This window comes from Pseudorasbora parva, chromosome 23 (genome assembly GCF_024679245.1).
Source record: "Pseudorasbora parva isolate DD20220531a chromosome 23, ASM2467924v1, whole genome shotgun sequence".
NCBI classification, from domain to species: Eukaryota; Metazoa; Chordata; class Actinopteri; order Cypriniformes; family Gobionidae; genus Pseudorasbora; species Pseudorasbora parva.
This window is the reverse complement of record NC_090194.1, coordinates 11,744,359-11,874,253: the sequence shown is the minus strand read 5'-3', so window position 1 is coordinate 11,874,253 and position 129,895 is coordinate 11,744,359. Positions and strand designations below refer to the sequence as shown.

General features: G+C 38.2%; 1 protein-coding gene across 2 annotated transcripts; it reads right to left on the bottom strand.

Moving 5' to 3' along the window:
- Positions 1–9,541: 9,541 nt before the first annotated feature.
- Positions 9,542–76,649, bottom strand: gfra2b (GDNF family receptor alpha 2b). 2 transcript variants are annotated; one of them, XM_067433345.1, is made up of 9 exons: positions 75,665–76,646; positions 70,248–70,562; positions 52,222–52,299; positions 37,297–37,681; positions 23,953–24,062; positions 22,959–23,099; positions 22,544–22,731; positions 12,715–12,765; positions 9,542–10,932 (listed from the first exon to the last, which is right to left on the bottom strand). In XM_067433345.1, the coding sequence occupies exons 1-9, from the start codon at positions 75,714–75,716 to the stop codon at positions 10,780–10,782; spliced, it is 1,473 nt and encodes a 490-aa protein (XP_067289446.1). In that variant the 5' UTR covers positions 75,717–76,646; the 3' UTR covers positions 9,542–10,779. The 2 variants fall into 2 exon arrangements, with proteins under 2 accessions (XP_067289446.1, XP_067289447.1); XM_067433346.1 differs by lacking the exon at positions 12,715–12,765 and having other exon boundaries at positions 75,665–76,649.
- Between the last annotated feature and the right edge of the window lie 53,246 nt (positions 76,650–129,895).

Genomic DNA, 129,895 nt, shown 5'->3' with positions numbered 1-129,895 from the left:
TTTGCACACAATGACATGTATTAACACCAATGCGTTCATTCTCGTTTAAATTACCTTTCAAAGCTTGTGAAAGACGGTCAGACATGGCTTCACGAAAATGTATCATTTGCTCGTGTTTAAAGCCTTGCAAAAAGCAGCGTGCAATCATCTCAAACAGAGCACAAATAGGCCACTGAATTGAGTCTTCTTTTATTTATTTTTTGTGCATCAGTAGATAAAGGTCTATAGTTTTGCATTAAAGGAGAATATAGCGCTATGAATCGTTCTTCAATTCTGAAATTTAAAACTTAAAAGAAAATGCTCAATAAACTGCGTCTGCGAAGTGAGTCTTGTTTATTTGACGGTGATATCGCATTTCTTGTTTGTATAAAGGCTAAATGCAAATAAAAGGTGAACATTAATTTATTTGTACCGTTTTTATTTCTAAAATATTATATAGTTTTATAGGAGGAGGTTTCATAGACTTGGCAAATTAATTTTTCAGAAGTTTGTAGGTACAGAAATCCCTTGTGGCAGTTCTTGATAGTTTTTCTAAAGCTTTTATATAGTTCATATCGATATCGAAATTATATCGTATTGACCGAAATTAAGAAATATATCGTGATATAAATTTTGGCCATATCGTCCAGCCCTAGTATCTTTTGTATTTTTTGCAATTACCTTTTTTATTTTTCACTCTGTGGCGGAAACAAGCTTCCATAACTAAGCAAAAACTTTTTTCTTAAATGTTGTTTCCTGTTTTTTTCTTCTTCTGTTATTATTAATCTTTGTCTTCTTGTTCTGGTTTATTATTATTTGTAGACTTTTTTTACTTTCTTTTTTTTACTGTACAGCCCTTCTTTGGAATTTGTAAGTTTTTATGACTGAATCTGTTCATGAATAGTCTTAAAAATGTTATGTTTAAAAGTTGCTGCAGGCTTTCAGAAAACAAAGTTTTACAACTGAATGATTAAAAACAAAATTTAAAAAAAATTAAGCATTTGTCATTGCTTCTTTTTATTGTTATTTATGAGGACCTGTTGAAATATAGTAATTGGCAATTTGTACAGTTTTACAGTAAAGGAAAAGTGGGAAATGATTTACAGTAAATTAATAAAATTACTGTAAGTTTCACAGTAAAAATATATATTACTGTAAAACAAATTACAGTAAGAAAAACTGTACTGTAAATAGTAATACAGTATTTTTACTGTAAGTTAGTTTACAGTAAGTTACTGGCAACCAGCTGCCAGTAAGTTACTGTAATTTCTACAGGAAATTTTTTACAGTGTATTATACTACTAGTGCTTCACGTGGCTCTAGACACATATATCATATATAGTCAGTCTCAGTCATTGGGGATTCTGTTTTTTTATCCTCATGAATCTAAATCTCTCTCACCATCAAGTCAGTCCTTTTGTAGTCTTTCAGTCGATACTTCCTCTTGTGAAGATTGCTGTGAAGCTGCCATTTGCCGCTGCTCAAAGGTTGAGACCCTTTTTTTTCATATGGAGGTCTTTCTTGACATCCATCTCCGCCATGAAACGCCGTCGTACAATGACGATAATTACTGCCGTCATCCCCGAAGGCACCTTTGTGCACCCAGTGCACTACTAGAAACAAGCTTTAACTGACCTGTCAGAGCAATGTGCATATCTCTGTCATGCAGACAGCATATCTCTATCATGGACTATTTTAGTGTTTTCCCACCCACCTGCGCAGATAATGTTTGCTCTGGTGTTTGTGTATGTTGTCCTTCCCTGGGGACAGCAAACCTGTCAGCTGTTGATTTGATTTTCTACATGTGCTGCTCTTTTGCTGTAGTTTTGCCTATTCTAGTATTTCTAGGCTCAGTTTTTCTGTCAAAAGCCCATCTGCCCACTGAGCTGGGTAATTTCCAACCTATTGAGTTCTTCCTCAATGTCACCTTTTTGTATCAGCTTTATTAGCCACATGCATGTTTCACGTCTCCATAATAGATCACCTAATATAAAATTGAAGAATTCAGCACTCAGGGACTCCAATTTAAAAGTGACAGAAATGTTCACATAGTTTTTTTAATTTAAACAGGGTGCTTTGATTGAAATATGCAGCAGTTTTGACCGAAAGCCAAAGTACTGCTCTACCCAATATGTTCCAAGAATGTTTAGCTAATGTTCCTTTTAAAACTTTAAACTTTACTTTTGAATATTCTCTGTTTTATAAACATTATGCAAATGTTAAAGGAATGTTCCATTTTAGCAGTCTGATAACATCCAAGGTCAGTCTTAAATGAGTTAAATAAAGTTAATTAAATGAACTTAAAGTAGATGTGCGTGGCAGCAGCCTAATAAACCAGTTGCTGTATGTCTGTCATTAATGTAAATCAAAGAACTAAGGGAACAGTTATTGTAGCTTTAATAATGATTTATCTATTTCATTTTAAATGTATGCAGTTAAGAAATGTGTTTGATAACTTTATTCAATTTTTGTATATGTCTAACAAGTAGTAACATTTAAAAGACATTAGATGAGCTAAAGCATTTCAGAAAAAAAAAACTTTCCATGAATGATGTATAGATAATGTTTTTGTGCTAACATTTTAAGAACATTTTTAATGACCAGATAATTTTGAATAGATATGTTATATGTTACTGGAAGAATATTTGTTCATAATTGTTCATAACTAAGAGAATCTTGCCGGAACGCTCTTGCCAAAGTTTTGCCGGCTGGGTAGTGCGACGCCTCACTGACTCAAAAGTTTACAAGGCTGCAGTGTAATGGCCATGAAATCAGTGTGATTGCTCTATGATGGATCAACACGTAAAAACAGATTCCAAAAATGTAATCCAATCCAAATCCCAATTTTATTTTATTTATTTTTTTGAAAATGACAACTTAATTTTCCCCAGAGCTGCCTGTGTCAGTTGCCCCAAAATTTGGCAGTAGTTGACACCATATCTTTGCCTCAGTGTATATTCTCTAATCAGCCACTTTTGTCTGTCTGAACTCCCTCAGGTTTTCAAGATGGTGCTATACTGCATGGATTAGACAATTACTATAATCCCTGTTTTCTTGTTGCTTAGCAATATGAGGAAAACTTGAGTTTCCTCCGTAAGGAAATAGATTTTTAATGATAATCATTAAGTACAGGCCTACAAGGTTGCTAAGAAACATAATATGGATTTAAACTACTTAAATATTTGTATGTATGTGTACATAATATATATCTCTCTCACACACATGTAAGGGGTAATAAATCCAGCCAGATGCTCCTCAAACTTGGACCATTTTTGCTTTGTGGCAGTGCCCATTATCCTGCTGAAAGAGGCCACAGCCACCAGGGAATACTGTTTCCATGAAAGGGTGTACATGGTCTGCAATAATGCTTAGGTGGGTGGTACTTGTCAAAGTGGATGGCAGGACCCAAAGCTTCCCAGCAGAACATTGCCCAAAGCATCACACTGCCTACACTGCATGCTAGTGACATGTGTTGCCCAGGTAAGTAATGGACACGCACCCGGCCATCCACGTGATGTAAAATAAATTTAAATTCATCAGACCAGTCCACCCCATATGCAACAAACTGTGATGCACTGTGTATTCTGACAGAACCGACATTAACTTATTGAGCAATTTGAGCTAGAGTAGCTCGTCTGTTTGATCAGACAACACAGACCAGCCTTCGCTCCCCATGTGCATCAATGAGCCTTGGCCGCCTATGACCCTGTCGCCGGATCACCACTGTTCCTTCCTCAGACCACTTTTGATTGATACTGACAACATATGTTGTTTGCTTAATGGAATTTTAATTATTTAAAACAAAAAGAATCTTTAATGTTTCAGAAAACTGAAACATAGTTTTATGTATGGCCATTGCGCACTGTACCAAGTAACAGTGTTCTACTATTTTGACGACTGAACAGTATTCAAAAATGTTGAGAAATTATTATTGAACTTCATTACACGTGACCCAACATGAGTGATTATTGATAGACTGTCTGTCACCAAACCAAAACAATCACATTTTAGACTCAAAAAGTGTACCTCAGTCCAGTACTCAAGTAAATGTATTTTGTTACTGTCCAGTGAAGGGGGTCACACACCGGACGCGAAGCTCAGCGCCACGTCTCGGGTATCTCACACCGGAAACACACATTATATACACGCAAGCTCAGTTTTGAATCGACTTCTGACAGAAGAGCTGCGCAATGTGTGCATCTTGTAGCACAGGGTGAAGTCAGTATGCACACTGAAGATTTGAGGGAAATATAACATACATTTTTATATAAGACCTTGAAATGGAGCTCTGTGGCATGGCAGGATTTTGAACAAATTCCTGAGTGGCCGCGGACAGGCGCCGAATGCCTCCACCGGTGTGTGTACACTCACTTAAAAATAATTTGTTCAAATTTTAAAGACGTGGCATGGAAGTTGAGCTTTGCGTCCAGTGTGCGAACCCCCCCCCCCCCCCCCCCCCCTTTACTGTGAGTAGATTAAGACAAAGAATCAGGAAGAATCAGGCTTTGTGTCTCACAGACTAAAAGCCGGTCTGGAACAGCATTTGAAAATATGTTGAAGATTGTTGGTAACCCAGCAATCTTGGGGACCATTGGCTTGATGTATTAAATAAAATAAAAAAAATGAAAACAATTTACAGAAGAAAGTCACAATGGTTTTGAATGACATAAGGCTGAGTAGTGAACTTTAAGGAAGACGCAGCACTTAGAGTGAGCACATACAGTGAACTTCATGTTGAGTTGACTGTTCTCATGTTTTACTGTGAAATAGAGAAAAAAAAATTACATTTTAGCTAACAGTAGTATTTTAAACAGTTGAAGATATGCTACAGCATTGTTCAAGATTTGGGGAGTTGAATATACTGGCATTTTACTGGCTTAACTAACATTTTAATCATATATGTATTCTTAAAGAAGATTGTGATGGACTAGATTTTACTAGCTAGCTAAATGCCTTCTCCATATGTAACCCCTCTTGTTTTAACCGCCTGCTCCATGCAGGACTCGGACCTCAGTCTGCCGGCATGAGAGTCGGAGGCTCTAACAAGGAGGCTAAAGGCTACAACTTCTAGAGTCAGTTGCTAGAGCGTCTCTTGAGATAAGATGAGTGAGGTTTACTTGCACAGTGACTACTAGCTGACCTGTGTTACACATACATGTATATGTGTTATTCAAATTAGTAATTATGATTACATATTGATAAGATATTGCATTAATACCACAGCATTATTATTTGACATGTTTGGTTTTCTTTTACATAAGCTCTTCTTTATTGAGCACTTTATTATGCAGTGCAATGCAAATCTCAGCAGATGCTAACCAGCAGGTAGATGAACTCCCAGAAAGCTGCAGGCTGTCCTTGTGGCTGAAACTAAATGGACTCATGCACACATACCTGCTTATGAGTATTCTTATGTGATTACAACCAATGGAAGAAGAAACATCCAAGGAGAAACATTTATGGACTGTTAATTTTTTTTATTCAAGTCACAAGACAGTATGAATTGAGATGGAGTTTAATGATTAATCTTTAAACATTTATTCTGCCGATTACATACAGCGCGGTTACAAATTGTTGTGTTAAGGATATAATGAAAAGGGTCTTAAAAATATAAAAGATTGTATAATTTTGCTGGCATAAGGATCTAGTTATAAACTGCCCTTGTAGTTAAAGAGCAGCTGTGGACCTATAGATCCATATTAATTAGCTGTCATGTTTTGAGACAAATTAGTGAAGAGAGATAGACACATGATGGCTGGATGATGGGGAAGTAGAGCAGATGGAGACTCACTGATGAAGGACATCAAGATGGCAAACAGGAACAAGCTAAATATGAGCAGCATCTAGGTATACATTATATAAATGTAAATTCAGCTAAAAATGAGTATTTTTTTTCATTAATTACTCACCCACACATTGTTCCATACCCGTAAGACATCTTCGGAATCCATTCATCTTCGGAACACAAATGAAGATATTTTTGTTGAAATCCGATGGCTCAGAAAGGCCTCCATTGACACCAATGTCATTTCCTCTCTCAAGACCAATAAAAGAAGTTGTTACAAAATCCATCTCACAGTGATTCTACAATAATTTAATGAAGCTATGAGAATAGTTTTTGTGCGCAAAAAACTAAATAACGACTTATAAAAAGATGGCCAAATTTCAAAACACAGCATCCTGAAGCATCGGAACTTAATGAATCAGCGTATAGATTCATGATTCGGATCGCCAAAGTCACGTGACTTCAGCAGTTTGGCAGTTTGACACGCGATCCGAATCATGAATCGATACACTGATTCATTAAGCTCCGAGGCTTCAGGAAGAAGTGTTTTGAAATAACTACTTCTATAGGGATGGCCTATTTTGTTGTTGTTTTTTTGCACACAAAAACTATTCTCGTAGCTTCGAGTCACAAAATTATTGTAGAGCCACTGTAGTGAGATGGACTTCGTAACAACGTCTTTAGTGCCTTTTATGGGTCTTAAGAGAGGAAATGACATTGGTGTCAATGGAGGCCTTTCTGAGCCATCGGATTTCAACAAAAATATCTTCATTTGTGTTCCGAAAATGAATGAAGGTCTTACGGGTGTCAAACAACATGAGGCTATGTAATTAATGACTGAATTTTCATTTTTGGGTGAACTAACCTTTTAACACTTTTAAGGCCTAGAAAGGTAGCAAAGATATCGTTAAATCGTCCATGTGACTCCTATTAATTTTACGAAACGATGAGTATACTCTTTTGGTGCGCTAAAAACAAACAAAATGAACACCTTTAGTCAACCATTTTTTCTTGCCTGTCAGTCTCTTACGCCGTTGACGTAAACAGTAGTGTAAACAGTGCAGTGTTTTCTAGTTCTACGGAAGGTCGACTCATGTGTTGTTATGCTCACGTGAACAGTGTCGGCCAATGGTAAGCCGGCGTTCTGGAATACTGCACTGTTTTCGCTACGTCAACAGCGCAAGAGTTTAGAAATTCTTTTTCAATGAAGTTGTAATTTTTGTTTGTTTTTTTGCACACAAAAAGTATTCTCATCACTTTATAAAATTAAGCTTGAACCACTGGAGTCACATATACTATTTTAACAATGTTTTCACTACCTTTCTGGGCCTTGAAAGTGTTAATTAAATAGCTTTCTATTGAGGGGACAGAGAGCTAGCGGATTTCAACAAAAATATCTTCATTTGTGTTCCGAAGATGAACGAAGGTCTTACAGTTTTGGAACAACGATGAGTAATGACAAAAATTTTGGGCGAACTAATGGTTTAATTTGGTGGCTATGCAGTCTAGTGGTTAAAGTCTGCGCTGGTAACTTCAATAATAATTTAATATTGTATTTTCAGTGAACACGTTGTTCAAATGGACTTTGTGGCTGCAATGTGTTGGCATTTGCAAGTATTTTTCAGTCTATTTGGATAAAAGTGTAAACTAAATGACAAAATTAGTTTGTTAAAATGCATTAATGATCTTAGAGAGAGAAAAAACATACCCTATGAAACTCAAACGGAGATAAGCCAAAGCATCATGCAATAATAAAAGCAGCTGAATTGCTACAGCTGGCAGGCACTTTGGCAGCAAACATCTCGCAGTGACAACGCCCATGTGTTTGTGTGTTGATTCCATTCATAACTGCCAAGGATTATCATTAGACCTTGAGCTGATTTCTTGGGGGCAGTGGTGCTTTTTACAGCTGTTCACTATGTTTTTACAGAACGTCAGTCTTCTAGGGGAAAAAATGCAGTTGATCAGACTGTTTGCCACATTTAGCCCATGCAATTTGTTGTGCACACGTGACAAGGACTACATTTAAAGTCAATGTGAAATGCAACCCATTATTTCTCATTAATGTGATGTATTTTAAAGTAAAACAGGATGTTCAGAGAAAACGGCTGGCTGGGACATTTTTTTCCCATTGGGAATAGTTTGGATTGTGAAAAGAAGGCACAATTTATTTTCTCCATAAAGGAATTGATTTTAAACAATATATTTTAAAGACAGACCTGGTAAGCTACAAGACTGTTAATCAACGATATTTGCTTTTGCTGAAGCCATCAGCCTGCATTATTATAACTTTTTTTTTATTTTTTTTAATAATCACGATTGACAGTGAAATTCCTGGTGAAAATCTAGATTTTCTGCCTATGAATCTGCAGAAAAATCCCCTGATCATAATACCTCATGGGATTTTAGTTATTTCCCTTATTAAAGCAATCTTATACCATCATCTTTTTGGACAATTTTTCCAAAGTTTCCAAAGTTTGTTATAATTCTCATAGCTAGCTGGTTTGGTTCATGGCTTTTAAAGGAGCACGCCGATTTTTTGGGACTATAGCTTATTTGCCATATCCCCCAGAGTTAGATAAGTCCATACATATTCTCATCTCTGTGAAGGAATATTTTTTATTGTGCTGTGTTTTAAATATTTTTCATTGTGTCTCCTTCACCCATGGTATGGCAGCAAAGTTCCCTGATTATTACGCAGGAATGAGAGTGTAGTTCCTAGCCGTATTGGTCTAAAAAAATCACAACTTTTCATTTTCCGTCTGTCTTATTACACGATGTAACTATACACATCACAACATGTAAATAGGAAAATGTTGGCATTATTTTGTCACTTATTGAGCAGTAGACTAGATGGAGCCATTTATCTCCAGTCTTTGTGCTAAGCTAAATGGTAAATGGACTGCATTTATATAGCGCTTTCAACAGACCCTATGGCCATCCAAAGCGCTTTACATATTGCCTCACATTCACCCATTCATACACTCATTCATACACCAACGGCGGTGTCTGCCTTGCAAGGCACCATCCAGCTCATCGGGAGCAGCTGGGGTTAGGTGTCTTGCTCATGGACACCTCGACACTTGGTCAGGTGGAACCGGGGATCGAACCACCAACCTTCCAGTTTGTAGACAACCTACATGAACCACTGAGCCAGGTGGGTTTGTCAGACAGAGTTATGGCACACGGAGCTGAGAATGGTGGACTTATCTAACTCTGGGGGATACGGTGAATAAGCTCCCAAAGAGAAAAAGTCCCAAAAAGTTGTTGTGTTCCTTTAAAGTGCTGTGTATTTATTAGGATATATTAACAGAAATGCAGTATAATATACATAACTATGTTTCAGTGGTGTATAAAGACCTTACATAATGAACTATGTTTTTATTATCTTAGAATGAGCCATTTCTATCTTTATACACCGCAGGTCTCCTTATGTGGGGGATAGGGGATGAGGGCGAATGGTGACCAGTTGCAATTCACAACCTCTCCACTAGATGCTGTTAAAATGTACACAGTGGGCACCTTTAAAGGTATACTGTGTTATAGCAAGTGTGCCACACAAGTCCTGAAAAGTGAAGTCAAAACGTTTGAAAGTTAGTTCAATTTTGATAAAGATTCTGATTTTTTTTCTCTTTATTATAATGTTAAACAAGGTAAATTCTCATTTTATGTTAAATATATAATTTTAGGTAACACAAAGAGTTTCAAAACATATTCCAAGAAAATCACTCTGACCTAATTGAATTAATAGATGCCGTTAAAGTCATGACTCTTCAAGACATTACTAGGATGTTTTATTCAGATTTAAACAAATATTTCTGACACATTCTTGAGCCTCTGTCTTGCCTCATTTTAAAGCATCACAAATGAACCAAGATATTTTTGAGTCATAGGAGCTGCTATTTTTGAACGTCTGAAATCTCAGCCGGTCTTGGCGGCAAATCTGCAAGTGGTATGGTCTGAAACCATTACATAAGAGAGAGGAACAGAGCAAAGACAAAAAAGTAAGGCCACACGATAGATTGCACACTATAAAATACACCAACAATTGACCCTCTCCGCAAATGGATCTTTTGTTTCCGTTCTCCCCGGAGTACTTTTCTTTGAATATAATCCAAGTCTTTTGGCAAGAAAGAAATGATTACACATAATAACAGCCTAAGACAAACATCATTGGCACTGACGGCTCTCCATGGTTTCACATGGCTCTCCACTTTTGTTCTAGTTCCCCTCGTCTCTCTCGGCTTTCCAGCACATGCTAAAGGTTCTTTAAAGATAAAACAGGAAAAAAAGCTAGACGACATTTTCTCAAAGAATCTCATATACTTACAAACATCATTATACACATTGTACACAGGGCAGTATGGACCAAGTCTAGCCAAAATTGTACGTTCCAAACATGTCGCTGACGAATCCTTGCAGTTCGCTGGAAACAAATGTGAAAAATTAAAAAGGTTTTTTTTTTTTCTTTGAACAAAAGAAACATTTTACATGGAATTATTGGTAATAATCAAGGCAGTGAGCAATATTTTACTGATGTGCAAGGGGGATAGCGAAGAGTGTTTTTATAATGGATACTTTATATCTCTTGGTAAATATACATAGAGTGTTCATCGATGGGTCACATGATCGCCAGGCTGCATTTTACAGCATGTTTTAAATCATCTGCCCATTATAATATAAGAGAACGTGGGCTACTTTCCTCTTGGCAAGAGAAGACATTTATAGAAGTTCTCTGTGTTTTCTGTCAGCTCCTCAATGTCCAAGTTCGCTCCTCCCCTTCTCTTGGATGGGGCAGTGGTGTTTTGAGTCTCTCAGACGCTCCTTCTAAAGATTTGATGTTTTTTGTTGTTGCTGTTGTTGTTGTTTCGACTGGTTTTTAAAGATGGCGTGTGATACACACATACACACACACACTAAGAGAGAGAAAGATCAATGTCACTTTAGAGAAGTTCTTTGATTGAGGTCAGAAGAATCCATCAGATGCTTCCTGGTGTTGTAGAGTCAGGTTGTGTTTACAGAACCTGATTGACCAGTGCAAAGGCCAGTGTCAGTGTGGCGGCAGAAACACTGATTGAAGTCACAGATGAATGTCTGGCTCTGTTGTTGTCAGCCTGGTGAGAGCCCACCGAGTCAATGGATCCCTCCATATTGGGGTTTAACACATTCTGCAGAAACATTATAATATTTTTTAGTTGTATACATTGTACAAATTTTCTGATTACGAGTCATTCATGTCCCTTATTGTACACAGTAACATTTAAAAATGTGCTGGAATTTAAGAGGTATTTATATAAAAGCATATAGGAAACTTTCATAACTATGCCCTAAAGTGCTTAGGGCGTGTCCAAATACAATTTTGTTAGTTTAACGACAGGAAAAAGTGCACAGCGCAGGGTCTAAAAGGGTTGACCTTTGGGCATAATGTGCAATAAACCAATCAAAGTCTCATCTGCCATTCCATTTAAAAGCTAGTTGCGCTCGCACCATGGCGGATTCACTATTTACATGGCAGAATTTAAAAGCGGAAAAAACATAGACTGTAAAAAAGTATGAACGCAGTGTCCGTGATGTCACCCATTGGATTCCGATAAGCCAATCCGAAGCGTAAAGTAGGGGCGAGCTGGCCATTGTCATCTTGCTATCGTGTCATTGTGTGTCACTCCCAGATAACAGAAAATGGGCAAAGAGGCGGGATGTGGGTGGATTTTATGTGACACAATGACTATAGACGGCAGATAAATGGCTATCCACCTGTCACTCAACGTAACCACACCCTTAATTATACAGAACTTTAAGCCTTTATATAATGTAAACAAATAAGTTATAAAAAAATCACCCCCCTCAGAGTTGTCATGAAAGGCAAAATTAGCCGTATAGACCAAAACCACAATTTGTACCAGGCTGTGAACATGTTTTTTTTTTTTTTTTTTTTTTTTTTTTTTGCTGTAAAGTTGGGAATTGTAACATGGGGCTCAATGAGATTCTGCTCCCTTCTGGAGCCTGTCCCTAGTGGCCAGTTTAGGATTTGCAGTTTAAAATACTTCCGTATTAGCTTTAAGAGAGATCGCAGGATTTAAAAAAAATTTTTTTTTTTATGATGGTTGTAAGTATATTCACATCCTGATAGCAATCTCTTAGTTAAGTGGTCAAAATGTATTTATATTTATATATCATCTGTGGAAGGCATAGGACTATACAATTTTCGACCAATTATGCATTCAGTTCAGTTCAGTTCAAATCTAATCTGCCCGCGAGTGTTGTCTAGCAACTGTCAATACCCATCTGAGCTGTAAACGCCAAACTCTTGATGAGCCAATCGCATTGTGTATAGAGTCAGTCACATAATGATGCCTGCGTTGCGCTTGCATGCTTCTAGTCAACACAGAAGTTGGCGAATGGCGGTCATTCGAATCAGCTTTGACCGCGACTCTGGAAGACTTGAAATTAAGCTTTTCTCTGAGAAAAGAACAAAGAACGGCACTGAAGTCATTCTTAAGAAGGGAAGATGTGTTCGGAGTTTTGCCGACCGGATACGCCGAATGTTTAATCTGTCAACGAGCTCTGCTTCACCTTCGTTGCTCTGGTTGGTTGTAGCACTGGTAGCTCTATCCTATCGCGTGCCGAGGGAGTTTGAAAGACAACCGTTTATCCCGCCCCTCGGATTGAGCCCTGTCAATGGTGAGTTTCCAGACCAAACATCTTGATGTGGGTCTGGCTTGTCAGGCTAGCATTCAGTCTAAATAGATGGAAACCCGTGACTTTATACTCGGAGTAGTTTGTGACTCGAATGTATGCATTTCAGTGGCAGCAGTAAGATTGGGATAATGTAAGTACAGCTCTTTAAGTTTAAGTAGAGATGTTATTTGTTCAGGGAATAAGAAGGCACTTTAATTATAAAATAAAATAAAAAAACACAAAATAGAGGACAAGTTTGAAATGTTTCTTACCTCATCAGCACATTCAAAACTGTTAGAAGGAGAACATTTCTGCTCACTGTCCTGTGAAAATTGAAATAATTAGTATTCTTAGGATTGCATCCATAACCTCAATACCGCACTGGTCAATGTTGATTTTGTTTGGATGCCCAACATCCACCATTCCATTACATAATTACCCAAGACAGACACTAAACTGTAGTGGAACAGTATAATAGGGATGTTGAAGTGAATTGTGTAATTCTTTGGATGTTAAATACTTTTATTACACGGCTCTGTGAAATGCTTGATTCTGATTGGTCAATCGCGCATTCCAGCGGTACGTTATTTCCAGATAACACCCGCTCATACGGGTACTACGAGTTACTTGACCGGTACTACTTCTATGCTTAACGCTGGCGCCATCTTGTGGCTTAAACAGCCGTGGGTTACAATGGAAGACTTCAAGGCAGGTTTCCTTTATAATGTTTTAATATAGATATTTTTCTTACACAAACACATCGATTCGAATCAGAAGGCTCTATTAACCCATCGGAGCCGCGTGGAGCACGTTATTTGACGGACAGCTGCATTTTTATGGACTTCAAACACAACTACAACTAGGCTACTGCTTGGATTAACGTTAGCCTGGACTTTTTAAATATAACTCCGATTGTATTTGTCTGAAAGAAGAATGTCATATACAGCTATAACTTGAGGGTGAGTAAATCATTGGCTTGGCTTCATTTTTGGGTGAACTAACCCTTTCAGCATTAATTTTCAACATTTAGCAGCAATAGATAAAGGCTTAAAGCAGGTTGCTTTACTGTTTTTCTTCGCGGAAGCTTTGCGTAAGAACTAATAAAATATTTAATCTCAAGACAATATTTTGTGTCTAATAATTATTTATTTGAGAATAGTAGCCGTGTAATAAGCGGGATAATGTACACCCAGCCGGTTGTTATCGCAGAATAAACCCCGACAGAGTGATCAGGACCCCGACGCGAAGCGGAGTACATTATCCCTTACTTATCCTAGATTAATATGAAGAGACTGTAAGTAAGCCATTTATAGGTTTGATTCTCCTAAATAGTAAAGATGACATCGCTGTGAAATCATAATGTGTGTTTCTTTGAGCAGCTCAACAAGCCTGACATAACAACATTGGCCCCTTTCACACTTAGAGTCTTTACTGGTAAATTACTGATAAATTACTGGTAACAGATCATGTGTGAACAGGACCTTTTGCAAAATAATGGTAAATTGGTTCTGGCAATTTACCAGTAAGGACAGTTGTAACATTACCAGTAAATTACTGGTAATGTTCTCTGTGTGAATGCAGCATGAAGATGCCAGAAACCAGAACGTGCTGATATAAGAAGTCTGCTTGGGCCAATCATAAAGACTTATATATAGAAGATGATGTGATTACTCTGCGCTGTTTAAAGTAAGGTTTTTCATCATTTTTCTGTTTAAATATGCGCTAAATGATCATCTTTGACCGCTGCACCGTGTCTCTCAGCTTTTTTAACATCTCAAAAACTCGAGACTCAGCCTTCTTTTCCATTCATCAACGATGAGTAGCATGTTTTAAGAGCAAACACATTCTGTTTGATCATCCCTTATGCCTGTAACTCAGACGTCCAAAAGATGTAGTCAAGTTGAACAGATAGTGAAACTAAAGTGCTTCTCCTCGTGCGGGCAGATGAACACAACGGTGCAGTGTTTATAGATAATTTTCTGATGACTGTCATCACAGAATTTACTATTTTGCTGTTGCTGTGGGAAGGGTCTCCTAATGGTAAAAAGGGCCACTGCTTGTGTGAACAGCATATTTGTGTATTTACTGGTAAAGTAATTCTGGTAATTTTACAGTAATTTACCGGAATTGCTGAGTGAAAGGGGCTATTGTCTCAACCAATCACATTAGTTTTAGTTGGGACTATCCATTTGGCTGACCAATGACAGACATTAGAAACATACTCTTTATATATTCAGAAATCAGTTGACTGTGAAGATGGTAATGATGTGGCCAGTCATGTTAGATGGATTCACTTCTTAAGTGTTACTTCTCTGAATTGTCACTCATATCAAGGTGCTTTAGGCAGGTGAGTTCTTCACATGCCATGAAGCAGAATAAACGCAATGGATGCTCTTAATAATAGAAAGTTATTACACAATCGTGCACTCAACATATTTAATATGTTCTCAGCTAGTTATATTTTTTAAGCCATAATATAAAATTTTGCTGCCAGAGTTCGCTTATTTAAAACAAAGACATAGATTGATGACGACTTGATTTCGCAAAGCTTTTATTATGGCAGTCCTGTGGGCAAAAATGCCTTGTTGATGCTAGAGGTCAGAGGAGAATGGGCTGACGGATTCAAGCTGATAGAAGAGCAACCTTGACTGAAATAACCACTCGTTTTAACTGAGGTATGCAGCAAAGCATTTGTGAAGCCACAACACGCACAACCTTGAGGCGGATGGGCTACAACAGCAGAAGACTCCACCAGGTACCACTCATCTCCACTACAAATTGGAAAAAGAGGCTACAATTTGCACAAGCTCACCAAAATTGGAAAGTTGAAGATTGGAAAAATATTGCCTGGTCTGATGAGTCTCTATTTCTGTTGAGACATTCAGATGGTAGAGTCAGAATTTGGTGTAAACCAGTGGTTCTCAAACCTGTCCTGGAGGACCACCAGCCCTGCACATTTTGTATGTCTCACAATATCTAACACACTTGATTCAACTTATGAGCTCATTAGTAGAGACTGCAATATCTGAAATGTGTGTGTCAGATATTGGGAGACATACAAGATGTGCAGGGCTGGTGGTCCTCCAGGACAGGTTGGAGAACCACTGGCGTAAACAGAATGAGAACATGGATCCATCACGCCTTGTTACCACTGTGCAGGCTGCTGCTGGTGGTGGTGTAATGGTGTGCGGGATGTTTCTTGCCACACTTTAGGCCCCTTATTGCCAATTGAGCATCGTTTAAATGCCACGGCCTACCTGAGCATTTCTTCTGATCATGTCCATCCCTTTATGACCACCATGCACCCATCCTCTTATGGCTACTTCCAGCAGGATAATGCACCATGTCACAAAGCTTGAATCATTTCAAATTGGTTTCTTGAACATGACAATGAGTTCACTACTAAAATGGCCCTCAGAGTCACCAGCTCTCAACCCAATAGAGCATCTTTGGGATGTAGTGGACCAGGAGCTTCATGCCCTGGATGTGCATCCCACAAATCTCCATCAACTGCAAGATGCTATCCTATCAATATGGGCCAACATTTGCTTTCAGTGCTTTCAGTACCTTGTTGAATCAATGCCACGTTGAATTAAGGCTGTTCTGAAGGTGAACGGGGGTCAAACACAGTATTAGTACGGTGTTCCTAATAATCCTTTAGGTGAGTGTGTGTGTGTGTGTGTGTGTATATATATATATATATATATATATATATATATATATATATATATATATATATTAGGGCCGGGACTTTAACGCGTTAATTAAGATTAATTAATTACGTGACTTTAACGCGTTAATTAATTACGCAAAAACATTTTTTTTACCACACTTATTTTTGCACCGTGGAACGTTTTTCAATGAATGAGTTTCGACGGACCAATTATACTGGAACATCAACTAGCGCTCCGGAGTTATGACAACAACAAACCATGTGAACATGAACGAAGCTATGGAACGAAGAAGCTGATGAGACCGCTTTGCTCGGCCCCGTGGATGGGAAATTTTGTTTTAAAAAACGAAAGAATGGAAGCGTCGTCAAGAGCAGGGTTGTGAGCAAGCTATACAACAAGGAATTCGCGTATCACCGCAGCACATCGAGCCTCAAATATCACAAATACGCTTTTGCTACACTTAATGGCAAACATTGCGCTTGTCTGCTGGACGGAAATAAATAAACTATATTTTGTTGATTAAGCTTATGTATTCAGTCATTATTCAATGGTATACTAAAAATACATGTGAAAAATTACTTCTCATTGTTCTCAGGTCAAATATTTATATGCAATTAAAATGTGATTAATTAATTAAAAAGCCTCTAATTAATTAGATTAATTTTTTTAATCGAGTCCCGGCCCTAATATATATAATTGTTGTTGGTTTATTTGATAATCGTCGTTGGGTTAAACCTGCTGGGTCACAATGCTAGGTTGATTCTACCCAGCGCTTGGTTGTTTCACATGCTTCCCGCCTTTAATCGTTTAAATTCGCTCCCAAACTGTCATTTTGAAAGGGCAATGCAAAAGGCAAAGCCACTGGTTGCAGATGTTTTAAGATAAGTTCATATGTTTTCATTAATAATCATTTAATTTGCATAATTATAGTTTTGTTTTGTTTTTTCGCGGCAACAATTCTTAAGCTTACATAACGTTAAGACGACAAAAGTTTTACCTCAGAATCCGATGCAATGTACTTGTTAGTTTAGGTAGGCATGTGAGACGATAGATTAATACAGTTTGTGATTACACGGAACCATAATCCCCTTACGAAAATTAATCATGGTTTTATAGGGATGTCACAAGTACCAGTACGATCGGTGAAATTTTAAAAATGTGACGATAGCTGTATAGCATCGACTCACAAGTAGACTATATTTGGTCCCGCAGCTGCGTTCAGTCGCGTCACGCAGGGCTCCAGACTGTAGCCGAATATATACCAGTGTCTGTGTATATTAAATACTATTTAAATATTACTCTTCCATGTTTTGCATCTCTGTGTGAATGACGGGGGCACGTGCGCGTGCGTGTACACACACGAGCACCACACACGCTCGCTGTCTTTTTTGCATCTGCCGTGTCTTACCGTTTAATTTTAAGAGTGTGTATATATATATAATTTGTTCTAGTGTTTTGGGGATATTTTAATAAAAAAATGTAATCCACGCTTGTCCCGAACCATTTCCCAAAATCCTCCCGGTCTCACACCTGAACTCATGTTCTCATTATTTCTCCCGCTCTCCCCGGATTCTCTGCTCCTGGTCTTTGTCATTAGCACTCCTTTTATATTTTACTCTCTTCCAGCACTCCTGGTCAGGTCTAATGTTGATGTTACCCTAATGTTGCTTGGTTGTTTTTTTGTTTTGTTCCCGTTTGTTTCCTTCGACTATTAAAACCCATCCTTTGTTTGAATTCCAAGCCCACTGTCATCCCTGCTACACTAATAGCCATAACATATATGTGTGCCTTTAACTACAAAACAATCATAAACATAATAAACATCTGCAGCCACTTCAATGCAAACCCATAATTAAGAAGCTTTACGAAAAATTGCAAAATGGTTTACCTGATTGATTGTCAAAGGACCTGGTTTTCCCACAAGAAAAAAAATCAGTTTTTAGAGCTTTTTTTAAGGAAGGAAGGAAGGAAGGATGCAAGGAAGGATGCAAGGAAGGAAGGAAGGAAGGAAGGAAGGAAGGAAGAAAGAAAGAAAGAAAGAAAGAAAGAAAGAAAGAAAGAAAGAAAGAAAGAAAGAAAGAAAGAAAGAAAGAAAGAAAGAAAGAAAGAAAGAAAGAAAGAAAGAGAAAGAGATTTTTTAAGATAAAATACTGACTTCAGAGGACGCTGTTGAAACGAAAGCAAACCAACAGAAACCCAAGCAGAACTTCACAGGCATGGTGACATTAATAAGTAAGACTAATAACTGATAGTTTCAGTGCCCTATTTAACAGCACAGTCAAATCCCAAACTACATCAAGAAATGGATTCATCTCAGAAAACATGAATTTCCTTTTGTAGCCATCTGTAAACATCCCATGGCAAATTCACTAAACAGTTGCAACCATTTTGCGCCCACAATATTTCAACGCTAACCCTGCATCATATTCACCCACCACCTGTAATCCAGTTTAACCAGGCACTATCTGCTCTTGTGTGGCAACACAAGGATGAAAATGCCGTTAAACTCTGTAACGTCATATGCTTTTACTCTTGTGTATATCTTCCCAAATGAGGCTGGGTATTTTGCCATATTTAATAGAATCTCAAACAATTCCAGTAATCTGTAAACTAATTTATTTATCTGTTCGGATAGAAAGCAGCACTTTTGTTTTAGCTTATGCACAATTTAATGATTTCCTCATTGTAGATAATCATGTTTTCAAGTGCTTTTCTATATATGGGCAATTGATGCTGTTCATGAACCTCTAAAGACAAAAAACAGTGAAATTAATGGAAAACCTATATTTGTAAAGGCACGTATTGTCATATTCAGCACAAAAATGCATTCTTTCTATGCAGCTATACCAATTTTCTTTTTTCAAAATAAAATGTTGCCATGGATAGAATAGCATTGGAACAAAGGTTCAAACAGAGTAAGTATCAAGTGAAGCTATCTTGAAATAGTAAATCTTGTATCTGCACAAAGGTGTTATGTCTTACAATATCCACCCAAAAATATCCACAATTTTAGATTTTTTGTAACAAATATATATCATGCTATAAATTGAAATTCCAACCATTATAGAAATGGATGTGTTTTCTCCTTGTTTTTATGAAAAACTTTTTTTTTTTTTTCAATGAGACACAAGTAGCCACAGACCTGAAATTCTTGAGTACAGCTGCATATTCAATTAACACATTCCAAAATCTAATTGTTTTACCAAAAGCACAAGTTCAACACATTCAACTTGCAGCAAGCAATCAAACAGAGATAAGCAGCAACGTCAGATACCACTTTTCACAGATTGACTGTTGCCTCCTATGACAATTGCCAGAGACATAAATTAAAATAGTTATTTCCCGTGCGACTACATGATATTTCTGTCTGTGGAGTCTTCATAATTTGTTTCAGCATGGATGAGAGAGTACAGTCATTTTCTTCAGTACCCAGGGGCTTATAACAGAATCCTCAGGACTTAGGACGGAACTGTGAGGCACGATATGATGGAAGTAGCCACACAAAGCCATATCTCCATAATGCAGCCCCTTACAAAGTTGGATTAGCTAACAAATTAGTGTTTATGATGACATCACTCATTTACATAGGATTACATGGCTTCCTGTATGCAAGCGAAATCATACTAACCAAACCATCCTTTATATCAAATCGACAAGCAGTTTAACATCTAGACTTTTACTGAGGAGAGAGAAGGGTTAATACATAGGCCAGATTCAAACCTTAATCTTACATCTGAGCGCCAAGGCTCAGTATTTCATGAGCATGTGCATTAACCAGTGTGTCATGGCGGACAGCTTTCTCCAGGTATACAGAAGCTGGTGTGGACAGCCATGCTGCATGTCCGCTCTGAATGTACATTGCATGAGCTGACAACTGCTCTTATTTTATGAATTATTCATCTACATGTTGAATTATACAAAAGTGTTTTACCTTCCGCTAGACACTCTGCATATATTCAGGTAAAACATGATTCTATCCCCCGCAAAAGAGGAATTCTCCTTCCCACAGTTATTTAAATGATTGTAATAGCTGGTTTCCTCAAAGTTTGGCCTAGATTTAAGCAAGGTTTAATGGAATATTCGTGTTTTGCTTTTGAAACATGCACGAGTCAGTGATACAGGTTTCAGCATTTATCTTGACATTCAGATCAATTTTGATGTTAGTATAGGTCAGGACATGCACATGGCTTTCTAAATTAAATGGAGGATTATGGATTTCCAGGAGACTATTGGGTAATTTTTGACTTTTCAGTGTATTTTTTCAATTAAGCACTGAACGTCTATTTCATGCTATAAGAGCTGAGTGCTACAGTAGCTTTCCTTTTTTGGTCGCCAAAAGTTGAAAAATGTTCTTCAAAGTCACTTTTTCCCAGCCATCCAATCGCAGTGGAGGAGGGCTGGGACAAATACCACAACAACGGAACAAATTTACTTAAAACAATGGCCAGAGCAAGTACTTTTACATTCTTTCTAAATATAAAAATGTTGAAACAATCTACAAAAAAATTAAATAATTAAAAAATACTAGTAATACTTCAGCAGGTATTCTGTATCATGGCAACCAAAGCTCCACAACTGAAAAAAAAAAGAATAAAAAAAAAACCCTGCTGTGCCGCCAAAGAGCTGTCAAGCTACGTGTTTTCAGAAGTGCTGGCTAAAAATGGACACATGGCCTAAGGGTTGCCAGCAGCATAATAAAAACAACCCACTGTCCAACAAGCCCAATGACCAATTAAACTAGCCCAAATACCATAACTCAAAATATGCCACTGACATACCTAAAATATGAATTGAAATACATAAAACACTTCCCAACCACTGTCCTCTTCACAATATATATTATATATAATATAGCTGATGAACAAAATCTTTTGGTGTATGTAAATATCCTTTATTTTTTAACTATTTGAAAATGTAAAGTTGTAATTGCGAGTTATAAAGTTAGAATTGGAAAGTATAAACTTACATTCACATTTATCTTTTAAAATGTGTTATTCTGTGATAGAGAAACAAGCTTCCATTACCTACCAGTGGCCATCACAAAAATATCCTTAATCTGTCTCATAGCACAGTTTTATCATTGGTAGAATCTAAATTATTTCAAAAATTGAGCGTAAGCATCAGCTCTGGCAGGCTAGGTAGTCAAGACGCTGCTAACGCTATTTGGTCTCATCAGCTGGTTCTGCTCAGCTGAGATGCATCAGTGCATCAGCTGTTCACACTCCCCTTGCTGCTAATGGCTATGATATAACAGCGCACATCTTCAAACAGATTCAGTTCGCTTCTAAACTGCTGTTGCTAGCTCTTTGCTGCCTACCACCTCCCCAGCTCCTCCATGTCGTGTATAACGTGGCATTTTACTTTGTCATCGTTGCTGCTCTGTTCATAGGGGGAATAGTTCAGCTCTCACAGCCCTAAACTGTGCGAGCGTTCCCTAATGCTGCTGCTGTCCTCAGACTCTCTGCTATTTCATGGTACTCATGAAAGGTCTGAGGACTACCTGAAAAGAGCCATACTGCCAAAACATTCATTTAGAATTATAAACTTGAATTGCAATTTATTCAAAAATTCCTAAATCATTTGTATTTGTTCTTGATTTAATAGACCTGACAGAACAAGCATTTGAGTCAAATGTAATTTATGGAATGTGTCATGAAAATAAATTTAAAAAAAAATCAAACTGTGCCAACAGTCCCAATTCCATGGTAAAAACATAGCTCAAAACTCATTAATGAAACATGAGCAGAACGAATTTGTGCGTAAATCGATTGTAAAGCCGCTCTGGCGTAAATTTTCGGTTTCACAAAGATGTTCGTATTTTCAAAATGTTAGTTGGTACGAAAGAAATTTACACCTGCTCCCTACCACGAGTAAATGGTGCGTAAAACATTTGACCGTTCTGTTCTAATTTAGGCAAACTGATGACATTTCATTTTGATGCACTATTTAGGCCAGGCCTACCATAATAATATTATAAGAGTTGTAATAAGAGTTGATTTGCCCAGTCTTTTTTGTTTTGTTTTGTTTTTACTGTTTAACGTTGGATAATAGGCAGCGCTCATCACTGTCATTTTTAACCAGGCCGTCCAGTCGCAGTGGAGGAGGGGTGGGAAAAAAACTACACTGACCGCTTTTATTGTAAAGAGTTTTCGTAAAGGTCCATTTTACGCGCAAATTACTCTGAAATTGCTCATATAGTTACGAAAGTTTCATGAATGAGGCCCATAGACATGGCAACTTTATAAGCAAAATAGGTTTAAAAAAAATGTCCGTTTAATAAAGATTTCCTGAACACTCCTTTGTCTGTAATTGGCTAGACAATCAGATAGCCCACCCCCAAACTCACACCATTGGTTGAGTTGTTGCTGTTTTTAGCCATCACTGGGTAATAACATAATGTAATGGACACCAAAGTTTTCAGACCTACCTGAAGGTTAGCGCATGTGGAGAAAACACACGCAGTGTCTATTTGCTTGACATCATTTGAGTTGATGACATGTTTGTTGATGATAGCCGGTTGCAGATTGGTCCGTACTGATGGGACTGCCGAGTGAGACTCTGTGATGGGAACCAGACCAGCATCCGTGCCATAACCAAATGCCTGAATAGCGTTTCCTGCACACCCAAACAAACACACACACACATGCAAATAAAGACATTACAAAATCATGCATAAAAAAGCCATGGAACTTTCATGTGGGTAAAAACAGACCCACTGCAAAAGAGATCACATGCCCGTAAGACACAGCATTTCTCATTAATGTGCCATTTGGGTCAAGGCCATAAGGATGGCTGATAAGGGCATGAATCGTGAGGTTACTTGAGATTTCATCTCAACTCACTCAGGCAAGTGTTCTCTCTGAAGTCTCGGAGGAAGGCTTCACACTCAGCTTCGTGGTTTCCACTGCCTCTACAGCCACACCAAGGGGAAATGGTGATGTTGGTGTGACTCGCATCCACATAGTTTGGAGTCACATCTGATCCTGTAAGGCCAAAGGTAGAGATTCTCATAAATATGCATGCGATGGGAACATGCTGTTTATAGATCTCGCTATCTGGAGTATAATGTGCTGTTTGGCTCAGTATAATGGCCAGAGGTTGTTGTTTTGCTCTATTCTTGAGATATTTTGTACACAGTATGACCCTGGATTTTGAACTCGCCAGGATTCATTCCAGATAAAAGGTTAAAATTATGAAATTAAAAAAGGGGTTTCAGGCCTAATTTACACTCTAGAAGTACTAATTATTTTATATATATTTTTTAAAATACACACAAAAGTGCCTTAGGACAAATTATACATTTTTGCTTTCAAACAAACATTACTGCATTTTCGTGCAAATTCATGTTACTTGGCTAGTCCAATACAATATTTGGCTTACTGTTTGTTCCATGTGTTGGTCCTTTACACTCATGGAAATGGATAAATATCAATGTTTGATTTACATTTTTGATAAACAAATATGGTACTGCCAGCTCATAAATTGATGCCCAATAATATAATAAATTAAGTAAAACTGTTTAACGTAATGATTTTTTTCTATATTCACAAACAGCATATTTGATAATATAAGATTTGCATTGTTCCTTTTAAAAAATGGTCAGAAACAGAGAAAAATCTATTATATACGGTTATATACGGGGGTCATTATTGGCGTCAAAAGTTGCCTCTTCATCAGTTCTCCTGTTCTTTATAATCTTAAAAGTAAAATTCCTGCTAGATCACTAATTAAAACAAAAGGAAGGACGAAATACATTTTCCAAACACTTAGTCCATTAAAATGCAGTTTCAAATTCGTATTATTGCTGTGCAACAGATTTTTTCCATAATCACTCACCAATGAGTCCAACGTAGGACACCAGACAGCCGTGGTAGTTATCATTAGGACAGCTTGTTATTGAATGTGGTGTCGTCTGGCAATTCATGTGGAAATCTGCCAGTCTGGATCTAGTCCAAAAACAAAACAAATTATAGAATTTAAGAGGCCGGAAACATTTTTTAACACATTTGACTGAATAGGATTTAGATGCATGTTTCAATAACCCTACTAATATATCTATATTTATTTATAAAACACATTTACGGTACATGACGATGTAGAAGCTTGGATTATCATCCACTCAAATAACCACCGTCTGTACTTCCTCTTTATAAGGTGCTCCAAGAGTCAAATGGCTTTTGATCAAGCTATAAGGGAAGATTTATTCTCACAGCTATTTATTGCCACATTGCATCCGATATCATCGGTGCTCTAATATCCGAGACAGAAACAATACGCAGCAGTGAATGAGCAATGTGAGATGCATTCTGTCAGACCTAACTAGTGTCTAGTGGGGTTCCAATTCAAGGCCATTTTCTGTTCGACTCCATGTGGTATTTCTCCAACTGAAGCAATCTGCCTTAAACAGCCTCTTCCTAGGGGGTTATGTGCATTCAGAAACAGATTGCTCCAAGCACTAGACCTGAGGTTAGCAGGGGGTCACATTAGTACTTATTCTTGAGTATGAACTCTATCCCCTAGCACTTTGCACACACATAAACTCTGAATAAAAACACGACACAGCCTTCCTTCAAATAACACGAACGAGATGGAGATCTCAGACTCGGTGCCCTCCTCCGAGACCCTGATTAATAGTGAATCATCCTTCATGGCAGCATGGACCCCTGACTCACCAACTCAGCTATGGTGTGAATATTAACTGAACCGTTCTTACTGTGAGGTCCAGAGGTGTTGCCTGCTGGGTGTTTACCTCCCAGAACAAAGAATGGTATCTGCATCGTTCTCATGGGCACTGGCCAAAAAGGTCATCCTTTCTACTCGGCTTTATTGACATGGAAATGGATGTTCCTCTGATGCTTTTTCTGCTGTATTTTCACACTGAGTTTTATCTCTAGATAGCCACTGCTGTGACTCGCAGCGGAAAAAAAGAAAGAAAAAGCAAGGTGTGTAAAATCAGCAATCAAGGAGCGGTGCATGCTGATGAGACTGCAATCCAAAGTGGACAGCTCTGAAAGGGCAAACTGAAGTGTTCGTGAATTACGACAATAGCAGTTCAAAATATTATTCAATTATTTAAATTCCCAACTACGTCCTAGCTTTAATTTCCAGACCTTAAGAATAAGACCTTGTTTACATACAGCGGAGACTTCAGAAGGTTGTAATATGGGTTAGTTGTTACACTGTCAGTTCAACCCCCAGAAGTTGGCTGTCACAACAGACTCACTTTTTTTCTTATCAGTGCCAAAGAGACTCAAATAATGAAGTCGTTTTTTTTTTTGTTTTTTTTTTAAATCATTCTTAATCTTAAAAGTTTCTATTATTTTTTGGGTACAGTCAATCAAAATGGTGTTTCTTGCAAAAATAAAGAAAACAAACATGATGCACAATCTGCAGCCTTTCTGACAAAGACGTTCATTCAGAAGGTCTTCAGAAAAGGAACTCTAACTTATTAAATACTTGTCTCCCAAACATGAGAAAAAAAGGTGCTAGTCATATAATTAGAATATCATCAAAAAGTTTATTTATTTCACTAATTCCATTCAAAAAGTGAAACTTGTATATTATATTCATTCATTACACACAGACTGATATATTTCGAATGTTAATTTATTTTAATTTTGATGATTATAACTGACAACTATGGAAAATCCCAAATTCAGTATCTCAGAAAATTAGAATATTACTTAAGCCCAATACAAAGAAAGGATTTGTATAAATCTTGGCCAACTGAAAAGTATGAGCATGTACAGCACTCAATAGTTGGGGCTCCTTTTTCCTGAATTACTGCAGCAACTGCCACTGCTCATGTGTTATGAGAGCCCAAGTTGCTCTGATAGTGGCCTTCAGCTCTTCTGCATTTTGGAGTTTGGCATACCACATCTTTCTCTTCACAATACCCCATAGATTTTCTATGGGATTAAGGTCAGGCGAGTTTGCTGGCCAATTAAGAACAGGGATACCATGGTCCTTAAACCAGGTATCTATGTGCAGGTGTCAAGTCCTGTTGGAAAATGAAATCTGCATCTCTATAAAGTTGGTCAGCAGCAAGAAGCATGAAGTGCTCTAAAACTTCCTGGTATACGGCTGTGTTGACCTTGAACCTCAGAAAACATAGTCGACCAACACCAACAGATGACTTGGCTCCCCAAACTATCACTGACTGTGGAAACTTTACACTGGACCTAAAGCAACGTGAATTGCGTGGCTCTCCTCTCTTCCTCCAGACACAGGGATCCTGATTTCCAAAGGAAAGCTAAATTTACTTTCATCAGAGAACATAACTTTGGACCACTCAGCAGCAGCCCAGTCCTTAATGTCTTTAGCCCAGGCGAGACGCTTCTGACGCTGTCTGTTGTTCAAGAGTGGCTCGACGCAGGGAATGCGACACCTGAAACCCATGTCTTGCATAAGTCTGTGTGTAGTGATTCTTGAAGCACTGACTCCAGCTGCAGTCCAGTCTTGGTGAATCTCCCTCACAATTTCGAATGGGTTTTGTTTCACAATCCTCTTCAGGGTGAAGTTTTCCCTATTCCTTGTACACTTTTTTCTACCCCATCTTTTGCTTCCTTTCGCCTCACAATTAATGTGCTTGGACACAGAGCTTTGTGAACAGCCAGCCTCTTTTGCAATGACCTTTTGTGTCTTGCCTTCCTTTTACAAGGTGTCAATGGTCGTCTTTTGGACAACTGCCAAGTCAGCAGTGTTTCCCATGATTGTGTAGCCTACAAAACTAGACTAAGAGACAATTTAAAGACCTTTGCATGTGTTTTGAGTTAATTAGCTGATTAAAGTGTGGCAAAAGGTGTCTTCAATATTGAACCTTTTCACAATTTTCTTTTTTAAAATACTGAATTTGGGATTGTCCTTAGCTTCCAGTTATAATCATCAAAAGCAAAAGAAATTAACATTTGAAATATATCAATCATCTTTTTGATGATATTAAAATTATATGACCAGCACCTGTAAATCTAAAGAAACGTTGAAGTGAGATACACTGTTATATACACATAATGACACACAAAGACTGCACAAAGTGAGACACTGAATATAAGCTTAATTTAATTGCACAATATTTGACATTAATATAAAGTTCAGTCATGAAAATCTATTAATTGCTGGTTGGTTCTTTGAGTTCACAACACCAACCAATCTGAGGTACTTCCTCAATTATACCGTATCCTAGCTGCAACACAATATGAAAACTCTTATAATCCCATCTCCTCCCCAGCGCTACCTGTAGAGATCTGCTACTGGGAATATATCATTCTGCAGCAGCCTTTCCTTGTTGTTATCTTGACTAAGCTGAACATTATGTATTGACTCTATTCACTCGGAGAGTGGTCATGATTGAACTACTTATATCCACTCAAAGACATAGATATTTAAAATATTACAAACTATTTGTATTTCAAATAAATGCAGTTATTTTTAACTTCCTATTCATCAAAGAATAGGAATGTCACAATATCTCACAAAATATTAAGCATCTTTTTAAACGGTTTTCAACATTAATAATAATAATAAAAATCTTGAGTAGCAAATTTTACATAAACATTTTTTAATAATAAAATAGTTATTTGAATAATATTTCACTGTATTGCTGTTTTTATTCGATCAAATAAATATGCCTTCAAAAACAGTTTTCACTGACTATGGAAAATAAAGTTTGAAAGTTTGACAGAATTTTTTTTAACAAAATGTTACTTCCCTTTAGTTACCACTTTTTTCTTAGACTCTTGCCTCAATCTTGTTTTTTTTAACAGCAGGATTTTAAAACTAACATCTGTTTAAGTCATTTTAAGGCAGCTGATGGAAAAGTTTCATGTGAATTCAGCATGTTACCGCACTTACTTAAAGTTTTATGCAGAGATCATGAATATTCTATCAGTCTACCATCACGATTCCACCCCTTGAACTTAGACGGTCATGTCCTGAAGCAGATATGTGAAGCTTGTATACGTGGCAGAAAATACACTTGAAAAAAAGTGAATGTGCAGTTTTTACCTTAAGGATCTCTTTCTACTGCATCTGACCCTTAAATACTTTCAGTCCTGGATTCCAATGTATTTAGGGCTATATATTAACATTCATTTCTTTGATTTTAATTTGATTTTGAAACCAGTCAGCCACCAAACATGAAACAAGGATTGTTTTCAGATATGTTTCCAGAAAAACACTCCCCCATCTGCTATTAGTCAACCACACAGATAACCCCACCCCCCAAATTTACACTACTGGTTGAGCTGTTGCTGGGTCAAACTCAAAGAGAGCAATGTTAAAAGCATGTTTGTTTGTTTTTTGTGGGAATCTTTTTCTTCTACAATTTTTTTTTTCTACAAAACATCCAAAAAATACTACAAAAATCTCCTTTAATTTGGTTGACGCATGAAGTATATTTTTAGGTTAGATGACAAAACATTTTAAGTGTTTCACCGTTTTCAAATGATCCACTTGACATTGGGATGCCAGTTGAACTCACAACACTCTTGAAATATGTACCTACATTTTTAAGGACATGTGGGAGTGTTATCATATAAAATAATATATAAATAAATATGTCCTAAAATGACAAAGCTGTTTTGGGTCTGAGGAATATTCCTTCAGATTGAGATTCATAATGTGGTTGTATGATGAGGTGTGAGGTTTTTTTTAAATGGCAAAGCAAGAAAGATGAACACGGACTGCCTTGTTTTTCTATTAAACCAGGAACATAATAACAATGCTTGCCTAAATGAATGAATCCCTCAGTAGAGCTGATGATTTACATTGTTAATTACATTCTGGCTGGCTCAAGGAAGCAGAAGGGTGGGAGATGTGTAAATTAATGCCCCTGGTAACAGGTTTGCAGGGCTGGAGTGTTAAACCTTCATCATCAGCATTAACATTACCCACTCCCCCCAGGAGACATCATGAGTCCGCTATGTCATTCAGGGACATCTCTAAACGGATGTCACCCTCTCGTTGCCAAACATCCTGTGCTAAAATCATCCAATCATTCTGTGACTAGAGTTAGTGAGAGCAGTGGCGACTTGCAGTTGATGTTACAGAAAAATAATTACAGGGTTTGGCTTTTAAATTCTCTCTGAAACCAGTGTAGACAGCTTCTAGCTGTCGTAGAGCGATGTGTCAACGGTCGCATCTGATGTAGACAAGGTGCAAGTCAAACAACTGATTGTCAAAATAGTCTGCTGAATCTATAAAAGGAATGCTGGAGCTGCACAATTTACGATAAACTACAATGTGATGTTCTTTTTTGTTTTAAATAGAGATTGTGATTCTCACACGATTCTGAAGCAACAGAATAAAATAATGAAATCTAGCGGTTCTGACAAAATATTAATTACGATTTCTATTTGTATTTGTATGTATGGTCCATGAGCTGGGACTCGAACTCGGGTCTTCCAAGCACAATGACGCTATATGCTGGCACGAATAATATATAATAATAATATCTAAAAAATACAGTGTTTTTTTATCTTTCAAAAAAAGTTACTAAAGTAATTTAACTGCATTTTTGTCTTCGGTACCTACCTAGTGGCCTTGATGATGATGTCTAAAGCTGTTCGTTTTTTAAAATTAATTTTGTCTCATCTGTCTGTAGGACTGCATATATGGTGATCCAAGCCATCACTCTGGACAACATTATGTTGCATGATCTAAAGTAGTTGGTGTATATTGTTTGGATTTTTTGCTTTGTTTATTCTTAGTAGACAATTTACTCACTGTAAAGAGCACTAGTTAAAAAAGTACAGTATACAAAGCTAAATATTTTTATTTTTATTGTTATTATTATTAGTAGTAATAGTAACTTAGTCCATTGCGAGGGTGGTCATATTACGTGAACATGGCAGAGCCAATAGGTAGATGACCTGCTCTATGCAGAATAACATTTCTATGGAAGATGAATATGGCTGCAGAATTTATATTCTTTCATTGGTATTTATCTTTAATGTTAACTTTTTAAAGTGAAAAACTTTTTTTTTTTTACTTTCACAAAATTACTGAGTATACCTTTAAGATGAAAAAAAAAATGTAATTCCTCAGCATCACTGCAGCCCAGTCATTTCTTAATTGGAGTGTTTATCACTGATGGTTTAGGAGCAGATGGTTTGGATGCCAGTCCTCTTCATACTCTGGCCTCAGTCCATCATGAATATCCACAAACAATAAACAGCACGAGCAAATTATCAAGGCCAAATATTTCAGTAATAGAATTTTAAGGCTTGTCTCTATCTTTTTACACTTCATTTAGACACGGTTCTTCAGCTGTTAGTAGAGATCCTGTCAGTGCACTTCAACTTTAGCATGTCCTTTTTGACATTTTTTTTTTTAGATCCATTAAGAGTGTTTTCACACTTGTGGTTCTCTTGGTTGTTTTGGTCCGGAACAAAAAATAAGTCCTGGTTTACTTAAGTGTTCACAGTGTCATCAAAAAACACCTTTTATGACATATATTGTGTGACAGATCTTGTTAAACATCCAAAACAATGCTGTGTGCTGGGCTAAATACACTTGGTACTGCATATGATGGAGCTGAAAACTCGCGAAGAGCTTATAGAATTTGTAAAAGAGTCAAAACAGCAACTAGAAAAAATGAAGATCTGCTGCAAGGAGAGCAGTTCTGATGCCTGTACCGAACTGTGATGGGCAACATTGCTAGCATAATCTAGACACACCCTAGCGGCAGCAAATCAAATATGCCACGAGTGTCGTCTAGCAACTCTCCATAGACTTCTGAGCTGTAAAAACCAAACTGGTCAGGCCAATCACATCATGTATAGAGTCAGTGGGCGGGGCTTAACATAATGACGGCAGAATTGTTTGCTACTTGTAAACAAAGAAACTGGCGAACGGCCGTCTTTCGATACGGCTTTGGCCACGACTCTGGAAGACTTGGAGTTAAGCTTTTCTTTGAGAAAAGAACAGAACAGCACTGAAATCATTCTTAAGAAGGGAAGATGTGTTCAGAGTTTTGCCGACCGGATACGGCGAAAGGTTAATCTATCAACTAGCTCCGCTTCATGTTGTTCTGATTGGTTGTAGCGCTATCCAATTGCATGGCATCATGTCATGCCTTTGTCTCGTGTTTGCATTTATATTTCAGTTGAAACTGAAATTTTCACAACAGAATTCTTTTAAAAAGCAGACCAAGTCCCATCTTTCCAGGGGTCTTGGTTTCAGATGGCAGCGCTCAAACTTATTCAAATGAACCACACTAACAGAACAATCACACCAGTTTGTTTTAAAGGGGTCATGAACTGAATTGTTTTAGTATTGTAGGGCACTTATAATGCTAGTATGAATTTTACATTATAATTTAGAAATAAAAGGCATTTTCCTACCCTGATTTTTAGCCTTCTGATTTATGAAAGGTTCATAAAGCCTGATTTTAGCCCTCTGATTTGAGCGCTCTGTTTTAAGGGTTGTGTCTGCTGTGAGACTTCAGTGCAAACGCCCACTGCTCACAATCGTTCTTTGATCGATTTCTATAATCACAGTTTAAATAACAGATTATTTTCATTCTACTAAGAATGTAAAGCTGACCGTTTAGTCACTGATTTGAGTCCACGTTGTAAAAGTCAGTTTGTAAAACCTGCAGCAAAATTGAGACTGAAGAATCCACAGTGAAATGTACCAAATAGAAATAAATAATGCTCAACTGAGACATTCGCATTGTTAAAATGTTTAACCATGTTCCTAGCATTAGGGTCCTTTGGAAGTTAATTGTAGTCCATTGTGTGTTGCTCTTCTCTCCTCGTCATCTCACTAACACACCAGTGGGCGTGGCCAAAGTTTAAATGGTTTCTTAAGTGAGTTCAAATCTGGGCTTGGGTAAAATAAAATATGTTTTTGTACTAAAAAGGAAGTTTTCAGTTGTAAAACGTATAGTATTTTTATAGTATGATGATACCTTATCAAAAGCTCAAGGAAAAGCTGATTTCTCAGTGAGTGAGAACCTTTAAAGGTCCACTGAAATCAAAATGTGCGTTTTTTAGCTTTTAGTATGACTGTGTTAGCCTTAAAGTTATGAATAAGCTGGTATGTTACAAAACTATGACAAAATTTCATTTAGGAGATATAAACATTCAAATCTTCTGTCCAATCAAAATGCTCTATTGAACTTGAGCTCTTAAATGCTCCGCCCCCTACACTGCTGAAGCTGCGGCTGAAATCGGTCAGTTGTTAACACACATTTACTAATTTCTACATGGTGAAAAGCACATAGCACACTATATATGTGATAGGAAACCATTCAGTGTAAATATGCTTTAATTTGAGGCAAATTAAGTCTGTTTTCACGTTAGTTTCACGCACCGCAGCAGCGCACACACCCCAACGGCTCTGGTCTAAATTTAGACTACAGACACGAGAGCGCAGCGCGGATCATATGTGTGAGTCCACGCAGACAACAAACATATCGACCCATTTGAATTCTGCACAGAATGCTGCATTTCAAAGCGATATGGAGAAGATTATGATGGTAAACAGTGTTATAGGAAACTGGCTTTACCAAACAGAGAAAGGTCCGCTCTTGCGCTCTAGTCAAACTGTATATTAAAGAAACGCTTTTGGCTGTTTCAAAAAAGGGGAGGAGCTGCTAACAGCTGAAGCCGTTTCAGGGGAAATTACGTCAACACATTGAATAATGCAGCGCGTTTCAAAGCACTTCAGTGGGCCTTTAAACATTACCCCTTTAATCAAACCAAACCTGCCAAGTCTGAACAAACGCTTTAACACTAGAAATTAAGCCATTTGTGTGTGTTCTCACTCACTTTCCTAACACATGCACTTCCAGCAGAGAATGTCCAATTACTGCTAGTCTTCAGCCGAAATGGACTTCTGCATTCTTTAGACATTTGCAGTACATTTGCAGCAAATAGACGCGGATGCTTTGGAAAAAAAAACATGCATTCATAAACTAAAATATATTAGTGAGGTAAGCAACTCTATGCATTTTGCCGCCTTCTCCTGTGTCGTTGTTTCCAAGCAACGGGGGTAAACAGCTGCAGCTTTGATGACGCAAATGCACCGCGGTTCAGACCCAAATAATATAATGTGAACACAGTCCAGCGGAGGCAGGGAAAGGAGGGAGAAATCAAACCTGGGTTCAGAGCAGGCAATCAAACCAAGCATTAAAGCACCCTCAGTTTCTGAACATCCCCTTGTGATAACCCAGACTGCACTCTAATATAATCCAGTGGTACTGTACATATTGTGCAGAGGTTTTAGATATTTTAACTCAAAAATGTCCTCAAAAATCTATTAATCACTGGTTTCTTTTGTTGTTGTTTTTTCACAAAAAGTGTGACTTCATTTATTCCATGACACTGATCAATGATACGCCTTCTTGTTGGGCTTATTTGGAAATGAGTTTTTCATTATAATGTTTCAGACTTCAACTGCTAAATAAAAGAGAAGCATCATGACTGATATTTAAACTCTAAACGTTGTACCTACTTTTAATGTGATTTATTTCCTCTGAGTTTATGTGTGTGCATATTTTTACGCTTGTGTGGTTAAATTAACATCTTCTGAGAAGTCCGGAGGTCCAGGGGGATTCAGGACCATGACCATAATGTCTAAGCAACAAGACCATGAATCATTTACAGAACTCCTGCAGGCACACTGAATCTAATATCCATGTCACCTGACTCAAATATGAGTCCATGAAAGGCTTTTTCAACATTTAAACTGAAGCCAAAGCTTCATCTGTATGGTAGTTTATTAAAAATGTTTTTGGACACTTTCAGAAGCTCAAATTAATCTTATTTGTGTTCAGGTATGAGATAGAAATGCATCAAAAAATGTTTTAAATGTATCATAAATGCACCATAAAACATTCTAGCAAATCTAGCTAAATCAAATTATTTTTCTTCTTCGTTTACTTGAACATAAGAACATTTTATCCTTCTGAGACCCAGCTAAAATTATATATATATATAATGTATATAAAGAGAACATCAACCAATGTCTTTCTTGTAAAATCATATGATTTTAAAACTATATATTGTAAGCTGGATAGATTAGATTTAATTAGGACATTATGATAACAGCAACATTTGGTATCTCCGAAAAACCCAGGATGTCCCCTTTAAGATGATGTAATACAAACCAAATGCCCTTTACAAAGGACAAAATGAATGGCAGGGTCTCGGGAAGTTATTCAAGTCAGGCATAACAATACATATGAGTGTGTCTGTTTACTGCATCTCTCAGCCTGGCCAATTCACTGAATCAGTTGTGTTGTTGGATGTCCTCCAGTCTCCTGCTACGTAAAAGGCAAGGTGATTTCTGGAGGCTATGACAGATAGAAAGGGCAGCCAAAGTCCTCAGGTTTGCCTGGCGGGGGACCTCACTTTTCTCTCAGTTCACACATCATACAGTGTTTGAGGACAAAGGGTCTGGAGCCCAGTGGCCATTCGTGTAATAGAAGTTAAGGATGCACCAAGATTGTTCAATTATGGATGGATAACATATCAAGTATGAACACTCAGAGAATGAATTTTCCTCAGAGGAAATGTATATATATATTTACTCTCCCAAATTGTCTGGGTGAGTCATGGATCCATCTCGGTTTTGTTTATTTAATTTTTTTTTTTTTTAAAGTATGTGTTTGACTGTGCTAATGATTGACTGGAATCCTTTGGAATGCTTTTAATGTTTCAAATTGAGAATTTTGACTTGAATATTCTCATGGCATAAGGAAATTTGATCAATTAATTTGATAATGTTTTGTAGCACTATAGTTATATATTTAGTGTGTCACTCTTAAACATTCCATCATGTTTGATAAATTATAGAAATCTATATGAAGATCAAAATTACCACATCCTCATGTAAGTTATAACTAAAGCAATGGCTAGCTTGATTAAGTTTGTGCGCTTGTGCAATGACATTGAAATGGTGTAATGACGAATGACACACAGACAGTAGAGCTTATGTTGTTGAATAAAATAATTGTCTGTAGTGTCAATCTAAAATTCTCTTTCTTCTCGTCTGTGAAGTGGTGCAGGACAGGGCTGTCCTGCTTGCAATTCAGTTAAATAATGTTTTGTGACTTCTTTTAAAGCATGAGCAAGAAGCTTTTATAGTTGCTTTTTCTTTCAGTGCCTTTCAAAGAAAGGTTTATGGTCAGGCAATCTCTTGTAGTCCCAGATGAGCATTGATGAATGACACATGAACTGGGGAGTGGTGAGCGCAGGCTCAAAAGAAAGGTTCATTTGAAACACAGCCAATCGATTTTCTCGTAGTTCACTATACTAGGTTAATTAACACTCCCCACTCAATAAAACATCTATTCTAAATGTTGCTAATAGACCACAAGTGTTCACTGGTTGTGTGATCGATCAATGATTTTTGTTCTTCTGACGTTAAGACATTAAGTGATAAGACAGGGTCAAGACATTGCATGCTTGGATACACTGTATACTGATCAAACCCTATAGTCAATGCAGTTCTGTTACTGGCTGTCCGTCAGCACGAGTGCATGGGTCAATAATGTGCTTCTAATAGGTTGTGTGTCCTTGGCCGTATAGATTACATATAAGTTACATCTGTAGTGAATTGCTTTTTGACCACCTACTGATTCAATTTCTACAATGTTTTTGAGCATATGGAACTCCTGCTGATCCAATGTTTGTATTTGTGTTGAGTGTATGGATCACCTTCTGATCTAACCTTTTCTACCGTCCATCCAACAACTACTCAATAATAGTCAATACAGTAATAAAACTACATAGGAGGATATATCGAGCAGCTCCTCCCCTTTTTTAACTGTTTCCCTGCCAGTGTTAAAAAACATATATTTTTTAAGTTGCCAGCCACTGCCAGCTTTTTTGATCATTTCCACAAAATGTTCGTGGCCCCTAGAATATTTTGTTGTATGAATATCTAAACACGCAAACATCCAAACTAAGAAAAGAGCGTCGGCTTTTATATAAAAAATGATTCATGTTTTATTCTAGTTTCATGCTTCTTTTTTTTAATCAATGCTTGAATGTGGGTAAATTTCATTAAAAAAGAAAATTGTGTTTTTGTTGGTCAATGGCGCAGTCATTTTCAGTTTCCTCAAAATAGCAATGCACCAACAATGCACTTTAACACACCTTATTTTTAGATGTAAACGATTAATCACGATTAAACGCATCCAAAATAAAAGTTTGTGTTTACATAAGATATGTGTGTGCTGTGTATTATTATTATGCAATTATAAATACACACACATGCGTGAATATATTTCAAAAACAATTAGTTATATTTCCATATAAAAAAAATATATATATATATATATAATACTGTATATACATCCATACACAGTATTTTGATGCATATATTGTTCTCACAAATCAATCATTTGGCCTCGGAACACTTGGGATATTTGTACTTTCTGAATAAATGATGCATGCAGTTGTATCTGCCTGTTATATCCTGTTTTTTATAATACACAAATGGGTAGGTTTAGGGAAGGGATTGAGTTGCATGTTCAAAATGTGTCTGAATATGTGTGTGTGTCCACAAGGTAAATGGATTTATAAACATACTTAATAGTTTTTTTGAAAATGTAAAAATGCAGAATGTTTCTTGTTATGGGTAGGTTTAGGGGCTGTGTGTGTGTGTGTGTGTGTGTGTGTGTGTGTGTGTGTGTGCGTGTGTGTGTGATGGGTAGGTTTAGGGGTAGGGGCAGTGTAGGGGGATAGAATGAAACGGCGTTGATAAACACGCTAAAAAGCGATTATGCGTCTTGATAGCACGCCAAAATGGCATACGAATTGACGTGTCATAAATACGCCATTTCATGAGATCAGTCTGGGAATGGAGATAAAATATTACCACTTAGTGCCTCCGGTGGACGTTTCAACCAAAAAGTGCTGGTAAACGTACCTGGAGGTACATATTTGGGGTGTTGCAAATATGTAGGCAGAGTCACGTTTTTCCAATGAGCCTGGGTTGAATGCATTTGCTATTTAAACAATGTGGAGCAGGATGTGAAAATTATAATGGCATCGGGCCAAAACTAGCAAAAAACAATTGCGTCACACCTGACGCTTTACTGCGGCGTTTGTATGATAGGGACCGTAGAGTTTATGGAGCATGCGCACGTTAATTTGATTATCAAAATAGTTATGTTAAAGACCAATTTGTTGTGTTTCTGGTGCCGTGACCCAGACGGGATAACCTTACCTGCAGAGTGGATCTGAACGGCAGGTCCTCCTTAGCTCGAGGCAGTTGGGTTTTGTCTTCTCTTCATATGAGCACGTAGGCATGATAGTCTGCCGGCGACGTTCAGCACACGCTTTATCCCGACAAGAGCAGAAGAGTAACGGGTAGCTGAATTCCGTTTGTACACGGTCGAAGAACTGCCGCAGGCCTCGGTGGCAGCGTTTTCGGTTGCAGGGTTCGTGAGCTTGCTGAATGGGAGTCGCAGGGATGCAGGTGGCCATGAGTGCAGTGCGCTGTTTCTTGCAGGTGTCATTGAGGTTGCAGGCCTTCGTGGCATCCAGGCATGGGTTACAGGGCTTGCCCGTGTCAGAACACAGATTCCCTTTTGCTGAAGCGGAGTCCATGGCTGTCGGCACAGATAGATGGGAACAGTGAGGGTCAGCACGCTTGGTTAAACAGAGACAAACCAGATTAAAGTGAAAATACATATTTAGATGTGTCTACTAAGGTAGCACACTGTCAGGTTGCTTCTGCTCTTGGACCTTAAAATGTCAGTGCACATGTTTTCTTCTAATAAAGGTATTTTGCAAGACACATATGAAAATAATCAAGACAAGCACATTTATCAAATATGATCCTGGCTGTGCATGTGTCCTCCAAATTAGCCTCTTTTCACATCTCTGCTTGAAAACCATGACATATTATGACCTTTTCTGACTTTCTGATAAGAGCTAACATGTGCTCTAATAGCGTTTTTCATTTCAAAGTGCACTGGCAGCTTCATGGTAGTCAGGCTTTTGTCCTTTGAAGCATGTTTAATTAGATTTTACCCAATGAGAACTGCTGGATAAGCCATTGTTAGAAGTCTTGGGTGGTTCAGAGTAAAATAGCTCTTGCTTGTCATTTAGAAGATTGTCTTTTCTAGAATTTAAAATCTTTTTGAGATGGCTTTGTCATTGTCATGCTACATGCGGAGACTGGTCACACTGGCATGATTTTGTGAACCATATTTAATTATCTACATTTTAAGGAAATTGTATATTGGATTATTTAACTTTTATGTCTGTGCTTTTATCTCAGGTTCAGATGTTTTAAAGCTGATGTGAATGATCTTTTACATTCAAGTTTGAATTCAGAACGGGTTGCATCTTTAAAAAATACCATAAAACTCCATTGTTCTGTTTATGTAATGTACAGCACTAAACAGTGTACCCCAATTCCTGAATAAATAATTTTTTTAACAGATTGATTTTTAATGGTCCCATTCTTCGCGATTCCATCTTTCAAACTTTAGTGTGTAATGTTGCTGTTAGAGCATAAATAATACCTGTACCATTATAAAGCTCAAAGTTCAATGCCAAGCGAGATATTTTATTTAACAGAAGTTCCCTTCCAAAGCCTACAGCGAACGGCCAGTTTGGACTACACCGCTGCACTTCCTTCAGGAATGACGTCACTAGAACCGTTTGTTGACTAACCCTCCGCCCACAAGAACAGGGTTGTGGTCTTGTTGCTCTCCCACGTGGAGAAGAGCGCACATTCAGAGCTTGCATCTCCCCATAATGGTAAGAGGCGGGACCTTTCCGGGCAACGTGCCCTAAGCTGCTGTCCAATCAGAACTCGTTACGCATTTCTGAAGGAGGGACTTCATAGAACAAGGAAATCATCAGGCCATTATTAGGACAGAGGAAACAGCGCTGTACAGATAAGTAAATTGTGTGAAAAATACTTTTTTTTTTACACGCAAAACATGAACTCATGTTATATTGCACACTGTAAACACAATCAAGGCTTCAAAAACACGTGAAAAACGGGACCTTTAATCCGTAACATAAAGCATGACCAGTGTAGTCTGATTTCCAAACAAATGACTCTTATGAACTGATTTATTTTAGTGAATTAATGAATAAATAAATAACGCACAGTGTGACCAGTGAAGTCTGATTCCCAAACCTGTTACTTTTGGCAATTAAAAAAGCATGCGCATAACTAGCATAATATAATGACAAATATAAGCTGATTCATTTTACTGAATAAGTAATATACCACATGACAGTGTATTCCAATTTCCAAACAAATCTTATCAGCAGATTCTTTTTGGTTAATCAATAATGTACACTATGACTATTCTTTTTCGTGAAACATGCTGCACAACCAGTATAGTCTGTTTCCCAAACAAATGACCCTATATGAGCTCATTCTTTTTAGTGAATTAATTTTTTTTTCTTCAGTGTAGGCTGTTCTCTCATGAATGACTCCTAAGCCCCAATTATCTTTGGTAAATAAAATAAAAAAAAACATAAATTACATGCAGTGTGACCAGTGTAGTCGGATTGCTGAAAGCATGAATCTTTTGAACCTGTTCTACTGGGTGATTCTGAAACATACAGCACAACCAGCACAGTGGGGAAAAGATCCCTGAACAAATGACACTTAAAATCAGTTATAATAATAATATAACAATTATAATTTAATACAATAATTGTAAATCAATCACATAGAGCATGACAACGTAGTGTTGTCAGTGGTACTAAATTCTGGACCAAGTTGGTACTGAAATTTTAAAGTGCCCATATTATGCTATTTTAAAGGCATTTTAGTCTCTCACAACAGGTTTGCATCAAAGGGTTAATTTTCTCATAATATACATTGCGAATCACCAAATGTTTAAATGATTTTCAAATGACTCAACAGATGAATCACTCTCTAAATCCCTTCTTTCTGAGAGCCTGCTCTGTTCTAATTGGCCAGATGGCCCAGTCTATTGTGATTGGTCTACTGCTTACAGTGTGTGTGTCGGAAGTTAAACGGCAAACTTCAGCTCCAGAGACTTCCTAAAGCTCAGAGATTGACAGTAACGATGATGTAGATTTTACCATATCAATCTGAGCATGAGTCCAATTATGAAACATTGAAATGTCTTTGACGCTCTTTGCCGCATGCTCACACAGATGGAAACGAGCAGGCGTCTATTAGCGGATTCCTAATATAGCCACTGATAGACAGATGCCTGCTTTCAAACGCACTTGTGTGCATATGTGTAAGTGCTCGGTAAAGAGTATCAAAGACGTCTATTTGCAACATGTTTTTGAAGCGTTGATCATTGAAGTCAATCAGAGACATATATGTTGAGCTCGTGAACACAATTGCCAATCAGAGACATATGCTGAACTCATGAACACAATGGCTAATCAGAGACATATATGTTGAGCTCATGAACACAATGGCCAATCAGAGACATATATGCTGAACTCATGAACACAATGGCCAATCAAAGACATACATGTTGAGCTCATGAACACAATGGCCAATCACAGACATATATGTTGAGCTTGTGAACACATGGCCTATCACAGACATATATGTTGAGCTTGTGAACACATGGCCTATCACAGACATATATGTTGAGCTTGTGAACACATGGCCTATCACAGACATATATGTTGAGCTTGTGAACACATGGCCTATCACAGACATATATGTTGAGCTTGTGAACACATGGCCTATCACAGACATATATGTTGAGCTTGTGAACACATGGCCAATCAGAGATGTTTAAATGGATAGTTCACTTTAAAATATTTTGAAGAATGTCAGAAACCAAACAGTTAACTGGAGCCATAGAATTCCATAGTAGGAAAAAAAATACTATGGAAGTCAATGGCTCCAGTTAACTGTTTGGTTTCTGACATTCTTCAAAATATCTTCCCTTGTGTTCAGCTGAAGAAATTCATACAGGTTTGAAACAACTTGAGGGTGAGTAAAGGATGACAGAATTTTCATTTTAAAGTGAACTATCCCTTTAAGAATTCGTTCAACAGCGTTTAAAATGCTAGATGAAATGCTGGTATCGTCACATTTTTTAAATTTTAGTCCCGACTTCACTGTAAAAAAACATTTTTTAAAGTTACCTGGTTGCCTTAAAATTTTGAGTTCATTGAAATTAAAAATTTGAGTTAATACAATGAATATTTTTGAGAATCGACAACCTTTATTCAAATATTGTTAAAGGATTTTGTAAGCATATTGGGGGATTGTGTTTTTTATTTGTGTTGATGCAGTGAAACATGCCAAATTGTGCTATTTTCTTGATTTATCAAATTTTTTATGTGGTTCAGATACAATAATAATTTAAATTTCTATTTATTAAACCAATTTCCTTCATTGCATCAACTCACATTTTTTATTACAATAAACAAAAAAATGTAAGGCAACTAGGTTACTTACTTTTTTAAGTTAAACCAACAAAATGTTTTACAGTGTTGGGATCAAAGTCGGTACTTTTGACAGCACTATGACAATGTATTCAAATTTCCAAACATGAAATTTAAAAAATGTGTTAACTCGAGCTGATCCTTTTTTGTGAATTAATAACATATAGTGCAACCAGTGTGTTAGCCGCTTTTTTTTGTTTTGTTGTTGTTGTATTTTTTTTTGTTAATGGGCAAGCAACTGATCCTATTCATATAATGCCAAATAATAGGCTCCAAAATGAAAGGGATGAAGAGATAAATACTATGTATGCTGTAACAAAATCGCATTTTGTTGCTGCTGAACAGAGTAAAGCACATGGGAAATATTTTATAGCTTGGTCAAATAAAACATTTTGGCTGAGGGTGGTCTGGCAGCAGAGACACAATCCTTTTATCTGTGTGTGTGTGTGTGTGTGTGTGTGTGTGTGTGTGTGTGTGTGTGTGTGTGTGTGTGTGTGTGTGTGTGTGTGTGTGTGTGTGTGTGTGTGTGTGTGTGTGTGTGTGTGTGTGTGTGTGTGCGTGTGTGTCAAGGTTCTGATTTAGTCTAACCAGTGTGTGTATGTTAAGCGGTTTTAACACCCTACTCCAAAGGAACACCCGCCAACATTTCTTTAGGTTTCCAAAACTCATTATCTCATTGTGCATCTTCAAACACACTGATAAAACTCACAGTTTGCAAAGGGCAAAACTGTTCAAGTGGAAAAAAAAGAAAAATGCTCTCGAGCTCTGTCAGAAGTGATAAATATTCTTTGCATACAGGAATGCAATGGCCAATTAGCACTACGCCAGAGCTGCCCTGTTATCTCTCTGACAGACAAGGTTTTTACAGTATCCACGACTCAAAGAGCTTCCTTGTGGTGCGCTCGCATATGTTTTATTAAAGCTGAGGGAATCAGGCAGGGGCTTCAAAACAGATCTCACTGAAGCCTCGCTTCTCACAAGGTCATGTAAGTGGAAAGTTTACCTGTCCGCTGATTGCCTCGCTGGCAAAAACATCCTTGCTCTAGCCAGACAACTGCTTCCCACCCAGTTTTGCAATGACTGAGGATGAAAACCACAAACTACAGGTTCTGAGACGATGACTGTGTTCATTAAAAAGCCTGCTATTACAAACATTACTAAAAATTATCAGGTATTTCTAATTAAACTTGAAAATATAATGGTTTTTTTTTTTGGTTTTTTTGATAACGGACTACTTGCACAGCAACTGCTTCAGCTTTCTACTAATTCCAGCTCAGGTGTTCCCAGTGTACCTATACACATAGAGATTCACTCATGAGGATGCAGATTCATACTACATTTTGAGGCCGTGAGAGTATTAAAACAGCTAATTGTGTTATCTGTGTTAACATTATTTATATTGAACCTGCTAAAATTATATATATATTCTCCAAGAATAATATATGTTCCTATCCTGCAGCAGCCTAGCGCTCATTTTCTCATTTTTGTTTTCCTGTTTGCTCTAATAGTAAAAGAAAATTCCAAAAGAGAGAAAAAATATAGAGCTTGATTACAGTAGTCAAAATTATGTTTGCCATCAGCCTTCGCATTAGAAACACTCACGCAGGAGTGTTAATAATTTTTTATTATAAAACAAATTATAGCTAGTTATTATAGGCTAAATACACCAACCAGGGATACAATTATGACAACCTTCCTAATATTGTGTTGGTCCCCCTTCTTCTGCCAAAACAGCCCTGACCCGTCGAGTACTTCACTAGACCACTAAATGTGTGCTGTTATATCTGGCATCAAGATATTAGCAGCAGATCTTTTTTGTCCTGTAAGTTGCGAGGTGGGGCCTTCATGACTCGGACATTTTTTGTTCCGCAAATCCCACAGATGCTCGATTGGACTGAGATCTGGGGAATTTGGAGGCCAAGTCAACACATCAAACTCGTTGTTGTGCTCCTCAAACTATTTCTGAACCATTTTTTTCTTTGTAGTAGGGCACATTATCCTGCTGAAAAAGGAATACTGTTTCCATGAAAGGAAGTACATGGTCTGCAACAATGCGTAGCTGGTATGTGTCAAAGTAACATCCACATGGATGGCAGGAGTTAGGGTTTCCAAGCACATCATTGCCAAAAGCATGACACTGCCTCCACCAGCTTGCCTTCTTCTCATCGTGCATCCTGGTGCCATGTTTTCCCCAGTTAAGCAATGCATGCTTACCCAGCTATACATGTGGTGTAAAAGAAAATGTGATTCATCATACCAGGCCACCTTCTTCAATTGCTCCGTGGTCCAGTTCTGATGCTCAAATGCCCACTGTTGTTGCTTTTTCTGGTGGACAGGGGTCAGCATGGCCAGTAGCTTGTCTGTTTGATCGGACCACACGGGCCAGCCTTTGCTCCCTAAGTGCATTAATGAGCCTTGGCCGCCCATGACCCTGTCATCGGGTTCACAACTTTTCTTTCCTTGGACCAATTTTGAAAGATACTGACAACTGCAGACTGGGAACACCCCACAAGAGCTGCAGTTTTGGAGATGACCCAGTGTCTAGCCATCACATTTTGGCCCTTGTCAAACTCTCTTAACTAACAGGTGATCTGTGTTATTTACCTTACAAATTCACTTCAGTAGTCAGTTTGTAGTCATAATGTTATACCTGAATAGAGTGTGTATGTATGTATGTATGACTATATGTATGTATGTGGATTCCAATTAAATTATTTTCAATGGGGAAAAACAGTGTTTAAAACATTTAATATCAATAAATAAAGATTCATTCTGATATTATTTATCAGAATATAAATAATATCAGTATTTTAATAATATCATATTTTCCCTGTGCCTGAAAAAGTATGGATTTTAAAAACTTCTTGTAAACACTCATTTTACATAGGGTTTAGTGAACTAGGTGGCTACAGCTATTTGAAAACCTAAGTGCACCATGAAGCAAGAAGTCTGATAATATTTTTACTTAAATCGATCAATTATTTATCTGTGCACAACATTATATATATATATATATATATATATATATATATATATATATATATATATATATATATATATATATATATATATATATATATATTTATACCCTTGTAAATTTTAAGTAAAATATCTTCCCCTGCCTCTTGCAGTGATTTCTCTTCTCTTTTCTGATGATGTGTTTAGCATGAGAGCAGGACAACCTGTCAATCACATGACATCACAGCAGTAGCAAACCACTACCATCCAATCGATTCCAAATCGACAATATCATGCCTTGCCCTACATCTTTTCTTTTTCGAGAAGCGATTTCACTCGGATATACATCACAATAAGGAAGAAAGTTTATTGAAACTTCCATTTTATGCTGATTTTAGTTTACGGCTGGGTTAATATCCATAAGCCCTTGTTCTTTATTAACTTAATTATGTATGTATGTATGTATGTATGTATGTATGTATGTATGTATGTATGTATGTATGTATGTATGTATGTATGTATGTATGTATGTATGTATGTATGTATGTATGTATGTATGTATGTATGTATGTATGTATGTAGTAAAATGTTTGTATGATCTCTTTTGATTAATTAAATGCATTCTTATTGAGTCAAAGTAAAATAAAATAAAAAATGCAATTCTTGCATTGACGTAATTCAAAAATATCTGTGCATTCTAACAAAATACTTCCCACTCAACATAACCAAGCAACTGGCGTTAGGATAAACGGGAACGCTAACAGATGGCTTCCTCCAGCTAATATAGACTTCAATAGATCTTGTAATCATGTTGGACTAAATATCATGAGTTATATACTCTAGATATATACTAGATATATACATATATGAGATTCTTACATAGACTTTCTCTTTCTTTTTACATCTATATCCTTACTATTATACACCTGAAACTATCTTTTCTATTATTCATCATCCTCACCAAAAAGCAGTTCAGTAAAATCTGATTATCATGGGTCCGGCACCTGGCTAAAATAAAAATGAATCCATGCTCCTCAGAATCTTTTCTTGCTTTCAAATCCACTGGCAATTGCAGAGCATAAACACTCTTTCAACATCACTCCCATCTTAGCTGGCTGTTCCACAGTAATCAATTGGAAACACTCATCGAAAACATCCTTTAATGTTGCACTGCTCTCTCTAGTGTGGCTTTTTTTTTTTTTTTCCAAAAAAAGTCCCTTTCTATTATCCTCTTATCTCCCCTTCCTGTCTTGAGAATCTATCAAACCCGGGTCAATGGCAATTCTTCAGTTTAAAGAACCAAGGAGATGTGAGCGGTCATCTGTTCACAGACAAATGAACAGGAGAGCCATGTAACAAGATGTCTGATTATTTTTATGTTATGAGCTTTTTCCAGTCCTGCTTTTGAAGCAAAACATGTTCCCAGAGGTGTGTTGTTTTGGTCCTGATATTCATCTTATCTCGGAGGGAAAGGGGTCTCTAACAAATCCTCAAGGAGAGCCAGCTTACGGGGGCTTCGTCAGAGAGGGAAGGGAATTATGGAAGAAAATATTTGATTTTGTTCTGGCTTCAGCTCTGAGTGAAGAAAATCTGCTGATTTTAGACTGCATCATGCAAATCTGCATTTGACTCACCTTTTAAACTGTAGATAGTCATATTTAGGGGAGTGTCAAATTAAACATTTTGTTTATAAAGTTGATTTTGGGATCATAAATCTATTATTGTCTGAATCAGCAGATTTTCTTGTGTGTTTGTGTATCATGTCAGCACAAATATTGCTTTCCAAAGAGTTATTTGCAATATGATGTTGTTGGTGATACTTTCTTAAAGGGAACCTATTATGTCCCTTTTTACAAGATGTAATACACTCACCTAAAGGATTAGGAACACCTGTTCAATTTCTCATTAATGCAATAATCTAATGAACTAATCACATGGCAGTTGCTTCAATGCATTTAGGGGTGTGGTCCTGGTCAAGACAATCTCCTGAAATCCAAACTGAATGTCAGAATTGGAAAGAAAGGTGATTTAAGCAAGTTTGAGCATGGCATGGTTGTTGGTGCCAGACGGGCCGTTCTGAGTATTTCACATTCTGCTCAGTCACTTGGATTTTCACGCACAACCATTTCTAGGGTTTACAAAGAATGGTGTGAACAGTGAAAAACATCCAGTATGCCGCAGTCCTGTGTGTGAAAATGCCTTGTTGATGCTAGAGGTCAGAGGAGAATGGGCCGACTGATTCAAGCTGATAGAAGAGCAACTTTGACTGAAATAACCACTTGTTACAACCAAGGTATGCAGCATAGCATTTGTGAAGCCACAAAACGCAGAACCTTGAGGCGGATGGACTACAACAGCCGAAGACCCCACCGGGTATCACTAATCTCCACTACAAATTGGAAAAAGAGGCTACAATTTGCACAAGCTCACCAAAATTGGTTGAAGTTAAAGACTGGAAAAATGTTGCCTGGTCTGATGAGTCTCAATTTCTGTTGAGACATTCAGATGGTAGAGTCAGAATTTGGCGTAAACAGAATGAGAACATGGATCCATCATGCCTTGTTACCACTGTGCAGGCTGCTGGTGGTGGTGTAATGGTGTGGGGGGTGTTTTCTTGGCACACTTTAGGCCCCTTAGTGCCAATTGGGCATTGTTTAAATGCCACGGCCTGCATGAACATGTTTCTGACCATGTCCATCCCTTTATGACCAGCAGGATAATTCACAGTGCCACAAAGCTCAAATCATTTCAAATTGTTTTCTTGAACATGACAATGAGTTCACTGTACTAAAATGGCCCCCACAGTCTTTAGATCTCAACCCAACAGAGCATCTTTGGGATGTGGTGGAATGGGAGCTTCGTGCCCTGGATGTGCATCCCACAAATCTCCATCAACTGCAAGATGCTATCCTATCAATATAGGCCAACATTTGCTTTCAGTGCTTTCAGTACCTTGTTGATTCAATGCCACGTAGAATTAAGGCTGTTCTGAAGGTGAACGGGGGTCAAACACAGTATTAGTATGGTGTTCCTAATAATCCTTTAGGTGAGTGTAAGTCTCAGATGTCCTCAGGTGAATGTATCTGTGAAGTTCCAGCTAAAAGTACTCCACAGATCATATATTATAGCATTTTTGGGTGAAAGCAACTACTCCCTGCCCCGTTTCAGTTGCTCAAATGCCGGGAGTTTATGGAAACTCTTGCCATCAACAGAATGATTATAATCAGGGCTTGACATTAACTTTTTTTTCTAACCAGCCACTGTGGCTAGTGGTTTTTCCAAAGATACTAGCCACTCAGCATTTTCACTAGCCAAAATGTTGTAGTTGGCTATATGTAAATGACCACTGTACACATCCAAATCATGTCTACATGAAATGTATAACAAATAGTCCAATTTACCTCTGATAAGTTTGTGTGTAAAGCTTCTTAATAAGTAAAATACATGCGATTTGACAGTTAATTTTTTTAAATATCAAAAATCAGTGTGCATCATACCTGACACCTAGATAAACACTTTAGTTGTTTTTTATGATTATTTCATTCTCTTCAAATTCTATTGAAACATTTAAACCATTGTCATATGTAAATTTAGGGACGTCCCCAAAATTTGCGAATATCAAACATCCAGTGTCAAGCCAACTATGGCAGTCACATCAGATGTGCTCTGGTTTTGCTGTGATCTTTGTTTGAAATTATTTTCGCTGCTGAACAAAACAGCCAATCACTGTATGAAGAATCAATCTCATCATCTACGTTCATCGCACATAGGTTACATCTCTGCATTGTTGTTTATGATGAGAGTGCAGATTTCAGTGAGTGAGAGTGTGCTCTGAACAAAACTCTGGCATTTCAGCGATGACTAGTCTGAAAGCCTCTGATTATTAGACATTGCATTGCATTATAATGCCCACCGCGGTTATAACAGATCCCTTTTAAGAAGACTAAGTTAAAATGTAACCTGCAAAAAAAAAAAAGGCTAGTGGGAGTGACTGTTACACACCACAGCTGACATCCATCCCTAATAGCAATTTGGCGGGTGTTAATGTCAAGCCCGGGTTATAATGCTTAGCTGAGACATTTTATCACTAGCTGCTATAGCCAGAATATAAACACGGTGGACTGTGTGGGGCTGATCTATGCTAATAGGGGAGAGATTGTCACCAGTTGTGGGTAGGGCTTGCCCTAATGTGATGACATAGTTACAGCTCTTTTTAAGACACTGTTTCTGATTTAAGGGGATTATAAAAAAAAAAAAGTAATGGGTGGATTTTTGCTGTTATAAGGAGGTTGTTTAGACACTGCGGACACACTTATGCTCAAACACCAAAAGTGAATTTTGCATAATAGGTCCCCTTTAATGTCAAATTGCTCAAATAGTATAACGGTGTGTATTTACTCTTGAAGATGAGAAGTACACACACAAATCAATGCAGTAAATATGATAATTTGTTCAAATGCGCCTAACAGTTCTGTATAGTCTTGCCTTAAGGCAGTTGTTGAAGTGTATAGTAGTCATTTGAGCACTTATTCATGTGGTACATGCGCTTTGTATCGCAGCATTCAGGCACTTAAGAAGTAAAGCACAATCTATGTGAATTATGCAAATATCCGAGGATCAGTGCTGCCCTGTGTATTAAGGTCACTTAGGAGATTATTAATACATACACCATCTTGACTTGTTGGTCTATGTATTTAGTCTTTTTTTTATTCTTGCAGAAAAGCTGTTTAGAGGGTTCAGATTCGATTTCACAAATCTGTAAATGAGCGTTTCTTCAATAACAAGCACATTTATCTCCCAGGGGTTGACTTTTATTCAAACAAAGGTTTTTTTAATTTTTTCATTTAAAAACTTTTTATATGAAAGTCCATTAAAATGATCTTAGAAACATTTCACAATGATTTCCTTTGTATGTTTTCTACTTCTAAATGCTTTCTATGCATAGACACAGACTTTCAATCTTAAAATATGAAAATACATCACAACATTTTAATTAGTAAAAATATTTAAAGTTAAAATAATCTAAACAAAGGTAAATAAGCCAATTAAACAAGCTTTTAAACATCTAAAAGTATTTTTATTTGTACGTTTTTTATAGGAGTACCTTTCTTTTGCCATGAAAAATGGACAATATACATTGCACATCACCTACTCTGCTCTGATTGGTCAGATGGCTCAGTCTGTTGTGATGTATCTACTCTGCTCTGCTCTAATTGGTCAGACGACCCAGTCTCTTGTCATAGATCTACTCAGCTCTGATTGGTCAGACGACCCATTCTGTTGTGATTGGTCTACACTGCTCTGATTGATCAGATGACCCAGTCTGTTGTGATTGGTCTACACTGCTCTGATTGATCAGATGACCCAGTATGTTGTGATTGGACTACACTGTTCTGAATTGATCAGATGACCCAGTCTGCTATGATTGGTCTACACTGTTCTGAATTGTGAGGCAGCCCATTCTATTGTGATTGGTCTACCGCTTACAATGTGTGTCAGAGACGAAATGCTCTGGAGACTCAGTGTTTGATACACAGTGACACGAAGAGAAACAATGGTGTCAACAATGGTACCACAATGGCACAATGGTGGTATAATAATAATAATAATAATAATATATATATATATATATATATATATATATATATATATATATATATATATATATATATATATATATATATATATATATATATATATATATATATATATATATACATAATAGGGCAACTTTAAAATGTCATTTCCATCACAGAATTTTTATCAAACAAATGTTAACTGTTGAAGAAGCACCCAAAGCAGTATAGGTATTCAAAGAATTGAAACTTTTAAACATTTTAAGCTTTTAAAGTTTTAGATTTACATTTTATTTTATTTTTCAAGGTTAACACGTGATCATATGCAGTTATTATGTGGGAATATAAAATGTCAGCACAGCAAAACAGGTGTAAGAGAAATACTGAGGAAATAATTGAAACTGCCACACTTCTCACAGAATATGTCCTTATAACATATGAAATATAATTTCCTCCTAGTGCATTTACTACCTTAAATGTCCCTATCATGCCAAATAATTCTCGATATGATTGCATATGTTGTCATCATGGGCCTGGATGTGGTTCTAAAGCACCTGCAGCCTGCAGAGATGTGTTTTTTTTTTTTTTTTTTAGATGGCATCCTAGTTGCTCTTATATAAGGCTACAGATTACCTCTGCTGTGATTGAAAATATGAGAAACGTGAACAGTCGCATAAGGAATTGGAAACAAAAATAGTTTTTTTTTTTTTTTTTTTTTAGTGGCTGTGTGGTGATAGCTTTTGTTAAAAGCCATCAGTGAGACCGCAGCGTGTGTATTCCCTGTTTACCTTTTTCATCTAAAGCCCTGCAAACTGGTCGCTGCCTCCCAACAAACCATATCCCAACAGCCCCAGCATGTCATCATGTAGCTGGTTTCTGAGAAAATGAAATCCATTTGAAGGCGACGATGAATAAGAAAGAAAAACTTGTTTGAGGTAAAACGTATGAATCATGAAAGCTGCTATTCAGTGCCGTTCTCAAAGCTGCAATTATGATTAATACAGAGTAATTTCATTCATTCTCATTGGTGGTGGCCTTAAATGGCCATCATGACTAATACACATATTCCCATTTACATTGTTTAAAATAAATTGAGGTTATGCTTCATTGAATGAATGCCAACTGCTGTAATTATGTATAGCACAGAATTCTCCTTTTTAGGAATGCATCTGTTTGTTGGAAAGCTTTGATTTAAATACTTTTTTTTTTTTTTTACTTAGAAATGTGTTTATATAAAGACTGCTATTGTTAAAGAAAATTGATCACTTTAAACAAACGCATGTTTATGCGGTAGTATTTACTTTTTTATGAAGTAAAGAATGTGTTTATATAGAGATTATGAATTGATTTAAGTGTTTTATATTGAGACATTCATATTTAGTAATTTATAGAATAATAAGTTATTCCTTTGCTAAACCTATAAAACGATGGTTTTATGATTGGTTTTTGACCGCCTTCCGTATTAAACTTATGGATGATGGCTGACTTTACACTGTCTTTGTGAGTTGAATATGGAAGGCACTCCACCAGAAGCAAGATATTTTACTTTATAAAGGTTTAAACATGGATTTTTTATTATTATTATTATTATTTAACACAAACCCATATATTCACTTTGCCTTTATTAACCCCCCGAATCTGTGTTGATTTCTTTTATAATGGATGAATGCCCTTTTGTGGGCTTCAAATTTTGTGCTGCCATTCACTGCCATTATAGTGCTTGGATTAGCCGTGACAGAGTTTAATACAACTCAGATTGTATTCGCCTGAAAGAAGAATGTCATATACACCTAGGCTGGCTTGAGGGTGAGTAAATAATGGGATAATTTGCATTTTTTGGTTGAACTATCCCTTTAAATTGAGGGATAAAAACAAATTAATGAAATGCTAGAGCTATCCTTGATCTTGTCTCTTTCAGACTTTTCAAATTTGAATCCAGAAATGACTTAAGATCTGAGGACAGTGCCGTGCTGTATATGTAAACCATAGTCTCATTCACTATTGATAGAGATTTCTATCATGCAGGTTGGGCTAATATAACATCACACGGCAAACTGAATGTCTATAGAAATAACACTTAAACTGTCTGAGAAAGGATTTGAGAATGTGTATGAACATAAAGGTGAGTTCAAGGTGCTAACCTTGAACAGAGAAACCACTGAACAACATTGAAAAGCTCATAAGATATCTTAACTTACCAGAAAAAATGGAGGCAAGTCGAAACTCATCAGAGAGATGCATTGGTTCATATGGGGAGGTCTCATACAGTTCTTCTCCTTGAAAATAATAAAAAGCATAGAAATATTAGATATTAACATTATTTGGGTTTTACAAGATTATATCCTGGTTAGGACCAGGGCCGTGCACAGTGTGGCCCGGTGGCTAGAGCCACTGCTCCTTTGCCCTCATCGGCTGAGTGACCCCTCTTGTTCTCCTTCCCTCCCTCACCCCCAAAGGATTCCCATAAAATCGTTCTGTTTACCAAAAAGGCACACCCACAAAATTTTGCTTTTGAATTATATATATTCGCAGTCTCAAAAATACCAAAATTTCTCTTTTTTTCCTTTTTTTTTTTTAAGGAAAGTAAAGATCGTTGAATGAGATCCTATAGTAATTTAATAAAGCTTTACAGTAGCAACAAATACATATATTTTTACTATATGATTTTTATCATATTTTTTCTGATGGTTTCATTATGATTATGATGATTATCTAAAAGGTGGACAAAAATCTTAATATGATGTTTAATCATATCTCCTGTCTGAATCTAATCATGGCATGTCAACAAATAGAAAAGTCAGCTGGCTGTTTATTATCATGTTAATTATTGGTACTTTTACCCCAAAACACTAGCCTAGAAATCTAGACACACCCTAGCGGCAGCAAATTTAATTTGCCCGCAAGTGTTGTCTAGGCACTCTTAATACCCATCTGAGCTGTATTCCTCAGAATCTGGACGGCCCAATCACATCGTGTATAGAGTCGGCGGGCGGGGCCATAGTGACGACGGCCGAGTTGCGCTTGCGTGCTTCTAGTAAACACAGAAACTGGCAAACGGCAGCGGTCTTTCGAATCAGCTCTGACCGCGACTCTGGAAGACTTGGAGTTAAGCTTTTCTCTGAGAAAAGAACAAAGAACGGCACTGAAGTCATTCTTAAAAAGGGAAGATGTGTTTGGAGTTTAGCCGACCGGATACGGCGAATGTTTAATCCGTCAGCGAGCTCTGCTTCACCTTCATGTTGCTCTGGTTGGTTGTAGCGCTATCCTATCGCGTGCAGAGGGAGTTTGAAAGACAACCGTTTATCCCGCTCCTCGGATTGAGCCCTGTCTATGGTGAGTTTCCAGACCAAACATCTTGATGTGGGTCTGGCTTGTCAGGCTACCAAAATACCATACTTTTAAATAATCTTACATTATTGAAAAATGTTGCTTTATTTAATTTAAACAACATTGAAAATCATTAACAAGACCTTTGTCTCAAAATATTTCCAATAATTGGAGCAATTCTGATTTGCTACATCAATCTACAATATTTAAAAAGAAACTTTAAATATGAGATCAAATTTGCGCAGAATTAACTTTTTGGAAGCATTATTACAAAAACATAAATTGAATTAGCACTAAAGCCTAACAGTTGTATTTAACATATGTCTTATATATGAATATAAATAATTTAATATTCTCTTATAGTGCCCCTTTTTTGGTTTGGGCCACTGCCCCTCACAATGTCTGAATGGCTCTGGTTAGGACACAGCGTACAGGTTAATAATTGGTGTGTTTATCTTTATCAAGCAAGATTTTTGAATAGATACAAATACATTTTTCACAATAATACTTTCAGATGGCTAGACTCTTATAAACACTAACACTGTTTCAAGTACAAACTCTCTCAAGAATTACAGCTCCGCAGTCTTTTGTCCAGATTTGTACTGGGCAACAATCACAAATTAGCTCCCTGGTGTTGCATCCCATCGAAAGTATCCAGAAAATCTGCTGCTTTCTAATCCAGGGCCTTGAGCTGTAGCCCACAAAGAAGTGCAACAAATCTGCTAACTGATCCCAGTAGAGGTGCCAATATAACAATGAAAGCTGTGACACTAGACCTTCAACAGACTGATGGGAAGCTCTCAAATGAAGACTTCCAGCTGTACAGCTCCATGATATTTTCCTTTGAGATCCACTGATATCCAGGGACTGGATTCAATCTTTTGTGCCATTTGCTTTCTGTGTTCTCACTGTTATAAGTTAGGGGGCACTATTACACATCTTCTGAAAGAGTACAGAATTTCCTGATCAAAATACATGCGAAAAAATGCAGAAACAAGCGATCTTATACAGTGGGGGCAAAAAAAATTATTTAGTCAGCCACCTATTGTGCAAGTTCTCCTACTTAAAAAGATGAGAGAGGCCTGTAATTTTCATCATAGGTACACTTCAACTATAAGAGAAAGAATGAGAAAAAAATCCAGAAAATCACATTGTCTGATTTTTAAATAATTTTTTTGCAAATTATGGTGGAAAATAAGTATTTGGTCACCTACCAAAAAGCAAGATTTCTGGCTCTCACAGAGCTGTAACTTCTTCTTAAAGAGGCTCCTCTGTCCTCCACTCGTATAATTGGCACCTTTTTTAACTCGTTATCAGTATAATAGACACCTGTCCACAACCTCAAACAGTCAGACTCCAAACTCCACTAAATCTGCAATAAGTAAGCAGCTTGGTGTAAAGAAATCAACTGTGGGAGCATTTATTAGAAAATGGAAGACATACAAGACCACTGAAAATCTCCCTCGATCTGGGGCTCCATGCAAGTTCTCACCCTGTGTGGTCAAAATGATCACAAGAATAGTGAGGAAAAATCGCAGAACCACACGGGGGGACCTAGTGAATGACCTGCAGAGAGCTGGGACCAAAGTAACAAAGGCTACCATCAGCAACACACTACGTCACCAGGGACTCAAATCCTGCAGTGCCAGGCATGTCCTCCTGCTTAAGCCAGTACATGTCTGGGCCCGTCTAAAGTTTGCTTGCATTTGAATGATCCAGAAGAGGATTGGGAGAATGTCCGATTAAACCAAAATAGAACTTTTTGGTGAAAACTCAACTTGTTGTGTTTTGAGGAGAAAGAATGCTGAGTTGCATCTAAAGAACACCCTACCTACTGTAAAGCATAGGGGTGGAAACATCGTGCTTTGGGGCTGGTTTTCTGCAAAGGGGCCAGGAAAACTGATCTATGTAAAGGAAATAATAAATGGGGCCATGTATCGTGAGATTTTGAGTAAAAACCTCCTTCCTTCAGCGAGGGCATTGAAGATGAAACATGGCTGGGTCTTTCAGCATGACAATGATCCCAAACGCACCGCCCGGGCAACAAAGAAGTGGCTTCGTAAGAAGCATTTCAAGGTCCTAGGGTGGCCTAGCCAGTCTCCAGATCTCAACCCCATAGAAAATCTTTGAAAATCCTTGTTGTCCAGCGACATCCTAAAACATCACTGCTCTAGAGGATATCTGCATGGAGGAATGGGCCAAACTACCAGCAACAGTGTAAAAAACCTTGTAGCAACTCACATAAACAGTTTGACCTCTGTTATTGCCAACAGAGGGTATATAACAAAGTATTGATTAACTTTTGTTATTGACCAAATACTTATTTTCCACCATAATTTGCAAATACATTCTTTAAAAATCAGACAATGTGGTTTTCTATTTTTTTATATCATTCTGTCTCTCAAAGTTTAAAGCTGCTATCTGTAACATTTTTTTTTTTTTTTTTGGTACAAGATTTAAAAAAATTATGTAATGAGAATGTACAACATGAATCCATTTTCCAAACCATGTTTTTGTTTACCCTGAATCATTATGGAACACTTATAATATTGGGACTATTTCTGGCGCACAGTCCTTGCGTGACTCGGCATAGACATAAACAGAGAGAAGTAGCTCTGGCTACAATGTTCTTCCGCAAGACGCATGCAGTTCTGTTTATTAACCGCTAGAGTGCAAAAAGTTAAGGACTGCAGCTTTAAGTGTACCTATGATGAAAATTACAGGCCTCTCTCATCTTTTTAAGTGGTAGAACTTGCAGAATTGGTGACTAAATTGCCCCACTGTATGTAATCATATGCTTATGTAAAATATAGTGGACATTATCGAGTGCACTCATTCAATCCCACAATGCACCGCAATGATGAATGTATAACTTATGTACTCTATTCTGAGGGTCGTGCCAAACGAAATTCCGCATCTCACCAGAAAATGGCGCCCGCAGCTGAATCATCCATTCATCCCTTTTCCAACCCGCTGGACCAATGTGGGTACAATGCACGCTTTGGTGAACACATAGCCTAAAGGTTCTTTATTGGCATTGATGGTTCCATGATGAACAACCATGGAACTTTTCCAATGTACAAAAGGTTCTTTTTAGTGGAAATATGTTCTTTAGATTATTAAAATGTTCTTTACACTATAAAAATGGTTCTTTTAAAAACTTTTCACTGAAAGGTTTTTGGGGGAACCAAATATTTTTCTTCTATGGCATCGTTGCAAAAGTACCCTTTTGGAGCCTTTATGCCAGGTGTGCTCCTGTCCCCCTATGATGGTTCTCACCATCATCTGCCCAGTCTGAGCTTCCCTATCCCCAGTCCAATGAGCTCAGAGGGCCTTTTGGTCTCAGCAGTGCCTTTTTGTGCACCCCAAATGTACCTCTGGCAGGGAATTCTTTTAAGGGATCATCCTGGATCAAGAATTTATCTGCTGTGTCACTGTGGCTTTCTGCTATCCGCCTCCCAGCTCTGCTGCTGTGTGGCCACCTTTATGTTCTGTTCCTCAATTAGTTAATCCTGCACACACAGCCTTAATCTCTGCCATACCAGCCCCTCAGTGCCTGCTTGGGGGAAATGTTGGAAAGTTCCAGAGGGGAACTGCTAGTGGCATAAAATAAGTGGACACATAAATCTCGAGGTAGATGCATTTGTCCTCTGTCAAATTTGTGGAGTGTACTAGGCATGTATTTAGCATAAATTAGGTGAGTGTAATCTTCAAATTTTTATCCTTCTGAGAGTTTTCAGCATGGCATTAGAGAGCACAGATGCTGACATGATAAATGCAAAAGTGGTTATTGGCCAGGAGTTACTGAACTAAGCAGATTTAACAATGCCAAGAACACAAACATACACTGACATCGTCCTTGCTGCTGACTTTGGCCATTGCACTGTTAAAAATGCTGTGACTTGAAGAGTTCAACAGATGGAGAGCGTTCCCGAGATATCGAAATTAGACTCGGCTTTTGGATGCTGGAAAGACTTAAAATGTGCAATTGCTGTATTTTTGAGCCGTACAAATGACTGTTGTGTTTATGCATGAATTGTACTCTGTCTACTATTTTGAAAAGGAAGACTGAACTGTTGTGTAATGACGGATGAAGTTTGCTACTTCTATCACTTGTGCATTATTGTTTACTTACTCTGATAGACAACGCAAAATATAGATAATTTATTGGCATCCATTGAAACCTTTCAATGCACTAAAGGTTCTCCCTACAAGAAAAACCTTTAGCAACTTTTAATTTTAAGAGTCTATAATATAATATAAATGTATGACTTGCCTGGAAAACATGTGTCGTCACAATACTTTGCTGTTATAAATGAAAGCAAATAGAGAAAGATAGGCTAACTGAATAACTAACATGCCAAACATTTATCTGATTTACCCTTCTACAGTCCTTTCTATAGTTCTGTTATATGCATTGGAAAAAAAAGATTCAACAAGGGCTGAGAGTAGTAACCGAGCTGAATATTAAGTTGGCTTGAATGGATCCAAGTCACCAGACATGAGTCAAAAAAGCTACCAAGCCAACTTGATTAAAACTTGCACTGTCTTTGTGTCACCAATTTTAATTATCTCAAACAATAAAGTTGGCATAATTTCTAATTAACCTCTCCATCGTAAAAAATGCACTCTGTGCTTTCTTGTAAGCCAGGGCCTTTGTTGGAGAAACATCTTCAATGGCATATTTCAAACTCACTCGGGGAGCACGACTTTCAGATAAAGACTGTCCCCATCTCTGGATTTTAACTGCCTATGTATTTTCCTCTTACAGGCAGAGATGTGACAGCATTGAAAAAAACTCTCATCAGCAGAATATATACTCCATTTGCCTCCATTTCCCTCGAACATTTTCAGATGGAATAAATCTCACAAATATTGATGTATAGATGAAAAGTCCAAATTAATAGGAGCATAACTATTTGATACATGTGTTGAGATTCACTGACATTTATGGTCAAGTGGTGCTATATTTATATTCTGGAACACTTAGTGCGTCAGTTCTTACACCAACTCATCTGTCTAATAAGAACTCTCATCTTGAGTAAACTGCAGTCCGTGATCTACTTAATTTTTTAGTTTTGATGCCGTAAGCAGCACGATTCCATTGTACTCCCTCATGGCATTTTTTTTATGACAAAAGTTAAAATGTAACTGTCGTTAGGAAAATGTTTCCCTGTTATGATTTTTAGAAAAAGAATCCATTAGTCGTATCCATTATTGAGAAGCACCAGGACCTGATTGAATAAAACATTTTGAGCTTTTAAAACCTTGCAATGAATAATTACTGCTCACTGCGATTAGATTTTACGCAAAAAAAAAAGAGAGTTACATATAGGCTGGCATTTATTTATGGACTGAAACAAGCTAACCATTATCAGGTGGTGAGAGAAGGGTGTCTGTCACAAACAGAGGGGTCTCTGTGGTGTTGAGTGTAAGTGTTTGTGCTTATATGAGCCTGATCTATTATTATCACTATCAGAACTGGTTCAGTCTAGCCGAGCATTGCTCCGTCACTGCATTTCTTCTCTCTTGCCACCCCCAGATATGAACCGAACCAGTCAGCATTAATCAGAACAACAACAACGCTGTACAAAACGGGGGCTTTAGGGGATGCTTTTGAAATTGCTTTCTTCTTTTAAAATCAATTATACCACACAAATCCCCTGCTTCAACAAATAAAGGATGACTTGCAATGCCGAAGTGAACTCATTTGTATTTGTGCGTAAAGTATACACATATATTTTAGAGTGTTTGGCTAACTGAAACAATACAATATCAACATTTTGACCGCATCTATGGCTGTTTATCAATATGCATTCTTTTAGCAATCTTGCATCAATGTGTTCTCACTCTGTCATCATCAGCTGTCAAAGTTCAATTCCAATACTCGAGAACGCAAGTACATAGGATGCATTAAAGTACCTGGATGGTTTCTTGTTATCGAGGATGCATCAGAACCATTAGAAAGACAACGTTGCGGGCAGAATCCTGTAAGCTTCACAAGGGTCATGTATAAAAGGTCATCGTAATATAAGAATATCCTGTACGTTTCAGAGCTAAAAACTTAGTGTCAGACAGCTGTTAAATATCAGATGGCAGTGAAACACTGCATCAACAGAAGAAGACAAATGCCTAATTCTGAAGCCCTGCCCACCAGTTCACATGACATGTAAATAACTTACGTGACGCTAAACCGGATCGAGCTACCAAGAAACAAAAAGTTGAAGTAAAAGTTAAAGATTACACACATTTTTTATATGTGACAGTATTACATTGTTACAGATCGTTTGATATCCAAGTGTACATGTCTAATGATAATTTACCACGCTGTCACAGGCTGGAGTATCCTTTGTATTTGAGGTGTTGTTGGTTCATTGTCTTGCGATTCAGAATAAGACTCTGGGTCGAACATGCATGGGCTAATCAGTCCAGTTGCCGATTTTTCACATTGGTAGTTATCAAAACAATTCCCCACATGTACTGATGGGGGAGTCAATACTGTTTCAATAGGTTATTACATTTGTTTGTGAATTTACAGTGTATTTATTGTGCATGCATTGTATAATAGGCTGGGAAAGTCCAGCCATGTTATCATGGCTATCAAAATCCAGTGTTCTGTATTTTGCGTACGTGAGTTTTTGTTGTAGATGGCTATTGCTGCGCGTTTAGCTAGAATGCCACACAAAACCAACCCATTGGGCCACTAAATCTGCTTAACGACAACAGTTGGGGCAAAAGCCTTAGTCCTAATGGGTTGTTATCATGGCTATCAAAATCCAATATATATATATATATATATTGTGTACTGTGCTAATTAATTGAGACTTCTTACAGCTCTTACAGGTTGTTGGCCTTGTTTGTTTCGTTGCTTCTATTGCTCTCCCCTTTTTTGTAAGTCGCTTTGGATATAAGCGTCTGCTAAATGATTAAATGTAAATGTAAATGTAAATGAAAGTCAAAATCGCAGCACATCTCAATTCTCACAAGGGGACATTCTGTGTCCTCACATCCTTCCGAGTTCGTTCTTTCGAGGTTGCCTGGCAAGACCGGTCTCCACGAGAACACAAGTCCATTCTTTGCATTCTCGGATTTGAGAAACTGCCTAAACTAGCATTTATTTAGTTTTTCTACTAGACTTCTGAAGGCTGATCTGACACATCGCATTACAAAACTCTCATTTATCATCAAATGGGGAGAAACTTTGTCCAAGGAGGACAATTTTAATGGAAATTGTATTTAAAAATGTAATTGTCAAAGAAGTTGTGGCTGAATTGAAGAGCGATAGAGGTATGATTCTCGCTTTGGGGTGCGAAGGGTCCCGGGTTCAAATCCCGGACGAGCCCCCTCAGTTTATTACGTTCCTGTGATTTGCTCAACAATGTCTTACTATTTTCTTTTTATTATGTCTTCTGGTTTTTGAAGTATTGAGGGTCACAACAATTTACCTAAATGCCATTTAAGGTTTGTCTAATTCTGCATAGGGGAGAGTAGTTGAATATTCAAGGCAAAATAAGATGCTCCAGGTTGGCTCGATGAGAAATGGTCTGTTATGGTAAGATTTATTATGTAAATCTCTCCAAAGATTCTGGAGACAGTTATTATCTTTTTCCATGAGGAGGTAAGGCTTACGTTCCCCCCATGTTGTGCCTGGTGGGAATCAAAGGATGCAATTAGCAAACAAAGAACAATTGCCTGATACATTGCCGCTATGGAACAAAGTAAATCTGTTATGGAGTCTAAGCAGATTCATTAATCCACAAATACCAAATGACTTGGCAACAGAGGGCCCAGTTTTGCTTCACAATTTGTCAGGTGCACAATAGCTAATGAATTCTGCCCTTTTCCCATCCTCATATCAACATGCTTGTTTAATTAAAGCTTTGAGAGAGGGTGGACTACACTGATATTTGATTAAGCGTGCTGTTTAAAACCTGAACCTCCGTAGCGATGAAATCCTGGACTATCTGGCGTACTTTGCTAATTATCTTCAATCAATTTAGCTCCTAAAATGCCGCTTGGTTAATACTAATCTTCTGATAAGCTGAAGGAATGTAATTAGTACAGAAACCGCATAAGTAAAGCTGGAATATTCATAATGATGTTTTTTTTTTCTATTTATTTGTTGACTCATTGACTGCTTAGACGGGGTCGCGCATGTATCATCATCATTCACAAAGAATGTTACTAAAATTAGTGCTTTACTGAGACATTATGACAAAATGTCAATATTTTGATTACTAAAGTAATTATGAGCTGAAGTACTTATGAATGCAGACACTGCAGACAGTAATGGAACACATGTGGATCTGCATATTTAGTTAAGAGGGACACATTTACTTCAGTAATCTGACACAGAATATTTAATGAGGAAAATATGTTGTTGATTATATCAATTGGCAGTAGATTGGATTATGAATGCTGGGTTTTACATTGCATGGAACAGTAGTATTATTGTTCTATGTCAGTGCAGTTATAACAGGAAATGTTTTAGCACATAAACTAATGTATTTCTGAGTTAACTATTCTTAAAGAAAATAGATAAACAGCTGCAATACTTTGTACTATAAAATATTATTTTATAAATATTTATAAATACTTACAATTTATACATTGTAACCACAACAGTCTGCTAATGTTCTTATATTATCTTTTAAGTATAATTTTGAGTCTTGTATTACTGACGTACTTGCAGGCCTAGTTATGCCAGAGGACATTCTAAGTTGTTTTATTTAAAGTCTAGGCTCCTTATTTAAACTCTATCTCCTAATTAACATGGACAGCTATAATCTAATTTGCATTGGCTCAGGCTGGGGTCATAGGCCAGAAATTTGAATGTAATTACATAATTGCCCCTAGTGTTCAGTGACAGAGATATGGACAAACTACAAGCAAGCAAAAATGTGCTTTGAAAATGGTCAAAAAAAGCAAGCCAGATGGGGGAAATCACTGGGTTTGGTGTAGATTACATTCTTATGAAACCTATTTTCCTGCAAACTCTAATATTCCATTAGTGCAATTTATATATGTACAGATCTATAAGTTGTCAGTAAGAAGTGTCTTATCCCCACCAATTATACATTTATTTGATCAGAAATACATACTGTAAACCCCAACACTTATAATAATTATTTTGAATAGACCCAATTCAAATTAAACAATTAAATTGCAATATTAATATTAATTAACAATATTAAAACAATATTAATTATTAGTTTTATGAACTTGTTTCTTTTCATTTAGACTAACTTAATTTGAACCAAAACTGGGCTGGGATTTCTATTTCCCAGCATGTTTTGCCATGACACTCAAAATGCACAGTAAATGCCAAAATAATTTTTTATATTATGTTTAAGATTAATGTTATTATACTTAAGATTAATGTTAAGTGGGAGATTTAGTAGTGTTTAATGTTTGGTTATGCTAGTTTAGAATAATTTATACCAAAGCATTGTGTAACCAATTAGCAAGGTGGCATTTATTGAAGTTAAAAGTAGCTTAGTCATTTATTTCAAAATAAGAGAAATTAAAATGTATAATTACAAAATAAAAATCTGTAAGTTCTGCTTACTTAAACTTTTCATTTCTTAACTTTAAAAAAATTAGAAAATCCATTTTTTGAGTTTTGCCAATTTATTCGGGTTTATAGTTCAGTAAAACAGTAATATTGTTAAATATTATTACAATTTCAAAAGGTTAATCATGTAATTTATTCCTATATGTAATTTTATTCCTTGCATAACTGAATTCCGTGTCACATGATCCTTCAGATATCAGTCTAAAAGTCTTTACTTTTACATCCTTATTGAATAAAAGTATTATTATTTTTTATCTCACTGACCCCAAGCTTAAAACCGTAATGTATTTGATGTACGTGGTACATATACATATACATATACAGATATGCATATTTACTGTTCTGTTTTATTATTATATTATATTATATTAATTATATTATATTATTTTATATTATATGTATTATATTATATTATATTAATTATATTATATTATATTATATTATATTATATTATATTATATTATATTATATTATATTATATTATATCATATTATATTATATTATATTATATTATATTATATTATATTATATTATATTATATTATATTATATTAGGCAAAAGTAATGTTTAAAGTACTGCACACTGTTCTTTTGCCAGCTAATATTCAAAAGTGCAGTTCTGAAAATGCCATACTTTTCCCATAAAAAGGAACAAATATTCTTAATTATCCAATCATTTTGAATAATTATAACAGCCATTATTTATCCATTAGCACAAAGCAATTATTGCGCTTTGAAATAATTATCTAAATGTTTCTTATTAATGTATTCATTAGTGTTCCTCCAGCTAAAATGTACTTCAGCAAATACGAATACCAAATATTTTGTTTGTTATCTGCATTAACAAATGAAAAGAATTGTTTAGGTTCACCATGACATGCACCAGGGGTTAGAATACGTTTTCAGCTAAACTAGTATCCTTGCTTAAGGGCTCTGTTCTCTCCACCTGATGTTCGGCCTCACAAATCCTGTAGGTTTCATAAATCTCGGTCAACAGGAAACTTTAGTGCAGACGGAGATGTGAATTGCAAAGCACAACAAGTCCTGTGTTTCTAAATCTGGAGCAGACGTCCCAAGCATCCTAGTTGGCAGTGGTAGTTGGTGATTTTCTGAATGCCACAACATGCCTGTCTGTGCGATGGATCAAGCTGAATATTGCCACGCTGCGAGGGCTTTGACTCAGCAAGAGGGAGTGATAGAGGCGAAGGGGTTATGCTCCAACAGAGCACTGAGTCGTTTTAGCACTGCGATGAGGGAGCCTCCTGCTTGCTTTGGCAAACCCTCAAACGTCTCACGGTCTCCGGGCTTGCCGTGACTTCAGCTTCTGTATCTCTCTTACGCTCTTGAAAATAAAGATCCTTTATTGGCATCTATAGTTCCATAAAGAACCTTTAACATCCATGGAACCTTTCCATTCTTTATAAGGTGAAAAGGTTCTTCGGACTATTAACTCTTTCCCCGCCAAACACGGAATTATCTGTTATTTGTGAGAAAACGCTTCAGGGCCAAACACCGAATTTTTGGATGTTTGGATGTCTCGTTCTGGGATGATCATCTTAATAATATCTGTAGTGTGTGTTGCCACAAAAATGTGTGCATGTTTGAGATTTGAGAGAAAAAGATTTGATAATCAGTTAGGATTTAAAAGCTCCTCTAGTCTGAGCCTATAGCTTAAAGTCCTCATGAAATCAAAATTGACCCTATTTACTTTGTTAGCAAATATAACAGGTCTTGGGGTGAGCAATGAATCCGTGCAAATTAATGCACAGAAAATTGTTTGTCGCGGTAATCTTTAATCAAAATCTGAAAAGTTACTTCCGGTCTGGAAAAGTTTGAAAATGCTTAAAGGCCCACTGAAATCACCAGTGAAGTTTTTTAGCTATTTAGTATGACTGTGTTAGCCTTAAAGTTATGAATAAGCTGGTATGTTCCAAAACAATTACAAAATTTGCATTTAGGAGATATAAGCATTCAAAACTTACAGTCTCTCACTTCCGTTAAAACAAATTACAGCTTTTGATGACATCGCAGACTTCACCTTCTCATCAAATCTTCTGTCCAATCAAAAGGTCTCTAGGATCTAAAGCCTGCCCCCTATGCTGCTGAAGTTGCGGCTGAATTCATTCAGTTGGTCACACATTACTAATTTCTACATGGTGAAAGGCACATAGCACACTATATATACACCAACGTCTCTGGTCTAAATTTAGACTACAGACTCGAGCGCAGCGCGGATCATATGCGCGAGTTGCCGCAAACAACAAACATATAACCCATTTGAATTCTGCACAGAATGCTGCATTTCAAAGCGATATGGAGGAGATTATGATGATAAACAGTTAGAGGAAACTAGTTTTACCAAACAGAAAGGCAAGTTTAGGACCCACTTTATATTAGGTGGCCTTTAGGGCTGTCCTCGACTAAGGATTTAGACAATCGAATCAGAATTGTCGAATCTCTCTATGGTCGACTGATAGACGAATCACCTGTGTGTGTGAATGGGTTGGGAGGAGCACGACACTGTCAGCAGGAGGGTAAAACTATTTTTATTTTCCTTTACACACTGCACACAGCAACAACTTTTAATGAAGCGACCAAAACTGCCAGCCAACTGACAGACGAACTGACAATGGCTTTCTTATTTAGGTTTAAATAGCCTAAAAGGTAATGTGGTGGATAAATATTCATAAACCGTTTTCTCATAACATGTTAAAGCCGCAATCGAAATACAGAACGTCACACAAATATATAAAAGAACATTTTGATAAATAAACCTAAAAAAATACCTGCCTAGAGAGGAAAAGAACACTGAGTGCGTTTACATGCACGTTCTGAAGCTGATTGTGCCTAAAGCGGGTGAAGACGTACGCGAAGCTCAGCCCCGCGCGCCTCAGGATCTCACTCACACGACACCTGACGCGCACATTATATACACGCAAGCTCAATTTTGAATTGACTGACAAATGAGCTGCACGAAAGCGCTCTGTGGTGCGGCAGGATTTTAAACAACTTCCCGAGTGGCCGCAGACAGGCGCTGAATGCTGCCGCCGGTGTGTGTACACTCATTGAAAGTGTTCTAATTTTAAAGGCGCGGTGCAAAGCTCAGCGCCATTAAAGGGGTTGCACACCGATACTCAGCTCAGCTCAGCGCCGCGACACGTCTTTAAAATATTGAGCACCCCCATATTGCCAAAATGGTATGATCCTCGTTTCATAACACCCGCGAAGATTCGACCGTGAGATCGGTGGTCGAATCAGGCTCCGCATATCGATGCATCGAATCTTCGACTATTCGGGGTCACCCCTAGTGGCCTTAAAGGGTTAGTTCACCCAAAAATGAAATTGATGTCATTAATGACTTACCCTAATGTTGTTCCACACCTGTAAGACCTCTGTTCATCATCGGAACACAGTTTAAGATATTTTATATTTTTGTCCCAGAGCATATGCAGACAATGCCCACTTTACTGTCCATGTCCAGAAAGGGAATAAAACCATCATCAAAGTAGTCCATATGTGACATCAGTTGGTTGATTAGAATCTCTTGAAGCATCGAAAATACATTTTGGTCCAAAAATATCAAAAACTATGATTTTATTCACCATTGTCTTCTCTTCCGCGTTCCTCCAAAAAGATTCAAACGGTGTGAATCGATCAATGATTCGGGTCGCCAATGTCACGTGATTTCAGCAGTTCGGATCGCGTCAAACATGCTGAAATCACGTGACATTGGCGACCCGAAGCATTGATTGATTCACTGATTCATTAACCGTTTGAATCTTTTTGGAGAAACACGGAAGAGAGGACAATGCTGAATAAATTCATAGTTTTTGATATTTTTGGACCAAAATGTATTTTCGATGCTTCAAGAGATTCTAATCAACCAACTGATGTCACATATGGACTACTTTGATGATGGTTTTATTCCCTTTCTGGACATGGACAGTAAAGTGGGCATTGTCTGCATATGCTCTGGGACAAAAATATAAAATATCTTAAACTGTGTTCTGATGATGAACAGAGGTCTTACAGGTGTGGAACGACATTAGGGTGAGTCATTAATGACATCAATTTCATTTTTGGGTGAACTAACCCTTTAACTATTATCTACTAACATTTAAATTAATCGTTTGGTACAATGCACTTATTGTGTACATGCATGTTTTTACGTTGCACTTTTTTTTTACTTTGCACAAATTTTTAAAAATGACCTACATGTAATTACATCTGTAAATAATTTCTGTAGTTACATTTATAATTACACTGTTGACCCTTCCCTTACATCTAACCCTACTCTTAAATCTACCCATACCACCACACCTGTCCCTAACTTTACCCCTATCCCAACTCAATATCAGCAAACGTATTTTTCAATACAATATGAAAAAATAAAAAATAAAATAAAAACATGTAAGTACATAGTAGTTTAAATGTCTCTTATGTTCACCAAGGCTGTATTTATTTGGTCATAAATTTTGCTAAACAGTAATATTGTTTAATATTACAGTTTAAAATGACTGTTTTCTTTTCTTTTTTTAATGTAATATATTCCTGTGATGGCAAAGTAATTTTCAGCAGCCATCATTACTCCAGTCTTCAATGTCACATGATCCTTGATTCAAGTAAGAAATGTTTCTTTAGCGTATATATTTTTGAAGGATCATGTGACACTGAAGAGTTAAGTAACGATGCTTTGACATCACAGGAATAAATTACATTTTATAATACTGTAATTTTGACTGTTAATCAAATAAATGCAGTCTTGGGGAGTATAAGAGACTTCTCACGAAAAAAAGAACCCCAAAAAAACATCTAAACAATCGTAATATTGCTACACTTTTGACCGGTAGAGAATGTTGTGCCCATGCTTTCTGTTTCTCTTTTCTACACTTTTTTTCTACATCCTAACACAGTGTGACCAAGATTCAACCGGTTTTGTTTTGTTTTATGTAGGCCTGTCTCTTTAGAAACAGAAAATCCATTCCATTCAAACAGAATGGCAGAAAGATGAACCTTTGATGGGGCCGCACTTAGTTTGGGTGATTATTGAGCGTGCTCGTTGGGCCAATTGTGTAGCGTCGGTGGATTTGATGGAGTTCTGTCAAGGTGCAATCATCGCGGCATTGGAAGCTCAATGAAATGGCTGTAGTGGATTGAAGAGCAAAGTCGCAAGAAAAAAAGAAAGAAAAAAAAACACTGTAATGAGGGCTAGTGCTGTCCAAAGTAGGACACAAAACTGGGTCCAACCATTTTCAAGTGCTGGAACGACATCAATAGAGAAATTCTCAAAGAACAGAATCGTTTGTTTGGGAACTAAGGACGTTTATATAAGTACGAGTTGCGTATAAACTTTTGGAAAGTTTTCGCTAATTGTTGACACCCTGTATGAACACCTTCATATATGCTAACATGTCTGTTGCATCACTCATTATCCTCCGCTTCCTCTAACGTGACGGATGGAATTTGGCACATTTGCATGGCATTAACTTTCCGCAGTACCTAATCTGTTTGTACACAGCTTCTGATGAAAGAAAGCTGTGTGATTTTTATTTTTTCCCCTTACCTCAGCAGGCAGTAAGCAGGCCCAGCAGTCCACAATGCCTCATTGAAATGCCAGACTTGAGAGGGGCAGTTGCTTTAAAAGGCTCTCTGATTACTCGCATCAATAGGACCCTATTTGTTGTGGCTCCCGCAGCAACTGCCAAAGCAGATGGGTTATAATTCAGGCCGATTTGCACTGCTTAAATCCTATAATGATTCCCCAACGCTCCCAAAGGCAAACGCTAACTGCCATCTCACAAGTCTGAACGCTCCCGTGATGGACTGACTGTAAAGAGCGCAAGTACACGTTAACTTTCTGTGCAGTCTGGCTAATTGTCAGTTCCGCACATCGACGCCACACTATCTACGCTACAGTTCTCCCCTGTGCCTGATAAAAAAACAAATCACCTATGACACAACATTTGGAGCAACTCGAAGTCATTTGTTTACAGGGTTGTACCATGACCGTTTTGATGCACTATATTTTAAACAACAAATGTCATTTTAAGGTACTGTTCACCCAAAATGAATTCGTTTTGAACAATCTGTGCACTCTCTAACAACTAATATTGCCCACAACCCCATTGCACGTAGGACAAGGATTCAATTAGATCTACAAACATGAATACATTTTTTTAAACTACAAACATAGTAGGAGTTTGAGTAATTGATTAACAGTATCTAAACTGTCAAAAAACATTATTTATTCACTCTCGTGCCATTCCAAACCTGTATGAATTTCTTTCTTCTGCTGAACACAAGCTATTTAAAAAAAAAAAAATCCATACAGCGAAAGTCAATGGGTCCAACTATTCTTTTGGAGCCCATTAACTTTCATTGTACGGGCAAAACAATAAAATGAAAACAAAAAACACTTCAAAATATTATCGTTTGTGTTTTACAGCAGGTCTATTTCAGTATTGTTTAATAGATTTTATTAATAATTTAAATGAGTGTTTTTTGTTTCTTTGTTTTTTTATTAATTTGACATTTTATTAGTTTTGTGTGTGTGTGTGTGGGGGGGGGGGCAGTTTTTGTTTTAGCTAGTTTTTATTTCCAGTTAGTAACTTTAATGCTTCAACTTAAGCTTAAACTTTCTTTTACAATGATGATAAGGAAATGAAGACCAAATGTTCATTTTTGGGTGAGCTGTGCCTTTAAAGCTGAAGTGTATCACCAAACGGATAGTCCCGCCCAAAACTCACCCCACAGGTGGAGCCATTCTTTGGGGCTTATCAGGATGTTTAAACCAAGCAGCAACCTCCCCCAGTTTCTGTTGAAGCCAATACGGAAGTAACTTAAACTGCAATTCTTCGACTGGCCTTTGACTAGGGACAGGCCCCAGAAGGGGGCTGAATTTCATTGAGCTCCATTTTCAAATGCCCAACTTTACAGCAGAAATTAAAGCAGAAATGCATGATTAAGGGCGTGGCCACTTTGATTGACAGGTGGATAGCCATTTATCCTCTGTCTGTTAGTCATTGTGTCAACTCAGCGCCGCCCACGTCCCGCCTCTGTACCAAATTTCTGTTATCTGGGCATACTTTGTGATGACGCTTTGCCAAGATGGCAACAGCCAGCTCGTCTCTACTTTACTCTTCAAAACTACTCTTCAGAATCCTATCGGTGACGTCACGGACACTACGTCCATATTTTTTTTTACAGTCTATGGTTTAAACAAACAGTGCCACCTTTCACAGAAATCAGCCTGAGAAAATGGCTAAAAGCGTAAGGCTGTCTTTTTATGGGATGGAATAGAGAAGTACTTTAATCAAAAACTTACCTTCATTGAGACCCATATGGATACTCCAGTAGCTCTGCAGACATTGTAGCTCCCTCTTCATACCCCTCTTGCAGCGGCAATCATACAGGGGGCTGTCCTGCAGCACCTCAAGGGCGGCCTGACACTCCCTGTTGGCCAGCATGGTAGTCCTGTCACGACCCACCAGGCACTGGCGCATGATGCGAAAGCGTGAGCTGCACTGTGAGTTTTGGTTGCACACCTCACTGGCCCTCAGGCAGTCCATGGGGGCTCTCCAGCCATGAGTTCCCAGTCCTGACAAGGCAGAATGGCTGGCCATGGAAAGTACCACCTCATCTGTGGGAAGGGCATGGGCTGTTATTAGGCAAGGGCATTATTAGACTGAGAAAAATAAGATTTTCATTTATTAATTTGAAAAGAACAAAACCAATAATATTTATTCAGTTGGGAAATTATTTTGTGATTTTATAGAGTCCCAATTGAGACCTAAGCCTTCGTTCACCAGTGGAAAGCATTAAACCCTAACTAAAGCAACTCCTGTCTTTGGGTTAATGAACTGCTCCAGTTGGCCCTAAATTAAATTGGGTTACTTGGCATTACTTGATATAACAGCTTTAATTTACGTTAAAGTCATGTCAAACCCAATCCTACTTTGAAAAGAAAAAAAATGTGCCATGTGCTGCTATTAAGTCATGTGATGTGGGTGTGTGTGTGAAAAAAAATAGCTTCCTCCCAATTTGCATACTGTCCATTCTAAATAGTATTCATAATTAGAATTAGTGTGTCCCGTCTCTGGAATCAATTGCCCCTGGACATCCGCCTTGCACCTTTCATTACTACTTTTAAAGCAAAATGGAAATCTTTTGTCCCCTAGCATTTTAATAGTATTATATTTCTCTGACTGTTTGTTTGGTTTATTTATTTATTGTTTTTCACTTTGTTTTTATTTTTTATTTTTTTAATCTATCTTCATCGTTTTTAGTCTGTATTTTTTCTTTGCTCTGTACAGCATTTTGGATAGATTTGCTATGTTTAAATGTGCTATATAAATACAATGTACTTACTTACTTACTTACAAAAAACGTTATAAAATACCCAGACTGTCTCGTTTTTCTAACGGCTGAATTGCCCATAACATGTTGGACAAGTATTCAATTAGAACTTAGAAAGAAAGAAAAAACTACAAACATGGCAATAATACTTTGAGTGATTGATTATCAGTATCTAACCTGACAAAAATATATTTATTCAATGTTGTCCACATTACATGTTGTTGTACACTGTAATGTAATGTAGTCTAATGTGTACACATGTTGTACACATTAGATGTTGTCCACATCTGCAACAGCCTTGTGAACTTTTATGTTTGATATGTTTTTTAACTGACAAGATGATTGACAGGGCAGTTTAAACGGTGACAGGCTGCACGTAACTAATGCAGCGTTTTAGAAGAGGTTGGATGTGGGAATATGCCAAAATTAACGTCCCACTTCAGACCCTTAAGACACTTAATTGAGTTCCAGGCAATCAGACGTAACGTTCACATGTTGACCACATGATGTTGCCACTACACAACAAGAGAATGTCATGTTTTTGTCAGTTATGGCACAAACAACATAAAATCTCTAAAGAATATCAAAAACTAAGGTATTGCATAAGATGAATGTCTTATGTAAAAGTTTTTTTAACGTTTATGCTCATTGGAATCAGGTCTTGCCGACATCTTGGAAGTGACGTCAAATGATGTCTCGCTAAGATTGGGGTTAAAAGATTAATCGAGTGCCGTTCCAAACGTTATTTCCAAAAACACAGTTAGAAAAAAACAAATTCTAAGCTGTCTGGAACACAGCATAAGTTACATATCTGTCCATTAAAGACGCACTTATGACGGAGTACTGGTAGTATGTCCCAAAACTTGCCTAGTCTTCTACTACACACTTAAAAGTGTGTACTTTTTCTTAACAAAAACAGAACATACTTTTAGGACATAGTATAAGTAGGCAAACTGTGATGCAGCCAATTAGTTTGATCGGTCCTATAGAGACAGATTGCATTTAGGACACACCCACACCGGGGTAATTTCCAACGCTCTCCATTGACGGTTGCCTTGTCATTTATTATAACAAAAAAAAATGAACAATGTCTAAAAGCTGATATGTGACAATGTGTACAGCAAACAAGCTAAAAAACACAGAACTTAGTTTTTATAAGCTCTGGACCCCCAAAAAATGAGTGTTTAAGGAGACAAAGTGGATACAGGCAATAAGACGTGAAGCTTCAGCAGGAATCTTTTAGATCCTGACACTCAATATGCCTGTGTGTGCGGTAAAAATGTTGTCACTATTTAAGTCAGTTTTATATATTTCCTGTCACAATTACGTTATCCTCCAGTGGGTGTAGTTCTCAGTGTAATATAACACTGTCGCGCTCTGTCTCAATTGCGTATATCCACTTGTGTGTCATTAAATGCTTGTTTTTTGGGTCAACAGCTTATAAGAACTTCTGGGTTTAAGGTTCTGGGGGTTTTTTTGGCTTGTTTTCTGTAGGGTGAATTCAGGGTGAGTGGGACTCTTTTTTGCCATTGAGATTGAGAAAACGTTTTTTTGCAATAAGTCAGAAATGACAAGGAGGCCGCTTTACGCAATAGAAAGTGAATGGAGAGAATTGGTTTGTTTATCCCCCTGGTGGGCATGGTTTTCAGATTGACATGTCACTCTGTCTCTATAGACCTAAAGCCCCTTTCACAATGCCAGCGCGACTTGATCTCATTCATTTCAATGGAGCGCTGGCGACAGTCTCGCGTCGCTTGACACGCGACAAAAGTTCAGAAATTTCAACTTTAAACCCCGTTCACAACGCCAGCGACACGCAGCAACAAAGCGACATGATCCAAATTCATTTCAATGAAGCGCTGGCGACTTCCGGCGACACGAGCGACAGTGACCGTTGGCGACAGAATGTGGGCGTGTCAAGCGACGCGAGACACGCGACAAAAGTTCAGAAATTTCAACTTTATGTAAACGAGAAGCGATTTTCGCGAGCGACAACCAATAGGAGGGAAGTCAGTGGAGTGCATGTGATCCGTCTACTTTACTGCTACTGGTGTCTGGAGGAGTTGTTGATATTAGCTTTTAGCAAGTCCCCTGTTCTTTACGATATGTCTCTGCGTAGCCTACATACAGAGACACATTTTAAAAAATGATGCATGGAAAAACGTGTCTGGGATTGTGGGGATATAAAGTAAGTTTTGACTAAACTGCATGCAATATGGTCTACCTATTACAGTACAGTGTGTATGTATTCTAATAACTTGCTCTGTTCTGCAAAACACTAGTAATAAAAACGGTACTATTTAATGACGTTTATATGCAACCCGTAGTGGGAACGCCCACTAGCGACATGAATCTCTGGCGCTGGCGACATGCAGTGACAAAATCGCTGGGGGCTTTATGCAAACGAGAAGCGATTTTCGCGAGCGACAACCAATAGGAGTGAAGTCAGTGGAGTGCACGTGATCCGTCTGCTTTACTGCTACTGGTGTCTGGAGGAGTTGTTGATATTAGCTTTTAGCAAGTCCCCTGTTCTTTACGATATGTCGTGTAGCCTACATACAGAGACACATTCAAAAAAAATGATGCATGGAAAAACGTGTCTGGGATTGTGGGGATATAAGTTTTCACTAAACTGCATGCACAGTACAGTGTGTATGTATTCTAATAACTTGCTCTGTTCTGCAAAACACTAGTAATAAAAACGGTACTATTTAATGACGTTACATACAACCCGTAGTGGGAACGCCCACTAGCGACGTGAATTTCTGCCGCTGGCGACATGCAGTGACAAAATCGCTGGCGGTGAACGGGGCTTTATGTAGCCACACCCCTTTCCACAGCTTCCCTCATTGTGTTATGTTTTGCGGTTTGTATTTTCACAGCATGATGGTAAGATCTTGCGAAATTATTAATGCACCGTTTTAAAATCTTCCCAGTCTGCCGAAATTTGTTATGACACAGTAAAATCATTATGATACCTTTCATAACGCTAGAGTAGAAATATAGGCCTACCAAACTACTGCAAAAACGGAAGTTCAAAGACAAAAATCTAAAGATGGCTGCTTCTCTGGTGCATGTGGTAAAAGAAGAAAACATTTAAATAAAACGTAATATATATATATATATATATATATATATATATATACATATATATATATATATATATATACATATACATATATATATATATATATATATATATATATATATATATATATATATATATATATATATATATATATATATATATACACACACAACCAAAAGAAAAAAGTCTATGTAAAAAATCCTAGATGTAGGCTATTAAAGTTATTTAGTGTTCTCTGCGCCTTCCCGTGTTTTCAGTACCATGGACAGCTCATCTTTAGCACACAACCCCTGCTTTTTCCTCAAACGCATCATCTAATTAGTACGTGAAAACGTTGTTGTTGTTTTTTGTTTGTTTGTTTGTTTGTTTTGTTTTTTTATCACGGGTTATAGGAGACAAACGCACATATAATAGATGATAGTAATGTACTAGGATAATTTACAACCTCTGGGCATCGCACATGCTAGGCCTAAATTAGCTATACTGTAATGTATTCTAGTGTGATGTGTAATATGACGAAGTCTGACAAAGCATACCTTTATGTAGGCTTACTTCAAGCATGAGTAAGTAATTACAACTATGAATAATGTGGCATCTGTTGAGGTGCGCCTTGCACGCGTGTCTTGGTACTCTCCAACGCATTGTTTTAAATGCTGGTTAAAGATAATTAATGTTTAATAAATTAAGAATAGCCATGTTGGCTGATCCAAAGCAAACCAACGTTTATTTCGCACAGCTGTTAGTGAATAAAGTTCACATGAATATTCTAGAAACACGCGAAGCAAGAATCGTATTTAATTAAATTCAGAAGCGTTTATGTTTCAGCGCCTCGAAAAAAATAATAATAACTTTTCGGTTTGGCAGCATATCCACGCTATTTTCGTGTTGAGGAGAACAAGTTTCGACTTCAGCACCTTTGGACCTGACAGCTCACGTCCTAAAGTTAACGAGCAATCTACTGCTAGTTGGGAAACGATTCTGCATCACAAAATCAGCATTGCATTGAAACCCAGCCTCTGTAATATTACACAGTTCGTTTAATCTCGATCTCTCATTTGACTGAGTTATGTTCGTGCCTATATGAGACTTTAGGAGTATAACATCTACTATGAAAGAAGAGCTCATTCTGTATACTGCCTCTTCGACCATCAAATGTCTACTTTACTAAGGCAGTTTCAACATATTCTCCCAATATGATAAAGGATTGTCTGCGTGGGTTTTCATCAATCGTTCATTTTCTCGGGTTATTACTTTCCTGTCTCTTGTGTCATTTATGAAACATTAGATTTATTACTTACCCAGTACAAACAGGACGCTGAGAATATTAAGGAAAATCATGATAGCTCCCATTCGAACTGTATTATGATCCCAGATTCCGTTGATGTTCGCAGACAAATCCAATGGTTATTTAACGGACGTCTTTTACAAACCTCAGGTTCATTTCCAACAGGCAGTCTGGTTAAAAAAGCGTCAGAATTAGTTTAAACCTTACAATTCCAGCACTTGGATATTTCCTTTTGGGACTTTTGAGAAGTAAGTGAGTAAAAAAAAGAAGAAGAAGCGAATTGACGTTTATCTTATGAAACTGTCCAATATATCCTCTCCACAAGAGCGTCGAAGCATTCCTCTAATTTGAGACGAAAAGTATCACGAGCCAGCGTTTTAGTCCGCGTTTCCAAATGTGAATAGCTAACACTTGCGTTTGATAAGCTTTAAAAACTTTTATTCAAGAGACGTTATGTTACAAACGATAAAACTTGGAAAGCCAAATAAGCCGGTTTTGTCTGTCATATTACCGGTCATTCCTGTATCGTAAAATCGCATGTTTTAAGCTCGTTCAAACTGAAGTTGGCTGTTTGGCGTGAACTAAAAAATCTCTCCGGACTCCTGTGAGAAGCAATAAATCTTCCTCTCTGGATAACCTCGACTAAGCTGGACAACCTTGACTTTCATCAGAAAATCCTTATGTGTCCACCAGCGTGCCTGTGGTTTCAGAACTGCCTTAGTTTTTCCGAGCCGGTGATAGTGAAGAAAACAAACAGGAAAAGGGCACTTCCAGTTCTACTTATCTTCTGTTTTCTGTGGCGTATGGAAACGCTTTCTCCCACGAAACTGAAGTTACATGTCCGACCCTCGGGGCTCTATCGCTCTTCACGTCAGAGCGGACGCAATGAAAACAGATCACCGCATGAATCTGACCGCTGCGCACTGGCTGAGTGCACAAGGGCATCGACGTACCACAGCACACTCATGTCTGAGACGACCTTGTACTATTCAAATATGACTTGTTGGCACTCTTGTTGGGATTTTTCTTTTCTCCACCATCATTGGAGCTTACTTACCTTACATTTACAATTGACATACATACATACCATTTTTAAATAAGCACTATATTATTATATTAACATATTGGATGTTCTGCTAATTATATTCCATTGTGTGTAATGTGTGCTAAAGTATTTAATGACAATGTAGACAGGGGCTAGTTGTCATTGTTACATATGCAAATTGTTGGATGATCAAAATGTGTTTTCTCGAGCAGTGGTTATATATGGTGGGTTTACACATTAAAACAACAATATCACCATATTTTGACAATAAAATCTGACATGTAGGATAAGTGATTGTGGCACTTATCATACATGTCAGATTCAAGCAAGTTATCACATTTTAAGACAGGGTGTAACAATGTAATTAAATAATATTTAAATATTAATTTATAAATATGACAACAATTATTTTTTAATGCAATTTTGCTGTCTTAAAGGGATAGTTCACTTTGAAATTAAATTTTGATATGTTTTAGCCTCATGGGCATCCGAGATGTAGGAGTATTTGTTTCCCCAGTAGTTCTTGTCTGTGCCTCACATAATGCAGGTCTAAGGTCACCACCTCAAAGAGCATACACAGAGAAGTCCGAATTAAACAATCCCTCATCGTAAGTACACACTGATGGCCTAAGACACGAAACGAGCGGTTTGTGTGAGAAAGCGAACAGTATTTATATCGTTTTTACCTACTTACGATGGGGGATTGTTTAATTTGGACTGTGTTCTCTGTGTATGCTCTTTGAGGTGGTGACCATAGACCTGCATTATGTGAGGCACAGACAAGACCGGTTTGACCTAAAATGATCAAAATTGAAACTACTGGGGAAATAAATACTCCTACATCTTGGATGCCCATGAGGTAAGCTAAAACATATCAAAATTTGATTTCAAAGTGAACTATCCCTTTAAGATGTCTTTCTTATTTCATAATTGTTTAAATTATATGTTGCTAAAAACCTTATAATACACCTTATAATGGGAGGTTTATATAATGACAAACAACCTCTATATCATGCAATATTTGATATACGAAAACAGACAATCAACTAAAAGAAACGTAGAGCTTAAATACAAACAAACCAAATATGAATGTAACCATATACAAGGTTGAAGAAACCAAATACACTACAAAATCAATACAAAACTCAAATACATTTTGAATACAAATACAAATACATTCTCTCTCTCTCTCTCTCTCTCTCTCTCTCTCTCTCTCTCTCTCTCTCTCTCTCTCTCTCTCTCTCTCTCTCTCTCTCTCTCTCTCTCTCTCTCTCTCTCTCTCTCTCTCTCTCTCTCTCTCTCTCTCTCTCTCTCTCTCTCTCTCCCTCCCTCCCTCCCTCTCCCTCTCCCCAATCACTTCCAATTCAAGCATGTGCCACCTGTACAATAAGTCCATTCATGAAATGTCCTTACTATTAAATATTCCACTGCCAACTGTTAGTAACAAAGTGAAAGCAATTAGGAACAACACTAATTCAGCCAGTCAGAACATGCTGAGGCGCACAGTGTGCAGAAGTCGCCAACTTTCTGCAGAGTCAGTAGCTACAGACCTCCAAACTTTGTGTGGCGTTCAGATTAGCTCAAGAACAGTGTGTAGAGAGCTTCATGGAATGGGTTTCCATGACGAAAATAAATTTGATCATATCCAAAATAAAAGTTTGTGTTTACATAATATATGTGTGTGTGCTGTGTATAATTATTACATATGTATAAATACACACACATGCATGTGTACATTTAAAACAATATATGTTTATATGTAAAATATTTATATAAAAATTATATAAATATAATTTATATAAAACAACACTCTTTCTGGAGTGACCCAAACATGCTTCTCTGTCTGACAATCCGATGGACGAGTCTGAGTTTGGCGGTTGTCAGGAGAATGGTACTTGCCTGACTGTCTTGTGCCAATTGTAAAGTTTGGTGGAGGGGGTAGTATGGTGTGGGGTTGTTTTTCAGAGGTTTCAGAAACTAAATACTTCAGCATAGCAAGACATTTTGGACAATTTCATGCTGCCAACTTTGTGGGAACAGTTTGGGGATGTCCCCTTCATGTTCTACCATGCGCACCAGTGCACAAAGCAATATCCATAAAGACATTATGAGTTTGACATAAAGCGTTTGGTGTGGAGGAATTTGACTGACCTGCACAGTGTCCGGGCCCTGACCAGGCCTTCCCATCCAGCATCAGTGTCTGACCTCACAAATGTTCTTTCCGAAAAATTGTCAATTCCATAAACACATTCTTAAACCGTGTGGAAAGCCTTCCCAGAAGAGTTGAAGCTGTTATATCTGCAAAGAGTGGGCCAACTCCATATTAAACCCTACGGATTAAGAACGAAATGTCATTAAAGTTCAAGGAATTTGTTTTTTGGATGAGCGAGGAGGATTTTTCTTGAAACCCTTCCAAACAACATGTGGGGATGTAGGTGCTGTTTGAAATTTTTTTAGTCTTTCTGACCCTAAAACTCAGCTAATCTCTGCAACTCTCTAGCTGTGAACGTCGGAGAGTCTTTGTCCACTCGATCTCTCCTCCCCACCGTGCATTAGGACGATATAGGCACACGTCCTCTTCCAGGCAGATTTGCAACAGCTTTAGTTGTTTGGAACCTCTTAATTATTGTGATGATGGAAATGGGTATTTTCAATGCTTTAGCGATTTTTCTTAAGGACACTTTTTATGTTGAGAAGCTCAACAATCTTTTGTCGCAAATCAGAACTAAATTCTTTGGTTTTACTCACTGTGACAAACGTCATGGTTGGACCCTATTTATTCATGATTGATGATTTATTTGTTTATTAAATTCTAGCTTTTTTTTGAACAAATCTATATTCATGTCTAAATGAAAACATGAGGGAATGTCATTTATATACAGTAATGATGTGTCTAAATGAGTTGAGCTAATTAACCATATAAACAGAGATAAATGTGTAATCTGTAAATCTGTAAATGCACATTGCCTGTCAAAAACAAACCGTTTAGGATGAAGCATAGAGGCATTCAATTCAAAAGCCTAATCAGATATGTCATTCCAAGCAAGTACATGCTCATTTTTCTCCAATTTACTTGGGAGAAAATGCTTTTTGCATTTATAGTCGCTATTATATAAATGACTAGCTTGTAACTTGCATAAGATGGAAATACATTCCATTGCTTCATCAAAAATAGCTCAAAGTAATATAAATAATACAAGTAACATGTACAAGTGTCCTGTTTCAGAAGGGAAAATGGGTTTAACAGAAGAGTCGTTCTTCCGTCTGGTAAAAGCATATTCGTGCTCTTCAAGCAGCTTGATATTTGCACCGTCATCGGCATTGCTCTCTAATTCGGAATGATATAGTTCGCTTTTTGAAATCGACAGTCAGGGAAGAGAAACGTGGCTACTTTTTCAACATGTCATCATGCAGATTCTTGCCTTAAGCGTTTTTAAAGCAGAGAGAGGAAACAGGCAGCACACATAAAAGACAACATCCTGGGCCCCTTTTAGCAAGCAGAAAGCAGCCTTTGACAAGCCCATTATGAGAAAGAAAATAATTGTCTCGCTCCTCGTCGTGCTGAACCCTTCAAGGTCCTTCAGAATCCTGCACAAAGCTGAGACGTTTTGATGTAGTTATCTAATGCAGTCATCTGTAATGTACATCTCATCCTATCTGCTCTGTTTGCTCCAACAGTGCTTAACAGGGCCGCTACATACCGATGTGTTCCTTTCACCTGGGTGCAACCGTCTGTGAAACACTTTGACTGATTTTACTCTAATGGGAAACGACGGTTTTGTGCTTTAAGCAATAGTGTAGGATTTCCTGCTTTCTAACAGCTAAATGCTGATTGCAGAATTGTTGTCTCACACACTATGTTCCCAGTCCTATCAATATTTATTATATACGGTAGCTCGATGTTCTATGTAAAACCGATGGAGGTATTCAAATAAGCCTGAACGATCAGGCTTTTACTGCAGAGGAGGATAGAATATCATTATCTCGGCAGGCTGTTGTGCTGTTGTCGTTTATGTGCATGCGATATTTTTTGGCTTGTCTCTCAATCTCCCCATCAACATTCGCTCCACAGGATCAAACTGGCACGCATAGTGGTCTCATCGTTCCGCTATCCTGAAAAAGAGTGACTGGCTGTGTTTCGGTCACTATTATCTGATGCAATAATCATGCCCTGCTTTCATATTTCACACACAATGGCACGAGCCACCATCTTCGCCGTCGCGCATTATGCAGAATGAGTCAATCTATGACTCAACATGCGAGATTCTCAATGAGTCGAGTCGTTTGAAACCGTCTAGTGTATTTTAACGATGCCTTCACAGTGTTTTGCTAAAACCTTATCCGAGTTCCGGCTGAAATGGAGAGCTTCATTAAATCCACATGCTGTAGGCGACCTGCTTTTGCTGGTGTGCGCGTCATAGATAGGAATACAAAAGTCACATTAGAAGCTCTTCCTAATTGCCACATCTGTGCGTCGGCCATGTTGGAAAGGTCAAGAGCTGCCCGTGAACACATGAAAGTGAATCGACAGATGCCGTCTGCAAGAGGAAGTTGTCTCTTCTGCAAATGCAAGGGTCAATGACAAAAGATTAACAGTAAAGTTGATAAAGCAAAAAATTGTTTAAAACTTGAGCCAGGTTCGGACCATGTTGGTTATCTTTGATTTTGAAAATTTGACATGTTACAAAAAAATGAGAAAGATATTAAATATACTTTAAGTAAAAAAAAAAAAAAGTTCATAATGATTCATATATTCATAAATATAAAGTTTTATGGATTTACACCACAATTTACATGATGATAGCCTGAACTTGTTACTTTTACTTGACGACCTTGGTGAATAAAAATCCTTTATTATTATTTTGTATTATTTATTTATTAATATTTTTTTAATAGCAACATTTGTATTATCCTGACATTTTTCACTTTATGCTACTATTATAAATTAAACATAATGTTTTAACATTATGTAAAACATAATAATAAACATTTGGGAATGTCCTTTTACCATTTTCACCGTAAATTATATGGTAATTTATTAATTTTTACGTGCAAAATAACCACACATTTGACAGTATTTTACATTAATAATAAATAGTTTTACAACAGTTTACAGTTGTTGTTTTTTTTGTATCATTTATGTTAAGGTAATTTAGGGTTAACCATTAAAGGGATAGTTCACCCAAAAATAAAAAAAAATGTTATGCTTTTCTGCTTACCCCCAAGACAAGCATGAGAGTAAAAAACACATATATTAACCCCTGTGGCTCGTGGCGACACATTGATGTCTTCGATCGTTTTCTGCGAGAAAACTTTTGTTAGCTCATAGCAGACGAATCTCATCTAGTATTCCCCAGCGACAATACTTCCGTCAAATAAGGTCAAAATAATGGCGCGATCATAGATATGTTTACATAGATCCCTCATTCGACCGATCTGAGCAGGCACTAATGAGGAATATATCATTTTACCTTTTAACTCCTTAGCATGTCGCACACTCACATCATCTTTCTATTGGACCAGACTGCTGTCATTCAATATATGTAATTTAATATATATATATATATCACCTCTAATATAGTCGAAGATTCGATGCATCGATATGTGGTGCTGAATTCGACCACCGATCTCACGGTCGAATCTCAAAGTTCTCTTTTCCTCTCTAGGTAGGTAATTTTTTTTAGGGTTATTAGGTTTAGTTTATTAGTAGACTAGTATCGTGCCCCTCCCAATCGTGCCCCATTCACACACATAGATGATTCAGTCGACCTTAGAAAGAGTCGACAATTTTGATTCGAATTTGTAAATCCTTAGTCGAGGACACCCCTAATATATATATATATATATATATATATATATATATATATATATATATATATATATATATATATATATATATATATATATATATATATATATATATATATATATATATATATATTCGTATGTCTATGTGTTTTTTACTCTCATAGTGGCTCTCATAGAAATACACCCCATTGAGATTCATTAGACGAGCAACTGTTGGAGTTAAAAATATTCATTTGTGTTCTACTGAAGAAACAAACACACCTACATCTTGGATGCCCTGGGGGTAAGCAGATAAACATCACATTTTCATTTTTGGGTGAACTATCCCTTTAAACATGTTTTTACTGTAGTATTTTCTTTTTACAGTATTTGTCTGTAATAAATTACAAAACATTTTTACAGTGTACATATTAAAATCTACAGTTGTAAATATTTCAGCATTCTCTGCTCTTCGACCTGCAGTGCTCCCAAGAATCTGCGTGGGTTTGTTTGCTCAAACCTCGTGCGCAAAGACTGCACGACAAGTTTATTCTCTGAGACATACAATACAGCAAAAGCAATGGCATATTTAAACAACACACATCACCCAGCGGTCACACAGCAACAGTCCTCGCCCAAGCTTCAAATCTGAAAGCACTGACCTTGTCATCAGCAGAGACAAAGGTGACTTTAAATGAAACGAAAAAGCACACTCCACCTCCTAATCTGTCATAAGCGATGCAGTGATGTTTGGGATGATGGGAAAGGAAACGATGTGACAGACTTTTCAAGTGGAAAACTCTCTGTCCACAATGACTGTCCACACTGTTCACATTTCAGTGGGGCGGGAAAGACTGTTTGTACACTAATGAGAAACAACTCTCTCTCTTTTTATGTACCTCAGTTTGACAGCATTATGAATTCGCAACTACAGTAATTTCATTCTTATAGTTTCTTATATTTCAAGATTAAGTCCAATGTCTGCAGGCTCTTTCCCAAATGCAGCTTGACAAGCATTTAAACTAAATCTAAAATTATTAATAATAATAAAAAACGAATGCATTTTTTGATACACCGGTCTTTTATGGCACATACAGATTCCGAACATGGAGAATGTGTAGCTCAGTTTTATTCAGAGGCCCCAACTGAGCAAAAATATGCAGATTAATGAGGTTGCTGATATTATAAGGCACAAAAAAAGTAAGATGATTCTGGTGGCTTGTGTATAGAGTTGTCACTCTATAGCTACAAAAAATATGTCAAGATTATTATAGGCCTATTTATATTATTATTATTATTATTATTATTATTATTATTATTATTAGGCCTATTTAATATACACACACACCAACCAGGCATAACATTATGACCACCTTCCTAATATTGCTGGCAAAACATCAATGACCTGTCGAGGCATGGACTCCACTAGACAAACACAACACTACACAAAGGTGTGCTGTGGTATCTGGCACCAAGATGTTAGCAAAATATCCTTTAAATACTGTTAGTTGCGAGGTGGGGCCTCCATGGATCGGACTCCTTTGTTCAGCACATCCCACAGATGCTAGATTGGATTGAGATCTGGGGAATTTGGAGGCCAAGTCAACACCTCATACTCATTGTTGTGCTCCTCAAACCATTCCTGAACCATTTTTGCTTTGTGCCAGGGGCATTATCCTGCTGGAAGAGGCCACAGCCACCAGGGAATACTGTTTCCATGAAAGGGTCTGCAGTAATGCTTAGGTAGGCTTAGGTGGTATGTGTCAAAGTAACATCCACATAAATGCCAGGACCCAAGGTTTCCCACCAGGCCATCCACTTGATGTAAACGTGATTCATCAGACCAGGCCACCTTCTTTCATTGCTCCGTGGTCCAGTTTTGATGCTCACGTGTCCACTATTGCCGCTTTCAGTGGTGGACAGTGGTCTGCATGAGCACCCTGACTAGTCTGCTTCTATGCAGCCCCATACACAACAAACTGTGATATACTGTGTATTCTGACATTTTTTGCCAGAACCAGCATTAACTTCTTGAGGAATTTGAGCTACAGGAGCTCGTCTGTTTGATCAGACTACACAGGTCAGCATTAGCTCCCCACATGCATCAATGAGCCTTGGCCGCCCATGACCTTATCTCTGGTTCACCACTGCAGACCGGGAACACCCCACAAGAGCTGCAATTTTAGAGATGCTCTAACCCAGTTGTCTAGCCATCACATTATGGCCCTTGTCAAACTCACTCAAATCCTTTCGCTTGTGCATTTATCTACTTCTAATACATCAACTTTGAGTACAAAATGTTCACTTGCTGCCTAATGTCACAACCACTAACAGGTCCCATGATGAAGATATAATCCGTGTTATTCACTTAACCTGTTTATATTTAATATTGTATATTAAATATTTAGTTGTATGATCAAAGCTCTGTAGATTTAATGTGGGGGGCAAAACGATGATTGAGAAATCAAATAAACGTTCCTTAAAATCCTGATGTATCATATTTGATAAATACACATGAGTTTTCTTTAACATGAAGTCTTTTAGTGATCATCTTGAAATATTACTAACAATATGAAATATTTCAACACAAAAAGACCACAACCTGAAGATGGATATGTTTAGAATTATTATAAATACTGTTAACTAGCTGAACATCAGATGACTGGAAGCTAAACAGGTTTTTCAGCAAAATTGTTAACATTTCAAGTTAAATTTTGAGTTAAATTAAACATAACTATAAGCTTTATTATCGAACACTCCAACACATAGTAACACTTTGATTTTTAGTAGCAAATTTAATTTTTTAACCAAAACAATTGGTTTAAAGACTAGGAGTGCTATCAGGATATCAAATTTAAATGTCTCTTGTCTGAGCACCACAGGTAGATATGCGCTAACAAGGCCAAGACAGGTGCCACATCTAAATTTTTATTAATTTAGTGTAACTTCTATCAGTGGTGGTACAAGGTTGTTTTCCAGTCTGAAGTCATGTTTTGTCATCCTACAAGGGCCACAATTATTGCCACTTTTTATTTCTATTGGGAAAAGCAGTCATTGTTGTTTTGTGATTGCCGTGAATGAGAAAACAATCTTACCTGTCAAATTGTCAGAAAAACAGGCATCCTCATTTGTGTACTGCAATGAAGGGCATGCCATGCAGAGAGGAACTTCTTAAGTAATTTTCAGCGGTACTGTGCTTCAGGTAAATTGATTGCTGAGCAACTGCTGTTTATGTGTGTGCACATGTGTGTGTGTGTGTGTGTGTGTGTATGCGAGAGAGATATATACAGAGTTCTCTGTGGCTCCGTGGGGAGTTTTGCACTGTAGTGGCTGAGGTTTATAGGTCAAAGATGATTAAAGTTCGGGATGCCCCATACCGTTCTGCAAGTAATTTCTGGGGAAAGATCAGAGCAGCGAGATTGTAAGGAAAAGCATGGCTGGGATTGAAGGGCTGCAGGTTTTTTATTATAATTTTTTTTTTAAACAGAGCAATTTACCTGGGCTAACCCTCTGAAAGGCAAAATAATCTGATTACATTTAGTAATGAAAAGTCACTTTTGTTAGATTAACTTAATTTTGATAGTTATGAAAATGTCACTTTAGTTAGGAGAACTTAAATTTTGCTGTTATGAAATCTTCACTTTAGTTAACTGCAAAGCACATTATTGCATGTATTACTAGAATATTCATTTGTAAATGATATTTGAAGTAGACTTGCTCTATTGAAGATGTAATTAGTAGCTAGAAATGAAAGACTTTTAGTGTTATTTACCTAACACTGATTATACATCCTTGGATATGTAATTTCAAGTTATTTTGCCATAAGTCATTTACAGTAGTCAATATAATAATAAGAATTATTTAACATAAATATTATAAAATAACTGTTGAATCTGCTGCGATTTTGAGTATTTCTGCATGACTGCAGCAGTTAGGTGTTACAGGTCAGAGCTTTCAGAAATATTGGACTTTGCAAGGTGTAATTGTACGGAGACATGAACGCTTTTTATAAGTGGGAATCTTGTAATTACGATAAATTCAACATCCCGTAAACACACCTTAAAAAGGAACACCTCAAAGTGCTCAAAAACCTGAAGGATTGTTTTGGAAATTGGTAATTGACTATTTTTCTTAGTGTAAGCTTTATAGGTGCACTGTGTAACTTTTCCATCCGCTAGAGGTCTCCTCTTCAAAACAAAAGCTCAGTTTGATGGCGCCAGGTTTGAGTGCAGAATTTTGGACCGTGAACTTCACCTCACAGCCGGTGGAAAAGAACTAGAAATCAAGTTCATGGAGGCGATTATTAACATTACTGCAGTATGAAGCAGAGCAGGGCCGAGTTTTGTGGGAGCTGAGCAAGGCTGCTGGAGCGATTGTTAATAAGATGAATGCAACACGCCTCGCAAGAAGGACTTTTATTATGCCACAGTCGTCGGCGCCATTTCTCCGGTCATGATCATGAGGTAATATAGCTCTGTTTATCATATTAAATACATCTCAGTGTGTTGAAAATTATGTTGTGATGTTACTCTGTGCATTCGCTCAGCGGCTGCAATAACACGTATTGCACAATGCTGTAAGAGCAAAGCACAAAAATCGGAAATCGAGGGTAACGCAGATATGACACAACTGGCAGGCGACTCCCTCACATGTCCCGGTTCCTTGGTTAAAACAGCAATTTTCTCACAATTTACAAATAGTTGGAAACATTTGAGATATTGTAAGAACTCATTTGAACAAAATATATAACACTGGCCAAGTGGTTTTTGGATATTTTACTGAAGAAAATGTTCAGAATGTTCACGGAATAATAATAATAAAAAGGCAAACATGATAAAATTTATATTTTAATTTATATTTTAAATTTATATCTCACAATTATGACTTTTTTATTTCAATTCTGAGTTATATTAATTTTGAGAAGAAAAAAATAAACAAAAACAAGCTCCAATAAGTATACAGGGAAGATTATATAAAAAATCTAATCAGTTAACATGTTTGTCTGTTTATTTATTTATTTATTTATTTATTTATTTATTTATTTATTCATTTATTCATTTATTCATTTATTCATTTATTTATTTATTTATTTGCACTGAACTACACCTGCAATTGTTACATTAAATAGTTATTTGTAACTCTGGTGTTTTGGTGGTGTTTTTAGGTTTATTCAACCATATTAAATATGTTTGAACCAGTTAATTAAGATGTAACTGTTTTTGTCAGTGTAATACATTAATAAACTGAATTAATGGGAAAATGTATTTTAGTAATTGTATTAATATTATGTGAGAAGAAAGACAAGCAAAGACTGCAACAGCTACTGTAGGAAATTGGTTCCTGGAAAACAGTTTTAAAAATATTTATCTTCGGAATGTCATGACTGACCAATCAAAATCAAGTATTCCAGTGAGCCGTGTAATAAGTGTTTTCAGCCAGCTTCGCATACTCGAATCAATAACATAAAAGACAATTACCATGCAAATAGCAGAAGGCCTTTGAACTTGATACTTTACTTAATTAGAAATGGCCAACGATAGCACTGTTACATGTTTCTCCAAGCATGCCAAGAACTCAAACTCACTGTCTGTGCTGTTAATTAACGTTTAGCCAAATTTAAATAGCTTTTCCCAAAGGACGAATCCTCCTGCTGAAGATTTAGCAGTTATCATCTCATCTTCTCCTCCGACATGTCTCTTGTCATAATGTCCTTGATTGCAATCATCAAAAAATTTATAGTGAGATTTTTTTGATAATATCAATGATTGCTGGGAAACATATGGTGGGACACTGCTGATTATCTGCACCTAATGCACAGCTAAAACTTGAGAGGCACTTTGCTGTCTCATTAGCAGCGATCTCAGAGTCTATATTTTGTTTGTGATGCCATAAGGGAGTTTACACCGAGACATAATGTGTCAAAATAATTTCCTAAAGGAACAATTGGCAGATGTGCTAATTGCTTGCTTTATTTAGGTAACCAAATCTAGACATACTTCTTTGGTACAAAAAGTAGCATAATGAAACGAGCCATTTTGCTTTAAAATATGTCTAATAGCCATTCAAACACAACCCTGACATCTAGGCTAAACCAAGGCAAAATTTGGGCTGTCAGTGAAAAATGTATCAACGTCTAACCCTAGCCCAAGAATAGTCTAGTCATCTAGAACATGAACATGTCAAAGAAATGAAACCGGACACCATGTAATTACTGTTGACTTTGCTTACATGATGGAATATCATACATCTCACGAGTTATTTTGGCAAAAACAAAATGGAACCAAATTCAACTTTATTTGGCTAGACGTGGGCTATTTAGGGTCTATAGTTAACCAAGACGGTAAAATGATGGCCATTGCTTGCTGGGAACATAACATAGGAAACTATAAAGGCAATCATTTAATGCTTCACAGTAAAGTGAAATGGAAACCTGAAATTTCCTAGCTCGGTGGTAAAAATAAAATTGAAAACTCATTTGTTATTATCTATGAATTTAAAAACAGGGACTATACACCGATCAGACATAAAATAATGACCACTGACAGGTGAAGTGAATAACACTGATTATCTCATCATCACGGCACCTGTTAGTGAGTGGGATGTATTAGGTAGCAAGTGGACGTTTCTTACTTAACGTTGATGTTTTCAAAGCAGGAAAAGAAGCAGGCAAGCATAAAGATTTGAGCGAGTTTGACAAGGGCCATATTGTGATGGCTAGATGACTGGGTCAGAGCATCTCCAAAACTGCAGCTGTTGGGGGGTGTTCCCGGTCTGCAGTTGTCAGTATCTATCAAAAGTGGTCCAAGGAAGGAACAGTAAACTGGCAACAGGGTCATGGGAAGCCAAGGCTCATTGATGCATGTGAGGAGTGAAAACTGGCCCATGGCCCATTCAAACAGACAAACTACTGTAGCTCAAAATGCTCAAGAATACTGGTTCTGAAAGAAAGGTGTCAAAACACAGTGCATCGCAGTTTGTTGCGTATGGAGCTGCATAGCCGAATACCAGTCAGAGAACCCATGCTGACCTATAATGCCCACTGCTAAAAGCGCCAACATTGTGCATGTGAGCATCAGAACAGACTCCAGAGCAATGGAAGAAACACATTTGTGTTTCAAAGCAATTTAATGGGACTTTCTTTTAATTTCTAGTGTTACAACCCTGCTCGTGGAGACCCACTGTCCAGCGGAATTTAGCTACAACCCTAATCAAACACACCTAAAATCAAGCTCTTCAGGATTGCTTGAAAAAAAATCACAGGTAGTGAGCTGACGCAATTGGGGATACACTTTGCAGGATAGTAGTAGGCCTCCAGGAGTAGGGTTGAAGACCTACTTCCTCTCAAAAACTGTTTAGTTTATCCCTTTCACTAACTTTATCAGAACAGCGAAAATAACACTTATGTCTAGAGTTGCAGATTCCTTTATTTCACAAACCTAGATATTTCAGAAGGGGGTATTTTTATACCTGACCTTGTCGCCTCAACACTTCTAAAACTGGGTCTCTTCACCCAAACACTCACTCAAAACAAAAAGTCTTGTTCTTCCAGTCAGGAAAGACACAAAGAAGTACAATCTCTCTAAGCCTCCAGTCCCAACCTATTCTTATAAATCTCTCCTTCAAGCTTGTTCACATCCCCCAGAATCGTTCTCTACACTCTGCTCTTCGCCGTCAGTGTGGCGCGCCTTTAAGTTAGGGACAAGCATTACGTGAGCCATAATAACTGCAATTTCCCTTGCACAAAATGTTCTTTTCCACGACTGCTGCAAGCACTATTTCACTTGTCAGCCAGTCTGATATCTTCCAGCAATTCTTTCAGAATCCTGTTGCCAAAGCTTTTTTAGCCATCAATATAATTAGACAGCGCAAGAGCACAAAAAGGCAGAGGGACTGTGGGATATATGAGCCGGGTACAATGACGGGGTTGGGCCGTGGCTCAGAAGATATAGAACTCGATAGAAAAGTTCTAATTAAAATGCATTTCAGCACATTTGCCTTAGCGACTAAGCTTTAATTTAATTTAACTCATTCCCCAGTGAGAAAGTGAGATAAAATTAATTAGTTTTTTTCTTCTCTTTTTTATATGTAACGTATATATAAATCTATATTCTTTTCTTTCTTCTTTTTCAGAATCTTCTGCACCTGAAAAGTATGCTTATTAGTTGCTCAGCAATGGAAATGAATAACAATAAATAATGTTATAATATTAACACACAAAAAGACCTTTTATTTATTTATTGGGTCAGCGCATCTCCAAAACTGCAGCTGTTCTGGGGTGTTCCCGGTCTGCAGTGGTCAGTATCTATCAAAAGTGGTCCAAGGAAGGAACAGTGAAGAACCGGCGATAGGGTCATGGGCGACCAAGGCTCATTGGTGTACATGGGGAACGAATGCTGGCCCGTGTGGTCTGATCAAACAGACAAGCTACTCTAGCTCTAATTGCTCAAGAAGTTAATGCTGGTTCTGATAGAAATGTGTCAGAATACACAGTGAATCGCAGTTTTTTTGTGCATGGGCTGCATAGCCGCAGACCATTCAGGGTGCCCCTGGTGACCCCTGTCCACCGCAGAAAGTGCCAACAGTGGGCATGTAAGCATTAGAACTGGGCCACGGAGCAATGAAAGAAGGTGGCCTGGTCTGATGAATCACGTTTTCTTTTACATTATGTGGATAGCTGGGTGCGCATGCATCGCTTAACTGGGGAACATGTCACCAGGATGCACTATAGAAGAAGGCAAGCCGGCGGAGGCAGTGTGATGCTTTGGGCAATGTTCTTCTAGGAAACCTTGGGTCCTGCCTTCCATGTGGATGTTACTTTGACATGTACAACCTACCTAAACATTGTTGCAGACCATGTACACCCTTTCATGGAAACAGTATTCCTTTGTGGCTGTGGCCTCTCTCAGCAGGATAATGCAACTGCCACAACACAAAAATGGTTCAGAAATGGTTTTAGGAGCACAATGAGTTTGATGTGTTGACTTGACCTCCGAATTCCCCAGATCTCAATCCAATCGAGCATCTGTGGGATGTGCTGAACAAAGGAGTCCAGTCCACGGAGTTCCCACCTCGCAACTTACAGGGCTTAAATGATATGCTGCTAACATCTTGGTGCCATCACCTTCAGGGCTGTAGTGGAGTCCATGCCTTGACAGGTCAGGGCGGTTTTAGCTGCAAAAAAGGGACGAACACAATGTTATGCCTGACTTGTGGATAAAATTCATCAATTTAGTTAGTTGTCAAGATGACAAAAGTGTAGAGTAAAAAAATGACAAAATGACTCCCATTAGCTTTAATTTGGTCAAATTATTTATTTATGAAAATCAAAGAATAGGGAACTTAGTTTTTTTATATATATATTTGCTTTTAATTAGTTTTTAAGCTATTTTGATCTCATAACTAAAACATTTTTACAAACAACAACAACCAATAAAAGCATTTAATGCAATGATTATAATGTACAAAATGTTAACGTGATCAGCTTTGTCCTCAAGTTACTTAGGACCTATAGGACATTTCTCTTAGAGAAAAATGAATAGAACTGGCCATGACAATATCTGTAGAATGGCCCTGAGGGTTTGTTTGTCCTCTGCTGTCTGCGAGACTGTCCCCTGCTCACCCTTATGCCTTGAACAAACATTTTATTGAGCTGATGTAAAGTTTCTGTAAAATGATCACCATGCACAACCACTAATCAATTGTAACAACATTATGCTCTGGTTATACCGGAATTTTGAACTTTATTCGAGGTCTATTTCACAGAAGGACCGTAAGGAGTTCTTGTTCCAAGGTTCCAAAGTCTATAAATGTATCCTTACAGGCTGATCATCTGACAGTATTGGGAATAAGCACAAACATAAGAGTTTGATTATGAGCAAGAAGTACACCTGAATGAGCATGAGCCAAATACACATGTATGGTTAGCACATGTACAGGTAGCATACAATGAAAGGACTTGTGTAGCAAAGTTACAGTGTTCTTGAGATTCTAGAGAGCATTTTATTGGACACACATTTTGATACATTCTTAAATGTTGGATGAGCAATGTGTACCGTCATGCAAACATATTATAAATATGTGCAACATATTAAAATTCACACATTTATTTTTTTTCTATTAACCATTTGAGTACTTTTGGATGTATACATTTAAAGACAAATATAATTATATTTAAAAAATAATGGATTGCATTGTTAATAGTAAAATTCTATAATAATTTACTATAAATTATTATTGTTATTAATGGACAATGGAACACTGCACTGTATAATATAATTATAATATAATAATAATAACCCTGCACTGCCATATAGATGACCTTAAAACTAATGTACATGTACCATAACTCCAATTATGGTTTCATGGGGTCTATGAATGGATGTTTTAGATAAAATTAATTAATGCTCTTTCTCAATTAGTTAATGCTCTTTCTCATTTCATGTTTCATGTTCTCTCTTTGCCTTTATCAGCCACACGACTAGCAATTAATTACATTTAAGAGAAAAGACAGACAAGGTGCACACAGTATTGAAGGTTTGGGTCACCCTGGTTCTTTTATGGCATTCTACCTGGAGTATCCTGACCTGCTATATTCAGACAAACCACGAGATGTGAATCTTTGGTTGGGTACTTTGCGCACATTTTCATCATTACAGTCTATTAGACTGAGTAGAGTAGACTCTCCGGGAGAGCTTGAAAAATGCCAGCTGTGAGATGTGTTCATCTCTCTAGTCAGTCCCAACCATGCCAAGAGTCATTACACTCATTTATTCAATATCCTCTCCTGCACATAATGAACTCTATGCACTGGACCTTGGTAAAGATGCCACAAGAAGTTGAACTTTTGAACGAAATTCGGTACATTGTGATTTCACGGAACAAATCACGGCTGCGGAGTGAAACAGCTCTCAGAAATTCATAATAAAACGTTTGAAGATAGGACCAACATTAAAGTCATGGCCATTATTCATAGGCACATTGCTATATTGCTACGATCATTTCTTAGTAATGGGAGGGAGACAGAAAGAAGCTAAAGGCAATCCGGTCAAAAACAATGTGCCAGACACTGTACAGTAACTGTCCATTGTCCAGTTTATGCTTAATTGCTGAAACCCTCAGGACTCAAATCACAGCTTAATACAGTTCAGATGGCTCATAAATGTCCACTGGTAATGAAACAAGATTCATTTCTTTCATTAGCTTACTTCCATGCTAATATAGTCTAGCATTCTTCGGTATCCAATAAGACTAAAATTATCCCTTTAAGAGTCACTAGGCAAGTTTGATCTGACATATTGGAGGGATTTTGTTTGGCTTAAAACCCCATAAAAAAAATGAGAGCTTTGTGGCTTCAAGCCCATGTCTTTTAACTAGCATATGTACTTTTTACCCACTTTTTAGCAAATAAACACTGTTAAAATAGCTCTTGGAGCAAACATATTGATGACTTGTGCACTACACAGATTTTTGTCCAATCATGCTCTCAAGATTGTGAATGAGTTCCTAATACCAGCTAGCCTGAATGGCAGCTGAACTCAGCCCTGCCCACAACATTTGAGCTCAGGCAGTTCGGTCTGGACTTGATCCATTGAGGAGTAATTATGCCTGAACAGAAACATTTCAGACCACTGAAATTGTCAGGGCGGGCTTTAGACGATGATGAACCGATGAAAAACAGTAACGTAATCATCCACGTCATCAAAGGCACTTGGGTTAAATTTGTTCTAAACCTAAACAGAGAATTTGTTCAGAAAAGTATTTCTCTCAGAAATTATAATCGTGTTTGGAAGTACTCTGTGTATCCTTAAATTCTTTTTTAAAACACAGGCAAAGATTGCTTACACTTCTAACGTTACAGACTTGCCAAGTTTTTACAACAAAACCTGCCAACTACTAGCCCAAAACAAACCTCAAAAAAGGCATTTGGGGGGGGGGGGGGTGTAACGAACTGCATGAGACAGATGGTTGAAAATCCAAACGCAGTATTTATTAAAGGGTAATCCAAAGTTGTAGTCCATAAAACAGGCAAAAGGTCATACACAGGTAGGCAGTTCAATCAGGCAAACAAAACAAGGGACAGAGGCAAAAGTGTAATCCGAGACAGGCAAGAAATCCAAAGAACCAAGAAACATAAAACCATAAAAAAGCTCAGAAATGCAGTTGGCACTAAACAAGACTTCGCAATGAATGACAGACCCTGCGTCTCAATCAGCTCCCTAGTTCACTAGTCAGGGCACTGATCAGGACATAAGTCAATGGGCTGACTCCCTGATCAGTGCCCTGAAAACTGAACTAGGGAGCTAATTGAGACGCACCCAGAGATAACCAGGCTATATAGGCAGAGGTAATGAGGTGATGAGACACAGGTGTAAACAGTGAGTGCTAATGAGTCCGGGGAAAGGATTATGGGTAATGTAGTTTGTGATGGAGTGACATTCCGGGGTGGAGTGCCCTCTGGTGGTGATCATGTGCACTCACACTGGTGAATCGTGACAGGGGTAAACCGTGTTGTTATGGCAAGGTTGCATGCTAAAATTCGCATTCCTGGATCTATATATGACATGATTGAGGTCACTTTAACCCGCGGACATGGAAAACAACCTGCGGGCAAAACAGCAGACTTGGCAACTCAGTGCAGTCAAGTTCTGTTGACATTCGACACCGTTATGCGTCGCTCCGTTGCTCTGATTGGTTGTAGGTCTATCCTTGATGTCTTTCCTGGTTTGGTTGAAACACGCCCCATAATTACAGCCCAATGGAGCAGTATCAGACTCATATTCTGACAAGAATTGAGTATGACGACATCACACTAAATACCAGCCACAAATGTAGCATGTAGCAAAACAAGGGATTTATATATTGTAAAAAAAAAAAATTTGATTTATGCTGGTCCTTAGTTGGGCAGGAGCTGGTCATGAACTGGTCCTGAGCTAGAGCTACCAGCTCCCAGCATATGCTGTTGTTTTTTTTTTGTTTGTTTTTTTTACATGCATTAGCCCTGCTGTAACTTCATTATCTAGTTCTAAAATGCCTTGTTATGTATAGATGGCTTTCTCGAGGTATTATAGACATCATTTGTAGCAAATTACGGTTTAGGGTCCTAGAGCTGTGATATTTCTCACAGACTTCCTTTTTCAACACAGGACAGAAAACTGTGGTTGTCAAGCCATTTCATGATATTTTAACATCATAGAGCTTGTGGGATCTTATACTTTGTTAGAAATGTATACTTCTTTGCAAAAACAAATATTTTAACAAGTAAAGGAGCCATTAGCGAAATTTCATGGGCCATTATTGTCAATAGTGTAGTGATGGATGAATCAAAGTACACTTTTCAAAACCAAGTAGTGGTTTTCTTTTGAGCAATGTGGCTAATCCGCCTGACTAAGGCCCCATACACACGAGTACATGTTTAGCTGTATACGTACACATTTTGTATCGTATCTGCGTTTTGTCCAGATGGATTCTGCGTTTTGGGAGCCTGAAACTGTTTTTGTTTTTAAACGGGTACCAGAGATAAATCTGAAAATGACTTGCATTTTCGTGTGCAGCCAATCCGTATATTTTATGAAGTGATGATGTCATCACTCCACGTCTCAACGCACGCTTCAAGTCTTCTTCTCCATTTTTAGTGTATCTCTGAGACAGAATTACAGCACCACATACTGGTCTGGTGTGTGTACTACATCGTTTTGAGTCGGTTTCATTGGCTTCGTGTGGATATGGCCTAACTGCAATCTGTTGGGAAATCTTTTTGAGGGAAATATTTCACCCTCACGTGAAATTCCTGTACACGTAAATTCCTATATTGACTGGATTTCGCGCAGATAAATTCAGCAAACAATGTTAAATGAGGCCGCTGGTAATTTCCAAATACTGCTTAGTCATGGTCCATGCTCCATATGCATTTTGTGGATTCAACGTTTCCTGTTGGGATTGTGCCCGTTTTCCATTTTAAGACGCCCGAAACGACTGAAAAAGGCTTGCTCATTTAAAGAACAGCATGACGCTTGTATTTCTGTGAACTAAGTGTTGGGTGTAAAGCACAATTAGCGTAGCCATATAAACACAATGATTGTCCTAGCTGCTGTGAGCCAATCATCGAGTCCCTATGTTCTATGCAGGAAATAATTGGGTCTCAGTTGAGATCTTGTGCATGTTTCACCCTACATAATCATACACATGTAAAACACAAAATTGAAAGTTAGTAGGGCAGTTATTTAACAACTTTTTCGGATGTTCAATTTGCACTTTTGGGAATATCAGTAGTATTAGGGTCACCACATAAAAGCAATTTCTTCAGGGCACTGGTTCAGCTGCTGAATAAATTGGTCACATTGTGCATAGCGAGGATATCCTTAACCGAGACATAATGTAGGACACAAAGGCACAGTGAGACCGTTAGATGATTTACAAGCCCATTTAGCAACTCTGTTCCTCTGGAAAGTGGACACACATGCAGTACATTTTTATGATATCATGGCCGACTCGCAGTTGTTTTTTATAAATCTGCACTATAAACAAACACTACCTCAGGCTCTTTGCTAGGGTGGGTTAAAAGGCAATTGGAAGTCTTCAGACATTCGCTTGTATAAGATAGTATCGCAATTTCCTTGAGCGTTTGGATATTTGCTAGTTATGTTCAAACATGAGCGGTGATGAAGGCTGCTAATTACTGTGATGGTCTTAATGGGACTGGAACTCTTCAAAATTGATGGCAATGCTTCACTATGGGGAACCTTGGGAGCATTGTTGCATCTGAGAGCCCTTTTCAATGCACAATGATTCCCCCCATCATTCTTTCTTTTTAGAGATTTATATAGTAATTATGTTGAATAGGCTGATGGATGTTTTCACGTTGTATTTGTTCCGAATGAATCTGGGCATGAGGCATGTGCCAGTTTACTTACTGAGATGTCGATTGCTGTGATTTGGTGGGGAAATATCACCCTGCATAACCATTCATCTGTGAAATTACTAATTATCTTTTGTAATTACAGAACTCTTACTTCATACTCAAAGTCGGCTTGGTTTATAATGTGATTGTGTGTCAAAAGTGTTCGTGTCATCACCCCAAAAAAATGTTGGGGCGTGTACACTGAACTATTGCGGCACTTTTGCTATTTTTATTCCAGCACAAAAATATTCACTAACCACCCGCAAACTAGATGCTATCTGTGCTATAGGCATATACATGCCTCCCGTTCATGTAAATTAGGGAAAACTCTGTGAAATCGTTGTTTAACGTTGTGCTGCTAATGCCTGCGGGAAGCGGGTTGTAAAGCTGGCACAAATCCTTCTTAGTAAATTCACCGCTACAGGTTTTTTACAAATTAAACTTAAAGCTGCACTATGTAATTTTTCCATCCGCTAGAGGGCGCCTATTCAAAACAAAAGCTTAGTTTGACGATGCTAAGTTTGAGCTCAGAATCTTGGGACATGTGGTCTTCACCTCACAGTCAGTGGAAAAAAGGACTCGGGCAGAAATCATGTTCATGGATGCGGTTATTACCGTTACTGTAGTATGAAGCAGAGCATGAACGAGTTTTGTTGAGCTGAGTAAGGCCGCTGAAACGATTGTTACGCAAACACACGCCTCGCGAGCAATGGGACTTTTATTATGATGCCCAGACAGAGTCGCCGGCACCATTTGCGCTTTTTCCGGTCATGAATATGAGGTAACGCAGCTCTGTTTATCATATTAGATTATCATATTGTTTATCATATTATTATTTTTTTTCGTTTTTTTTTTTCAATATTTTACTTGAAAAATATTACATAGCGCACCTTTAATCAGCATAATTTATGGCATGGCATTGATTACCACACAAGTAAATTCCACTCAGGTCTCTTATTTTCTTGAACTTTCACTGTTGTTAGTTGCAGTCAAATCTTAAAAATCTAAATTAAAAAAACTCTAAATTCATGTAACTACATGAACTTAAATTTACTGAGTTGTTTCTACTAATAATGACTATTGACAGCTTCACTTAATAATTGTTTGTTCGGTCAACTTAACATTGCTGTGTAAAACAAAAAAACTGGGCAGTGGATCATGTCCTTCTATTGTTTAACTGATCGAGGTTGGTTTGGGGTTTAGAAAGTAATTAATAATAAGCAATACAATACTTTTACAACAATAAAATGAGTAATTAGTACAGTACTCTAATAATGCTGTTACAAGATGTAATTAGCAGCTAACTACTTTTTTTCAAGTATCTAACCCAACAGTGGTCAATGTACAATATATGTTTTTATATGTTTTTATATGTTTTTAGATAATCAACACTGCTACAAAAAAAAAAAAAAAAAAAAACCATGATCTCCAATTGAACATTTTCAAGTGACAAAAATTTTCTGTTGGCCAAATTCAATTTTGAATTGATGCAATTTAATTAAAGGTCCCATTCTTCGCGTGTTTTCGAAGCTTTGATTATGTTTACAGTATGCAATATAACATGAGTTCCTGTTTTGCGTACACAGTATTTTTCACACAGTTTACTTATCTGTACACTGCTGTTTCCTCTGTCCTAAAAACGGCCTGATGATTTCCTTGTTCTATGAAGTCCCTCCTTCAGAAATATGTAACGAGTTCTGATTGGGCCAGCGCAGCAGCCTAGCGCACTTTGCTCGGAAAGGTCCCGCCTCTTACCATAACGGGGCGATGCAAGCTCTAAATGCGCTCCTTTCCACGTGGGAGAGCAACAAGACCACGCCCCCTTGTGGGCGGAGGGTTAGTCAACAAACGGTTCTAGTGACATCATTACATCCCTGCACTTCCTGCTGTAGTCCAAACCGTCCGTTCGCTGTAGGCTTTGAAAGGGAACTTCTGTTAAATAAAATATCTCGCTTGGCATTGAACCGTGAGCTTTATAATTTTACAGGTATTATTTATGCTCTAACAGCAACATTACACACTAACTGAAGTTTGAAAGATGGAATCGCGAAGAACGGGACCTTTAACAGAAATTCAATTTGGCCAACTAAAAAAAATTAGATGTGATCAGAGACTGGATTTTTTCACAGTGTAAAGAGGCTGTCGGTTAAACGTAACTATATTGAGCACCTTTTAATATCCCTATTTTATGTACAACTAAATAGGCTTGTACCTTAATAGCACTGTTTGAACACCCATATGGATTCACAATTAGAAAGAGCTATCACATTTGTGTCATTATCAATCTGAAGACTTGATCTTTCCGCAGCTTATAGCCAGTTTCGTGTGCTGGTTTAATTTCAGTATCTAAAAGATTGTTGCCTTGGGCGAGTTTCTCATGATTCACTCTCCAGCTCACTCAGGTCTGGCTCTTAGCTACATATTGACCGTTTAGTGTCCACGTATAGACCGCTTCAATGACTTTGTTTACTGACCTGACCTTGATAATCGTAATAGTTTTTGTATAGCTGTGCACTGCTTTTCTTGCCTGTGTGACAGGCTAGTAGTTAATTTGAAAAAGGTATCAATATAAGCTGAACAGAATGAGATATGCCATGAAAATTAACATGGAAGAAGGACATATGAATAGAGGGTAGTCATTATAGAGATTGACATTAAGGCATTGAAAAGATTATGTTTAAATGTATGTTCTTAGCAAACACTCTTCTCACCAAGAAGTGCACACATTGTGGAAGCAATTACCAGAACAGGTAGTTTGAAAAGATGTGAAAGATTACCATTGCATTATTTGACATTTCCTGTCACTTACTGTAAGATTCTGCTGACAACCTGCAGGTTTGTTGAAGTCACAGATTTGCATAGAGCAAAGTCCCTTTCACATGGATTGCGTGATTTACGTCAGGACACCTCTTGACACAAACGCATGTCTGCTTTGACCTCCATATGAAAAGAAGAGCAGATAGCAAAGAAATGCCTCATTAAAAGGATGGCATTCTTGAAAAGACAACCCTATTGCATAGTTTGGCATCATTATTTTTTTTTTTTTATAAATTCTTAGAGGAAAATATTAACTGTGTTACCCTAACCTGTGTTAGCCACTCATTGCAACAGAATTTTCACTGGCCACAATTTTGCGTTTTGGAAATTACATTTTATATGATTAAAGTTGACTTTGGCATGCTTAAATTACTTGATTTTGAGTCATTTTACTTGATTTTGAAGATTTAAAACCCTTTCAAACTTTCTCATGCAGAGTGACCACCCAAATCAAGACTACATTGTATATCAGCTGGGATGTGTAGATGGGCAAGGGCTGGACAATTACAGCAAATTACACATGTGCACGTGGATTTAATTATTCAGGCACAAAGCAGTGTTGGGAAAGCTACTTGGAAAATGTAGTGAGCTAAGATACCAGTTACTCTACATTAAATTAAGCTTTCACTACACTGAAGCTGGGGGTAGCTAGGAAATGTAGCAAGCTAAGCTACAGCAACTTGGCAAAAGTAGTTTACTACTTTTACAGAAAGGAACATAGAATATGAAGTATATCGGCAACTTGGCAGTTGTGTTTCCAATTGGAGCTTGATCTTCAGAAATGCTTGGGAAAGTGCTAACGAAAAATTTTGTTAAGCTAGTAGCGTCACTACTTGTAGCGACGCTATGCCCACAAGACTGGAGAACTGATTGCGCGTGTGACAGAGAGAGAGCACACTTCTGTTGTGTGTCATTCAGCGCGATTTCGCCTATCCCGCCTTCACTTACTGTAAGTTGATCGATAAAAAATTGTAATAAAATTGTAATTTTGGGATACGAAGGTCTTGGCATTTCATTTGGCTGTAGGCTGAAATTATATTCAACCCGCCAAAGTGGCTAGTGGGAGGGGCTGCCGTACCGCCACAGCTGAAATCTACCCGCATTTGGCGGGTTGGCGGGTGTTAATGTCAAGTCCTGTGTATATATATATATATATATATATATATTATATATATATATATATATATATATATATATATATATATTATATATATTATATATATGATCCTGCAAGTTTGACCTTACAAGACGGAAGTAATAGTGGATGGGAACACTAGATGAGATTCATCTGGATTGAGGTAAAAAAAAAAAAACATAAATACTGTTTGTTTTCTCACAGAAACTGATCGGTTCGTGTCTCAAGACATCATGTGTTGTCACGAGCAGCAGGGTTTTTGTGCATGTTGTCTTAGCATGTTTTTTTTAACTCTCATAGAATTATTACCCATTCACATGCATTATGACTGGCAGACTGCAGTTGAAGTTAAAACATTTCATTTGTGTTCTACTGAAGAAACAAAGACCGACATTTTGTGTGCACTGGGGTAAGCAGAGCTATCCCTTTAACCAATCAGAGGCTCAGTCTCATCTCCCATTCCCTTTAAAAGCCACTTGGGGGATTTGCTCTATAAATGGCGGAATTTGAGATCGGAAAGGCTGAATGCTTCTCCAGAGAGGAATCCTTTTAATATTTAAAAATGTTTGTGTAGTTCCCTGTGTGTGTAATAAGGAGAGTGTACGCATTTTGTGCACCCACCTATAGGTGCATATTACTAGCGTGCCCTTTAAATAATACCAAAAATACTGCGCTATGGACTTTAGACTAGGTTTTTGTTGGTCAACGGTGCAGTCGTTTTCAGTTGCCTCAAAATAGCAACGCGCCTGAACCACCCTTGTTTCCAGACCAGCACACCCATGATCAAACAGATGGGCGCAAATGCATTTGCTATTTATGAACATGGCACTGGATATTAAAATGATAACTGCATCCGGGCTGAAACTAGAACAAAACACTATCGTGGGTGATAGAGCCCATGTTGTTCACATTACAAATTCACGTAAAAAAAATTCTTAAGAATGGTGCAGTTTTTCAACTCAACATCAAAAACATTTACAAAAGTGTTTGATTTTTTTATTATCATTATTGTGGTCACTTTTATCACATATTTCAATATAAACAATTTCATGTCAGTTACTTCTGCAAAATCAAATAATCTGGGTTATGCTATCCAATAGCATTATCCCCTTTATAGTCCTACTGTATAACAATAGTTCTCTCTTTGGCACTTATTTTTATTACTCCTGGGGAAAAGGAAGAAAGAACAGCCTTTGAGCAATAAGAATTCTCTTCAAGGATGGTATAATTTGGCAGCACAGACCAGATATTAATACAGTGATGTAATTATGTGTCTTGGGATATATGAGAGATCGCTTCATGCAGTTGTTCATATCACAGGATAAAGAGTTGCTAATAGTACATTAGCTGGAGAATTAATTAGTTAAATCTGGGCATTATATTGCATTACAGAATTATTGTTCGTTCGTACTTGTAGTGTCCACATGTATTCTGTTCACGTTTATATAGGTTATTTCAGATTAAATCGTTAGTTAATCACTCATTTCTTAAGATAATGACATGAATTGTGCATGTTTCTGCGTGTGAATGATTTACTTGAGATTGTTGTAAATGTCAATTACTGAAGTGCCTAAAGCTGAAAATATAGGGTTTTTTTCTTCAAATGATAGAAAACTGCACAGCAAATTTCTTGACGCTAAGTCTATGGATGCTATATGCAATAAATATTTTGAGAGAGAGAGAGAGAGAGAGAGAGAGAGAGAGAGAGAGAGAGAGAGAGAGAGAGAGAGAGAGAGAGAGAGAGAGAGAGAGAGAGAGAGAGAGAGAGAGAGAGAGAGAGAGAGAGAGAGAGAGAGAGAGAGAGAGAGAGAGAGAGAGAGAGAGAGAGAGAGAGAGAGTCAAATTCCAGGCTGTAGTTTATCTGTGAGTCTGTGTTGGGAATGGAATGCAAATATTAATTCAGCAGTTTTCAGCGGAAAAGCTCAGCATAGCCTACTTGCTTTTTCCTAGAGGCCTCTAAAGAATTTAGAATTTTACACATGAAAGAGTCTGACAAGGAGCAAACTATGGTGAATATATGGAGAATTGCTGTATTTATTTTACATAGATTGTGGTTTTAAGGTGTTGATAGAAAAATGATGTTGTATTAGAAAGTGTCATTCGGTATGATTTTTCCACCTGGTATGGAAACCTCAAAGTAAAATTCAAAACAAAAATACAATATAGGCCTATAGTACGAACTGCTATAGGATACCTGGATGTGTGTGCTTATTATGTTTACAGTATGGTACTTTTAATACTTTTAGGTGTATCAGGGGATGTTGAAATACTCAAAAAAATTCTTGGATGGAGACATTTTTTGGTGTTATTTTCCAGTGTTTGGGCTGAGTTATATTTTCTGGCATTCATGTGTTGTTTTTTGCAAACTCTTCAGGAGAGAGCATGCAGGTCTGTCAAATTGGTGCATATCTTAGAAAAAATAAAATATATTTTATCTATAAATGTGTTGTTTATTGTGCTGTATATCGTTTAATTTTATTTAAAGCGAAATAGAAAACGTCTATGCCAGTAAAGAGATTTGAGTGTTGTGTCTGTCTTTTCGTGTGATGGAAATGCCTGATTTCTTGTCCTTGCATACAATTTTGTGATAAAAAAATAAAATAAAAAAACACTAATATAAATTCTTAGGATGTTAAATGTTCCCAGAACTGTACACTTATCTGATTGTTTATGGACAGGTCATGGAGTCGGCACAGCATATTTTGGTTGCGAATGAAACGCAGGGTGGCGATCTAAAGTTAGAAGTTTCGCAGATGAACATGATATAAGCTCCGGGACGAGATCCAGTGCGTTTGCGGTTAACTTCTAATGTTTGTTATACAAGCTTAAAAGTAGGCAATATGCAATTAAATTTATATAATAAAGGAATTATCCAACCAGTGCTTGTGGTGGAGTATTTTTAAAAAGTTAGATGATTTAAAATAATCTGCAAACAAGTATTTCTGTAAAAATGAATCAACCCATTATGCTGTGTTAAATAAACAACCCAATTTGCTGGGTAAAATTAGCCCAACTTGTGCACTGTCCTGTATTTACCCAGCCCTTGGGTTAAAATATAAACCATGATTTGGCTTGTTTTGGCTTGAATGTTGCATATGAGTGCACTCCAAATTTCCCTATCAGGGAAAATAAAGTATTCATTTTGTCTTTACTCCATGGCGGCTGGTGTGATGTAACCAGACTTTGTTGTATTTACAGTCTGATCTCTTTTCTTATTGGTGGGATTAAGGATTAGTTTAGATGTTAAGTGTCTATTGCAGTTATCAATGCATTCAACAATTATCAAACAGGGTTCAGCATGTTTTATTATTTGGAAGTGTGGACCCCCTACACTCTAAAAACACCAAGGGCTGGGTAAATATAGGACAGAACATGTTGAGTTATTTTTACCCAGCAAATTGGGTTGTTTATTCAACCCAGCATAGTTGTGATAAAAGTATACCAGCATGAATGAAAGGAAAGGTGTACAGGACAGTAGTGAGACCAGCGATGTCTTATGGTTTGGAGACAGTCGCACTGAGGAAAAGATGGGAGGAAGAGCTAGAGGTAGCAGAGCTGAAGATGTTGAGGTTCTCTTTGGGAGTGACGAGGATGGATAGGATCAGGAATGAGGACGTCAGAGGGACGGCGCACGTGAGATGTTTGGGAGACAAAGTTAGAGAGGCCAGGTTGAGATGGTTTGGACATGTTCAGAGGAGGGAGAGTGAATATATCGGTAAAAGGATGCTGAGGTTAGAGCTGCCAGGCAGGAGGTCAAGAGGAAGACCAAAGAGGAGGTTTATGGATGTAGTACAGGAGGACAATCAAATGATGAATTCAAAAGAAAAGCATGTTCTAACATGTTTGTTTGAGTGTCACTTTTAATCAGTTTATTGTGACCTTGCTATTTTTTTTCAACAACGACAAACACCTTTCTGAAACAAATGTTTGAACAGTAGTGTACAATATTTGTCAATACTGTACTGATTGCTGTGATGCCAAAAAAGCCATTTTGAATGTTAAGTAACTGAACACTTTCAATAATATTATATGCATGTATATGGTAACTATCTTGTTTTATGGGCTTTTGTATAGGCCTATATGGTATGCAGGAAGGTCTTTAATATATTCATTATTTTAAATGTTATGCAAAACTGTGTGGTTGACATGCAGGTATGATGGCAGCTACAACACGTAGTCACATCTGCTTTCATTTAAATAGTGCAAGTACTGCTATGTGTTGCTTAAAAATCAACAAGAGTAAACGCATTTGCATTTTAATGAGGGAAAGCTGAAGCATTTGTTATGTTTGTTCGGTGGCAACCCAGAAGAATTGACAAGCTTCTAAAAACGTTGAGTTCATGGTGAATAGCGCATTAATCATCGTGACTGGGCTTCCATTACAGCGAGTGGTCTGGAAGTACGTTCCACTCCATTATCCGTGTGGCACAATGCGCTGTCATAATAGGCCGAAGAGAAGCGTGAAGACTTCAGATAGAGGAAGCAAAACAACTGCCTCATCTCATTCCCAACAATCCGCGTGGGGGCTCGGTGATAGTCGCAACATGACTAGTATATCAACTTCATGGGTGGTCGAGAAATTTTTAGATGAAGACTGGCATCATTACTGGTCTGCCAGTTTATTTATGTGATTTACTTGTGTGTGTGTGTGTGTGTGTGTGTGTGTGTGTGTGTGTGTGTGTGTGTGTGTGTGTGTGTGTGTGTGTGTGAGCCTGTTTATGTGTTTTATGAGGACACAAATTTGTATAACTACATGGGTGTTACACTGGTATTACACTATACATGTGGTTTATGAGGACATATCAAATGTCCTCATAATTCAAATGGCCATAAAAACATACTAAATGATGTTTTTTTGAGAAAGTAAAAATGCAGAATGTTTCCTGTGATGGGTAGGTTTAGGGGCAGGGGCAGTGTAAGGGGATAGAAAATACGGTTTGTACAGTATAAAAACCATTACGCCTATGGAGGGTCCCTGTAAACCACATAGACCAACATGTGTGTGTGTGTGTGTGATAAAGGGAGTTTGAGGATAGTCTTCTAAATTATTTGATTATTTGACATTAAATGTTTGCTTTGTTATCACTAAAGCTTCCTCTATTTTACTAACCATGATATTTGCTGCCTCAGAAATCTGTCCAAAATAAATGTTGTGAGGTTCATGCGCAAACCTTCTATTTAACCTTCTCGGACACAGCCTATCAAAATCGCATACTCCCTTGAGTAGGTATTTATTTTGAATAAGTAAAAAAGTGCCTTTTATATAGTATGAATGTGTTTAGAATGAATGCAATCCATACGTACTAAATTCGCCATGTTGTCATTATCATGTGACGTACCAGCATCAGTTGCGTCGCTTTACTGCCATTCACAAATTTGCATTTGGATCTCAATGAAGGAAATATTCAATTAGAAAACCTTTATTTATATACATTCTATAATTTGTAAAGAGCAAAATGATGTGACAACAGTCAATGGAAACCAAAATCATAAACACACTGAGGGCTAGATTTAAAAATCATGGCAAAAATCAATGCAAAAAAAATGAAGTTGCAGGCTGAACGTGCATAAATTTCATCTCTGCAACTTACAATGTTAGTCAGTAGTGTGTATGGCTCCCACATGCCTGTATGCATTCTCGACAACATCTGGATCAGGGTATTAGTGAGCTCCTGGACAGTCTGTGGTGCTACTTGGCTGCTTCGGATGCCCCGAAACACAATGTTCCAGAGGTTATCAATTGGATTTATGACTGGGGAACATGTTATCTAAAAACTGCTTACGCAGTTGCCACATAAGGCTGGGCATTATCATGCACCATGAGGAATCCAGGATCCACTGCATCAGCATAAGGTCTGTCAGTGGCTCTGAGGATTTCATTCCGGTACCTAACAACAGTAAGGGAACCATTGACTATCATATGGAGGTCAGCGCGACCTTCCAAGGATATTCCTCTCCAGACTCTGACCCACCGCCAAACGCATCCTAACGTTCCCAAATGTCATCTCCAGACTCTTTCACGTCTGTCACACATGCTCAGTGTGAACCTACTCTCATCTGTGAAGAGAATGCAGTGCCAATGTCGGTCTTGAATTTTGGTGTTCTCTGGCAGATGCCAATTGTGCTCCAGGGTGATGAGCTGTGAGCACAGGTCTCACTACACTGTAAAAAAAATGTTCAATAAGTTATGACAACATGTTTTTACATTGTTTTAACTCATTAAAATAAGTTAAGAAATGCAAACAAAATTTATTAGTTATACAAGATGTAATTATTTTTTTAAAGTCAGTTTAACATAATTTAAGTTGAAATAACTTAGACATCCAAGTCGATTGTACTGCAAAAGTTCAAAATGTGCCTTTTTTTACAGTGTAGAGGATGTCAGGCCCTCATACTACCCTCATGCTACCCTCATGAAGTCTGTTTCTGATAGTTTGGTCAGAAACATGCACACCAGTAGCTTGCTCGAGGTCATTTTGTAGGGCTCATCCTGTTCCACCTCATATGAAGGAGTAGATACTGCTCCTGCTGCTGGGTTGTTGACCTTCTACGTCCCTGTCGAGCTTTTCTCGTGTAACGGCCGTTCACCCGGTATCTCCTCCTTGAACCTCTCTTATGCTCTTGAACCTGTGCTGGAAAAATACACCAAACCACCTTGCGATGGCATTCATAGATGTGCCGTCATGGAGGAGCAGGACTGCCTGTTCAACCTGATTGGGTTGTAGGTACTGCCGCATGCTTCAAACAGTGACAAGGACACTAACAAAACACAAATCAGTCAGGAAGAATAAGGAGACAGTGTCACGGTTCATGGATTCCCTGTCTCACTCTTGGGTGCGTGTTGAATGTAGGTGAGGGCGGAGCCTGGGATTGGCTCATCACGCACCTGTGGCTGATCACCTGCACCAGCTGCAACTCATCACCTTCACCCTATTTAGTCTCTCTGTTTCTCTCTTGTCTTTGTCAGAGCGTTGTTGGATGTTTCCCCTTGTGTCTCCGTGTTGGTTATCGTTTCCCCCTTCCGTGAAACGCTGGATCCCTTCCCGGATTACCTCTACCGATCTCCCGAGTCACAGCTGCTCACAGCCTGCCGTGTCACCAACAGAGCCTCTCTCACTGCTCCGTCTTACCCGGACTTCTTCAGTGTTCTGAGTTTTGACTTCTGTGACACTATCTGTCTTATTAAACTGAGTTACTTGCAATTGAATCCTGCCTCTGTGAATCCGTTACAGAACGCTCTGACCAACCATGGATTCAGCGAGTATCAACGCCCTACTGACCAGCAGCAACGAGAGACTGGACCAGCAGGAGGCGAACTTAACTGCCACAGGACAGGCAGTACACACTTTGGTGGCACGGGTGGCCGAGCTGACCCAACAGATGCAACAACTCGTCGGTCCCACTGTGCCCGACCCACCGCCGACCCCCCACACACCATCCGCATCGCGGCAACCGGAACCACGTCTGCCTACCCCTGAGAGTTATGCCGGTGAGAGCAATTATTGCAGAGCCTTCCTTACCAAGTGTTCCTTGTTTTTCGCTCTTCAACCGCAGACTTTCAACACGGAGAGATCCAAGGTGGCATTCGTCCTCACCCTGCTCTCCGGACGAGCCGCACTTTGGGGAACGGCGGTGTGGGAAAATCAACATCCTTGCAGCTCCTCGTTCCAGACGCTGGCGGCGGAGATGAGAAGGGTGTTTGACCGAGCGGTAACCGGAAGAGAAGCGGCACGTCAACTCGCAGAGCTCCGTCAAGGTAACCGCTCGGTCTCGGATTATTCCATCGAGTTCCGCACCCTGGCCGCAGAGTGCAAGTGGAACGAGGAGGCACAGTGGGACATGTTCCTGCATGGGCTGGCTGACCGCATCCAGAAAGAGATTTTCATGATCGACCTTCCGGAGAAGATTGACGGACTGATCGAACTGGCGTTGAGGGTGGACGCTCGTCTGAGTCGGCTGAGATCCAGGATGGAGTTTCAGCACAAGAGTGTCGAATGCCCTCAGGCCAACGCTGCGGATGCGGTCAGCTACACCTTCGACCCGGAGCCCATGCAGGTGGGTCGAGCTCGGCTCTCCCGGGAGGAGAGAGCGAGACGGAGATCCCGTGGTCTTTGCCTCTACTGCGGCGGGACCGGACACCTGCTAGACTCCTGCCCGGTAAGAGGACCACGCCCGGCGGTAAGGAGAAGGCTACTGTCGGGCGGGATCTCCGTGGAAAAGACCTCATCCTCCACTCTCCTTCCGGTGAGATTGCTGTGGGCAGCCCAGGAATTTTCCAGCCCAGCACTCCTCGACTCGGGAGCGGAGGGTAACTTTCTTGACTCTGCCCTTGCACACAAACTCAAAATACCCACCATTGCACTTAAGAACACCATCTCTGTCAACGCACTCAACGGACAAGTTCTCCCTGACATTTCATTCACCACTGAACCACTTACACTGATCACGTCTGGCAACCACACTGAACTCATTTCATTTTTTATCCTGGACTCCCCTTTGGCTCCCATTGTCCTCGGTCACCCTTGGCTGGAGTTACATAACCCAAGGGTTGACTGGGGACAAAACTCTGTGTCTGCGTGGAGTGATAAGTGTTATGAGTCTTGTTTGGTGTCTGCTTGTTCGTCTGTGTCTCGTTCTGTTTTTCAGAGTGAGACGGTGAATCTATCTAACGTGCCTCCGGAGTACCTCGACCTGAAGGAAGTGTTCAGTCCCGAGTCCCGAGCTGCTTCTCTTCCTCCGCATCGTCCCTATGACTGTGCTATAGATTTACTCCCAGGTAAGTCTCCGCCTAAGGGCAAACTATACTCTCTTTCTATTCCAGAGAGGGAGGCCATGGAGAAATATATTTCTGATTCTCTAGCCTCCAAATTCATCCGCCCTTCCTCTTCTCCAGCGGGGGCGGGGTTCTTCTTCGTGGGGAAGAAGGATGGTTCTCTGCGACCTTGCATTGATTACCGAGGGCTGAATAACATCACGGTAAAGAATACCTATCCTTTGCCGTTGATGTCTTCAGCTTTCGAGAGGTTACAGGGAGCATCCGTCTTCACGAAGTTGGACTTACGTAACGCTTATCATTTGGTTCGCATCAGGGAGGGGGATGAATGGAAAACCGCATTTAACACCCCCAGGGGGCATTTTGAATATTTGGTCATGCCTTTCGGCCTTTCCAACTCCCCAGCGGTTTTCCAGGCACTCGTCAATGATGTGTTGAGAGACATGGTCGACCAATTCATATATGTCTACCTGGATGACATTTTGATTTTTTCTTCGTCTCTCCAGGAACATGTTCGACACGTCAGACGAGTGCTTCAGAGGTTGCTAGAGAATGGGCTTTTTGTCAAGGCGGAGAAATGCGCTTTTCATGCACAGTCTGTTCCTTTTTTAGGGTACATCGTGTCATCGGAGGGAATGCGCATGGATCCTGACAAGGTTAAGGCTGTGATGGATTGGCCAAGTCCAGATTCCCGTAAGGCCCTACAGAGGTTTCTGGGGTTCGCCAATTTCTATCGGCGTTTTATTCGCAATTTCAGCCAACTAGCCGCACCTCTGACTGCCTTGACCTCTCCCCGAACGACGTTCAGGTGGTCCGATACAGCCGAGGCTGTATTCGCCAAACTGAAAAGCCGCTTTGTTTCGGCTCCCATCTTAGTCGCCCCTGATTCCACACGTCAGTTCGTGGTAGAGGTCGACGCGTCAGAGGTGGGGGTAGGAGCGGTTCTTTCACAGCGCTCTCCCTCAGATGACAAGATGCACCCGTGCGCGTTTTTCTCCCATCGTCTTTCTCCTGCCGAACGCAATTATGACATTGGTAACAGAGAGTTGTTGGCCGTCAAGTTAGCGTTGGAGGAGTGGCGTCATTGGCTTGAAGGGTCGGGGGTACCTTTTATTGTATGGACGGATCATAAGAACCTTGAATATATTAGATCTGCTAAAAGACTCAACTCCAGGCAGGCTCGGTGGGCACTTTTTTTCGGACGTTTTGACTTTGTTCTCTCGTACCGCCCCGGGTCTAAAAACATCAAACCCGACTCTTTATCTCGTATTTTTGATGCTTCCGAACGCCCGGTTACTCCCGAGTGTATTTTGCCAGAGAAGATAGTTATCTCTACACTCACATGGGAGATCGAATCGAAGGTCAAAGTGGCCTTAGAAGGGGTAACGCCCCCGCCCGGCGGCCCACCGAGTTGTTTGTTCGTTCCGGAGGGGTTAAGATCCGAGGTCCTCAAATGGGGTCACTGCTCCAACATTGCTTGTCATCCAGGGGTAAACCGCACTTGCAGTTTAATAAAGCAACGATTTTGGTGGCCACTTATGGCTCGCGACATTCGCAGTTTTGTTTTGGCTTGCTCGGTCTGTGCGGTTGGTAAGACATCTAACCAACCTCCCCATGGGTTACTTCAGCCGTTGTCTGTTCCTTCGAGACCCTGGTCCCACATCGCTCTAGATTTTGTTACCGCCCTCCCGCCCTCCCAGGGCAAGACGGTCGTTTTGACCGTCGTGGACCGATTCTCGAAGGCAGCACATTTCATTCCCTTGCCCAAATTACCCTCAGCCAAGGAGACAGCGGTATCTGTAGTAGACCACGTCTTTCGGTTACATGGCCTCCCGATGGACGTGGTCTCTGACAGAGGTTCCCAATTTGTGTCCAAATTTTGGCAGGAGTTTTGTAAATTACTAGGAGCCACGGTTAGTCTGTCTTCGGGTTATCACCCCCAAAGCAACGGTCAGACCGAGAGAGCCAATCAGGATCTGGAAAGAGTGTTGCGATGTTTGGTATCCAAGAATCCTTCATCCTGGAGCCAGCAACTCTCTATGGTTGAGTACGCTCATAACTCGTTACCAGTGTCATCTACGGGCCTTTCGCCATTTGAGTGTAGTGTAGGTTACCAGCCACCTATTTTTCCTAGTCTGGATTCCGAGGTCGCGGTCCCCTCTGTTCACGCCTTTATCCAGAGGTGTCATCGCACATGGACCAGAGCCCGTGAGACTCTGCTCCAGGTGGGAGCGCGCACCAAGGCTAAAGCCGATCGCCACCGGTCTAAGCCTCCCGTTTACGTCGTGGGTCAAAAAGTGTGGCTTTCTACCAAGAACATTCCTCTCCGCTCCGTATCTAATAAACTTGCTCCCAAATTTATCGGCCCGTTCACTGTCACCAAGATCATTAGTCCGGTGACAGTCCGCCTCAAACTCCCTCCGGCGTACAGGAGGATTCATCCCGCCTTCCATGTATCCAAAATCAAGCCTGTTTTTCACTCCCACCTTAATCCGCCAGTCCCGGTTCCCCCACCGCCGCGACTCGTAGATGGGGAACCAACGTATTCGGTTAATCGCATTCTGGATTCTAGACGGAGGGGACGCGGTTTCCAGTACTTGGTGGACTGGGAAGGTTACGGTCCGGAGGAGAGAAGTTGGGTTCCTGCTAGGGACATTCTGGATCACTCCCTTATTGATGATTACAATCAACAGGTAAGGTCGGCTGGGAGCGTCAGGGGACGCTCCTAGGGGGAGGGGTACTGTCACGGTTCATGGATTCCCTGTCTCACTCTTGGGTGCGTGTTGAATGTAGGTGAGGGCGGAGCCTGGGATTGGCTCATCACGCACCTGTGGCTGATCACCTGCACCAGCTGCAACTCATCACCTTCACCCTATTTAGTCTCTCTGTTTCTCTCTTGTCTTTGTCAGAGCGTTGTTGGATGTTTCCCCTTGTGTCTCCGTGTTGGTTATCGTTTCCCCCTTCCGTGAATCGCTGGATCCCTTCCCGGATTACCTCTACCGATCTCCCGAGTCACAGCTGCTCACAGCCTGCCGTGTCACCAACAGAGCCTCTCTCACTGCTCCGTCTTACCCGGACTTCTTCAGTGTTCTGAGTTTTGACTTCTGTGACACTATCTGTCTTATTAAACTGAGTTACTTGCAATTGAATCCTGCCTCTGTGAATCCGTTACAGACAGCTATTGTCTATAGCAGTGGTTCTCAAACCTGTCCTGGAGGACTACCAGCCCTGCACATTTTGTATGTCTCCCTCATCTAACACACTTGATTCAACTCATGAGCTCATTAGTGCAAGATCTGAAATGTCTGTGAGTGTGAGTGTGTCAGATATGAGTGTGTCAGATATTGGGAGACATACAAAATGTTCAGGGCTGGTGTTCCTCCAGGACAGGTTTGAGAACCACTTTTTGGGGTTGTCTTGCTGTTGCCTCTCCAGTGCATCTGTTGTCACTTTTATTTGCACCAAAGCAAGTAAAACTGATTAATTGTGAACTGATATACTGTGATGAATAAGTGTTCCTTTGATTATTTATTTTTTTTAAGCAGTGTATATATATTTTTTTTATAACGATATATTTATTGTTATCATTTTAGTTATCATCCTTGGTGTGGACACATCTTTTCAGTACCATATTATGTAAAAGTAAGTTTTTGTAAGGGAATTTTTGAAGGAGAATTGCATGTGACATTATCTAGGGAACACTTTGTTTTGAACACTATTTCAAGCATTTACTCAACTCCATCATTAACCAGGGACCAAGATGCACCCAAAAATAAGGCAATATTGATTTGAAACAGAGCGTATAGTGGAATAATCCCTCATCTTGGGCTCATTGGAGTACTTTTCATTCACTTCAGCTGTATTTGATGTGAGTTTCAGCTGAAGTTTAACTTTTAAATGAGTCAAAATTGTGTTAACATACAAAGAATTACAAATATTGCCGGTTTGCCAAGTTGCAAATTTGCTATATTGGTTAATGAATGCAAGGATAATTGTTAGTGCCATTTTAAAGTTATTTTCTGGGCTGGCATGAACATTTTTAGTTGAAATTATTTATTATGACTCCAAAATGCATCAGAAGTTTTGAGTGATAATTAAAGTGATCTTTTTTTTAACACAGCAGTGGGGAAGCGCAGTTGTGTAGCTTGAACAAAAGATAATTGAGCAATCAATGTGTTTTTAATGAGTGACTGTCTCCAGAATATTTATATCATAATTTCTCTCTCGATGCACCAAGGACTTGCTCAATGTCCTTGTGGCGAACACGGACAACCGGACCGTCGTTTTCAGCTGTCTTCGACACAGTCTGCTGCTAATCTGATTGAGGACCAGGACTTTGACCGTAGGCCATTTCCGTACTACTGGAGAGACCCGTTTACTGATCTAGACAGCATCTAATGGGTTGCTTTAAATAGATGGTGTCCTAAAACTGGTCCTTGGCGGCCCCTACGGGTCCCTGTACCGATATCCTGACTATAATAGATGACAGCTGTAGTGTAACAGCAATTAAAGTGCTGCATTTGTGGGCCGAGTGGATTTTCTACTTCCTGTGTCACATTTATTTTCTCCAAGAGTTTAATTTCCTGGTATTTCTAGCATTGCCTTATGTTACATTTGCTACACATGTGGAAAACAAATCACTTTCAGAATATGTTGTCATGGTAACAGGACTGGTTGGCAGGGTCATCACTCCAAGGGCATAGTGTTATGAGAGAAAAAATAATGACACAGTAGATGATCCTTAATGGCCTTCACTATTAAGTCAAATCACTCCGATAATAGGCAGGTAAGTGCAATGCAATTTTGCTCTGTTGGTGGCCTCCCTCTTCGCTTTCCCATTTTCATTAATGTTTGCATTATTTTTCCCCAATCACTTATTTTTATCTTATGTAAGGCTGAAACTGAGGGGGAATATGCCTGCGCCTCAAAAAAATCCAGTACTATTGACTCAGCTGTCGTCACTATCATCGATGTTTGCATTTTTTCAGTGTGAAAACAGAGTGAGTGATCAGAATAGATAGATTTTGATACCTGTGGGAAACATGCTGCTTTCAGCATTAAGTTACACCTATACATAGCTGTACATTAACCTCCAAGGTACTGGATCCATGGCAAGTTATTTATATAAAGCCGTGAATATACAGAATCAGTGCCTGAAATAAGGATGAATAAGGCTTTCTCTCTCTCTCTCTCTCTCTCTCTCTCTCTCTCTCTCTCTCTCTCTCTCTCTCTCTCTCTCTCTCTCTCTCTCTTTGGGATGCTGTTTCAAAATGTGTAGTGAATAACACTGATTTTCTCTTTACCACGACACCTGTTAGGGTGTGAGATATATTAGGCATCAAGTGAACATTTTTTCCTCAAATTTGATGTGTTAGAAGCAGGAAAAATGGGCAAGTGTAAGGATTTGAGCAAGTTTGACTAGAGCCAAATTGTGATGGCTAGACGACTGGGTCAGAGCATCTCCAAATCTTCAGCTCTTGCGGTCAAGGCTCATTCATGCACGTGAGGTACAAAGGCTGGCCCATGTGGTCTGATCAAACAGACGGGCTACTGTAGCTCAAATTGCTCAAGAAGTTAATGCTGGTTCTGGCAGAAAGGTGTCATTACAGTTTGATGTGTACGAGACTGCATAGCTGCAGACCAGTCAGGGTGCTCATGCTGACCCCTGTCCACCGCTAGTGCCGAAGGTTGACAAGTGAGCATCAGACAGTAAAAATGGTTCATGGTTTGAGGAGCACAAGAAGTTTGAGGTGTTGACTTGGCTTTCAAATTCCCAAATCTCAATCCAATCAAGCATCTGTGGGATGTGCTGAACAAACAAGTCTGATCCATGGAGGCCCCACCTCCAGAGACAAGATCATTTAAAGTCATTATTGTGTTAAATAAGAAAAGCATCTAATTGACATTACAAAAACTAGATTTAGAAATAAATATTTGCGTTGATTCAACACAGAATGTATTACGCATAAACTAAAACTGCCAGTAGGTGGCGGTAAATGTCTAAAAGGGTAATTGAGTCATACATTCATTTGATTCGTTCAAATGGTTGATTCCTTCTAAAAAATTAAGTAAATGGTTATCTTTGTTTACATTTAACATTTACATTTAATCATTTAGCAGAAGCTTTTATCCAAAGTGACTTACAAATTAAGAGACATAGAAAATGTCTAGACTAGGCTGCTCGAATTGAGATTGTTCCACCAGGTGGGAAAGGTCCAGCAAAAGGTCAGTGAGAGTGATTTTGTGCCTCTTTGGGAAGGCACTATGAGGCGTTGTTCACTTGCAGAACGCAAAATTCTGAACAAGCAAGTTTATGTATATTGATGCAGAGCTCTTGGTTGTTTTGCCTTGAATTTGATGCGAGCAGCTATTGGCAGCCAGTGAAAACTGATGAAGAGGTGTGATGAAGAGGTGTGACGTGGGCTTTCGTTTTCGTCGGCTCATTGAAGACCACCCTCGCTGCTGCATTCTGGACCGGTTGCAGGGGTTGCCGGTTGATAGTGCATGCCGGAAGGCCTGCTAGAAGAGCATTACAATAGTCCAGTCTGGAGAGAACAAGAGCTTGGACCAGGAGTTGTGTGGCCTGCTTTGATAGGAAGGGTCTAGTTGTCCTAGTGTTGTAAAACACAAGTCTGCAGGACCTGGCCATTGTAGTAATATGGTCAATGAAGTTTAACTGATTACAATCCCAAGTCTAATGTTCGTGGCTGTCCTAGAAGGAGTTATAGTTGATGAGCCTAACTGAATGGAGAAATTGTGGTGAAGTGCTGGGTTGGGTGAGACCACGAACAGTTATTTTTTCGCAAGGTTGAATTGAAGGTAATGGTCCTTCGTCCAGCCAGAAATGTCTGTTAGACAGGCTGCAATACAAACAGCGATTATAGGATCATATGGCTGAAATGAGAAGTAGAGTTTAGTGTCATCAACAGCGGTGATAGGAAAACCATGTTTCTGGATGACAGATCCTAAGGATGACACATAGATTGAGAAGAGAAGTGGTCCAAGCACTGAGCCCTGAGGAACCCCAGCTGCTAGATGTTGTGACTTAGACACCTCACGTCACCCCTCCACAACACCCTCAAGGACTTACCTGAGTGATAAGACTTCAACCACTGGAGTGCAGTTCATGAGTTGTCCATCTTCATGAAAGTTGGTAGGAGGATCTGATGGTTGACTGTGTCAAAAGCAGCAGACAGATCCTGCAAGATGAGTACTGTGGATTTGGAAGCTGCTCATGTCAGTCTCAGTGCTTCTGTAACCGTGAACAGGGCAGTCTTAGTTGAGTGGCCACTTTTCAAGCTGGATTGGTTGTTGTCCAGGAGGTTGCACACAACTCGCTCAAGTGTCTTTGCAATGAATGGAAGAAGGGATACAGGTCTGTAGTTTTCTTAAAGTGCTGGATTTAGAGAGGGTTTCTTAAGCAGTGGGTTTACCTGAGCCTGCTTAAATGCTATGGGAAAGGTTGCCTAAAGTGTTGTCTGTAGAGCAGTAGCATGTGACGACAAGGTCCAATTGGTTACCTAACTTGTGAGTACCCGTAGTAGACACTCGCTTGAGGTCAGAAGAGGTCAGTAGAGTGCTGAAGTGCTTCTCCAAGAAGTTACCCAGTTGACCTGGGGGATGATAAACAACTACAAAGTAAATTTTAACATTGTGAGTAATAGTGATTAAGTGTGATTCAAATGAGCTGTTGACAGATGGAGATGGTAAAGGATTAAAGTTCCATTTGTTTGAGATAAGCAAACCAGTACCTCCATCCCTCCAATCGGGTGAGAGGTGTGGGAAAAAGTGAAATTAGTAGTTTGATCCATGTCTCAGTTAGTGCCATGAGTTTGAGACTTGAATGAGTAGTGAGAGATGAAATGAAGTTTGCTTTTTTTACAGCAGTTGGTAGTTCCAGAGACTAATTGGAATTGACAGTAAAGTAGTAGAGAACATATGGATACTACGCAGATTGTTAGGATTGCACTGCCTCAAATGTACTGTTAAAAGTTGAAATATAGTGAACAATTCATATGGAGGTCGTAGCCCACAAAAGTGTCCTGCTTCATGTTCATCACCAACCAACTATGATTTGTTTGATTGCACGCCAAGGCAGCAAAAACTACAGTGAATACAATAATAATAGGAAATATAATAACTTTTTTTTTTTTTTAAAGCAGCAGCCATTAATCCAGTCTCCAGTATCACAAGATCCCTCAGAAATCATTGTTAACATGCCGCTCAAGTAACATTTATTATTATTATTATCAATGTTGAAAACAGTTGTGCTGCTTAATATTTTTGTGGAAACAGAAATAACATTTTATTTTTCAGAATTTGATTGGTGAATAAAAAGATCAAAAGGATAGCATTTTTTTAAATGATAATCCTTTCTAACAATTAAAAATGTGTTAGTCATTTTTAATCACTTTAATGTATCCTTTCTAAATAAAAGTAGTATTATTTTATTTATTTTTTACTTGCTTTATCGGCTGTCACTTTTGGACAGTGTTCCTGATTATTCCATGTCATATTTCTTGTCTTGTCTTGTTTATCTCGACCAAATAATTTGTTTGCTTGTATTGAGAGGCACTTTCTCCTTTGATTCTTCTGTAAAAATGCCCCTGATAGATGTATTTTGGCAGGTTATTTAGGCGATCAGGTGACGTGCATAAAAGAAGAGAACACTTGCAGAAAGACATCCTTCCTTGACATTAGCTCTTTAGACTGCCATCTAGGTTATTCAGATTCCAGAATCTAATATAGATGACTCCTGAGTGCTTTTACCACCCCCACCCCCCAACAATGTGAAATGATTGCTGTGGAAAATTGCAGCAAACATATCAGTCGCATTCCAGCAACAGGCGGAGATTACGTCTGCGTACATGTGCCAAAATGAATTTCTGTACACGTGAAGAATGACTTTCAGTATCAACAGACAGTAAATCTGTGCTCATTTCCTCTAGAGTGTGGAGGCACAGATTGGGATAACATTTAACATGGAAACGTATACATTCTAAGTTATGTCTCAATTTACATGTGCACTAGGGATGCAATAATACAGTTAGTTAATGGTTCAATACATACCTCGGTTTTTAACCATGGTTTTCGGTTCGGTTTTTGCTATTCTATTCTTAGGCGACAGGAACAGAAAGAGTTTAAGGAGAAAATGTCTCTCTTTTTTTCACTTTCCAAGACTTGGAAAACCTTACTTAAAAAAAAAAAAACAACCTTGTACACATTCCTAGTGTATTGTATAATATAAAATTAATACATATAAATATTTACACTGGCAGCTCACAGATGTACAGTAGCATTTAAGTATAAAATTGAATGAATACATGTATAGGCTAAAATTAAAACCACATAGTCTTCAATATACAATTGTTTAAAAGCTAGTGTATTATTACTTTTTCCAAGAGCAGTGATTGATTTTCTGTTTGTCTTTTGTTGTTTTAATAACATCATTTTATAGGTGAACTTTCCCTTTAAGGACAAGTGTTCACAAATCACAAGGCTGTGCTGCTAAGATCTGCTCGCATCTCATATCAGAAACACGCTATTTTACTTTCACTTTAGACATAGCCGACTGTGTTTATATACCGTATATGTTAACCTTGTGTGTATTTGACAGTATTAGCGTAGTAAGACTACTTATTCCAGTAATTACGTGTGTTTGACAGGCTTTTAGTGAGCGCTCAGCACATGTAAAACGGGAATGAAATGTTTAACCGTCAAGGCTTTAAAACGCAGCTAAACACCCCTTAACTTTTAAGTACATATCATGGATATTTTCTCAAATCAAAAACGGAGAGAAATATAAATAATAATTAATTAAATGCAAAACCGTGAATGTCGTACCGGTTCAATATTATATTGGGAATTGTGGCATCCCTAGTGTGCACTATGCTATGATGTTTTGCAGTTTAAATAGTGTTAGTGTGTTCACACTGAAAATTCCAAATTCCTTTAAATACCTGCATGGATACTTTATGTAGTCTGTCACCTTTTGAAATGTATGCACTACACTGTTGAGTACATAGTCATGCAGACTTTTTCTTTAAATCACAAACCATATAGAAATATTTTCTTGTATTTCTGTCTGAGAGTAGTTTTTCCCCTTTTGTTCTCTCACTGTCAGCAAATGGTCTTTGATACTTAAATAAGAAAACCTTTTAGTAAAAAAAAAAAAAAATGTTTATGGTAAACTAATGGGTTTTATTTGTTTATATTGTTTATTTGCTCTTCTAGTCAGTTGTGGAATGTAACGAAGTACAAATACTTCGTTACTTTACTTAAGTACATTTTTAACGTATCTGTACTTTACTTAAGTAGAATCAATAGTGCTTACTTTTTACTTTTACTTACATTTTGCAGCAAATATTTTACTTTCTACTCCACTACATTTCTACAGCATTTCGTTACATTTTCGTTACATTTTCTGATGAGTTTCAGGGCTCGAGATTAAGGTTTGTTCGGATAATTAATGGATAATAGGCTGATGTAGCCTATGAACTGACGGTTGCGCTGTTGACAATTGCGCAGCCTCTCCCAGGAGAAATGGAAACAAACCAACGCCGCTCATACAGAGAAACTCAGTAACATACTGCAGTAAATATTCAAAGTGTGAAGGTTTTAATATTTTATAACGTATAATACAGTTAAAAAACATCACATGACACGACCGAGAGTGCTGTTTTCCTGAATACTATCACGACTATAAATGTGACACTGATTTCATGACAGTTCCATAAACAATTAATTAAAATTAGTCACTTAATAAGTGGCCTGGACCTTGGGGACCGCTGGAGTGGGCGGGGGGTTCAGAGGGTCTCCTCTCTGTTTGTTTTATTCTGAAGAAAACTACGAACAATGTATGTGACCCTATCTATGCAAAAAACAATAAAAAATTGATCAAAAATAAATAAATAAAAAATTAGTCACTTACATTTTAGATGCAATATAAACTGCTTTTGTTCTATTACAGCTGCGAAAATATTTCCAAGATCAGATCATATTTCCACATCAGAACCACAACGCATCTCACAGCAATAGTGTGGTAATGAATGATTCAGCGTTCGAATGAATCGGTTGAATCAAAGATTCAATGACCTGTTAGTAAACGACTGCCTCATTCATGAACGAATCAGCCGTTTGAACGAACCGACTCAATTACTCACTCATTAAGACCTGCCGCCACCTACTGGTAGTTTAGTTTCATGTTTAAATATTCTTTCCAACGTTTCTTATATTATAAAAATATATAGGCCTAGTTAAAACAATCTCATAACATTATTTAATGCAGTTGTAATTTGTCAGTGTAAATTATTTAATTTAAAGGTGCACTATGCAGCTTTTGTCCACTGGAGGGCGCCTATGCAAAATAAATGCGTAGTTTGATGACGCAAAGTGTGAGCGCAGCATCTTGGGAGATGTGGTCTTCTCATCACAGCCGGTGAAAAATAGGACTCGGGCAGAAATCACGTTCATGCATGCGGTTATTAACGTTACTGTATAGTCTAAAGCAGAGCAGGACCGAGTGTTATGGACCTGAGCACAGCTGCTGGAGCGATTGTTAAACAAATACCCGCCTTGTGAATACCGGGACTTTTATTATGACGGGACGGGACTCATTTGCCGGGCGCCTGCACAGATCCGCTCTTCCGGTTATGATTTTGAGGTAATGGAGCTCTGTTTATCATATTAGATACATTTAAGTGTGTTTAAAACGATGTTATGACGTTACTCCGTGCGTTCAGTTGTTCACACTGCTAAGAGTAAAGCGCTCCTGCCAAATAAAAGCCGAAACCGAGGGTAACGCAGATATGACGCAATTGATAGGCGACTCCCTCAAATGCAATGTTAAAACGTCCCTGTCCTTAGTTAAAATAGCAATTTTCTCACAATTTACAAATAGTTGGAAACATCTGGGATATTGTAGGTACTCAACTGAACAAAATATATAGCACTGGCCTAGTGGTTTTTGGATATTTTTCTGCAAAAATACTACATAGTTCACCTTTAACAACCATATAGGCTAGCGTTATTCTAATTTAATTTATTGATAAAATTTAAGAATATAAAAGGAAAGCTGAAGAATATCCTATATTTAAGATTAATCCTCACCAATATGAAGATTTAAATACATCAAAGCTGATGAAAATGTTACTTCTGAACACTGATATTTAACTCTGCAGATTGCCCTGATATTGTGAGTCAGAATGTAAACTGGGCAACAGATGATACGCACAATTAGCATTAACTGTTTTCTTCTTTTTAATTATTAGAATATAGACATTAACATAATAAATTGTAATACAAGTAGGCTACTTTTACTTTTAAAACTAAAAGTAAATTTAAAATCAAGTACTTTTTTACTTTTACTTAAGTAGGATTGTCGTTGTAGTACTTCTACTTTTACTTAAGTAAATATGGCTCTGGTTACTTGTACTTTTACTTAAGTACTGAGATTCAGTACTTCCTCCACCACTGCTTCTAGTTCACATCATGAGTCTAATGTTAGTCTAGCTTTTTTTCTTCTCTTTTTTAAAGCATCTTCACTTAAAACTAATATTACATCACTATAAGAACTGCAGCTGTTTCTCATCTGGAGGCTCACTGTCCTCCATACATTATTTTCATTCTCAGATAAGATTTCTTAATCTTTCAATACCTTCCCATCTGTCTCATCATCGCTTCGAAGCTTCCAACATGTTTGGCCATGGGAAGAACAGATATTTACACATTACAGTAATATTCCGCCTGACTAACATTTATAACCGGTAAAAAAAATCCTGCTGTTTGCTCCTCCGCTGTGCCATGAAAATTAATACCCACCTCATTTTGATAAGCAGAGCATATCAAACAACAGATGCATTGTGTGTTAAACACAGCTGCACCTAAAGTGGAGAACATTTCTCACAGATATCTGCCTGTCTATTAGTTCACTGGAAAATCTCTCCGAAGAAAGGCTTGTTCTCTAAATTGGTGCGCTGTTGCAAGCACAAAACATGTTTTACAATTCACCTTTTGCGTAAAGATTATCGTCTGAGTGGCATTATAATCTGCGGACTTGTTTATCAGTGGTACTTTATAAGAAAAGGATAAGCGATTGGAGTCTGTTTAATCACAATTCAGATTAAAACAAGGTTTTTAATTATTTTTAAGGTCATTTGGCCCTTATCTCTGCACTGATTTGTATGTCTGCTGCTTTTCTTTCTTTCTTTTCTTAGAGGAAATCAGCGAGTCTTTATCATAGCAAGATTTGTTTTCGCTCAAGCATATTTTCAAGAGCAATTCGTTTGCTTTGTCTTCTACCTTTTGACTTCTGTGAATGTCACTTGCTTTTTATATGCGAATATGGGCAGGGAACGATAAAGACCTTGCATCAAATGGACTTTTCAAACATGTATATAAAAGCTTTTTGATGACAGGTAAATAGCTGTAAATTGCATTTCGAGCAATTGTTTGTCTTTGTTTTGAATTCTGGCTGAATAATGTGTGCCTTTATGAATGGCAAGAAAATTACTTTAAAATATGCTTGTGGGGATTTTGTATGTTTTTCAAGAGACCCGGTCAATATTTATCATCATTACTTTTGTTGCCAAGTGTCATTTTTAACAAAATAAGAACCAGTTAAAAACCATTTCCCCCAAACTTTGGCATTTGTGACTAAATGTATTAAAGGAAAAAAAAAATAAACATTGCTGACTTTTTCACGGGACATTAGCTTTTATGCATAGGCAGCAAGGACAAATATATGAAAGCTAGTTTTGCTCCACAGAATAGAAAAAAACTAAAAAGGTATTTGTAGCTGTTTTTATCTCACAATTCTACAAAGAATTGCATTTTCTGAGGCTCAGAATTGCCATAAAAAAGTCAGATTTGTACAATCAGAATTGTGTTATGAAGTCTAAATTGCAAGATATAAACTCACAATTGTGAGGAAAAAAAAACGTTTTTTTTTTTTTATTATTATTACAAGGTCGAAGCAAGCTTCCATACAAATGAGTTTGAACAACACAGGTATATTATTTTCAAGTCAGTGAAACTGTTAAAAGCCCCCTTTGTTTTCTGGACAGATTAAAAATGCTGACGTACCGGTGGGAAAATCACAATATCAGCCCACATCTTAAACACACCCCATCCTTATGACTCTAACACACTCCAGTTATTTGGTGCCAGATTTGAACAGTTTACTCCCTTCAGCATTATTTAGTGCTTACTTAAGGGCATTTTAAGGATGCAGATTTTTCAAATGCATCCCTGATTAAATATCCATCTTAACCCAGCCTGGTTTGCTGGTTAGGTTGGTTAGTCTGACTTTCTCATGAAGTTTAAATTTCTAGTTTTTGTTCTTTGTATAGTTTCATGATTTTTCATGAGCCCTGGAAATATATGTGGAGTTCTAGCTCTACAAAAGGTGTATTGTCAGCAGGGCTGAACTAGCTGTTCTTTCCTCTAACACCTTGTAAATATCTGTAATAATGGACTGGGCATCCATCAAGATCCAAAATCCTACAATATGTGGGCTGAAAAGTGCATTGCTGTTGACTTCGATCGATCACAAATTTATCACAGATAACATTTCTAAGCTTTTTTTGTATCTCATAGCTATTACACCTACAGCTTGGCACAATTGATCCACAGAGCTGTTATACCATTCACTTTGTAAAATGTGTAACTTTCAGTATATAAGCAGAATTTTAACTTATAAACTCTATACACTGTAGTCATAAAAAGTGTTTGCGCATGTAAAGGCACAGTACGTGATTTCTGAGAATCATTGTTGAAATTTAAAATCAACCCAAACAAACACACCCCTGCCTTCATTGCTCCGCCCCCAAAATGCACAAACACGCAATGCAAGAGTGGATGTCTCTTCATCATAGGAGAAGTGAAGCATAATGAAGCTTAGCGAAAAATATAGCAAGATGACGAATGAACAAGGAAGAACAAAAGCTGAACATACAGTACATAAGTATATACAAAAGAGTTGTATGAAAGGTAAGAAATGTTGTTAGTCGCCATCAGCACTCACTCAAAACCATTGTCACTCACGTTTCGATTAAACGCAACCTTGGCTGATTTTTGTGGCTGAACTTATTGGAGTTTCCCTTTCAGACACAAAATTTGAATCACACAAGTCGATGGTTTTTGCGCCATTATTTACTGCCCAAAAAAGCATGTTTTAAACCAGACACTAAGGCCCTGTCCACACGAAGCCAGCGCTTTCCCAATCCGATCTTTTTTTTTCCTCGTTTCAAGAAATATCTGCGTCCACACGAGATTGCGAAAACTGACTAAAAACGATGTAGTTTGCATGCCAGGCCAGTGTGTGGCGCTGTAATTCTGCCACAGAAATACACTAAAAACGGAGAAGAAGAGTTGTGGCTAGCAGGGGTATAGCAGTGGTCGGAGGTGAGGCAAAATCTCACAATAAAATAACAATAAATACATTTGCTACTTAACAGATGTGTTTTATTAATGCCTACACCTACCCCAACCCTAAACCTACACTTACAATCATGCAGATACGTTAATTAAATGACGCGATATTGATGTGCACATGCCCAGTGCCCGTAGTTGTATCCCTTAACTCTTTCACCAAGCTGGACGTAGTGTGATGACATCACCGTTTCAGAAAATATACGGATTCGCTGTACACACGAAAACGGAAGATGACCGTTTTCAGATTTATCCGCTTTGGGACCCGGTTTCGAAAAATATCGGATTCATGCTTCTAAAACGCCGGATCCGTGTGGACGAAACGCTGATACGGTACAAAATTTATACGTATACAGCTAAACGCGTCTCCTTGTGGACGGGGCCTAATTTACTCTGCTTTTGGCTGATTGCGTCGGTCATTATGGAAATGACGATTGTGTCTGTATTCTATAATTTGCGTGTCATCAGTAGATCCCGCGCAGAGCATTTCACTCCCATCAGCATTTTTTGGGAATTGCGCTCTTACGCTCTTTTGCCCTATTTAGTAAATCTGACCCTAATCCTTATTTTTAAATATATTTTAAACCTAAAATGTGAATTTTACAGATATTGTGAATACATGTACTGTATATGCAACGCTATCTCAAGACCAATAACATTTTTTACGATTTGACTAAACTCCAATGACGGGTAGGGTTAGGGGGAGGTCATTCATATGAATTCATACGAACTGGGCAACTCATAAAATACGTACATAATGTTGTGGGATCAGGCGGGCATATCAATGACTTTGATTTAGCGGACAGTTTTTTTTTTTTTCAAGTGTTTTTACATGTAGTTCGTTTTTTTTTTTCTTATTGTAATACCAGGACCGCTGTATCACCCCTTCCCCCCTCCCCTCCATCGCCAAGTACTGCTTAAACGTAACCAGAATAATTTATCACCATGGTGACATGTAATAAACATGCTTTGACAAGATCTTTTCTCTATCCTCAGTTTGAGGCACTGACAGAATGTGAGATGAATGTGTATGCTCACGGATAGCTCTCTGCAGGTATTTTAGACCTTGTTCACACTGGTATCACCACATCAGTTTATTCTCTCCCTTCTTTTCACAACTCAGCGGTGGCAGCAATGAGGTCATTCCCAGCGGTGTTGAAGAAGTGCAAGGTGGTAGCACCACATTCTGAGAGTCCTGAAGCATCACACTCTAGCACAGCGCGGCTTCATCTTTCTTATGAGGTTCTGGCCTCTATTAGCCAGCTGCATTCACTGCCATCAGGTGCTGTGTGGTTTTCTGTGGAACTTTAGCCAACTTCACTTTGTTTCTGGAACAAATTACCATGCATCTTTTTTTTAGAGGGTTTGGTGAAAGCCTGCAGTACTATACAAATGGGCTGGATCCACAATAATTGCCCTTGGACGCTTGATGAGTCTGTCCAAAGGCAGTGGATGTTCATTTCTTTCAAACGGAGCATAAAAAAACACATTAAACTAACCTCCAAAACCAGTGTTTAAAGGAACATTCCACAAAAAATTATACTCATTCTTAACCCTCATTTTGCTCTAAGCTTCCTTTCTTCCATTTACATAAAAAGGAAAATATTTGAAGAATATCCTGGCTGCTCATTTCCATATTATGAAAGTGAATGGGGACTGGGAATATTGAGCTTCAAAAGTAGGGTTTAAATGAAAATTCTACACAGAACATTGTGTTATTTGCTCAACCTTATGTTGCTTCACACTTATGTCTATGCTATGGCATAGGGCACAAAAAGGTTGAAGCAAATTGAATTATGTGATGTATAGACCAAGGAATGCAAATTTTAGCAGGCAACATTGCCAAAATAACACATTTTACCCCCCAAATGCCATTTTTTTCCAGAGAAAAAAAAAACTGTATTACACACTGTAGTCATATGCATTTAACAAGGATCTTCAAAAGGAGTTTATCAAGTTTTTATGCATAGTAAGTTGTGGGAAAAAAACTCAATACGGCATCGTGCTGAAAGACTTACATCAAAAGCACTCTCTCAGACAGCGCATGATCCCGAATTCAGTTCTAATTGCACCTGAACGGTCAAATACTGACACAGTTATCAAAATGCATATAATGTGTAGAGTATATCACATAAGGTCTTGTGTACACCAAAATGTTTTTAGCCAGCTGAAAAAAACAGGGACTTTGCTGAAAACGCCTCGCTGCGAGCGCATTAGAGTGTTTTCTCACCGCAGTTTTTTTTCAGTTGAGACGTGTATCTCATTTCACAGGTAGTTTGTCCCTGTACTGATTCTATATAAAATTGCCAATACAATGTTAAGTATTTGCTCTGGTTCTTGTTTTAAATGATTTAGTTCCGTTATTATGCTGCTTGTTTTTATCAGTACAAGGAGATCGTGGCGATTGGTCTGTGTTGTATTTGTCCCGCCCCTCCTCCCTTACTCAAAGTTGAACATTCTTCAACTCTCGGCGACCAGGAAAAAATGCTGAACGCTTGAGCATGGAATACTCGCTCAGCGCCTCGTTACGATCATAAAATATATCAAAAATGTTGTGTAGTCCACTTTTACGGTCCTTTTGCTGTATGACAGTCCCAGTCCCCATTCACTTTCATTATATTGAAAAGAGCAGCTAGGATATTCTTTAAAAAATATTATTGTGTTCTACGGATAAAAGAAAGTCATAGTTCGGGATGTTATTACAGTAGTCAAAAAGTGATAATGCCTCACCCAATAATGATAATTTATGGGTGTACTGTTGCTTTAAAACTTTTGATCCTTGAAATCATTTCAAAATCACGTTTTTGTTTAGTTTTTTTGCTCCAGGCAAATAAACAAAATGGTGGAAAATAAAAGATTAAGCATCATACATAATACAAAACACAAAACAATGAGAGTTTTTATGACTGACTCTAAAATAAATGGCACGCTGTGTTTTGCATTAACTCATTTGTAGCACCACACCTGCCTCTGTTTAATATGCACCACAACAGAAGCGTGAGCGGCGGCCTTGTGCGTTTCAGTTAGCTGAGGGTAGAGGGAATGTTCGAGTTTGAGTTTATTATTTTACTCACTGTGCAAATAATCAATGGTGTCATCACACTGTAAACTTTAACCTTGATTTTCTGGCCTGTTGGCTTGTCCATTAGCTACAATGTGCTCTGGACCTGTAATTCTGCTGATCATTTAGCTTTATAGTTGTTTTTAGACGTAGAATCGATGAGATTTAGTAATTAATTTAAATAAGGGGCTTGGAAGAGTGGGTGTTATGCATATTTGTACATCCCATAATTGCAGCTGATATATATGTAAACTGCATATAGGCTTTAATGAGGGTGTTATGTAAGTGAATGCTCTGTGGGCCTGTCCAGCCTTTCTGCACATTATCTGATGTGTCTCACAACACTGAATTATGAGCAAAAACTGGATGTCTGACAGAGATGCCTGTCAGTGACTGTTAAAGGTGCTGTACGCATTTTTTTTAATACCACTCATAAAATGTCTCCAGTTCCTTATCACTGAAATAGGTCCCCTGAGAAAACACACTGGTCTCTGTGACAGCTACAGGTTCTGTAGGCAGCAAAAAAGAACAGAAAAATAGCCGATCTGAAATGTTATCTGCCTGTGATTCATTGTGTGCGTTTAGGTTTGCTTTGGTTTTTGGAGAGAGAACATGTACAGTAGTTGGATAAAGGCAGTCAAAATCAGTGACTAAATCTGGTTAAGTTACAGTAGCTAAAACAGCTCAAATGCTTGCAGCACATAGAGACTAACTAATGGTGGTGCCAGATACCACAGCACACCTTCAGGGGTCTAGAGGAGTCCATGTCTCAACGGGTTAGCGCTGTTTTGCCAGCAAAAGGTGGACCAACACAATATTAGGATGGTGGTTATTATGTTATGCCTTATCTAGCAAATAAAGTTAATTCAAACAAAGTATGCTAAAAGTATAATGTTTATTAGGGTTGATCAAAAGCGCAACACATCTAAAAAAATTGTAAAATGCATATATAACAGACTTAGATAGATTAACTTAGATAGTTAGATAGACTTTCATTTGGTCTAAATGTATTTTTGGCACCTTCAAACCATTTAAATTGGCTTATTGTGTAGAAAGAGTCCATTGTGTTTTTTTTCAGAGCTAGGCTGCTGCACAATAGCATATACTTTTTTTCCATAAGCGACACGACAGAAGCTTTTTATGTACTCATACAGAACAGGTGCTACAGCAGTAAAGTGCCTCTCCACGTCTAATGGATCTGTAAAAGACATGAATGTATGCATGCATATTCATCTATTTAACAATTTTCTCTTTCGTATTGCTTGACCAAAAGTTTTTCAGTTGTAAACATGGGTATTATT

Bases quoted from the DNA above. Each gene is read 5' to 3' on its own strand.
- gfra2b (XM_067433345.1), bottom strand. From the start codon at position 75,716: ATGGGAGCTATCATGATTTTCCTTAATATTCTCAGCGTCCTGTTTGTA. The intron at 37,682-52,221 runs GTAAGTTAAGAT...CTGTGCCGACAG, and splicing joins ACTTGCCTCCATTTTTTCTG to CCATGGACTCCGCTTCAGCA. The intron at 24,063-37,296 runs GTAAGGTTATCC...TTTTTGGACTAG, and splicing joins CGTTCAGATCCACTCTGCAG to ATCCAGACTGGCAGATTTCC.